Raw genomic sequence first — 140,746 nt, 5'->3', positions numbered from 1 at the left:
TCATGGAGGCAGAACTGGGGGTGGGGGAGGCCATGCAGAGGGCAGAGGAGGACCCCTCAGTTCCTGGCTTGAGCCTTTTGTAACCCTTTTCTGAGATAAGGAGGAACAGTGGAAATTGGGACTGGGGGTCAAACGGGAGTTCCTTTTTGGTGATCTCCTCATGCCGAGTTGTCTTGTAGGCTGTTGGGTTCACAAGCCTGGAGTTCAGGGGAGACATCTGAGCAGGGGGTGAAGTGTGGGAGCCAGCAGCTGGAGATGGCGCCTGAAGACCTAGCATAGCAGGGCTGGGGAGTGTAGCTCAGAGGTAGAGCCTTTGCCTAGCATGTGCGAGAGGCCCTGGGTTCAGTTCCCAGCACTAGAAATATAGAGAGACAGACAGACAAAGATCCCCCGGGATCCAGCCATGTGGATGGTGGTGCGAGACCAGGGCCTGGACCCTGGCTCGCCGCTGTGCAGAGGGGAGGAGCCACACGGGGGCTGAGAAGGCACATTCAGACGTTCAGGGCTGGCGAGGAGAGCCAGGGACTGTGGCTTCCCAGAAGCCAAGGGATGGCCCCTCCAGGAAGGCGAGGCCAGCAGTGACCACGGTGCCACGCACCCACCGCCTCCCTCAGGGCCGCCTCTTGCACAGTCCAGTCAGGGCCAGTCCAGGCCAGGCCACAAACCTGGCTCAGGTCTCCCCAGGCGGACGGGCGTGCCTCAGCTTTGGGTCATTCCCACCACAGTGAAGACACGGGCCTGAGGCCACGCTCCCCTCCCCCACCTGGAGTCTCCGGCTCTATGATTTTGTTATTTCTTGAGTGTGACAAAAATAGAATGAAACAATATATAACCTTCTCAGATTGATTTTCTTTTAAACTCAGCATAATTAAAGGAGGGGTTCCTCAGGGTGGCAGACATCAGTGTGGGACCGTTTGCTGGTGGGAAGGACACGGAGTTTGGTGAAGACACCGAGAGGGGCAAGGCCAAGGTGACCTGACGAAGCCACGTTCCTTGGGCCCAGAGGGGTCGTTCAGAGCCCAGGTAGAGCAATAGCCTTTGTCGGGCCACATGCCCTCCGTGGGCTGGAAGAGGGGCTGCTCGGAGGCGCTCCTGCTTCCTCAGTGAAGACAAAGCAGGTCTCAGCTGAGGGTGACGGCTGGCAGAGCCTGGAGGCCAGCGGGCCTGAAGAGGCCACGTCGCCATGTCGGAGGTGGGCAGGTGGGCTGCCACCGCCGGGGCCACTGGCTGCTGGAGACTTGGACCTCACAGAGGGCACAGCCTTCATGGGGCCATTTTCTCCAGAAGCATTTATCTTCCCTGCTATGGCTGCCGCCGGGGGCTGGTTAGGTTGGTACTGGAGGGTCATTAAGGTACTGCCAAGGGAGGGGCTTCTTCCTTCTGTGGCTTCATTATGCTGATGGTCATGGACCCCACACTGGACAAAGGTGGTGGGGGAGGAGGGCAGCAAGGGGCAGTGAGGTGTGAAGGTCCCAGGGTGGGGAAGGAATTGTAAGTGGACGAGCTGCAGAGCCAGGGGCTTGACCAGGAGCTGTGGGGTGCTGGGCCAGGGTGCGGCCTGCAAAAAGAGGCTGGAGGGAGTGGAAGCCCAGGGTCGTGGAGGCAGCTGGTCGGGAATGGAGAGCCCCTGCTCTGGTCACCCAGCATGGTGAAGTCACAAGGAGGCAGGGGTTGAGGTGCAGATGGAGACAAACGGTGGCTTTCTGTAGAAGAGGGCAGGTGGCCAGAAAGTCATGAGGCAGATGATCACAGGGTGGGCATCACGGGGGCAGGAGTGCTCTGGGTGGGAGGGATTTGAACCTAGGTCTGAAAGGGGCCCAGGCAGCGGGGAGCCGGCCAGCCTACCCTGGCCCAGAAGAGATCACCAGCAAAGCGCCACTTTGTGCCCACACCTCAGATGGAAAAAGGGAGGCCCAGAGAGGTTAAGCAAAGTTCAGAAACAACAGGTTCTGACAAAGCCTAGTAAGTCCTACTGGGAAGCGACGGGGTGGTGAAGAGGCTGGATTCGGGGGGCCAGTGTGCCTCGAGTTCCCACTCCTCAGCCTCTGAGCGGGGTCTTCTTCCTTTGTAAAATAGAGCTAATAGCAGAACATACTCCAAAGGCAAGGGCTGCATGGGTTTTATTGCGTGCATCCTGGAGCCCTGGGGCCACCGTGTAGATGGAGGGAAACTGAGGAAGCAACTTGTCCAACCCCAGTGGCCCCGGCCTCCCTGTCAGGGCCTATGATCCTGCCCCAGGGCTTTCATCTTCTCCCTCACTCTCCCCAGGGGCACCCCACCCCCTGCTCTTCCACATATACCCCCAAAAATGCACTTTTGTCTACTGCCATGCTGGATGCTCAGCAGCCCCGTAAAGGAAGCAGGATGAGGGCCTCAGGCAAGGAAGCCCAGGACAGGATGGTGTCTTCTCTCCCAGGGTCCCAGAGCACTAAAGAGGGTGGAATCTTTATCATCATCCAGTCTTTACTGCAGGGGCCCAGAGGTGACACGGACCCTCTTCCTGTCCTTAGGCCACAGTCTTACAGGGGAGGCAGGACAAAATAGTGAGCCAAGTTAGTGACAGTAAACAGTGGAATACAGAGCAAAAAGCTGTTGTTCAAGGAAACAGGGATTGGGCTGGAAGTTCTTAGAGAAGGAAGAAATATCCAGTGACTGCAGTGGTGGAGGGGGAGCCAGGGTGGGGCTGGGTTTTGACAGGAGGTGGGTTTAGTGAAATGGAGGAGAGGGGCCTCCTGGGGGAACAGGAGAGAGGAGCTGGGTGAGAAAGGCCCAGAGCGGGTGGGGAAGGGGCGAGCGTCCCACCAGAGCAGAAGAGGCAGAAGGCCGAGCAGCCTGGCTCCTGCCGATGTCTCAATTCTCTCTCTCAAGATCGGTGAACCAGAGCCCCCTAAGGCTCTCGAACAGATGCCAGCCATGGGAAATCAGCCAGTGGATCCTCCAAGGCCCAGCTCGCCCCACGCTGCCAAGAGCCAAGTTGGAGGGGCCTGCAGGCTTGGGGGTGGTGGGCCAGCTCGCATATGCCCTTGAGCCCACGTGCTCCCCAGAGTGGGGCTACCCCAGCCCTGTCCTGCCCCCAGGTGGGCTGCGGGAGGTGTCCCGCCTTGCGGAGTCTCTTCCCAGAGAGGAGGCAAAATATAAAAGCTGGAATGCAGAGCGGAGGAAGGGAGGTGAAGCCTTAGCTCCCTGGCAGGCGCCAGCGCAAACCCAAAGAGTGTCAGAAAGCAGAGTTTCAGGAGAAACTTTGATTTAGAGAACAAGGTTTTGGCAACAGACTGCGATCACAGAACAGAGGCAGCCCGCCACGCGGCGCGGGTGAGCGCTCTAAACCTCATTAATCTGATGCCTCCGTGTTCAAAGCGGCACCTAATTAGAAGGAAGTGCGACTCTCTGCTGGCTGGGTGGCCCATTGTTCCTGCTGGACACATCACACTGGTGACTTCAAAGCCATCTCCTCACATCCCTTGGCCACTCAGCGCCAATTAACCAGCATTTAGAGCCAGGCTGATGTGGCGGCCTGCCTGGCACTTGGTGCCTCTGCGTGTGTCTCCAGCTCCTCAGGCAGACACCAGGAGGAGCGGGGGCGTGTGTGGTGATCTGCCTGCCCCAGGAGGGGCGGGGGAGCTGCCGTCTCTGGGCTCCTTCTCCTCCCCTCTGCCGTGGGGCTGACTGTCCCCGCCCCTGGGTGCCCGTCTTAGGACTACTCTCTAGGCACTTGCATTCTCCTTCTGTCCCCCAAAGGGGGACCGGAATGCTTAGCCAGAGGTCAGACTTGGTTTGGGGATCCCCACTGGTGTCTCCCCAAGTGCTCTTCATGGATTCTGTCTCCTAGGAGATGTGGGCTCCTGCCCTCCCCCAGGCTTTATCCCCGCCCTCCCCTGTGCACACAGGAAGTGCTTGCAAAGTCTTGTTGACCTGTGCAGCATCTCTCTTGGTTGAGTGCCGACTGAGAGGCTGGCTGGTGACTCCACCAGGACACACACATCAGGAGAGTGGGATAGTGGAAAGATTCAAGGGACATCTGGAAGGCCCTTCAGTAATGATATTATTGCAGTCTGGAGCAACTGGTCCAGGGAGACTGGATTTTTCTCTGCCTTCTAAGACAGTTAATCGCAGTTGAATTAGAAACAGACAGGGTACAAAAGGAAGACAGGGGTAATGAGCCTGAAAGAGCCACAGACTGACTGTCAGGATTCCAGGATTCCAGGCCCGCTCCTGGCTTTGACTGGCTACTGCTCTTGGGTAGGTTATTTGTCTCGGTTTCCCAATCTGTGGGTGGGGATGATAATTCTGTGTGCTGCCTAGAGTGAGGTCAGATGAGAGATTGAATGGCAGCCTGCACTGGAGTACTGGGGGAATTGAGGACACACTTCTCCCAGGGCTGTGCTTGTGTTCCCCTGTAGGTGGGGACCTTACCACCTTTGGAGCACTGACTGGCTGGTTGCAGATGGTTCCGGCCGTTAGAACTATCATTGTATTAGTTTTCCGGGGGTGCCATAATACCACAAACCTGGTGGTTTAAAACAATAGAATTCATTCCTCACAGTTTTAGAGGCTGGAATTCTAAATTCAAGATGGCGACCTGGCCACACTCTCGCCGAAGACTCTAGGGGAGGTTCTTTCCTCTCCTCTTCCAGCTTCTGGTGGTTGCTGGCAAACTTTGGCATTCTTTGACTTGCAGAGGTATCACTTCAGTCTCTGCCTCCATCTTCATGTGGCCTCTCTCACCCCTGTGTGTGTCTCTGAGCAAATTTACCTCTCTTCTAAGGACACCAGTCCTTATTCCAGTATCTAATTATGTCTGCAAAGATTGGGGAATCTTTTCAACCCAGAACCTTCATTTTCCTTCTGAGCCCAGACTTCCATCCCATAGGTCTTCCCTCCACCCCTGCCCAGCTCAGTTCTGGCAGCCTCCTCTGTCCAGCAGGAATCCAGTCTCCCCATGTCCTTGGCCACTCTTCAGGGCCCACTGGACTGCTGATGTCGCAGAAACTTTTCTGGCCAAGTTGCTGTCCTCCCTCCTTGTCCATCGCGGGCTCTTCTTGCTCGCCTTTTAGATGCACAAATTCCCATGGCTTCACTCCAGGACTCAGCCTGGGTCCCACCAATTACCCACCGCCTTGATGTCTAACACCGTAAACCCCCTCACCTCATTATGGGAAATTTCTTTTGAATGGCCTTTAAAAACCATCTCATTACACAGAAAGAACTGTAATTACCTCGCGCAAGACAGAGATTCTGGACGAGCTAGTGTCGTTGCTGTCAAAACCATGGGACCCGGCTCACCACAGGCCAGTTGGCTGCTGGAAGAGAGCGCCTCCCTCTTGCCACCCTTCCAGTCCCTTTTCTACTGGGACCTGGGCACTCAGATCTCTGTTGGTGGCCCCAGAAGGTCAGAGCTGCCTGGGACATTCCTGGTGTTCTGGCCGACCCCAGTGGTCAGAGAGCATCTCTGGGCACTCTCAGGCCCACCCTCCTGGAGGCTGATGGAACTTGTCCAGCGGTTCCCGAGTAGCACAGCTGGGTGGGATTCTGGAGCTCAATAGGTCCAGTCCCCTGCCCTCAGCCCACTTGCCCAGTCCTTTTGCCCAGCTGCCTCCTGGGAAGGGCTGGGATCAAGCTTTCTCCTCCACCTGTTTGGGGGATTTCCTTGGCATCTGGCTAAAATCCCTGCTGCCCCAGCGCTGACCTGATTTTAAGCTCCATCTCTTCCTGGCAGTGCGACTGTGGGCGAGTCACATGATTCCTCTGAGCTATTTTCTCATCTGCAGAATGGTCAGGATCATTTCTGCCTCGAGGCGGTGGTTCCAGGTGCTGGTGCTTGGTGTTGGGCACAGAGCAGGAAGTGAATCGCAGTGCTTCCCTTTCCTGGGGGTGTAGGAAAATGCTGGATCTGGTGGCCACTGAGGGGAACATGTGATATGAAGAACTGGCTCCTCAGTGTCCCTCCGTGGCACAGGGTGGTGTGGTTTCCCCTCCTCTGTGCCCTGCTCTCCTGCCCCAGCCCAGGGGGTCCTGTGTGTGTATATAGGGAGATGGTTGCAGGGATGGCTGCTTCCCTTTCCTTCACCCTGGTCCCAGACATGCCAGATCAGAGCTGGGGCACAGCCAGGGCCACCCCTCAAGCTCCACCCCCCTCTGGGGCTGCCAGAATGTCCTGGGGAGGGGAGAGGCTTCCATGGTGTCCCCCACTGTGCTGTGGGGCTTGGTTGCCACCCTGACCTTTTCAGCTTTCATCACCCTGACAGCTCTTGGGACTACCTTGGTCCCCACTGACTGGTCAGGTGGACCACAGCCGGAGGATGGCAGCAATGGAAATGTCAGCAATGTCCACAGAGCCCCCTTGGGGTGAGGTGGGGCTGCTGTTCAGTGATGGGACAGCTGATGGGGAGACCCAGAAGCCTGCGGGTGAGGAGTTGGAGGAGGTCCATGGGAGGAGACCCCTGAGTGCAAGCACAGTCTGGCCCGGACCCACCCGGCCTGTCCACACACTGCACCTCAGCACAGACCTTCCTGACTGCCAGCCTGGTCCAGGTGCCCTGCTGTGCACCCACTGGACGGCCACCACAGAGCTCTTTCCACTCACCCTGGGTCCTGAAGAGGCGAGATCGAAGGAAGCGTGTTGGTGTCTTTGCCTCTCCGAGGGTCCTGCGGGGGTGCTGGGCTCACTCCTCCAGCTCTGCGGAGCCTCCGAGGTGCCCGGGTCCGGGTGGCTTTCTTCAGTGCATGAATGAACTGCGCAGCTGGGCCTCATGGCTGCGCTTCCTCATTGGGCCAGAGACTCCTAGGGGCAGGGACCCTGCCTGACCCCAAGACTGAGACTCACGGGCGGAGTGTCTCTCCCTCCCTCTAGCTCCCTGGTCAGGGATGGGCAGGGCTGGTGGAGAGCAGGAGGCACCGAGCAGTTTGCTGTCCCTGCTCTGCACTTGGTCCCCAGCCTTGGTGTCTTGGTCCCTTCCGGGTGTGCAGATCCTCTACTGCTCGGGACTGCAGGAGCGCAGGCTGCATGGGGCTGGGGAGTCAGCACTGCTTTGTGCAGAAGTGGACTTGGCGGGGTGGAATCTGGACAGACAGGGGGATGAGCAAGGACATTTAAGACCCAGAGGTGTGAGTGGATGTCTGTGGCCTGCTGGGGCGAAGATGAGAATCTGGATTTCTGGGAGATGATTGTAGGGATTAGGCTGGGAGATGCCAAGAGCCCCGAATGCCAGGGAACAGATGCCATTTGGCTCCTCGCTCTGCCAGGACTTCTAGGAGAGGTCACAGTGGTTCAATGCCGTGATTCGAGTCTGCGCACCCTGTGTGGGAGACCTAGCCCTGCCCCGCCACCCCTCCCCACAGCCAAGTCATCCTGAGTCCTTGGCAGGACTGAGCCAGGGCCTGCTTGTGCCCAGCACCGGGATGGGCATGATCAGAGGGCCAGCTTGGATTATTTTTCTCCACTTTCTCTTCCTCCTCCTTTCCTCTCCCTCCTCCTGTTCTTTTCTTCCCCTCTCTCTCCCTTTTCTGGAGCATCAGAAGACGTGGGCACATCCTGCTCCTGCCCACTGCCTGCCACCTGCCAAGGTGATTTGCTGCAAGAACACCCAGCCCCTGGCACAGTCTCAGTAGCAGCAGGTCCTGCTATGCTCGTCCCTGGCTGTGCTATCTCTCCAGGGGATCTGCATGGCGTCTGGCATAGCTGCAGCTCTAGGCATTGACCAGGGAGGCAGATGGGTGTCTCACTAGGTGTCCACGCCTGCCAAGGCCTCCTCTGGGACTCTGGGTATAGTCCGGGACTGGTTGAGAAAGAAGGAGGGTGAACTCTGGTCTGCTCCTGGACCTCAGGGGGGATTCTCATTTATTGAGCATCTACTATGTGCCTGGCACTGTGCTAGACATTGGGGATACAGTGAGTAAAGCAGTCATGGCCCCTTTCCTCATGAAGCTCCCAGTTTGTTGCAGTGGAGATGGGGACAGACACTAAAACAAAGAAATGGATGTATAACTGCAAATCAGGACAAAAGAGTGAGAGAGACGGTGGAGGTGCGGAGGATACAGGCTTACTGAGACTCAGCAGTCTGGGATGGCATCTCGAGGAGGTCTCAGACAGAGGAGGAGAAAGGAGCTGTGTGCTGGGAGAAAGGAGGGCATTCTGTGCCCGGGACAGCCTTGGTGCGTGGAGGAGATGGACGGACCCTCGTGGCATGGGGGGAGGGCAGCGGGAGGGCAGGGTCCGGCTGAGCCTGTGGATCGCGGTGTGGTCGGTGGGAGGGGAGGAGGAAGCTGAGGGAGACTGCGCGCAGCAACACAGCTTCACTTCCTGTGCTGCGTCCACCAGCCACCCTGACCTGTGACCTCAGTCCTTGCTCACCATAGCGGGGAGGCAGAAAAGATCCTGACCACCTTGCAGATGAGGAAACAGCTCAGGAGGATCATGTGACACCCACTGAGCCCACTGTGTGTCCAGGGTCAGTGTGTCAAGGCTCAGGACTCAGTGTGTGTCCTGGGTCATAGCCCAGTGTGTGACCAGGATCAAAGCCCAGCATAGTTCTCTAAGTACAGGCTTCTGGGGCAGGACTAAGGCCTTGCCTCATCCACACACCCTGTGAACTCTCTGCTTGTCTCCCGTGGGGCCTGTTGCTAGCCAAGTGCCCAAGACTGATGTCACCTGCTCTGAGCTTTGGCAAGAAAAAACTCAAATCCCTGGCCAGGAACCTGGTCATGACGTCTACAGTTGCTCTAGAATTTGCCACATACGAGGTGCTTGAATGGTCGGTATTATTGTTGCCATGTTACAGATTAGGAAACGGGAACTCAAAAGGGTGAAGTGACTTTCTGAGGTCACCCAGCTGGTTAAATGGTAGAGCCAGGATTCACACTCTGTTCCTTTCTTCTTTTCCAAGGCTGAAACTCAGTAGGAAGGCCAGCTGGGCCTGAGGATGAACTAGCTCTACCCCCAAGGTCTGAGGCAGATAGGCAGGACTTGTCCCCCAGCAGCTGGGCACTGGGCAGAGCCTGTCTGCAGGGCCACCCAGAACCCAGGGATTGAGCCTTGCCCTTTGTTAGTGGTTAAAGGAATCTGTCAGCTCTGAAGGAGGCATTTTGGGCTTTGTGGTCCTGGATTCGAGAGCTTTGGAGGGTCCTTCCCAGCACCCTTGTCATTACCACAAGTGACTTCTTTGCTTCCTGGAAGTGGGGGAAGGAGTGCCACTCTTTCCTGCTGTAGGCCCGAACACCTCATGTTGCAGATGGGGTAACTGAGGCCCAGAGAAGGGAGGACACTTGTGTGAAGACACACAGTATATTAATATATTAATGGGGGGGTTGCTCTTCACCATCAATATCCTAGGCATTCTCTGTCTCTAGCAGGATCTGAAAACCCATGTGGGCATGAAGGGATCATGTCCTACGAGTGGGACTGTGCCAGCTGTTCTCTTGGGTCTTTCTGACATTTCTCAGTGACAAGAGTCCCCCATTTGTGAGTCATTTGGAAGATTTCATGGGGAAGTGTTCCAGAATTTGAGTGAAGTCCTAGCAGGAAGAGGACAGAGGGAGTGTCAGCAGGAGGCCATGGCTGACCTGAGGAAGGATGAGCACCTTGCGAGGCTTATCTGCTCTGTCTTATGAAACCCCTGGGGGTCTGTGAGATGGACAGGGACAGCTAGCTTCTCAGCTGGAGAATCTGAAATTCAGCCAGGCAAAGGGATGAGCCTCGGTTCCCAGGTTCCGTTCCCATCCGCATCTGCCTGATCCAAAGCCAGTGGCTCCTACCAGTCCCTTCTGTGCGCCCAGACCATGTCATAGAAGGGAGGGAGACTGTTCCCCGCCTTAATAAGCTTTTGGGAGAATGAGATTCAAGTCAGAAAGGAGCTGCATGGTTGAGGTCTCAGTGCTGTGTGGCACAGATCACAGCCACACAGGGGCCCACGAGAGATCTGTGCAGCTGAGCAGCAGGGAAATGGGGTGAAGATCAGGGAGTCAGAGGGCACTGGGGAAAGCCTGCAAAGCCAAGGGCGCGTGTGCCTGGGGGTGGCCTAGCCCGAGGAGCTGTCCAGGGTGCTGAACCAAACCACGCCTATGGAGTGTCCCCCGCTCTTCCTGGACACTGTGGCATGCCCAGAGCCTCAGTTTCCTCACCTAGAAAAGTAGACTATTGACACCTGCACCACGACCTTGTTTAGAGAATACAGGGGGCCATGGGTTGTGTCACCAAGCATGCAGCCTGTGGCTGAGGCTCTCCAAATGGAAGTAGTAACCAAAGCACACCACACCTCCTCCCCAAGCCCCCGGGTTGGAGGCCAGAGTCATCTGTAATGCCCAGGCTCAATCTTATGATCCATCAGGAAGGATGTCAGACCCTGATACCTTCTATGGAATTGGGAGAGGCGGCTTGCCTGGGGCATTTCCATCCATCCTGATGTGTCTCCCAGACTGTAGACCTGGGTTTCTCATGTTGCAGACAATTGGGGAACAGAGAGGGCAAGACACTTGAACCAAGAAACACAGTGTGTTAATACAGGAGGGGGCTGGAACTCCAAGGTCCTGCCTCCCACTGCCAGTGGTCCTTCATATTGTCTCTTCCAGGCTCAAAAGCCTTGGGGAAACTATACACCTTTGAGAGTGCAAAGGAATGATGCTCTGATGTGGGGCTCTAGGCACTGTGACCCCTATTCTCTTGGGTCTCCTGACCCCTCTACTGGCCTTGGCCCACATGTGGCTTGAGTCCTAGTTCCATGCTGAATTTCCACCTCTCTTTGACCATCTTCCCCACCCCCATCCCTGGGCAAGCCTTCCCAGGCTCCATGGGCAACATCAGGCCTGCTGAGTGCCTCTCCGCCCCAGGGACGTGGGATACTTTGGGGCAGGCGTGTATGGGGCAGGCGTGTATGGGGACTGCTGAAAGCCTAGGGAGAGGCCTCCCTCTCCCCTGCCACCATCACCTCTTCTCAACCTGCCCAACCACCCGGCCCTAGGCTTGCTGCTGCAGTGGTGTACAGTCTCTGACCTTGCGGGCTCTGGCCTGGTTCTGGAAGAATCCTTTCCCACCTTCACCCCTGCACACCCAGATTCAGCAGCAGAGGCCACTTGAAGTGATGCTGAAAAATACAGCTGGGAGCCCTTGACCACGGGTGACACCCCCCCACCTGCCTCCTTGCCTGCAACCGGCTCAAGGCCCAGACCCCAGTCAGCCCCTCCACCAGCCAGTCCAGCAAAACTGGGAGTTTAGTAGGAAGGCAGGCTCGGCCTCAGCTCCACCCTGATCTCTCTGGGCACACAGTGTTCACAAGGAGCCTGACACAGAGGAGATGCTCAAAATGTTTTAGCCATCCTTGTCATTAGTAGCGATGTAAGAGTCAATGTCAGTAGTTGAACAGTCCCATTTCTCAGAAGGGCCAGATGAGGCTCAAGCCATTGAAAAACCACCATCTCTGTGAAGTCTTCCAGGCTCTGCCCCTTTTTCTGGAATGGGCTCCTCCTTCCTTTGACTTATTTATCTCCAGTGCTGTGACTTGGGCCAGGGCCTGGCACACAGTGAGGTGGATTCCAAGGTTCAGTGTGGTAACTGGAAGGAGCAGCTCACGGGGCTACAGGTGTTGTGTGGACACCCGGGAGGCCCATCTGCCTCTGCTCTGCTCCACACTGGCCTGCTGAATTACTGAGTTAATGTGCATGGCAAGAGCTGGGTCTCTGCCACCCTATGACCTAGACCTTCACTGCATCCTTGCCTCTGCCCCCTGGGCAGCCTTCTGACCTGGTCACATCACTACCAGTGGGTTAGTGGTTACACTCAGGTCAATAAAAGTTGATTAAGCACTTAATGTGTTCCAGGCACTGGAGGTGCTGGGAGGACCAGACCCCAGGAGACTCCACCACCAGGGTGGGACATACTGCGTGTCAGGCACTGGGCTAGTGCTTTCTTGAGCTGTGTGCTCAAGGTAGGGGCTGCTCCTGTTGGCTGACAGGAGAGCAGGGCCCAGAGAAGTGAGGAGACTTCAAGATCCTTAGCCAAAAATGGGAATGCATAGAGGAGATGGGCTGGACTTGAGAAGCTGCTCCACATGGCTCCCATCCTGGAGGCTTCCATCATGGAAGCATGACCATACTAGGGCGGAGCTGGGCTATTCTTGGCTTTCCCCAGCACATCTCTGGGGCCCTGGGGAACTGCCTCTGAGGAGGTTCTTCCCTTTCTTGGCTCTTGGCCCCCCTCCAGCACAGAGCAGCCTGAGGCCGCTCTGTGTAGCACCCACAAGCTCAGTCCATGAGGCCTGCTCCTGCCTACAGGGACTCCCTGACCCCTGGTCCTTCCCCTCTCACTGTGGCTGCTCTCCGGGGCTCAATCCAGCTCCAGTTCTCCAGATGTGCCCACTCTGACCCCTCTGGCCCTGCCTGTGTGCCCCCTCTACTGGACCTAATTCCCCTGCAGGCAAGGGGCACCAGGAGCCAACACCCAGTGGCTGGCCATACAAGTGGTCCCCCTGATCACTGCCTTAACCTCTCGCCTACAGAGGCCAGAGCCCCTGCTGTGACCACACCTCCCTCCCCCACAATGTCTGTCTTCCCACCTCACCTGGGAGGAGGACATGCTTCCCCTCTGGACTGAGGCTCATCCTGTCCCAGCCCGTGACCCACCCCTTGCTGGGCACTCTCTTTCCACAGCTCCTTCCACAACTCTGGAGTACGTCTCCAAGCCAGACTGTTGCTGGTCATCCTCCTGGAACTCTTGGGCAATATCACTGAGTCTCGGTTTCCCCGTCCATTGAGTAGGTCATACTGGTGCCTGGAACATAATAGGCCCTTGTTTTAGTCAGCCGTTTTGCTACTGTGACTAAACGATCTAACCGAACAATTCTAGGGAAGGAAAAGTTTATTTGAGGGCTCACGATTTCAGAGGTCATAGTCCATTGAAGACCTGCTCCATTCCTTGGGGCTGGAGGTGAGGCTGGACATCATGGTGGAAAAGTGTGGCAGAGGGAAGCCGCTCACATGAGATCAGGAAGCACAGAGAGAGAGAGAGAGACTCCACTCACCAGATCCAAGTATATACCCCAAGCCACACCCCCAGTGCCCCACCTCCTCCAGCCACACCCCACCTCCCTCCAGTTACCACTCAGTTAATCCCATCAGGGACTCATTCACTGATTGGGTTAAGACTCTCACAACCCAGTCCTTCCCCTCTGAACCCTCTCGCATTGTCTCACTTGAGCTTTTGGGGGACAAAACCATAACAGGCCTCAACAACAGCTCACTGAATCGATGAACTGAATAACCAATTCCCTGCTCATCTGCCTCGCCTGAGTGTAGTGCACCTCTACGTCACTAATGGACTTCAGAGGGCCTTGCGAAGTTTGGCAGTGGTGTTTGGACATGAGGCATCCACAGTGCTGAGCAGGATACTGCTGTGGCAGGGTTTTATACCCCAAGCCCTCGATGCCCCCATCTCCCTCCTGCCCCTGCCCCTCCTCTCTGTCCCTTTGTTCCACCCCAGACCCCTTCGCTCTCTCCCGGCCACTGCCTCCGTCCTAATGTGGTTCTCCGCCTCGTGTCTTCTGTGTAATTCATCCTCCACCCAGTGGCAGCCGAGTGATCTTTCTGAAGCACAAATTGGACCCTGTCACTCCCCACTTGAAACTATTCAGGCTCCTGATGGTTTTAGGGATAAGAGCTGAACCCTTGGTCATGGGGGGCACTCTCCCTCTCCAGCCTTGCTGGAGCCACTAGCCTTGGCTCCAGGTGCCCCTGGCCTGCAGTCCCTTCCCACTGCTTGCAGACCCTGCTCCTCCTCCAGGTTGCCCTCTCCTGAAAGCCTTCCCTGTCGCCCACCTGCTACCTTATTCTCCAGCCCTTGGGTTCTGACTCACACAACCCCAGGGTGTCTGCCCTCTGTGGTCCCACGGGACTGAGCCCCCTGCTGCAGGGTCTTGGGCATTTTGTATTCTTGTTCACAGAAAGTGTCAGAGGCCTTGGCTGGATGGATGAATGAACCAGCAGCTCCCCAAGGGAGACCCTGGGCTGGACCTTCAGGTCCTGCAGTGGGGAGTGGGCCACCCATGGGCCCCTCCTGCTCTGGGTGGCCCTCCTTTCTGCATGTGCCGCTGGACCGTAGGCATCTTACCTGTGATTGCCCCCAGGTTGACCCTCCCGACCCAGCCATGTGGGCTGCACAGGAGCTGCACCTGTAGGGAGGGGTCGGAACTGTCCCAGGGCTTTGCTGTAGATGGAGGATGGCGTGGGAGCCCTGAAGTCAGAGATGCGGACTGAAGAACTGCCCCACTCGGCTAGAGCCGTCTGACTCTCACACCCGTGTGTGCAGATCAGCCCTGCCCCTCCTGACTTCTGGGACTTTTTAATGGCCTGAGTAGTTAAAAAAAAAAAAAAAAAAAAAAATCCTCCACACTGCCCTGTGCCAGGGACCCAGCATGAGCCCACCTCCATGCTGCTCTGACCTGGCCCAGCCCTGCCTTGTTGCCTTGGTCAGTCCTGCTGATGGTTTGGACTCCATCACCTACTCTCAGAGACCCATGTGCTGGGATTCCTGGCTCCCTGGCCTGGCTTTACAGGTGCCAACTGCCTTTCTCTGAGCGTCACCCTCTCTGTGGCCCTAGCCCAGGCCTGACATGCCTCTGCTCCTGGTTCCCGCCAGCCCCTACCTCCAAGCCTGCAGATCTGTGCAGTCCTGGGTGCCCAGGCCTCTGCGTGTGTGTGTAGCAAATGCGGCCCCACTCCAACCACCGCAAGCCCGGAGGCCCAGAGTGGGGGTTCTGGCTGCAGATGCCTGATAGGGAAGAGACCCGGGGTGGGGCTCAGGGAGGTCCCTAGGTGGACTTGTGAGGGTGAGGAGGACAGGAAGGTCCTTGCCAGTGGGCAGAACCAGGTGCCCACTCTGTGCTGGACTCTGCCAGCTTCCTACCCACCACAGCCGGCCCTTCGGTGGGTATGATTAGGTCCATCTACTAGATGAGGAAACAAAGGTTCAAAGGGGCTTAAGTGTGTCCAGGGTCGCCAGGCTGACCAGTGCCATTGCTAAGCCTGGACCCAGGTCTGGCCTCTTTTTTGCTTCCTCAGTGAAGAAGCAGAGGAGAGTCTGGGGAGGAGGGGGAGGGAGACTGGCGCCTGCCACGAGAGGCACAGCTGCTGACAGTGACTTTCCGGGGAGGGGTGTGGGATGGGGGGGCCTTCTGAGATGGTCCTGCCGCCGCCCCCCCCCCCCCCCCCCGCCATGGGAGAACCCTCACGACGAGAAGGTTCCCACCGCCCCTCCCTGGGAGGCAGGCAGTTGCCTCTTCAGAGGATAATTCCCCATTATACAGAGATATTTAGCCTAATAGAAGCCGACAGATCATTCAGGGCAGTAATGTACTCCGGCTTCAAGCGTTTAGTTTCCTCGACCTGAACTCCCAGATTAAAGGCTCCTTGCCTGTGCCCGCCCCGCACCGGTGCCTGTGACCTTGACTGCAGCGACGGGGTAGGTTTCTCCCTCCCTTCTTCCCTCCTCCTCCTGCTTTGCTGATTTCCTCCCTCTCTCCCTCCCTTTCTCTTTCTTAAAAAAAAAAAAAAAAAAAAAGAGAGAGATTTTCTTCTTAAATATTCAGTCAGAAAGCTGTTGCTATAAGCCCTGCATGCTCTGGGGACAGGCTGATTATGCTCTGTTGCCAGCTAGGCACAGGGACACCTGGCTGGCCCTGAGCACTTGCTCAGCCACATGGGGCACCTGGACCCTCTGGCCAGGCAGATAGCCCCTGCTCCCCCACCCACCTTCCTGCTGCAGGCTGCCCACAGGGCCCTGGCTTGTGCTTACCCAACAGTTGGGGGACATGCTTGGTGATTGGTGGTTCCTCTGGCCTGGGCATCTGGGGTTGGACTCAGGGAACCCTAGTGGCTATATTTGAGGGCAGATGGCAGCAGGGGCTGCATTCAAGGGCCTGCCTTGATCAAGAGGGCCACTTACAGAGCTGTCTGCTTCTGGCCCCTGCAGGGTCCACTCGTCAATTTGGTCTCTGCTGCTGTCCTTGTGCTATCTCATCTCCTCTTGATCTCTGTCTGTGCACCCCCATGTCCCCCTCTGCTTACCAGGCTGCCTATTCGAGCTGCCTTGTGCTTCCGCAGAGGCAGTGGGGGGGCGTGGCAAAGCATAACATCTTTGGAATCAGTCAGTCCTGGGTTCAAATCCAGGCTCAGCACTTAGACACTGTTTCCATTCAATTTGATTGCGTGAATTTGGGCCAGTTCCTTCATCTCTCTGAGCCTGCATTGCCTGCCTGTAACGTAAGGAACTTGCACTTGGCTCCCAGGATTATCTTGAGGGCTCTGTGTGTGCTGTGATGCCAATGGGGGAGGCAGTGTCCCCACCTGGTCAGCCCCAGCCCCCAGGGAGACTCTACCTCTTGCCCAGATGCCTTCTTCCTGTCCCTCTGGCAGGAGAGGGGAAGTGGTCAGGAGAGGGCCTGGCAAGAGGGCCTCTGGCTTTCCAGGCTGTGGCCACTGTGTAGGAGTGAGGGGACATGGGTGCTGTGTGGGGTTTCAGGATGTAAAACTGCTTCTCCCAACTCCGGGCAGGAGCTCCGAGCCTGTGGCAGGTCCTGCCTTTCCTTCTGGAGCTCATTGCTGGTGCAAAGCCCAGTGTGTGACCCTGATCTGATGTGAAGGGATCAACTTACGGGTCTGTGGCAAGACCACCAGGGGAAGACGGGAACAGGAGCAGGGCCCATGTAACCGGGGGAGAGAAGCCTTCTGGGCTGGGCTCCCCCTCCCAGTTTTATTTTTTTTTTGGGGGGGTGAAGAAAGAGAGCCCCAAACCCACAGGGCTGAGGTGCCCTGGCAGCTGGGGAACTCCTGGGGAGCTTCCTGCTCCTCTCAGGCAGGGATGGCACAATGACCTGGATCATGGAAGAAGAGAAGGTCCCTAGGTCTGAGGCCATCAAGAGACTCTGGGGGTGATAAGCTGTGGGGCCCAGAGCTCCCTCTCTGGGCCTCGATTTGCCTTCTGCTAAGTGAGATCTATCATCTTGCCCTGTCTGCCTCACAGATAGATGCGAATGTTCTGTGCTCTATAATGTAGTAACGGTAGTAAAGATTATTCTGGGCGTTCCTTTCCTTCCCTTGACTCTCTGTAACACCCACTTTGACCCATACAATCAAGCCCTGATTCATATGTGGACAGAGTTAAAGACACTCATGGCAAGAAGCAACTTCTCCATTTAGCAAATTCCCAGCTAATACACGTGGTCTCCAGACCTCTGTTGCATGCCTGTAGGGACAAGGACCTCACTACGCCACACACTGGAAAGAGATTTCTCTCTCTAGAATCTTTTCTCACTGGGTTCGCTCTCTGGGCCTGACATTTGTCATGTCACTTTGTCAGGGACCTGAAATCCTGACCAGGTCCCCGAGGCTTCTCCAGGGGACATAGGCTCCTCTTCCTGATAAGGCCTCTTTGAGCAGACCCCATCTTCTGGACAGGTGCATTGATGACTGGACATGAGACTCCAGAAGTGGCTGGACCATCTCAAAAGTGGATGGTCACTGTAGCCCCAAGACCTCTGGGCCACCAGATGATTCTCACAGGCTGCACCCTATGAGCTGTCCTTGGAGCTACTCAAAGGACCCCTCCCGTACCCTAAAACCCTCCTGTCTACTCTGCTGTCATAGGGCAAGTAGAGGACTCTGGACAGGGACCCTGCCTCCCTAAGTGGCCCCTTCCAGGATGGATTTACCTTCAAGACTCCGTCCTAGTCTCTGCAAAACCAGTTGTTCCAGGCAGGCCCAGGGACCAGTACTGCCGACGCCATGAGAATCCTCCTGGGGTGCCAGTCCCAACTCCTCACCCACATTCTTGGACGTGACTTTTTAATGAGTCACTGAGCACCCAGCCCTTTTTTCTGTCTTGTCCATGAGAATGTCATGCGTTCTCCTGGCTGGAGCCATGTCATCTTTGATGGGCAGTTACCCCAGCAAGACTGGGAGTGAACTCAGACTGCCCACGCTTCTAGTGTCCAGTGTAGCATTTCCAAAAGTTCGTATTAGAACAATGCGAAACTTATAGTCTAAGCCCAAATGAGCTTTTCAGCTCCTTTCTGAAAACAGGGGCAGGTGCTAATATTTATAAGTGCCCATTATTGACGTCCATCGTTCCTCTGAATCTTCATCTCAGCTGTGTGGGAGGATGGTGGTTGTTCCAGTCACAATGAGGGAACAGAGCTGGGGAAGGGAAATAACGTGTGCAGTTCCCCACAGCCAGCAAGGGGACAGGCTGGGCCTCAAATCCAGACGGGTCTTCCCCCCGCTCATGCCTTTCCCACATGCTGCTCCCTGTCCTGAGCTCCTGTCCTGTCCTTGTGAACAGTCTTGTCTCCTATCAGCCTGAGGGTGAGGCCCAATCTCTGCCCCTCCCTGCGTGCCATGCACAGGACTGGGGAGCAGAGCGGGGTCTTGGGGGAAGGAAGATGCTCCCCCAGGGGATGTGAGACTCAAGGAGGTGTGGGCGGCTCCAGGGGCGGCTCATCTGCTTGGTATTTTTTAATAGTTATTTTTAATTTGGGGGGGGTCTGGTTGTAAAAGCAGTACACTCTGGCTGAAGATCTGAGAGTCATCCTTGATTCCTCTCTTCTTACCCCCACCCCCTCGCATCCAACTCGGCCAACTGCAGATGGTTCTTCCACAGCACACGTTCCTGGATCTTCTGTTTCCTCCCTCTCTGCACCCTCAAGCCTGACCTCCTCGTCCTTGGGCAATTGTGGGAGCCAACCCACTGGTCCCCGGATCTTGGGGAGCAACCCCGGTTCCACTGAAAAGCTCCAGAGAACCTGTAGCAAGGAAGGAGACATCACCACACTTCCCTGGTTAAAACCCGTCAGTGACTTTTTGTGGCGCTTGGGATATAAGATCCAAAGCCCTTACCCTGGCCCTTAGGATCCCAGCCTCCTTCTCAGCCTCAATTCCCACCACGTAAATTCAAAGGTGACCTCTTCAGGAAGACGGTCTCTGATCTTCTGGCTAGAGGAACCCCCAGCCCCATCCCAAGTGTTCTCTCACCTCACCAGGTCTTACTATTGTCATTGCACTGGTCATTTTTTGCAATTCTTTATTTATTTGCTTATCATCTGTGTCCTTTGTCCTCATGACAGTATCAAATTTGTCTGTTTTGTACCCCAATGAAACCCCAGCCCCTCTAGTACACCTACCATTTAGCAGGTGCTCATAAGTGTTTTGTGAATGAATGAAAGAAAAAGTAACACAGAAGTCAGTGCAGTGGTGCATGCCTGTAATCCCAGCGGCTTGGGAGGCCGAGGCAGGAGGATTGTGTGTTCAAAGCCAGCCTCAGCAACTTAGTGAGGCCCTGTCTCTAAATAAAATATAAAAAAGGACTGGAGATGCGGCTCAGTGGTTAAGCTCCCCTGGGTTCTATCCCCAGAACCAAAAAAAAAAAAAAAAGTAACACAGAAACATGTAAAAGAGAAACAGGAGATGATGCGATGGTGGTTACTGGAGCAGTTAATGATATAACAATTGTGTGCGCGCACGTGCTTGTGTGTGCGTAAGCTGGAAGTCACCTGCCTTTTAATGACAGGCTTGGGGTGCTTGGGCTGGAAGCGCCACAGGCATGGGAGACACACATGCATGCACACATGCCTGGTTCCTTCAGCAGCAGACCTCTGGCGAGGTCTTTCAGCTTATGGCCTTGGTCGCTCACCTGGGGACCACAGCTGCCTGGCTGGAGGCAGAGGCCTGGATGCCACCGTCTCTGGAGGTCAGACTTTGCCTGTGGCTGGAGTTCTGCAGGCAGGGGGCCCAGAGCCTGCCTGCAGGAGCCAGAGGTGTTGATTGAAGTCTCCCTCCACACAGGGCTGCTCCCTGCTGCCCTCTGAGGTGAGGAGCTCTCCCGGGCAGGAGAGTGCGGTCCCAGGCCAGGAAATTGGCAGAAAAGCCAGAGACAGGAGCTGCGCTGCTGAGGGTGGATCACATTTACAGTCAAGGTCTCTTGGCTGCATCAGTAACGTCAGTTTGATAAGTTTTAATTTTGTGTGTGTGTCCTTGTTTTTTCAAAAACTTCCCTTTGATGTAGTCATTCTTCGGCTTTTTTCTTTGACTTGCTATAAAAAAATTTCCGTGAAATAAAAGAGAAAAAAAACAACAACCTGGTACATTCCTGTTTCCACCACTCCAAGGCAACGACTGTTCCCTCCGGGCCCCCCTGTGCTTTTTCTGGGAAGACAGTAATGGAATGTGGCAGAACATTCTGGAAGTAGATGTAGCCGTTGACCTCAGGTGAATGATGTCATCTCTATGTGCCTCAGTTTCCTCATCCAGACGATAAAGGGAACAATAATTGCTCTTCGTACGGTGATTGCAGGAGTTAACAGTAGAGGGGGCCTGGCACTTAGCAAGTGCCCTGTATGTGTTCGTTAGGTACGATATGTGAAGAAAGAGAAATGGCAGGGCACCTCGAAGCCACCACCGGGGCAGGACGGGCCGGCTGTGGAAGTCTGTTAGAGTCAGAAACCACAGGTTCCGGCCCTGACTCTGCTCACACCCGGCTGAGACCAGGAGCTTCTCCAGGTCACGTGGCTGCTCCAGGCCTCAGCCCCTCACCTGTGAAATGGAGTGCGCCATGCTGCAGCCACTCGGGTGGAGGTGGCAGGTGTGAGCGCAGCAAGCAGAGCCCGGTGCACCCTGCACCTCAGCCCCACCCCTCACCCATTTTCTGTTTCCCGCTCAATGTTATTAGGGGATCATGGCTCTACATCACAGTGGCATCATTTTTAATGGTTGAGTAATAGTCTTCTTTTTTTTTGGTACCAGGTATTGAACCCAGGGGCACTTAACCACTGAGCCACATCCCCAGCCCGTTTTTATATTTTATTTAGAGACAGGGTTTAGGGCCTTGCTAAGTTGCTAAGGCTGGCTTTGAACTCGTGATCCTCCTGCCTCAGCTTCCCAAGCCACTGGGATTACAGGTGTGTGCCGCTGCACCTGGCTTGAGAAATATTCTTTAGAGCAAAGGGGCCATGATTCCCTTTGTCCCCTCTAGTGTGGGATGTGTAGGCAGGCTCCAGTGTCTTGTTCTGTTAAATAATCCTGCGGTGAACAGGGGTCTTTCCTTCGTAGGAAGATCTCCCCGGACAGCCTTGGGGACTTTCACTGAGTGCAGGCCAGGGGCAGCAGCTGGGAGAAGTAGATTCCTTCAGGAGTGACCTGACACCCTTCCCCAGGGGCAGCAGTGTGGGGATCAGGGCAGGGAGACACTGTGTGACAGTGAGTGCTAAGCACCAGGAGAAGGGCAGTGGGGGCGGGCGATGGGAATTGGAGGAACCAGGCTCTGGATCTGCCTCTGTCACCCTCCTGCTGCGTGACTGTGGGACAGTCCCCTCTGCTCTCCGTATCTCAGTTTTCCATACACTGTGGCAAGAGGTACATAAGAGTTGACCAGAGCTGTGTTGTCCAATATGGTGGCCACTAGCCACATGTGGCTGTTGAAATTAAAATGTGAATTAACACAATGAAATAAAAACTCAAATTAGTCCCACCGTCCACATTTCAACACGTGCAAGTGGCCGGCAGCTGCCACGTGGGACAGAGAGCAAGACACACAACATTTGCCTCATTGCCCAAAGTTCTGCTGGGCAGTGCTGGTCTGGAGAGGCTTCCCGGGGTCCACTCAGCCCTGATGTGCTCTGGTTGTGGATCTCAGTCATTGTGCCTTTTTATGAAGCCAGGGAGAAATTGAGCGACCCTGAACTCAGAGGACAAGTTAAGATCTAAAGAGTCCAGTGGCTTTCCAAGGCCAGGACCTCTGGAAGGTTCTGTTGTGAAACCACCACCCCTTGTTTCCTTCCCAGAGGCCCCAGGTGGCCTGGGAGAGGGGTTGGGAAAAGTGTGGGATCCATGAGGTGACCCCCAGCCAGGGACGGGCCCAGGGAACTGGTGTGAAGGCAGAGTCCGAGGCCCCTGGTCCCAGAGCCCAAGGGCACTTGGATGCACAAGACTCGCTGTCCATGCTGGAAACAGCCCTCGCTCCCTGGTGCAGCTTAGGGCCGTCCACCGTGGGATGTCTCCAGCGGCCTGGGCTGGAGAGCCCAGGTCCACAGGGCCGCTCTGGCTGCCTCGGCCCTGGGCTGAGTTCCCGCCCTCTGCAGAGGCTGTTCCCCAGCCTGGAGGGGCCTGGGGAGGAGCACTGAGACGCCAGCACGCGGAGCTGACAAGCTCGGCTGAAGTGCGGCCCCTGGGCCCAGGTGCCCCTCTGTCCTGGGTGGGAACGCGGCTGCTCACTCTCGTTTCCCCTCCTCTCTAGGATCCTGTGGCCATGACCTGGGTGCCTTGAGTCTGGCCTGCGCGGCCTCCTGCCCATGTCTCCAGGGCTCTGCCCTCTCCAGCCCCAGACCAGCTTCTAAGCCTGCTCTTCCCACACCCCGTTCCAAAGGGGACCCCTGGAGCTTCAGGACAGCAGAGCACAGCAGCAGTTACGGTAGGTGGCCTCCCCGTGCTACCCACTCCCTGTCTTGAAGGAATGCCTGAGCCTTGTTGATCACTGGAAGAGGAAGGACACCTTTCTGAATACTACCTGTCACAATCTTATAGGTTGTAAGTAGCAAAAACAAAAACAAACTGTTTCAATAAAATGAAATTATCAGCTCATGTAACCAAAGTGGTATGCTGGGCTTCAGGCAGGGCTTGATCCAGTGGTTCATGTGAGCAGGATCTAGTTTCTGTCTATATTCCTTCATGCCTTTTCCTTGGTGATGGCTCTGATCCTAGTGACGTTTGATGTGATATGTTAGAAAGATGTTGCTTCCCGGGCAGTGTGCTTCTAGGTATAAATCTGGGGTTGAGGGTGAAGGAAAAAAAAATCTGCTTCCATGCTAGAACAAATAAAAGTCCAAGGGTTGATCTCCTGGACCTTACTGGCAGTATTTGAATCATCCTGAACCTTTAACTGTGTTCACAGGGCTTGATTTGGAGTCAAGGTCTGACCTTCCCTAACCATGTGATCAGTAAGGAAGAGTGTTTCCCAAAGGACTTTTAAGGACCCGCTGACAGGAGAAGGGAGACCCCCCTCTCACTTTGGAGAGACAAATAACAAATGATCATTGTAGGTGTAGTCTGCCCAGTTGGGACAGCTTGAGGCCAGTCCTAGACTGAATATGCTATGTATCTTTGGACAAATCCCTATGCCTCTCTGAGCTTCTGTTTCCTTACCTGATAATGTTCTTAACTAGCTGGGGTGCTATAAGAACTACCTGAGATGATGGATGAAAAACACTGGCTTCCAGCAGGAACTTAGTAAATCCTTCTTTTCCCCTTCCTACTTCCATCCCCAGGGAGTTTGGGACATCTCTATTTCTTCAAACTTGGAAGGTGCTTCCGGGGACATGTTACTGGTCAGAGTTCTTAGACGCAGAGCCTGAGACGAGGAGTCGTGTCTGAGATCTCTCGAGGGCAGGGTCCCAGGGGAAGTGAGGAAAAGAGACTGGGGCAGGAATGAGAGCGAGTCAGGTCATGGTCGTTGAAAAAGTCCAGCCTTGGGCCTTGGAGCAAAATTCACACCCCAGGATCACAGACTAGGGGTCCTCGTCCTGCACTGGTCAGCATGGGCTGCGGGTCATTGTGGGGGGTCCCTGCGTGGCTCAGGCGAGGCGACCCCCCTTTGTGGAAGGCAGTTCTCTGGGGAAGGGGGAACAGTGAGCTGCGTGGTCCACACCCAGCCCCTGGGGAGGGGGTTGTGCTAGCTGTCGTGGGCTCTGTCCAGGTCACCAGTTAGCACAAGGTGGCAGAAGCCCGTGTCCGCAACCTGGCCTGTCCTGGAGTGGCCAAGTCTCCTGTCTCCTCTGGCTTCGTTCCTGCTGCCCCAGCCAGGGATGCCAGCGCCTTCCAGCCTGGGGTGTGGTCATGGGGTGGGTCCTTTGCCCCTTCTCCTCCAGTAGCTCCTTTTCTCCTCACGAACCCTTAGCCATGTGGTTCCCCCTACCTGTTATACCTTTCCTTGATCTCTACTCCATCCTGTTTTTCAAGGGCTATTTCAGGGCCCTTCTTTTCCAGGAAGCTTCTGCTGACTGTTCCAGCCAGTGGTGTCCGATGGGAAGGCCAAGGCTCAGCGTGCATTTCCTCACAAATACTCTATTGCTTCCCGCATCAGTGCCGAAATGTGTTGCTCTTTTTGCCTTGACTGCTAGGAAGCTCATAGACAGTGGGAGGTCCATCTCTGATAAGCACTCAGGGTGCAGTTGTCCAATAACCTTATCTCTTGTTCTGCCTTCCTTCTTCCAATTTTTTCCCTTGTCCAGATTTCTGCTCTTACTTTTTAGCTTGTGCTGCTGATACTGTTCTCAGCAGCCTCAGAATCTTTGGAAGGAGGTGGGTATAAATCACCACGAGTGGAGGTGAGTGAAGCATTGAGCTCAGCCTATAGCCAATGCTAGGCCTTGGCCTTTCTAGGGGCACCTTGGGTGGGGCCTCTCCCCAGGCCAGAGTGGGGCCTGTCTCCAAGAAGACACCAAGGCCTGACCGTGGTGGCCCTGGTACAGGGCCCACCGTGCCCTGTGGGCTGGGAACAGCGTGGTTCCGCTTTCAGTCCTCTTCCCTTCTCCCTCCCCGTCTTATCAGAAGCTAATGAAAGAGGCTGGAAACCCAATCCTCTGGTAATTAAATTTACTTAACGGGTATTCAAGTGGAGTAATGAGAAGTTTAATGCAGTGATTAGATTTTTCTTTAATTAATTAAAATGAGAGCCATGTGTCTTGCCAGCAAACCAACTTGACCCCGTGCTTGAGCGCAGCAGGCAGAGGATTGGGTGCTTGGCCAAGTGGGTGGGGGTCAGGGTGATGCTGCCCCCGCCCTGGCGTGACTGTCCTCCAGAGTCAGCCTGGCTCGGATGTCCACTCAGACCCGTCGGCTCCTGTCTCTGAGCCCTGCGAGTACCAGGGACTAAGTCACCCAGGGCCCAGGGATCCACAGTCCCGGCTTCAGGGAGCTGACAGTGAACCTGCGGGAGGCGTCAGACAGGAGGGTCAGCAAGGGGTGCTGGAAAGGGGAGGGACTTCAGGCACCGGCAGGAGGAGGTAGTTCCGGAGGCACACCTCACTGCCCCCAGCCAGCCCGCATGTTCCGCCAGGCCTGTCAGTCCTGGATCATCTGGGCTCACAGACGTGGGGGGGGGGACAAGGAAGAAATCTGAGATGACCCACAAAGCATGTCTCCCTCTGGGCTTGGAAGTACCTCCCTGGGAGGCTGACCGTCCTCGCTGGCTCCTGAAGGCCAGGGGCGCTGCAGGGACGCACTTCCTCCTGGAGCTCCTTTGCTGTGGTCAGGCCGTGGCCAGGGCAGAGGGAAGCTGGGAATCCAGCTGAGCTGTCTGGAGGGGCCACAGGACCTAGCCAGGGTGAGGGCAGGCAGAGTAGGACCCCAGAAGACCCGCCCTGGCCCCCCAGAGAGGACGTGTTACTGTCAAAGCAGGAGAGAAGCTGCTGGGGAGTCTCGGGCTTCCCTGGTGGAGCCAGGAAGTGTCCTTCATTGAGCTTGACCCTGGCCCCACGCTGAGCCCTGATCCTGGACAGACTGGACCATGATCCTGGTCCCGCACTAGGCCCTGACCACAGCTACCCACGGAGCCAAGAGAGGGACAGGTGCTGGGGTGGGAGGAGTGGACGGGCCTGTTTGTCCATCCTGCCAGCCCTGCTGCCTGTGGGCAGGACTTCTGTGCCAGAGCCCACTCAGGAAGGGCCAAGATGAGTCAGGCACAGTCCCTGCCCACAAGGCTGGTGGGGGAGGCAAGGAAAAAAATCACCAAAAGCACCAGGGATAAGAGCACCAAGTGATCGGAACTCAGGAGGGGTGGCCAGGCACGGGTGGCCCACGGCTCTGCACTGAGAGCCGTCCTGGCCGCAGGTGGGAGGCGAAGGTGCTGGAGGCTGAAGCAGGGCCACTAGGGTGAGGAGGATGGCAGCCTTCTAGGACCTGGTTCATCAGCTTGTGATGAACCAAGGGACTCGTGCGTGAGGTGTGGTCACGTGCCGAGCGCTGGGCTGGTAAGGACACCGTTCGAGGAAGCCACGTGTATCCGTTTCACACAGGAGGAAACAGCCGTGGGGGCCGTCCAGCCTGCTCCGTCTGAGGCAGCCAGGTGGGGTCCCTTTGGGTCTTGCTGGCCGCAGGCCCCACGCTGCTGTTCCCAAGGTGAACTTGCTCTGCGAGCCGGAGCTCTCTCCTTACCAGTCCCTCTCCCTGGCCTGGGTGGGCAGCCCCTCAGGGGAGGCTGGGCTGGTCAGACTGGGGTCATCAGAGTGGGGGAGGGGAGGCGGGCCTTGGCTGGGCAGGGACCAGGCACAGGCTGAGGGACCAACCAGGAATGAGCGTCTTCTGCTTCCTTCATCTTCCCTCTGACCCCACACACCGCTGCCCTCCTTCCAAGGCTTCGCCCTTTCTGAAGCCATCCAGGAAGCTGTCCACCCCCACCTAGTGAAACTGAGGCTCTGAGAGGGACAGGGACCTGCTCAAGGTCATGGCTCTGCCTTTCGTGTTGCTGTAAGCCAAGTGCCTGAAATCCAGTATCTGGAGTTGACTTTAAATACAAGGTTTGTGTTATATCCCGGGGTCGGGGGACCAGCAGTTCACTGTGCTCAGGTGGGGACCCCGGGACCATGGTGCCCCCTGGGTGCCCACCTTCCCTGGGTTCCATGCACTCTGAACCTCTGGCTGTCACCCTCAGGCCATCAAGGTGGGTCACTAGTCCCCAGATGAGGCAGCCAGATGGGGGAACTAGGCCAGGCCACACTGTGACTGCAAGGCAGGGCTGCCCAGGTCCTCAGCTCCAACCAGCCTCTGTGGGATCTCCCTCTGTGCCAGGGTGGCAGGCAGCCCCCACCCCGTCTCTGTCTCTCTTCCGGGGCCCCAGCCTCTCCTCCCCACTGCATCTCCTGCTGCTTCCGGCCTTGCCCTGCACTCTGGCCAAAACCAGTGACTCCTAGCACCCCTCCAGCTGTCCCTGTCCCCTGGAGGGCCTCCCCCTGCTCCCTCTGCCCACATCCCTCTACCCTTTTAGTGTGGGTCCTGCTGCCCTATGGACACCCTGTCTGCCCCCCCCCCCGGGCCGCCCCTTTCCCAGGCCCTGTCTGCAGCTTCCTGCCTGCCCCCTCTTAGGACCTGGCCTCCCTCCTGACTTGGGAGGTTCACGGAGGGCAGGGAGTATCATCTACCCCACTTCCTGGCCACTCACTCCCAGGCCTGGCACATAGCAGGTGCTCAGGAGGCAGCAGGAATCCTCCACAAACCTGTCCCTTCCTTTGCCTGCGGCTCAGCCCCGCCCACCAGGTGCCGGTAGACTCCAGCTCCAGGACACTTCTGTGCCCTCCTCTGCCCCAGGGCCTTGGGGCAGGTGCAAGGCAAACAGGCTCAGAGGCCAGTCCGAGAGCCCAGCAGGTGCAGGGGCCGGGGATTCCTGACCCTGCGCTAAGCTTGGTGGAGGCTGCATGGGACACTGCCTGGGCCCACGTAACCTGCTCTGCTAGTGACTGGCCTGTGACCTTGAGCAAGGTGTGTAGCCTCTCTGCCTGGATTGCCTCACCTGTCAAATGAGGTGACCACTGACCCACCTGAGGGCTGCCGGGAAGATTAGAAGGGTCGATACCATGCAAGGCTTGTAGCACCACTGACAGCCACACTCCCTGGATGTCACCTGTCACCACTGTCACTGAGCAGTGGCCCCATGAAGGCAGAGTGTGTGGTGTTGGTGCTGGTGGAGGGTTCAGGGAAGGTCTCCAGAAGGCGGGGACACAGGAGCAGCAACTTGAAAGATGAGGCACAGAGGCAAGAGAGGGCGTTCCAGGAGGGGGACAAAGCGATATTTACTCAAGCAAAAAAAAAAAAAAAAAAAAAAAACCGCACCAAAGTAGGAGTGTCTCTGGTAACACAGGAAGGTCCCCTTTCGTCCTTACATCGCCCTCTGCCAAGGTCCCACTGTTGTTGGTCTGGTGTGTCTCCTTCCAGAACTTTTTCTCTGTCTTTACAAACATTTATCATGTATTATTTTTTTAAAAAAATAAATGGAATTGGATTTTGTACACCACCCTACAACTTCCATTCTTCGCTCGCCGGTGTATCGTGGGCATCTGTCAATGTCACGGCACCCAGATCTGCCATGTTCTTTTTAATCGTTGTGTAATATTCCATTGTTTGAACAGAGTGTAATCTATGTAACTAGTCCCAGGTTGATGGATATTTAGGTTGGCTTCCATTTTTCACTCTTGCAAATAATGCTTCAGGGAGCCTCCTTGTCTATCTATCTTGCTGACACACGTAGGCATTTCTGTAGGATAGATTTCGAGATGTGGAGTTGCTGGGGGAAAGGTGTGCTTGTTAAATTTTGACAGTTACTGCCATATTGCTTTTCCAAATGATTGGGCCAGTTTAGACGCCCACCCTTGGTATCTGAGAGTGACCATTTCCCCACACCATCCTTCCCACTGAACGTTGTCAATATGGTTAATTTTTGCCACTCTAGAAGAATCTCTCTCTATGGTTCTAGCACTCACTTTGCTTCTCCCTGGCGAGGCCAAGCATTTTTTCCTGCAGTTATTGGTCATCTGTATTTTTCCTCTGTGAACTGACTGTTCGGATCCTTTGCCCATTTTTCTTTTCTTTTTGCCTTTTTCTTATTGTTATAAAAGAGCTTTTAGTATATTAGGAATTTAAAAACTTTTGCCTGTTACGTGTGCAGAAATATTTTCCCTAGTCGGCCATTTGTCTTTTTAACTTTGTTTATGGTATCCTTGGCCATATAGAAGCTTTAGATCTTTATTTAGTCAAATCTGTCAGACTTCTCCTCTGGGTTTCTGAGTTCTGCATCTGGCTTGGTGAGGCTTCCTGAAAGGGTTTATAAGTGGAACGGGGATGAGGTCAGATTTGCGACTGGGAGAGGTCATTCTGATTTCCGATGTGTGGTGATGGATAGAGGGGGGACAAAGAGCAAGAGGACAGATGCAGTGAGACCTTAGGCCAGAGGGGACTGCGGGAGAATTGGGGAGAAGACGAGTTTGAGGAGTGTTCTGGAATTGGCTGACCATGGACGTGAGGCTGAGGGAGGGAGAGAGGAAGGACTCTGGGTTGAAACTGGGGTGTCTGGCTTGGGGCCTGTGTGGCTGGGGCCACCCCCACCCTGAGCTGGTGCACACACGTCTGAGCTCCAGCAGCATCTTGAAATCCCAGAGACGGGTGCCTCTGTCTGTGGCTTCATTGAGGAGGGTATCTGCTTCTTGTGGGGTGTCTGCTCTGTGGCAGGGAATGTCCGAGTCACTCTCTGCCTCGCTTGCTGTCTCTCTTTAACCTCGGCTACCTTATGAAGCACGTTTTGACAGGTAAGGAACCGGACCCAGAGACACGAAGGAACCCGCTGAAGGTCACAGAGCTAGTAAGTGGCAAAAAGAGGATATTTTTTAGCCAACTTAGATCCAACCATCCACACACAACTCCTGCCAATGGCATCTAGGAGACTTTCATTCATTTCTAATGTGACCAACCTAATGTCATCGGGGACTCTTGGGGACCATGGCTGGAGCTATAGAACCTGGGTTTGATATTCAGCCCCATCCCTTACGAGGCAAGTCATTTCACATTTCTGGCTTCCATCTCCCCTTTCCGAAAATGGGGGCACTGACAGTACCGGCCTCCTTGGCGTGCTGCGGAAGTGTGCGTCAGCGTATAGAGAGCGATTGGCAGGGCGCTTCCCTGGGCGCGCCCTGTGACATCGCGACGGTAGCGGTGATGGCCATGGTGCTCACTCAGCTCCTACCCACCCCTGCCCGTGCCACCAATCCTGGGCCAGCTCCTCTTCAGCTCCCCAGAGCAACTTCTCCCACCGTTAGCCTTTGAACGTCTGTCCTGTTTTCAGTCCAAAAACCTTTGGTGGACTCTGAGTTAAAGCCCAGCCAACCAGCAAGAACCATTCAGAGGAAACCCTTCCGTTGCCTTCCGGGACTTGTCCCCCCGCCCCAGCCATTCCAGTCAGGCGTTTTCCAGCCGCCTGTGCATTCCTCCTCCTCCACTGCCCGGCCTCTGCGAACACACCAGAAAGTTCACATTTAAACCCCTTCCTCCCTCAGGAGGATCCAGGTGTACTTTAGAGCCAGGGGTCTGAGCTGACCCCAGCCCTGCTGACCCCACTCCAGCCACGAGCCATGCCCAGATACCTGACCCTAGGACAGTCATTCTCAGCATCACCGGCCCAGAGACTTGTCCACAGGGAACAAAAGTAGAAAGCGGCTGGGGCGGTGGTGCACACCTGTAATCCCAGCAGCTCGGGAGGCTGAGGCAGGAGGATCGTGAGTTCAAAGCCAGCCTCAGCCACTTAGTGAGGCCCTAAGCAACTCAGTGAGACCCTGTCTCTGAATAAAAAACAAAATGGGCTGGGGATGTGGCTTAGTGGTTAAGCACCCCCAGCGTTCGATCCCTGGTACCAAAAAAAAAAGTCAGAAAGCACAGCAGAATTCAGAGCAGGGCTCCTCCTCTTGAACTTATCTAAACAAATCCTGTGACCTTGAGACCCCCTGAATGTAAGGTGCCCAAGCTGGGTGAAGACCTGGGGCCAGTGAACAACTTCTCCCTTACCCACAGAAATCACCAGACTACCGCGGTGGGTCCCGCATCCTTTACACGCGTCCCCAGGTATTTCTTCGGAAAATATGAAGCCATTATTGCCATTTCCTTGCAGGACGTTGCTTTCAGTGGTGGGGCATCGGCCACGCCCTTTAATTCTTAACCAAGCCGGTTCAGTCCTCCCCAGGGAGCAGCCTCGCCCAGCAGCCTCTGAGGGGACTCTATGGCCATCTTTTGGAAGCCCCCTGTCCCACAGGTTCGCGGGGTCTCACTGAGCCTGCCTGTGTCCCAGGGGCGTCTTCACTTTAAACAAGCACGGCCCACCCCCACCCAGTCCCCGCCGCAGCTCGCCAGCACCCTGCACACCACAGTTTACAGCTACCCTGGCCCAAGTTCAGCCCCAGGCGCACAGTGGGTGTACAGAGACAAACACTGGAGTCCGAGGCTGCCTGGAAAGCCCTCATGGTGGAGGAGCCTTCCAGGGGCCTGGGGCAGCTGTGCTGTCCCGGTACTTTTTGGAGGAGGAGTATTTCACTGCAGCCAAGTCTCACTTCTTGGAGAAAGTGAAAACAAATTTCTGGGTGTTTATGAATGTTAAACACTTTCCCTCGGTTGCTGCCAGTGCCCTGTCATTTTGAGGGGCTGCCTCTTTCCCCTATTCTCGTCACTAGCCCACTGGAGCACACAACACTTAAGAGTGTAATTGCCAAAGTAAAGCGCCAGCAAGTTCACAATATGAGCGTACAGTTAAGCTTGCAGCTCATGGCCACCGCAGGCCCCCGGCCCCCGCCTGCCCAGGCTACCCATCCAGGGCAGGTGGGCAGGGGCCCCAGGGCCTTTCTGAGAACTGGTTCCAGACCCAAGTCAAAGAGAAAGTTCTGAAGAGGCCTCAACCATCTGAAGTCAAGTTCTGCTCCTTGGATGTGGGCCAAGGCCCCCACTGTCACGGAGATGCCACCACCTGCCTCAGTTCACACCTCCTTCTCCATGTGGGATTGTCCTGCTGGCGGATCCCAGTGCAGGGCCTGGAAGCTCCCCTGGCTCTCGTGGATAGGGAACCCTTCAACTTGGGGACTAAGATTATCCTATTTCCCCTGAAATCTCGGTTGTTTAGAGGCTTCCACATGGGACTTGAACTCAGTCACACAGAAAATCATCCAAACATGTTGTCAAAGCAAACACACACAGTAACATGCCCCCAGGGCCAGTGGAGGTGTGGCGGGACAGGCGAGGCGGGGCTGTGGTAGCGGGCACCTGCACTCTCAGCCACTCACCCGCGGGTGGCGCCCTTCCTCTCTCCTCCATTACCATATGGACTCCCATTCCGTGTCCAGCGTGAGAACGGAGAAGATCTGGTCCACACAGTCACTCAGGGACCCAGGAGGCCGGAGCACTGCCATCTTGTAGCTGCTCTACCCTCTGAAACGTGGTCTGCGGTCACTGTGGGGAAGAGAAAATGGTTGGGGTCAAGCACTGGCTCCTAAGTGCTTTGGCCCAGCATAAAGCACGTGACTTTGGTTCCCAGCCCATTGGCCAGAACTTTTCATATGGCCTGACATGGAAGAGCTGAGGAAATGTGGAGGGAATATGCTGACATTTGACACACAGTGAAATAAATTCTCTGGTATGAAGGTCATTGTAGGAAGAGCCAAAGCCATGGCTTCCTGGTCACTCTCTTCACCAAGGGTGGTAAGTGGCTGTTGTAGGCCATGCAATGTCCGATTATAACCACAGACTCTGACTGCAGAACACCTGGGATCCAAGCATGACACAGCACCTCATTAGCTGTGTGACCTTGGTTGAGTCCATCTCTCTGCCTCAGTTTTCACCCGTAAAATGGGAATATTGATAGCATGTGTCTGTCTTCAGATGGTGCAAAGATGAAATGAGTTAATATTTGAACAGTGCTCGGAACTGTAGTGGGCACATGATAAGGGCTCTTTACGTGCCAGTCTCCACCACCACTACTGTCCAGTTCCAGATAGAGTTCTAGGTATTGGGAGAATAGATGGCAAGGCCCCTCCTCTCACATTTGATGGGGAGATGGAAAACAAACAGGTAAATAATTAAACGAAGATGACAGTTTCCAATAGTGATGGCACTAAAAAAAAATCACATGAAAATCACTAAAAAAGGCACATGAAAAGATGTTCCTTATCATTAGTTATTAGGGAAATGCAAATTAAAACCACAGTGAGGTCTCATTATACATTGTTACATTGACCTTTTAAAGTGTTAACACAACCAAATAGGTTCTACCCAAATGTTCTTCAGCTAACTAATGAATGGATAAACAGTGAGTACTAAGCAATAAAAAAGAATGTCGTTCTGGCGTTTCAACAGATGAGTAGATAAAGAAAATGTGGTATATATACACAATGGAATATTACTCAGCCATAAAGAAGAATGAAATTATAGCATTTGCCAGTAAATGGATGGAACTGGAGACTATTATGCTAAGTGAAATAAGCCAATCCCCAAAAAACAAAGGTTGAATGTTCTCTCTGATATGCGGATGCTATAACACATTGGGGGGCAGGGATAGAAATTCATTGGATTAGGCGAAGGGGAATGAAGGGAAGGGAGAAGGATGGGAATGGGAAAGACAGTAGAATGAATTGGACATAACTTTCCTGTGTTCATATATGAATACACGACCAGTGTAACTCCACACCATGTTCAACCACAAGAATAGGAAGTTATACTCCATGTATGTATAATATGTCAACATACATTCTAATGTCATATATAACTATAAAGAGCAAATAAAAATTTTAAGAAATTGGTAACACCAAGTCTTGTGGAAGATAGAGAAACTCGACCTTCCTAGGTTGCTGGTAAGGATGCGGAATCATACAACTACTTTGACAAACAGCGTGGCAGTTTCTTACAAAGTTAAAAAGATGCTCACCATACAACTTGGCAATCCTACTGCTAGGTACCTACCACAAGAAATAAGAACTTAGTTCAGGCAGAAACCCATTTGTGAATATTTGTAGTGGCTTTATTCATAATCTCCCCAAAGTGCAGGCAATATAGCACATCGCATAGAGTGCCAACCTCTCATGCTGGCGGCCCGGGTTCGAGTCCCCAGCACTCTGGGTTTCTGGAAATAACAATTGAAACCTACCTTCCATAATCTCCCCAAACTGAACAACCCAAATGTTCTTCAGCTAACTAATGAGTGGATAAACAATGAGTACTACTCAGCAATAAGAAAGAATGTCGTTCTGGCGTGAGACGGCACACTAAATCACGAATGCCTTGTGCTAAGTGAACCAAGCCCAACCCGAGGCTGCAGAGAGGTGCCCCCCGTGATAGGCACCAGAAAAGCAAAACTACAGCCAGAAAACAGATCTGTGCTGCCAGGGACTGGGAGTGGGACATGACTGCAAAGGGACAACCCTTGGGACTCGGGGTGTGATAGAATTGGTCCCTACCTTGGTTGTGGTGGTGCCAACGTGGCTGCGTGTCGTTGTTGAAACTCAGAACTGCACCCGGGAGAGTGTGAATTTTACTGCGGTTAATTACACTCAGCCTGCCCGGAGGAAAGCTCACTGTGGGACTGTTGAAACAGGGACGTGATAAGTGGCTAACGGAGCAGGGCCGTGTGTCATGGCGAGGACCCCACCCTCTGGGGTCAGCAGGGCTTTCTGACCAGGTGCCTGGACTGAGGCCTGGCTGAAGAGGAGCCAGGCAGAGGAGAGCAGGGGGCGGGAACCTTATGGCCAGAGTCGAGTGAGTGGGAGACAGGTCAGGGCGCAGGGGTTAGCGCCCTGCAGGCCAGGTTAAGGGCTTCTGGGCATGGCAAGTCCCCGAGGGGGTCTGCAGGGTGGACGAATGGGTCCCCAGGAGAAGAGCCAGTCAGGGCTGAAGCAGGAGGACGGGTGGGGTGCAGGAGGGGTCCTAAGGGTATTGCGGGGCTGGCGAGGCAGAAGCCAGACATCCTGGGGGCTGAGAACATGTACCCGAAGCTTCCAGAGGCAGGGCGTGGACTTGATGGGCAGGAACGGAGCCCCAGAGAGAACAGGGTGAGGCCGTCCTATGAATTCCTGAGTGTGACCAGAACTTGCAGAAGTGGGGCTGGCCCATGGCAGACATTGAGACACGGGGAGAAGGGAGGGACTTGGACAGGTGGACAGGGCCTTGCGTGCCAGACCAGGGAGTTGATGCTCCTGGGCTCTGGTCAGTCAGCGCTGGTCACTCCAGGGTGCTGAGAGGCCCATGCTGAGGTGGGAGGCAGTGCTGAGCCCCATCTGACTGGGCCACAGGATTGACTCAGCAACCTGTGCTGAGACGGGCCCACCAGGGTAACAGGAAGCCATATTTATTGCACTAACCTTCCTGCTCTTCCCCACAGTGCATGCTGGGACCGCGTTGGACAGGCTGCTGCTCCCCAGGCCTCCAGAGGCCAGTCTGTTTGCCTCCAGGCACCGTCTGACCCAGGTAGGGTAAAATCAAGGCGGGCTTTCATGCTCCATGCCTCTATGGGGTGGGAGGGCTCAGAGCATAAGGATCAGGTCCCCTGACCCAAGCTGGCTCTCTGAATGAGCCTTGGCCAGAGGCAATGGTGGGGGACACAGTGTGGGGTCTGAAGGCCCCTGCAGCAGGGTGCCCCCTGGGGAGGAGTGTCGCGTCCCCTGCCCGCAGAGAAACACGAAACCGGATCAGGGCAAGTTCTTTATTTTCTGCAGTCTGCTTCTTCTGGCTGGCCAGCAGCCGCGGGCCGCTCTTGCAAGTGCCTTACATTACATACAACAACCAATCAGCTTATAGATCACGAGGGGAAAGCATGGACAGTAATGGAGCACAATAGTGTGGATATAGCAATCATGCAGTGTCCACGAGGACCCATGGCCAATCACATTAACTTCCTCAAAATACGCCACTTGTTGGCAGAGAGTATTAGTCTGCTGGAGGTACCTGGTTTTGTTCTCAGCACTTCCTTGGCACCTTGCCAGGCGCCATCTTGGCCACGCCGAAGGGCTGGGGGTCTGCAGTACCCCGACAGCTCCCCCTTTTTTATTTATTAAAAGAATGCTGGCTTGGGATCGTGCCTGTCTTAGGCGGAGTGGTCAACCATCGTCCTTACCCGTCATCGGATAACTGTAGAGCATGCTACAGCTCCTGTCTTAGGTCGGTACGCGGTTACCTCCTTCCTTACCCGTCGTTGACTACCGATCCAGCATGCTCAGCCAGACTTGAGGAGAGCTGCCAGCCTCTAAGGCCATCATGGCTTGATGGAAAATGATGCGATCTCTGGCATGAACTTGGTGTATACGCATGATAAAGCGTGTGAGGAAGATAATTGCAATAATCATTAGCACACACAATGCTCCCATTCCTGCCCATTGCTTTACAAAACTGAAGGAAGAAGATAACCAATTTTGCATTTTAGATATAGGGGCTACATTAACTCTAGTAGAATTAAGGCTAACAATTTGTGATCTAAGAATGGCAGTAAGATTATCAAATTTATAAGACCAATTGGCACGTAGCTGAGTAGATATGATTTTAGACAAATTTGCTGCATAACTAAGATTATGATAAGCTACAGGTGTAATGCACAGTCCTGGTAGATGATAAATACACCCCACACTTAACAGTTCTTGTAAAAGGTCCATTTGTTCTTGAAGTAAGTCCACACGCTGGTTCACCAAAAGTAGTCCTGCTTTTAGGTGTTGTTCCACTGTTTGTTGAGTAGACAGAGCAGTAGCTGTCTGCTGGACCACTTCATTAAGCTTAGTTGCTGACTGTACTGATGTCGTCAAAGCTACAGCTGCTGCGGTGGCTGCTGCTGCTGATGCAACTATGGTGGTAATAACTGCTACGGTGATTCCAAAGTCCCTCTTATATCTGGAAAGCAATACTGGCAATTCATCATCTGTAACAGAGACTGGGACTGGTAGGAAGGTAGGAACACACATTAAGTCTGCCAGCAGGAACTTAGAAGCATTTTAACATTGAGAGATAGCACAAATCTGAAGTACAATTGAGAGAAGCAGTTGTTTTGTTACATAGTTGAACTGTTCCTCCTAAGAGACTAAAAAGAGGTTGTAAGTTAGTTTATTCCGTGGAAACACACAAACTGAGCCGCAGCTCCAGTAAAGCACCGGGTTACCCTTATTACCCAGAGTTAAAAAAAAAAAAACCCAAACAAAGAGACAAAGAGAAAGTTTATCTTTAGGGGACCTGAAGGTCTCCTCTATTCCCCCTTTTTGTTTATCATGGATAGAATCTTATATCCATTTGTCCATCCTGTCTCGGTTATCAGTTTGCTTAATCATTTGGTACTGTTGAGTAAGGACCATAGTTTGGATTGTTTAAAGGGAATAATACAGACTTCTCCCGGCAGGGAGAAAGCTGATATTTCGAAAGTCCCGAGAAGTGAGCGCACCCTACATCCCCTATAGGCAGGTAAATTTGGTAATCAATGGGCTCCGGAGATCCTTGACATTTGTAAAGGCAGATGGCTTCATGGCTTCATTTCCTCGAATTGACCCGATTCCCTATTTCTACACTAACTACCTGTCCTTAATTCTGGCTTCATTCCCCGCTTTAGCTATAGGAACTCCCAACTGCTTCAAGGAAAAGGGGGCGTCGGTCGTTCTGGCTGCTTCGAAGCTGAAAGGGGGCAGTGAGGGGCAAGCAGTTTGGAGTTCCTTTTTTAAAAATCGGGTCAATCGAGGGGTCCGAGGTAGAAGTCTGGTTGGGGAGGAGCAGGTTATAAAGTCATCTGGGGGTGGGTGTTTCTATGATAGAAGAACAAAAAGACATGAGTACTGAAATGAAATTAGTACAAAGTAAATGTTGCAGCATCTGGAACATGCCACTGAGTATCATGAAAATGACAGAAGTCAATCTTTCACCAGGAGGTGGAAGAACTGAGAAATTGTTCCCATAATTAGACCTAGCAAAGGCTGGAAAGGACAAGGCCTTTATTTGGGAACTTTAACATAGTCCAGGTTATCAGGAATGTAAACACAACATTTAACTCTTAATGTCATAGATATCCCAAAAAATATAGTTAAGCTACTTAAGTCATCTGATTGTGTAAAATATCTCTTTATTGGTATAACCTGTGTTTAGTAGAGAGCTCTATATTTTTGTTACTTAGGGCTAGGTAATCATACGAGCAAACATAGATTAAGTCTACCTGTGTAGCTTAGGAAGATCTGCAGGCCTTAAACTGACTAAAAACTTCTGACTCTGGCAGTTTTTCTTGATTGTTATCAGGCACATTTGCTGAAGAATTTTTTTTTTTTTTATTTGTAGCTTCCAGTCTTTATTCTAGTGGACTAACATAAGTGTACATCTTAAGTTACATTTAATTATTATTTCTCTTAAATGCCCAAGAATGGCTATATTTTGGTTTTTACTGTTTTGCTGGGTGTCTAGGATCAAGCTGGTCAAATTGACCTGGTTCCTGTCTTGTAAAGGAGTCAGCTGAATTCCCACAGGGGTCACTTGTAGAGAACTGAAGAGCAGCTTCTTAGCTCCTCCAGTACCATTGGTTAGGCAGGGTCTCCTTGATGAGGTGACTTCTTTAGGAAGCATTAAGGGATGTCTCCCTTTTTTTATGACCCTCCTCTGCAGCAGATGCACTGAGTGATTTTTCATCCTCTAGTCTCATAATTTTAATCTCTAAGTTTGATCTTAATCATCCAGCAAGCCAGTTTCACCAGTCATAAAGTGAGAGTACTGGACTTTAACTTTAATGTTCATAACTTTACAGTTATTTACCCTTTTATCTAACTGGAGTCTGCATTAGTTCTGGAAGTTACTACTATCTGTTCTATAGGTGATGGCTTATTATCATAAGTTACCTAGGTCGCGTGTTTTTGAAGCAGCTACTTCTGCAAAACATTAACAGGTAACAGTTTTACAAAATGAAATTAGCAAGAGTAAAAATATATTCTGCTTGTATAATAGCTATCTTGAATTTTGACTGAGAACCACATTATATTTCCTATTTGAGATCATAGTAATTTTACAACAAAAACCAATCTTTTGATTATAACTTTAAATAAGCTGAAGTCTGACTTATTTTGGAGTCACTCTAACATGCAGTAAGGTGGGAGGCAGAGCCTTATCTCAGGTAAGGCGTGACTCTTTATAGATCTTAAGTGTTCTAATTCTGATGTTGATCTTTGCTTCTTCCTTAAATATCATTAAGTAGTTTACATATACTGTTTCCTGAGTCTATACAAACTTTATAATTAACACAATTTAACATTGTATCTAAAACATGAATCAAAGAAAGGCTGAGAGAGCTTTTAACTTTCCTTTTGTGTGTCAAAGTGGCAAAATATTTTCATGTTTCACAAAATTAACCTTTAAACAAGTCAGGCTCTAATGTTTAGAAATACATTTACATTTGAAATTTTTTATCTCAGTGTAAAATATAACCAATTTTACATATATCCTATTGATAACAGGTCCTCTAGTAGAACACTAAATGATAAAAATTAATCCCCAATGAAATTTACTCTTTATAAGCTTAAAATTACCATTACAGACAAGTTTATCTGGAGAATAGCAGCTTGATAAATTTCCTGCTTTAAAACTTGTATACCTGAAAAATATGAACACATTTAATATACAACTAGAAACCATTTCACAACTACCTTGACACCTTTTTTTACCAAATTAGTTTTTAAAGAAAAATTTAGACTCTGTAACACAGTACAATACTTTAACAGTTGTTTAACCATAATTGTATACACCCCAATTTTTAAGACTAATTGTTCTAAAGAATAAAACTTAAGAGACTTGTTGAAACTTGTCCTTTACTTACACACAGACTTTCTTACTCAGAAACATTTCCTTTTTCTTTTTATTTACCAACCTATGAAAACACCAAGAATGTTTAAGTATGATACCCCATGTAATTTAAGAAGTTAAAAGTACTTGATGTTATTTAACAATTAGCATTTTAACTTTGTAAATTAACCAGACGTCTCTACAAACACATTTGAGTAATCCCATACATGTTAACTCCAATTTATTTATTTTATAAAAACCAAGATATCAGACAAGTGTCCTGAACAGGATCCGTTGCCTCTTTCCTGCTGAAGAAAAGTCCTAGAAGCAATTGATATTAGACATTGTTTAACAATAACATTTCATTAGTTTGACCACCTGGAGACTTGTAAGTTATTTTCAAAGATATTTTACTTTTATTAGTTTACCCAATATAAATTGAACCTTTTTAAATCACGTGAATAAAAGTATTTGGATCCATTTTTAAATTTTAATTTTAAGAGCACTCAGTTTTGACAAAATATGACATTAGACAGCACGACATACAGATAACATAAAATTAAAGGCCTTGTAACTTTATAGGTAAATGTTCATTGCAATGAAACAGATGTTTAAAAACTTCAGTTGAATAAAAAATAGAACTGATCAAAAAGAAAAAAATCATTAACCTAGGTATGTAGGATCAAAATTATGAGCTCAAAAATACAGCATTAAAGAAAAACAAAACAAACAAAGAATCCTAGAAAATAAGTTAGTTAAGTTTAAAACGGACACCCCTTTTTTTTTTTTTTCTTTTCTTTAGGTTACCCCTCCTCCTTCCCGCTGAGACTGCTGTAATTTATAATCCATTGTAGGCTTTGACAAGGCCAGGCAGGGGGGAGGGAGGATCACCCAGGACTTTTTAACCCTTTTTTTACCTGGTTGAGAAATCAGATTAGGTTTGAATGCAGAAAATCATGAAACAATTATCTCCCAATACTTGTGGGGACTATGGCTACTATATTATGTTCCCACTCTTTTGAAGACTGAGAACATGATCGTTCCTCTTTAATTTTTTCTAAGATCTGACTTCCTTCTTCTAAAGGCCCCTTTAAATCCCTAAAAGGGTTTTTTGATTTACCTTGCTGCATCAAACAAGATTATTAACAAGTGACCATATTGCCAGAGTTCCCATTGGCAAAGGCTCGCGTCTCTCCGCGTCACGCAGATCCTCTCCTAGCTGTTCCCACTGAGGAAGATTTAATAATCCCTCGTCTAAAAACCACGGAGAGACTTTCTCTACAGTATCTAGGAACTTGAAGGCCGTGTTTGCCTTCAATGGTGTTCCGTGATTTTTTTTAAAAGTTCTCTAAGAGGCCGCTGCATTCTAATCTTAGACAGATCCGTTCCCATGACTACGAGGTAGTTTACTAGTTTAAACACACAAACAAAAGACAGGCGCGCGCACGCACACACGCTCACTCACACACGCACACAGTTTGGTACCACTTGAATCGTCCCTCCCACGGGGAACCTTTTATGATGAATCGTCCCTCCTCTGGGGAACCTCTTATGATGAATTGTCCCTCTGCTGGGGAACCTCCTGTAATGAATTGTCCCTCTGCTGGGGAACCTCCTGTAATGAATTGTCCCTCTGCTGGGGAACCTCCTGTAATGAATTGTCCCTCTGCTGGGGAACCTCCTGTAATGAATTGTCCCTCTGCTGGGGAACCTCCTGTAATGAATTGTCCCTCTGCTGGGGAACCTCCTGTAATGAATTGTCCCTCTGCTGGGGAACCTCCTGTAATGAATTGTCCCTCTGCTGGGGAACCTCCTGTAATGAATTGTCGCTGCTCCGCGAACCTCGAGACGTCTCACCTTTTGAACTCTCAAACTAATTTTTCTTGATTTGAAAACTTATGTGAACTTACCCTTATATTTTTTCTCAGTCCGGGTGTTTCGGCACCATCTGTCGCGTCCCCTGCCCGCAGAGAAACACGAAACCGGATCAGGGCAAGTTCTTTATTTTCTGCAGTCTGCTTCTTCTGGCTGGCCAGCAGCCGCGGGCCGCTCTTGCAAGTGCCTTACATTACATACAACAACCAATCAGCTTATAGATCACGAGGGGAAAGCATGGACAGTAATGGAGCACAATAGTGTGGATATAGCAATCATGCAGTGTCCACGAGGACCCATGGCCAATCACATTAACTTCCTCAAAATACGCCACTTGTTGGCAGAGAGTATTAGTCTGCTGGAGGTACCTGGTTTTGTTCTCAGCACTTCCTTGGCACCTTGCCAGGCGCCATCTTGGCCACGCCGAAGGGCTGGGGGTCTGCAGTACCCCGACAGAGGAGCTTTCCTCCTCTGAGAAGGTGGGCCAACCCTGCAGCCATCTGTCCTCACCAGCTGCATCCTGGGACGCTAAGGGGGGCACGTCGTTCCTGCAGCCCACCTAGGCGCCTACATGCTCAGTGTCTATGGTTGCTCAGGTTCCGTTTCCTGACCCACATCTGCCAAGTACTCTGTAGGAGTTTTGCATCCGGGGTTCCCCCTGCTCTGCCGTCACTCCGACTTTTCGCTGCCCTGCATCATGGTGCCGCACGGCTCCTGCTCTGGAAGTTCCCAGCTCCCTGTGGAACTCCTCCTGGAGGGGATGCTCCTTCCTGCACCAGGAATGCGCCCATCTCCACTTCTGGTCCCTTATTCCTGGGCATCCCAGCTGAAGACCCTCTTTTGGGTCCATTGCCCCCTAAGGGATGGGGTGAGAGTTGGGGTTGCAGAGAAAAGTATACATGTCCAGTTGATTTTGAACTTCAGACAGACAACAAATCGCTTCTTTTGTGTAACAATGTCCCAAATATTTCTTGGCCCATACACTTGTGTTTGCTAAATGTGGTAATCCCATGGGGGCTGGATCTCCAGTCTCCCTCTTCACCTGGCCAGTTCTCTCCTGGGTCCACCCAGTCTCCTCAGATCTGCTGCCTCCAGTGCCTGTGGCAGGTGTGCTGGGGCCAGCGGTAGCCCAGCCTTCTCAGACCCTAATCAGTGGGCACTTCTTGGTGCCCTGGTTTCAGGGCTGGTGGGGGCAGCAGCCTTGGCCTCGGGAGTGCAGTAGGATTCCTTGTTGTCCCTCTGGCTGTCTAACAGCGGAGTCGAGGCTGCGGAGGTCATGGAGTGGGCTGGGCTGGGCCTCTGTGCCTGTGAGCAGGGCCGTGAGGCGGGTGCGGGGCTGTGACAGAATCAGGAATAGAAAACTGTTCTGTTCTGTGCTTTGGCTTGGCTAGGTGGGGGAGGCCACACGGACGAGGCAGGGCCACAGCGTGGGGCGTGGAATGCCCTACTGTTGGTCCATGAACACTATAGGGCCAGAGGAGGTGTTTTCTCTCCAAACAGAATCATTTTCTGGTTACGAAGGTGATGTGTTATCTATATGTTATTAATCTACCAACCTACCTACCTGTCTGCCTGCCTGTCTACTTACCTACCCGTCTGTCTACCTACTTATCTCACCTCCCTCCCTCCCTATACCTGCCTACCTAACCTACCTGACCTGCCTATCTACCTCCTAACCTACCTACCTACTTACCCTGCCTATCTACCTTCTAACCTACCTACCTAACCTACCTACCTATATAACCTGCCTATTACCAATCTAACCTATCTACCTAGCTAACCTACCTACCTTCCCACCTACTTACTTAACCTGCCAATCTACCTAACTACCTAACCTACCTACCTACCTATATAACCTACTTATCTACCTGCCTATCTACATATTTACCTGACCTACCTAACCTACCTAACTTCCCTACCTGGAAGGCTTTAGAAGTGTGCAGTTGGAAGCCTTCCCATGATCCTTTCTCTCTTCTTAGATAAGTCTTCTTCCAGATTTTTCCTATGCACTTATAAACAGGCCTGAAGGGAAAACCCGGGCTCATGCTAGTCCCCCTCCACTCCACCACTGATTGTTTCACTGAACGATGTGTCGTGTAGACCATCCCGGACTTGTCCAGAGTTCTTCCCTATCCTTTTCTATGTGAATTCTTCATCAATTATTCATGCTGTCGGTGGCCATTTAGGCTGTTTCCAGCAGTTGGCTATTTATAACCCTCACTCAGGGAACCTCTAGTCTGAGCATCTGTGTGCTCTTGCATTGTGGGTACGTCAGTGTTTCCGGAAGTGGTCTGCCTGGATTGGAGGGCACGTACATTTCCACATTTGATCTGTTCTGTACAACCAGATGAGCCCCAAAAGGTTGTGCTGACTGAGGCTTCCACCATGCAAGGGGTATTTGCCCTTGCCAACCATGGGCATCACCAGCCACTTACAACCCTGCCAATCTGTAAAAATACTTTCACTTTACATTTCTTTGATCATTAAGGAAATGATCACAGAGCGCAGTCGTGCGGGCTTTGGGCCATTTCTATTTCTTCATTTGTTAGTTGCCAGTTCCTGTCAGGTGCTCTGCTCATTTTTCTTTGCTTGTGTCCATTCATTCAGTAACTATTTATTGAGCACCTACTACATGTTGGACGGTGTTTTGGTTGGAAACCTAACAGTGTACAAAACTGACAAAAAAAAAAAAAAAAAAAATATATATATATATATATGCCTGCTCCATGGAACTTAAGTGCAAGTGGAGTGGAGACAGCCAAGGAAGGAGGGATAAGTATGTGAAACGCAGCACGTATTTGAGTGTTGAGCGCTAGGAGAGAGGAAAAGAAGCAGGGGGATGGGAAACGTGAATCTGGTCGTCAGGGCAGGCCTCGCTGAGGGGTGGCATGGAAGAGAGAGGGTTGTGTAGATGTCTGGGAGAAGTGTGTCCCAGACCGTGGGAGCAGTGTGCATGAGGACTGAGTCAGGAGGGCCTGGGCTGGGGGCACATGTGAAGCCCCGATTATCTAGCCCTGCCTCACCCAGGGGAAAGGTCCTAGTGGCTGCAACGGGGTGAGTGTGGGAGGCTGGGCATGGCTGGGGAGGGATCAGCGGGACCTTGTGGACCCCGAACAGGCTTTGGCTTTTACTCAGAAAGCAGTGGAGAGCCGCGGAGTGTTCTGACTTTTACTCAGAAGGCAGTGGAGAGCCGCGGAGCGTTTGCCCAGATCCTTGGGCAGCTGTGAAGCAGAGAGATCAGTCCGGGGGCTGTTGGTTGCAATGCTCCAGGGAGGACATGGCGGGGCTTGGACCAGGGGTCTGGATGGAGGTGGGGAGGACTGGGCAGGTTCCGAGTGCAGGCTCCAGGAAGAGCCGATGGGATTTGCTGAGCGATTGGATGAGGTGGTGTGTGGGAGAGAGAAGGGAGTGGAGGATGACTTCTAGGGTTTTGGCCCACATACAGATTGTGTATCCCCTCTCTGAAATGCTTGGGACCAGAAGTGTTTTGGATTTCTGATTTTTTTTCAGATTTTGGAATATTTGCATATAATGAGATATCTTGGGGATGGACCCCAAGTCTAAACGTGAAGTTCATTTATGTTTTATATGTACCTTATGTAATACTTTTAATGATTTTGTGCATGAGATGAAGTTTCACAGTGTGTGAACTTTTTCATTTGTGGTAGCACTTCAGTGCTTAAAGAGTTTCGGATTTTGGAGCATTTCAGATTTGGGATTTTTTTTAAAAATTTTATTCTTTTTAGTTATTCATGACAGTAGGGTGTATTTTGACATAGATTTGGGATTTTCTGATTAAGGATGCTCAACCTGTAGCGTAGGGTGCCCCTAGCAGAGATAGGAACTGCAGAGAAGAGCAGGTTGTGTATAGGTGAGAAGGAGCTCAGCTTTGGATGGGACCAGCTGCGCAATGGGTGGGGCCCAAAACACAATGGATATGTGTGGCCCTTTGTTTAAAAACAAATTTCAGAATTTCAAAGTGGTGGGTGATGACAGAGAATTAAAGCAAGCCTGGGTTCAGGTTGTACACCATGATCCAGCCCGGTCTGGACATGCAAGGAGACCTGGAGCAGGCCACTGACAGGTGGACACAGGAGACTGCAGTTCAGGGGACAGGTGTGGACTAGAGATACAAATTTAGGCTCATCAGCTTAAATAAAGTATTTAATGTCATGAGATTGGATGAGAGTATTGAAGGAGTGAATGGTAGATAAAAGAGAGAAGGACCAGAGACCCAGACCTGGGCACTCCATCAGCTAGAGATTGGGAAACAGGAGGATCAGAAAAGGGGGTGGTAGGACCAGGCAGGTGTGATGGCAGGGAGTGTTTCAAGCATGTCAGCTGGACTGAGAGCTGATCCTTGCATCTGTGACACAGAGGTCACAGGTGGCCTTGGTTTCAATAATATGGGGGGAGGGGCAGTGAAATGTATCTTATTGATTTGTAAGCACAAATTGATGCATAAGGGGTTAAGGGATTTAACTTTTATCTATTATATGTTGCAAACAGTTATTTACAGGTTTGGTGTTTGTGCTTTTTTTTTTTCTTTAAATTTGAGTTTATTTATTTATTTATTTTTAACTCCTCAAAAGGTTAAAATCGGGCTGGGGATATAGCTCAGTGGGTAGAGTGCTTGCCTTGCAAACATAAAGCCCTGCAAAAAAAAAAAAAAAAAAAGTTTAAAATTATTCTGGTTGTTCAAATCTGCAACTCTTTTCCTTTAGAGTTTCTGCTCTAACCACTGGGTTTTTAAAAAAATGTCCTATATTGTTTTCTAGTTGCTTAGAAGATTTTTAAATATTGAAATCTCTATTTCCTCTGGAATGGGTTCGTGTGTGTGGTTTGAGGTAGGGATCCAAATGCCCAGCCAGTCATTGTGACGGTACTTACTAAGTGTTCTTTCCTTGCTGCCCTGGAGCGCCATTCCTGCCATCTGATTAGTGTCCCCATAGGCTCATGTCTGTCCAGACCTCGCTGTTCAATTCCATTGATCTTTGCCTGGGGAGAGATTTAGGAAGTGAGAGAATAGTCTCAGTGATCCACCAGGCGTAGCGCGAGGAGGCGGGGGAGTGGAAACTGACAGTCACCTTCAATGCAGGAAGAGGCGGAGGGAAGCTGGGGGCTGGGAGGGCTCTCCGTATCTCAGGACTCCTGTGGGCCAGGCACTAGGGCTTTGCTCTTCCGCTTGGTCAGTTTGCACCCAATTCTGCAAAGTCAACGTCCGTTTCCCCGTCCGTCCGCACGTGAGGTTCGGGAGGTTTCATTTCTTGCCCAGTGGCATCACTTCATTGGTGTGGCACTGAGACTGGAAGGCTCTTGGCATCCACGCCTGTATTTGTCCTCCTTAGGTAAGGGGTTGGTGAGGAGCCGGGCTCAGTGAGGTTGAAAGGGCCGCAAGACAAACTACCCATACCCGCCACTTGCATCCCAGCCTGTCTTTGGCTGGGTCTTGAAGGTTTTCCCATTTCTAAAAGCAACCTGTTAAAACCAAAATATTCCTGGCAGAGAAGCTAACATCTTAATTATCAGTTAACGCCTCTGCAGGGATTAGCAGCCAGCCAGCTGAGGACACTGAGTAGGGGCCCTGCGATGTGCATCTGGGTCAGGAAAGGCCTGAGGGAGGGTGGGGTGAAGGGAAGGGACAGACACCCAGCAATTCACAGCTTCTCCTGGCCCCATGGAGAGAGGGAGGTGGCGCTGGGCCAGTGTGGTGCGGGGCTGAGGAAGCACAGTGGCCGCCTCTGTGAGGAGACCTGGAGCCTGGGTTCAGAGAGGAGCTGGCATCCATTAGACACTCATGGCGCCGGGTGCCAGAGAAGGCATGCCAGGTGCTGGTCTCAGGAAGGTCAGAAAACCAGCTGCCCGTGAGCCACCCTGGGCCCAGCCACTAGCAGTCACTCAGAGCTGGGACCTGTCTCTGACGCCCACACACCAGATCTGTCACCCTTCCCTGAGGAGGAAGAGAGCTAATGAAGCATCTGCAACCTCCTCTAGTTCTCTGAGAGCCAGTTGACCCTGCCAGGGTCAAGGCACAGTCTGTGACCATAATCAGGTTCAAGATTCAGGGTATGCACAGGATTAGGGCTCAGTCTGACCAGGAGGGTGACGGAAGATGGCAGGAGGTCCAGGTGGGTGTCAGGTGGCCACTGCCTTCCCACCCTGCTGCTGCTTCCCCCACCACTGGGCAGGGATGACCAGGGGGTGCCTAATGCTGGAGCTCTCTCCTTCCTTTCTTTTCTCAGGAGGACTAAGCAGTGCCTTTGGGGGTTGTCATGTATCTAGAGGTGATAGCTGCCCGACTTCTTTCCTCACTGTGTTGGACTCTGGCTTAGACTTCCTGGGACCAAAAGCAGTTCCCCACTTCCCCTCAGTGCCCCTTTCCCCTCCCCTGCCAGTCGACCCTGGCCTTCCATGTTGCTGACATTCAGACCCTGAGACACCAGTCACCTTACTCCTAGCTTGAGATTGGACAAGGTCCTGGGTGACCCCGTAGCCAGGTGCTATTCTTGCATCTTGGTCAGGAGGACATCCCGAAGGTGCTGCAGAGCTTGCTGAGGAGGGAGCCCTGTGGGAGGGGGCAGCAAGCAATGAAGTCAAACCTCAGGTCTTACTCAGGAGCAGAGGAATGTACCCAGAACCAGTGCTGAGGGAGAACTTTCAAGGAGGGGACACACTGAGCCAAGGCTGGAAGTGTGACGGACAGACAGGACCTGGGCTGGAGTGGCTCAAGCAGAATTCGTTTGTCAAAGGGAGTTGAGGCCATACCCAGCAGGTGGGTTTGATTCGGAGGTTCCAGACCTTTGGAGGATCCCAAGACAGCAATGGCAGAGCTGTCAGCCTTCTATGTTCACCTTCCTCTGCCCACCAGGGCTGGCCACTGGCTGCCCTAAGTCACATTGCATCAGAGGGCCTAGCTTCTCTTCCCAGTTCTGTCTCCATAGGACCTTAAGGCAAGTGACCTTGAACCTGGACCTCAGTGCTCTCGCCTGAGATGTGGGTTGTGTCTGGAAGAGAGCCTGCCTGAGGGAGTCTGCAAAGTGTGCTGTGTGGCCTGGATAGCGTGTTGCTGTGGTCACTGTTGTAGTTCAAGGACCTGCCCTGGGGGAGCTGCTCTGGGGACATGGCCAGGACTCAGGTAGGGCCCCACCTGCAGGAGCTCCCACTCTTGTGAGTAGACAAACATGTAAACCGCAGGTTCAAAATAATTTTTAAAAGGTTAAAAAATGTAGGACCCAGGCAGTCATATGGCTTGTGGATATGTTTTGTTCTATTGTGAACAATTTTGGTTTTAAAAAATTGAGATATAATTCACATACCACAAAATTCACCATTTTGAAGTGTACAGTCCAGTGGTTTTCCTATATTCACAAGATTGTGCAGCCATCACCACTAGCTAATTCCAGAGCACTGTCATCACCCTGAAGGAAACTCTGTCCCCGGGAGCAGTGACTGCCATTCTGTTCTGCCCAGGCCCTGGCAACTACTACTGCACTTCCCTGTTTTGGGATTTGCCTGTTTTAGACATTTCATATAAATGGAGTCAGATCACATGCAACCTTTTATGCCTAGCTTCTGTCACTTAGCATAATATTTCTAAAACTATTTTTAGTTGTAGATGGACACAATACCTTTATTTTATTTATTTATATGTGTGGAGTGAGTGTTTGTGGGGGGCGGGGATCAGGCTCTCCAGGGACCAATGGAGATGTCCTCCCTCCCTTCCTCTGGTACTGGCCTGTCCCCCACCGCTCTCCCCTCCCCGCGTGCCTTTTACTCTGGAACCACAGTTTGACTGGCTGGAAAGATAGGGAAGGAGGAGGAGGAGGTGGCAGCAAAAGGAGAGGAGACTTTCACCCTTCCCCAGCTGGGAACTGGCAGAGTTGGAGAACCTAGGACAGAAGCGACCCTAAGCTAGGACACTCGCTCCACTTCCCATCAGTTTTCCTCCTTCTGCGCCCCGATGGGGGCAGGTGAGAGATGGGACAGGCCTGGCCAGGCACTCCAGCCTGCGGCAGAGACAGGCAGAGGCAGAGTGACGGCCGGGCCAGGCGCTGCGCATGCCCCCGGGTTTCTGCTCGGCTACCTAATGGGTAATTATACCCTGACATGCACAGAGGCGAAGAAGGGATTTTCTGTGAAGCAAAATCTCCCATGAAATATTCAGGCCACGCTGGGCTTCGCTTCCCAGCCAGTCTAATCGCTGCTGCTTGGCTTGGCCACGACTCGAGAGGCCACGTGTGCCTGAAGGCTACATGGGGCTTTTCATTTCCTTCTCAGCAGAGAGAGGTTCCTAAGGAAGAACCCGGCTTTGGGCCTTAGATGCTGTGTGTGTGGATGTGGGAGAGAGAGGGAAACAGACAGACAGACACCACGTCACATCTGTGTTCCCACCTCTGTGCTCTGGGGTGTGCTTGCCTCTCTCTCGTCTGCACACACTGGATGGGTCACCCTGGCATCCAATGCACATGTTCCCGGCCGAGTCTGAAGGTGCTCCTCAACTGTGCCCCGGTCCTCAGATTAGGTGTGGGTCTCCAAGTGGTCGCCTGTGTGTGAGTTCAGCCTGTGATGGGCCTTTCTTGCAGCGGGTGGGTTGTGACTCAGAAGCCTGGCAAGGCCTGTGGGCCCAGGGGCACCAGAAGGTGGCTGGCCTTCTGCACAGCTGCGTCAGTCTGCCTCTCTGTCCTTACTGTTTGTTTAATTTCCACCACATCTTGAGTGCGTGATGGGGATAGGAGGAGCAGATATTCGCTTCTGAGAGTTCACTGAGCTGGGAAATGTCTGTCCCTGGTTTGGCACCCCCAGTTTCTTAGCTATCCCACCTGTCTCCTCCAGTCCACAAAGCTGCCGCCTGTGCACCATGGATCACCCTCCTAAAGCCTTGCTTTGGCCCCTCACTCGCTCCTTCACATTGCATGATAGACAGGACTAGAATTATTGTACCCATTTGGCAGAAGATGAAACTGAGACCCAGAGAAGCAAAAAGAGATGTATCTGAGGTCCTTGGAGCACCAGTGCAGGGAGCAGGATCACTAGTCCCTACTTTGCCCTCAGCCCCAGCCCTGGGCCCTCAGTGGGAAATGAATGATTTAAGCTGGAGGGTGTCCCTTCTCCACAGAAGCTCTGCTCCCCTCTGCCATCACTCAGCAGGGTCCTGGAGAGATGGCCTCAGGGCTCTTTTCATCTCCAAATAAACAGACAGGGACATAGGAGGCAATAATATTGACGTCCATCACTGATATTTCCTCATTGTGGCTGTAATTAGCAATTCTTCCACGGCCGAGGCCCAATCTGGCAGACAAATGGAGAAGCTCTGACTTAATAATGTCACCCATTAATGTCACACTGACAAGGCTGATGGTGGGGGGCTCAAGTAGGGAGAAGGAGAAGCAGAGGGCTGAGCAGGAGAAAGCAGCCCCCTCTTCACCCTGCCACCCCCCACAAGGCACTTGTGTGCCTAGAACATAGCCCACCGGAAGCCCCCTTCATCCTGTCTGTTCCCAGGTTGCTTCCTTCCCCCTCCCATCCCTATTCTACCAGGATGGCTTGAAGAGCCACTTCCACGGCTCTCAACCGAGGCACCTGCATCCTGGGAAGGTAGCGTGGAGGGCCTCCCAGGTCGCTGGAGGTGAGAGCATTCCTCAGCCTCTGCCCTCCTCCTCTAGCAGGGACGATGCCCTCCCCTCCCTTGGTCCCTGCCACACTCAGATCTGCACCCCCTTCCCATGGCGCACTGCACAAGCCCCCTCCACATACTCTTAGGAACATAACGACAGCGATTAGTGCTTCCAGAGCCAGGAGCCTCCTCGTCCATCCACTTCAGGATTCCCCCAGGGAATCCTCGGGCCTCTGTCCTCTCCCCCAACCATACTGCCTGCCTCTGTGCTCCTCCGCCTGGATGCGCTGGATCCTTGGGTTCCGTGAGCAGAGGAAGCCAAGCCCGACAGCAGCCAGGCAGGCAGAGCTGCTGGCCCTCACCACCCTCCTGCCTGCCGACTGCTGCAGGCCCAGCCAGGAGCTGCTGTGAACGAAGGATGAAACAAACAACAGCAGCACTTCGGCTTCTTGAATGCTTATTATGTCCCAGGCCCTGTTGAAAGCAGCTCGGGGTGCTGACGCAGGAGGATCACAAGTTCAAAACCAGCCTCAGCAACTTAGTGAGGCCCTAAGCAACACAGTCAGACCCGGTCTCTAAATAAATATTAAAAAGGACTGGGGATGTGGCTTAGTGCTAAGGTGCCCCCAGGTTCAATCCCTGGCACCAAAAAAAAAAAAAAAAGCATCTTTACCTTGTGGGGTAAATACACCCATCATGTTCATTTTACAGATGAGGAAAACTGAGTTGCAAGGAGATTAAGTGAGCTGCTGGAGATCGCAGAGCAAAGTGGTGAACGGCATGGATCAGGCTGTGGCTCCCTAGTTCTCCCACTGAGCCTCTGCCCTCCTTGGCCTCCAGAATTAGCCCCTCCGTCCTTTCCTCCACCTGTGGAAGGTGTCTTCTGTGAGCTCCCAGGACAGGTGGCTATGCCCCAGCTCCAGCCCAGTCCTGGCCCCTCAGCAGGCACTCTGTCCATAATCAGCAAATGAGGGTAGTGGTGACAGCGACATTCTCCTGAGCTCTGCGTCACAGGCCTTGCGGTTCCCTCCTGTGTCTCCGTGTGATCCACTGTCCCCAGGGGCACTGCATGCTTTCTGAGAGCGAGTTGTCCATCACACAGCATACACCTGCCATGGCATTTGCTGGACCAGGGCCAACCTGTGACTGCGGGGCCACACAGGCAGGGAGAGCAGCCCCTTCAAAGGAAAGTTGTGTCTCTGCTCAGAGCTGGAACCTGTCAGGGATGTCCAGTGTCCGCATCACCCGTTCCTTCAGCACACTTGCTGGATGCTGCGTGTCCTCTGGAGGGCCTGTGGAGATGAGCAGGCCCTGGCCGTTCCCTCAAGCAGCCCATAGTCTGCTCAGGAAGGAAGCTTGACCAGCACGGGGGATGGGGACTGGTCAGCAGGCGTGTGCACCAGGGGAGAAGGGTGGGGAGCCGGAGGAGGCTGCCCAGGGGAAGCGCTGGAATAGACTCCCTGCAGAGGAGGTGTGTTCAGTGATGGAGAGGGACAGGTGCCAGGGGCGGAGGAAACAGCCTGTGCAAAGGCCCTGAATCTGAGAGCAGGCCTGGGGCCCACCGCAAGGCACCCTGGAAGAGGGTCACCTCTGGGTTGCTCCTTGCCTGCCACAGGTAGGCTGAGCAGTGGGCAGGTCAGCACTGGTGGGTGGGCACTGTTCCCCAGCATGGTGACCAAGCAGGCCAGCCATGGAGGAAATGTATGAGGACAAAGGATGCCCTGCCCAGCTGGGGGCTGCCTTGGGCTCAGGAAGCAGATGCACTGGGCGAGGGCTGCCCAGAGGACAGTGTGACTGGCTGCCTCCTCCTGCTGGGCCCCATATCCTCCAACAGGCAGAATGAAGACAGAGGACCAGAGAGGGAGGAGTCGTACAAGCAGTGGGTGAACGTAAGGTACCCCTCATGCTCAGTGGGGTGTTGGGGTCCTCAGCAAGGAGCAGGACTCCAGCTCTCAGGAGTTGGGGCAGAGCTGGGGTGTCCAGCATGCATGGACTGGGGCGGAACAGACCTCCCTGGAGAGATAGTGCAGCGCCCGCTGCGCCCAGGGCAGAGGCCCACACGAGGAACCTGGAATGGGGGCAGAGGAGGGGTTTCCTCTGGAGTCTCCCCTCCAGGAAGTGTCCTAAGAATCTGGCATGGACGCCCAGTGGCTGCTCTTGGGGAAACCTCCACACATATACACGGGCCCAGAGTAGCCCAAGGGGAACTGAGCAGTCTACTCCCTGCCTGTGTGCAGGGTACATGTGTGCCACTATGGGCAATCTCAGGCTCAGGTGTGTACAGGTGTGCTGTGCAGGTCTCTGTGTGGAGGGTGTCCTGGTGTGTCCATCTGTGTCCACATAGCTAAAGGAGCGTGCCCCTGGGAGTGTGATTCTGCACCCACGTGTGTGCACAAGAGCCGGGCATGGCCAGCAGCCCACGGGCACCAACCTCCTCCTCCCACCCAAGCCATGGCTCCAGAACCTGCTGCTCTTGGGCTGGGTCCAGCTCTCCCTGGTCCCTCATGGGATGGACCTCATGGTCCCTGAGGTCTGGCCTTCCAGGGACAGGTCCAGCCAACTTCTGGGGAGCAGGGTTCCTGGTGGCAAGCACCGTGGTTAGAAATGAACACCAAGGGGACAGATTGGGCTGGAAAGGGCCTTCCAGATCTTTTTGTGCATGTCCCTTCCCCACTCATCCCCACGTACCTGGCATGAGATTCTGACAGGTAGCTACCCTGACCCCAGCCCTGCCACTTGTACAGTCCCCATATGGGGAACTTACTGCCTTCCAGAGCAGCACCAGGAGAACCTGGGAGACAATGCCCAGAAAGGAGGTGTCAGGAAGGCCTGAGGTGGGGTTAGGGCTGGCCACACCCCCTGACCACCCAGAGCCTGAGCCCCACCTGACAGCCAAGCCTGGGGTTCCAGCTCCCAGGAGCGAGGCCAGACCCAGTCCAGGGCCTTTCACTTTCCTGTCAAGAGCATATTTCAGCTATTAGTGACAGTGGCCAGGGATTTGGGAGGATTTCTCTCTCATTTCCCAGAGCTTTCAGCAAGCCTCCTCCCTCCCCTCCTCCACCTGCTAGGACTGAGAACATGCACTGCACACACACACACACACACACACACACACACAAACACGCAAGCGGACGCGCTCACGCACGCATGCACGCACACACGCTGCTCCTGTGTGGCAGAAGAGAGAGAGAATCTGGGTCACTCTCCCAGGGAGGGCTCCTGGCCCCTCCCCACCTTCCCAGCAGATGTTTGTTGTAAACTCCAGCTGTGGTCTGAAGGCTGAGGCTGACCCCAGTCCTGCTGGAGACACCCTGCAGTGGACCCCAGGCTTGCCCCACCTAGCCTATTCCTGGGCTTCCCCATCGAGGTGACCTCACCCTGGAGGCCTGAACATCACCCCCATGAGGCCCCAGGACTTGTGAGTCATTTTTTGCCACACTGAGCAGATTGTGTGGAGGGTTCAGAAGCCCCGCCCGCCCCTGGGGTTTGGGGGATGAGGGGCAGAGGCCTGTATCCCCTCCAGGGAGGCCTGTATCCCTGGAGCTGGGGCCATGCAGTGCGGTGCCCTGCGGAGGGCTTCTGACTGCAGAGGAGGACCCCTGGTTGTGGCATTCCAGGCAGGGTGGCTGGGGGCGGGTTCTGGGTGACTTGTCTGAAGGAAGGGGCTCCTGAAAGGAGGAAGCAGAGAGACAGCTAGCCATGTCACTGCTGTTTCAGGATGGAGCTTAGCGTGGGGACTTGGTTCAACCCTGAGTGGTTAGGTGGGTCCCAAGTGCAGGGTGGATTCCACTCCGCAGTGAGCCCAGGGAGACTCAGTGGGTCAGAGGGAGGTGATGGTGTTTCCTGTTGGAATGAGGCCTGTTTAGCTGGACCCTGGGGAATTATTGTGGTGTAAGCCACCCAAGGACCACGGAAGCCTCTGCTCCCATCAACCACTTCCATCTTACCCATTGGCACACAGTTCTCAGGGGACCAGCACATCTTCCTTCTGCCAGGGCATCCTGGTGTCAAGAATGTTTGTTGAGTGAAAAAAATAGGAAATTGATTTGATAAGTTAGATTTAAGAAAGGACATCCTGATGCCACTGGTCCAGGACTTGATGTTAATGGAGGTGAGCCAGATGCTCAAAGGCCCATCAGGTGTGTGGAGGGGTGGCCCTGGGAAGGCCAAGTTTCCTCCACAGGCCAGTCCTGCTTTCTGAGTGTGGCAATGCCCCGTGCAGGGGCTCAGTCTGTCCCAGAACCTCCACACGCAGAGCGCTGTGCCATGCCCATCTTTTTCTGAGCAGTGTGTGTGTCCTGTGTGGGATCAGCTGTTGACATGTTGGCATCTGTGTGTGTGTGTGTGTGTGTGTGTGTGTACTGAGTGTGGACCTGTGTGATCAAGCTGAGGGCCCATGCACAGGGTGGCTCAGGAGTGGGTTCACGAACTTCTGAACTATCTTAGAGTCTGAAACTAAAGACTGTCCAGAGGTTACTTTGGAGCTACAGAAGGACAGGCAGATTCCAGCTGGGGCACTGGGGAAGCCTCAGACACAGGAAGGAGGTCCTTGACCTTGAGGTGGAGGGCAAGGAGTTCAGGAGCGGGCAGGGCGTCAGGAGAGAGTAGAAGGTGTTGGGCTGGGTGGGGGTGAAGGTGGCTTCTGTTCTCCTCAGATGGGACCTGGGCAATCTGCCCCTCCTGAGAGCCCATGGAAAGAGCTTCCTGCCCCCTCGTCCTCGAGAGCCCCAGCCAGCTCCTCTTTCTTCTCACTCCCTGCAGCCCCAGCCAAGCCACGCTGCACCCAGTGCTCAGAGGCCCCAGGGCAGAGCCGGAGCACCGGGGGTGGGGAGGTTGGGACAGCTGGGGAGGAGGGCACAGGCGCTGCCAGCGCAGCATCTCTCCTTGGCTAACCTGTCCTGGCTCTGTGCAAGCGTCGGGAGCCCCCAGGACCCTGCAGGCTGGGGACACATGCAGGCACACGTGGACTCACGTGCGCTTCTTGGATCAAAAGGGTAAGAAGCTGGGAAAGGTCTAATTCAGTCTGTCAGCCTTGTTACTAGGTGTGGGGCCAGAGGTGGTTCCCGCCTAGTCCCCACCCTCTAATCTCACTCCTGTCCAGGCCACACAGGCCCCGGGCTGACAGGGCATCTGAGCAGGATGGACTGAGCCAATCCTGGGGCAGGAAGAGCCCGTGAGGGTGGCACGGCATTCCAGCACTGCTCTTGGGAGGGTCCCTGAGACCTTCTGGGTCAACACGGCCATTGTCTGGCAGGTCCAACAACAGTGGAGGGGGGTGCCGTGCCTGTGTGGCAAGGGCCATGCTGCCCAGCTTGCTTAGCGCCTGCTGGAAAGGCCAGAAGGGAGAAGCAGAGGGTGGGAGGGAGGCGGGAAAGCGGGGCAGCTCGGGTGGTGTGAGGCGCGCTGTTGGCCTGATCCCCCAGCAGCGTCTGGGACTCCTACCCTGACCTCAGGATGGCAGCAGCCAGGGAAGAGGACAGACACCTGCACTGCGTCTCATTTGGAGCCTCAAATCTCAAATGGCAAGGCAGGCGCTGCTATATCCATTTCATAGCCTCACAAACGGACCCAAGTGGTGGCCTGTCCCTGTGGAGGTGTGTCCCACAGCTGAACACCCTCCGCAAGGAGCCACTGTCTTGAGGTACGACTGGGACCAGGTCTGGGAGGGTCGGATGCTTGTCTACAGACCCCAGTCTTCCCAGCCTTCTCTTGTTCCCCAGGCTAAGAATTTCTTCTACAGGTCTGACCACAGTCCTTCACACTAACTTCATCCAAGGGCCCCTCGGGTCTCTCCTCTGTCGTTCTGCCTTCTGGACCAGCCCCTTCAAGCTGGTGGGCCTCTGAGGGCAAGGAGTGAAGCTGGCCCGCCTGGCCCTCCCAGCCAGGCCTGCTTGGAAATCCGTTCGCCTCACCCTTCCAATGAGTAAGAAGATGAGGGAAGAATGTCGAGGGACGGGCGGAGCGAGGAGAAGGGCAACCTCTTCCTCCCCGACCCTCTTCCCAGTGCCCACTGGGTACTGAGAAGGGAGTCCAGTTGTCAGCACTTCAGACCACGTCAGGGGTTTGCTCAAGGTCACTTGGGCCATTCTTACACAGCCACTGCCCGTCTCGTTTCTCGTAACTCATTTGCCACACGAAGGGCTTCATTTTCTACTCTGTTTGCCCATAATCACCCCCAGCTCCGTCTCCCTCTCCCTGGCCTGTCTCCGCGGTATCCCGCACTGTGGCGAGCAGGCAGCCCAGAGCCCACTGTCCCTCCCTGCTGCCTGTCCTGGGAAGAGCTCTGCACTCCAGGCAGGCGTCTCAGGCCTGCTCTGTGCATTACCAGCTCCCAAGCCAGAAGCTGCAGAATGGAGGGGACTCTCAGCCCTGACTCTCCACCTTCCCCACCAGCTAGGAAGGTCTGGGCATCGCCCTGTGGCCAGATGCTCAGAGGTCCCTGTCTTGCCCACGATGCCTCCCACACAACAGGCTCCAAAATTACTCTGACCCCAAAACTGGCTGACCTCAGAAAGGGCGAGCAGGAGAGCAAGGCGGTTTTTAAACCAGTTCATACTAAGGTGTACAAGATGGGCAGGGGCTTTTCCCTTCTGCGGGGTCTGTAGTTTGAATAGAGGAGGAAGCCATGGTGTTAATAATAATCCCTAACAGCGTCTTTACTGTGTGCCCAACACTGTTCGCACACTGGACATGTTTTAAGTCCTTTAATCAATCTATGAACCCAGACGGATTTCTAATGAGTAGGAAGATGAGGGAAGGATGTCGGGGGACGGGCGGAGCAAGGAGAGGGGCAACCTCTTCCTCCCCGACCCTCTGCCCAGTGCCAACTGGGTACCGAGAAGGGAGTCCAGTTGTCAGCACTTCAGACCACGTCAGGGGTTTGCTCAAGGTCACTGGGGAGGACAACGAAGGTTCTGCTCCACCCCAAGACTGAGTTCACCATGGGAAGGTGGGTGGCAGGTGGGGCATCCCCCACCCAGGATCTCAGGATGCCCCTTAGAAAGGCCTTTGTTACTGAGGCCATCACAGAGTCCCCTGAGGAATCAGAGGGGATGTCCTCAGTGTTATGAGAAGCCCCAAGGCCCACAGTGGCTGCATCTCCACTGGGATCCTCTGGGGTCACACCTGGGACTCGGCTGTGGCTGGGCCTGCCCCAGAGCCCAGGTCTAAGCCTGCTTCCTCTGTGCCTCAAGTGAGTGCTGTAGGATGAGTGGAGCTGGGAGGAGCCCATTGGGCAGGTGAGAAGACTGAGGCTCAGCGAGGAGACACAGCAGTGCTGACTCCTCTTCTCCAGGTCAGCCTGAGCAGCCCCCTGCCCCACCACTCCAGGAGTGGGGTGGGGAAGTGTTTACTGACCCTGGCAGGACAGGATGTTCAACAAATCAACGTGCCTCCTGAGCTCCATTTTGGGACTTCGGATCCTGCTCCTCCTGTTGCTATCCCTGCAGACGGTCTCCTGGCTCCCCAGGGCACCCCTTTCAAGGTCAACTACCTGCTAGTACAGTAACTGATCCAAGAGTCTTCCATTATAAGTCACCCAGCTGCCACACCCCACGGCCCACTCCATCCAGCCGACCATGATGACCACTCTTCCATCTCTCTGTGGGGAGCTGACTGACCCAGAGCCCACAGTCCCTGTCTCTTCTCACCCCCAACCCCATGGCAGAACCTTTGGTGGCAGAACCTTTGGGACTGTGGATTCACAGGTGACATAGTTCTGTCAACTGCTGTGTGCTCTGGGGCAAACTGCTTCCCCTCTCTGAGCCTCTGTGTCCATACCTGGGATGTGAGTCTGGTCAGATAACCTTGAGATCCGTGTGGCATATGTGGGAACTGATAGGGTGGATCCCTGCTTGGGGGTCCTCAGGTGGGGGGATTCCAGGTAGGGCATGATGGCACTTGCCTCTCGGTCAGTCAGAGGCTACTTCTCAGAACAAGTGGCATTTGGATTGGCGAATGGCCAGACTCCTCAGGGCTGGGGTGGGGCCAGTGGTGGGCGGTGTCCTGCAGAGGGCCTGGCAGCTGGGCGCCTTGGGTTTCTTACTTGCAGACCTGACCACATCAAGCCCTGCTTTCGGCCTCCAGCTGCTCCTGACGCCCTCCGCCAGGAGGCGTGGGGGACTCCAGTACACCCCACTTCCCCAAGCGTCCAGCCCCTGCCCTTGCCCCAGGCTCCTGAATGAATTTCCTGTATTCCCTGTAGTCTGACCTTTGTGGCTCCTGATCCCTGTTTTACCCCATGACTATAATAAAATCGACCTGTCACAAAGTACCACCTCACTCCCTTGCGGAGCCCACGGGGCCTGTGCAATCTGCCTCCCCTTCTCTCCCAGGGTCCCATTCTTCTGTGGTCCCCCAGGTCTTCACATTGGGCTCTGTCACATTCAGGACTCTGCTCCAGTGCCATCAGAGTGACCAGCCATCCTGGTGTGCCCAGGACCCAGGCATTGCCACAATGCAGGACCCTTAGTGTTGAAGCCCACAGGCCCTCACCTCGGGATGTCACCTGGAGGCCCACTGCCAGGTGTCTGTCTTCTTTAGAGACTGGTGTGAGGTGCCAGCCCCTGTCCAGCCGAGGGGATGGGAGGCCTGGACAGGACTCTGCTTCTGTGCCGACCCGGCAAGCCTCTTCTCTTCGGGCCCCATTTCCCAGGAGGGTGGGCTCTGGGAGGCTCAGGGAGAGCTTCCATCCCCAGAGCCCCCAGCTACAGCAAGTGGTGGGGAGGACCGGTTCTGGCTCTGTGCAAAAGGCTGGGCAGGGCAGGACTCTGGGGTAGGCAGAGCGGGTGTGCCCAGCAGCAGGGCAGGTGGGTGTGGCCCAGCCCTCACCTCCCAGGCATCCCGCCATCACCTGGGGCCATCTCTGGGCCGGGCAGTCAGTCCAGACCCTGGGCTGGGGGCGTCCAGAGTGATGGTGCCGACTGCCAAGCCCCACTCCCCTCCCACCCCCGGGAAGCAGATGGCCCGAGCTTGGGCGGGCGGCAGAGACGGGGACTGGCATTTGTGTATGTGTGTGGTTTTTAAAAAATCTGACACATTTTTGTCACGTCTTGGTGCATCAGAACAGTAAAGGAGGCGGGAGTGTGAAGAATGTTTTAACTCGCAACTTTGTAACAGTTCCAGTTTCTCCAGGCCCCCTCCCCCTCCTTCAACCCCCGCGGCGGAGCCTCCAAGCCCATCTGTTCCCCAATCCTACTCCCTGCCCCCCACATCCATCTATCCATCCTTCCTTCAGTCGAGGGGAGACATAATTAGAGGAAGCATCTCGAGACTCTGAGAAAACCCTGGTCGGGGAAGCAGAGACCTGCGTCTGGATCCACCTTAACCCCAGACTCACTGTGTGACTTTGTGTAGTTCTCACCCTCTCTGGGCTTCATCTATGGGGTCAGACCCATGCCCTTTTGGGTTCCCTATCTCTAATGCTTATGGGAATGTCCGGTTAGAAGAATTAGAAATGAGAAGAATGCAGGAGGGATCCAGGTCTGGAAGTCTGGAGCTTCAGAGACTCCAGAGAGAACGGCCCCGAGGTGGCAGAAGGAGCCTCATTCAGGAAGCCAGGCTGAGTGGCCCCAACCTTCCCTCCCCACCCCTACCCCAGGCCACCACCCCACTAATCCGTCCAAGGTGGCTGAGGTCTAGGGCAGCTGCTCTGGGGTCAAGGGAGAAGAGCTAGCAAGTACCACGGACCCAGGTGTCCCTCCACTGCCCTGTTCTGCTTCTTGGTCCCCCAGGGCCCCAGGAAAGGAGGTAGGTAGCTGCCAGGCCTAGAAGATTCGCTCCTTAGCTGCCAGCCCTGCAGCCCCCCTGCCTGCCTGGCACTAGCTTCCATTTCATTAGACATGGAAGTGCCCACTGACCTGGAAGGACAGGAGCCCACAGGGCAGGCTGCAGGCGGGGAGCTGAGGGTTTGAAGGCGCAGCGCCCCAGGGCAGTGTGGCCAAGGCCCACATGTAGGCCCTGCTCCCTCGTTCCCCAGCTCGGAGGCCAGGGCTGCTGGGTACCTGTGTGCTCACTTGGGGTGGTGTGGGGCTGCGGCTGGGTGCCACTTCCAGGGACAGAGAAAGAAACCCTTGACTTTCTGCCTCCTTCCACACCTAACATGGGCTCCTGAAGTCCAGGGCATGTTTCAGAGAGCAGAGGTGGAGGGTCCCCCACTGGACTAGCCCACACTGTTCCACCTTTGGGAGCCACCTGACCTCTGCTGACCACAGAAAGTTCCCCCACTTCGGACTGAGGCAGCTCCTAAGAATTACCCCCAGGTTCCTGCACCATGGATAGGCTAGGGGTGTCCTGGGAGGAGGTGGTCTCAGGAGGAGGTGGTCTCATGGGCTCTGGCCAGGGCAGCTGATGGGACTCATGTGGTCCCCATTGCAGCCCTGGTCTGGACCCCAGGCCTGGCTGAGTCAGTGCGGATCTTGCCATATGGGCACAGGGTGGCTGCAGGGGAGGAGCCGGAGTTGCCATGGGAACCCGCACGCTGGCATTTCCTCTTTTGGGGAGGCTGAACCATATTTCGCAGGCGGTGTAGGCTTCTGAATCCCATTTCTCAGTGTTTTTTAGGAAGGGAAAAAGGGCAGGGGAAGGAGGTGGGAAAAGGCAGGAGGAGAGAGATGGAGTCAGACGGAGGGGGTGGAGAGGGCGCAGCCTGACTGTTGGGACTGCTGAGGGTCAGTCAGGGACCTCTGTTCCCCAGAACTCAGCCCAGGACCTAAGCGGGGCCTGGGTTCCCTCTGGTCCTCGTTCAAGCTTCGGTAAGCCTTTCCCTTAAATGGCATGAGCCTGTGCCTTCCCTGAGGATTCACATCAATGTGCCAGACACTTCTGCATTCCTTACTCTTATCCCTGTCCCCTGAGTGTCTGTCCCTGTGGACAGCACCCCTGGGAGCAGCGGATGCAGGAGACACAGGCATTTCTCTTGCTGGTCCAGGGCAGGAGCCTATGCTTGCCGGAGTCCATTGCAGACTCCCTGGGCTTTAGTAGCTTGGCCATGAACCTCCATGTGGCCGGAGCAAACATGGAAGGCTTCACGGAGAGCAGAGGACCATGCAGAGTGTGGGGCAATGAAGAGGCGATACTCAGAGCTTGTGGGGCACTGCCCTGAAGAGTGGTTTCCACCTACCCATGTGGTCAGGGGCAGGGATTGTATGCTGAGAACACATGTCTGGGGACAGACAGATCTGCCTGTGAACCTCTCTGTTTCTCCCTGTCTCCTCTGCCCCACCCCCTCTCTCTTTCTCTCTTTAATACCACAGATCGAACCCAGGGCACTTAACCACTGAGCCACATCCCAGCCCGTTTTAGTTTTCACTTTGAGACAAGGTCTCACTAAGTTGCTTAGGGCCTTGCTAAGGGGTTGAGGCTGGCTTTGAAATTGGGGTCCTCCTGCCTCAGCCTCCTGAGCCGTCAGGATTAAGGCGTGGACCGCTGCTCCTGGCTCCATCTCTTCACTCCTGCAGCACCTCTGGCAAATGAATCTCCTGATTCAGTTTCCCCACCACGTACAATGGGTTGGTAGCACCACCCTTGGGCTTCCTATGGTGTGCACACTGGGCAGAGGCCAAAGCAGAGCATCAGGTGGGGTTTTGGGGATGTGGTCCTGATCCTGGAGGAAGTGTCCCCCTGAGCAAAGGTATCTTGTGGGACCCAGCAGGGCTGTGATCTGGGGAGAAGAACCTGAAAGGGAGAAGAGTAGGATCATGGGAAGAAGGTGATGGTCTACTGATGGAGAGCTTGGTCAAACATGATCCTGCCTAGGGTTGGGGCAGCTCTAAAGCACACCTGTGCCCCAGGGAATCTCTAACCCTTCCCTGAATGCGCTCTCCCGGAGCCTTGCCTGTTGGGTCTGAGCTTCCTTTAGGAAGCCTCTCCAGACCTTGGAAAATGGGGCAATGAAGCAAGGAGCCCAGCACTGTGACATTGGTACCTCAGAACTTCCCCTATGTGTGGTGCAGAGGTACACGTCTATAATTCCAATAACTCAGGAGGCTGAGGCAGAAGGATTGCAAGTTCAAGGCCAGCCTGGGTAACTTAGTGAACCCATGTCTCAAAATAAAAGTTTAAAAGGACTAGAGATGTCCTTCTATAGCAGAGTATCCCTGGGTTCAGTGCCCAGTACCTCCAAAGTTAAAAACAAAAACCTTCCTCCTTGAGTGACCCTGGTGAGCCTTTACCTTCTGGACTCTCGTTTCCATGGGTTATAAACTATTGTCCTCGCCTGTCCAGGGGCTGGGTAGGAGCCCATGTGATGACAGGGAAGCCTCTTTACAATGGATCTAGAGGACCCAGAGGTGTGAAGTCTGGTTTTATTCTCATGGAGCAAGTGGGCAAGGAGGGTAGGACAGCGGGGCCTCTTCAGCTTGGCCACCTCCAAAAACAACAGAGCCCAAGTCCCCCTGTGTGCCAAGATCTCTACCTCTCCGTTCATTCTTACAATAACCAGGGAGTAGCATTATTCCTGTTTAACGCTGGAGAAGACTAAGGCTCAAAAAAGGTCAGTAACTTACCCAAGGTCCCACAGCTAGAGAAAGCAGATCCAGGATCAGAATTTGGGGCTGTGTAGCTCTGGAACCATTTTCACGTCCCCTCTGGTCCTCCCAGACTGAAGACCCCAGTCCAGCATCTCCAGTGGGCCACTGTGAAGGTTGCAGGGGTACCATTCCCAGCAAAAAGTAGATGATGAGGAGAAATGGATCCTTAGCCCTGGGCCCCTTCCCTGCTGGCTGGGGTCTGACCACACCTCACCAGCCTGGAGCAGCCACCCGAGCCCAGCATGGGCAGGGCAGGGTCTTGGCAGTCAATGGATTGGGATGGACTCTTTTTCTTTTTTAAACTCTATATTTTTTAAATATTTGGGGTTTTTTTGTTTTTCGTTTTTTTTTTTTTTTTTTGTTTTTTTGTTTTGTTTTGTTTTGTTTTTGGTTGTAGGTAGACACAATATCTTTATTTTATTTTTTTATGTGGTGCTGAGGATCGAACCCAGGGCCCCATGCATGCCAGGTGAGCACTCCACCACTGAGCCACAACCACAGCCCTGGGATGGACTCTTGACTTTGCCATTTACTCACTCTGGTTCTCCCAGAAAATTACTGAACTTGTCTTAGTCTCCATTTTCTCATCTGGAAAATGGAGGCATGGAAGTTCTGTATCAGTCCAACTAGACGAGGTTTTGCTGCAATAACAACCTTAAAAACCTTAGAGATGTCGAACAGCTCAGGCTCACATCTTACCACTGTGACATAAGTGGATAGCTGCTCCTCACTTCACTTGGGATCCTAGACTGAGGGTGCACCTACCATCTCAATATGTGCACCTACGGGTACCATAGAGCCAAGGCCACACTGGCTCTTAAGGCTTCCTTTTGGAAGTGGGCTTGTCACTTCCACTAACATTTCTTTGGACCCAAAGCAAGTCATATGGCCGCACTTAACTTCAAAGGTGACAGGGAAATGCAGTTCCCTACCAGATGCCTGAAAGAGGAAAACCAGGATATTCATAAACATTCTGTAATGGTGGTCACACAGGGATTCCATGAGCATTGAATAAACTAAAGGGAACAGGGACTCTGGCACACAAAACTTTATTAATGAATGGTAGCTCTTTTCCTCTCTGCCCCCAACTCCAAGGAGACCCAACCTCCCTTTCCTTTCCTGGTCATCTCCCCAGATTGATTTTCAGGGTTGCTGGGTAATCCTTGAGGATGAATACCTTTCCTCTGGAACAGAGACAGGTGGCAACTGCCCCAGGAGAACATGGCGAGGTGGCAGCTGAGGCAGACAGAACAGATAGGCTTCCTCACTCCTGGCTGAATGCCCCCCTCCCATGCCTCCTTTAACAAATGAAAAAGCAGCAGATACCAGTAATACCTTAACTTTATTAAGGGCTTCATAAGACCCAGATCAAATTACATCTCCTGCAATCGAACAGTAAATTCAATTCTGTTCAACAAATGTTCCGTTCAACACTGAGAGGGCTGGTAGGGGGGATCTGGGTGGCCCACCTGGCTGGGGACTCAGGGCCTCGCTCTGCAACTTCCTTCCCTTCTCAGGAAGATGTCCTCTCCGTGGCTTGAGGCCACAGGTTTGCCCTGGAGTCCATGGCCAGTCTGAGATGAGTAAGCAAGCCTTGGTAGGAGAGGACACTGGAACAACAATGACTTGGGACTTGGGCCAGTGGAGTCTCAGTGAGGCCAGAAGAGCAGACTGGGCCTCAAGTACCACCACTGGAATCCAGAGCCACCTTGAGTCCATGGCCCCAGGGACAAGTCCCTTTCCCTCTTGAAGTCTCAGTCTCCCCCATTAAAGAATGGGCAGAGGTCCCCATTAGCACCTTTGACAGCAGGTTCTCAGAGCCTCGCTGCAGCCACCAATTTGCCCCTCCTCAAAGTGAGGAGGCTGGAGTGGGAGTGAGGGCCTCACCTGGCCATGGTGCTCACCCTGAGGCAGCCACAGCCACAGCAGGAGACAGACGAGCACCTGGGCAAGAGCAGGGCTGGCGGGATGCCAGAGGAAGCCTCACTGGTCAGCATCCACGGCAGCTTCCTCTCCTCTCCCTCACTGGGCCTGCCTTTGACCACCACTGGAAACCCAGGAGGACTTGCTGGGGAAGGAGGAATTGGAACCAGACCCTGAGTCACTCAGCCAGGGGTAGGTGGGAGCAGTTTCCAGGTGGAAAACAGTGAGCAGCAGCTCCGGGGAGGGGCATCTGGAGTGGAGAGAGGTCACCTGGAGGATGTATGGACAGGGAAGTATGACTTCCGTGTTCTAGGATGGTGTTCTAGTTCGTGCGCACACGTGCGTACACACACACACACACACACACACACACACACACAACTACTTCCCTAGCTGCTGCCACAGACAAGAGATGGTGGGGTTACCATGAAAGACGGATGGCCATCAGCCACAGTCTCATAGTGCAGAGGACAGATGAGGCCCAGGGAGGCCTCCGAATCCCCAGGGACTCTGGGAAGGAACCCTTTCTACCCAGTGGGTCAATATCAGCAGCAAGAATAATAGTATTTTGGACCCAGCTGTTGATGAAGCACTTGGCATGCATCCTCCTGCTGGATCCCCATGGTGGCCTGTGATGGTGCTCTCATGCCACTGACGCCTTGATTTATAGAGAAGACCAAAGCTTCACCCAGGGCTCGTGGGGCCACACGTGCCCTCGTGCTGGTTGAGCCCAGGGTCTGTCCATGTTAGCCTTTCAGTCACAGAGGCCTCTCCCTGTGAGTGCAGGAAGCAGCGTCCTGCACAGATGAGGAACGGCTTCACGTTTTCCACCCTGGTTTTCCTTGGCTTCTCCAGAGTTAGAGAAGTGACCCAGGGCCTCCTTTGCTCAACCTCAGCCCAGAATCCCTGAAAACCTGGCCAACCCTGAGACCCAAAGACCCCACGTCCTAAAAATTCCAAGCTCCTGCAGAGCCCCTTTCCCTGGACATAAAACTGGATAAAAGCAGCCAGTCCTGCAGGTGGACGGCCGAGCAGGACGCTGCCCTGACAGGACGCCTTTGCTGGCTGGGCCACCATCCATCACCCATGCTGGGTTTGTAGGTGTTTGCTCTTCACTGGCCATGGTTTGGAAGGTGTGATTTCAAGGCCTTTGAACAGGCTAGCCTGTGCTTCAGAGTCCTTGCTTACTCATTCAGAGAACGACCTGAAGAAATCAGAACGCTCGGGCACACACGTTGCCTTCGTGGCGGAGCGGGTCATTGGCAGTCACTACCTGATACTGATTTGGGCTTTGGTCATTTGACTTTAAGAAGGTACCATTAGCACCTTCCCAGGTTCAAGTTACCAAAGGCCCTGAGCCATCTGATGTTAAGATTCCTGTGGCCTCCCAGGCCAGCAATTTTCTCACTTGTCATTTTTAGGTTTCATTAGTCTGTTTAGCTCTTTCAATACTAGTCTGCAAATGATCGGAGAGAAGGTGTTAACTGCCTCCCAGAGCTTCCAAGTGACTTTCTGAGCCATGTTCATTTGGTCCTCTGTCATTCATTCACTTATTCAAAAAAATATTTATCAAATGTCAGGCTCTGGGATGCCACAGTGCAAGAGGCAGCAAGCTCACAGCTACTTTTCCACAAATGGAGAACTCTCTCTTCCTCCTAATACAGTTTCCATCAAAAGTGACCTCTGGGGCTGGGGTCATGGCTCAGTGGTAGAGCACTTGCCTAGCATGTGTGAGGCCCTGGGTTTGATTCTCAGCACCACATAAAAATTAATTAATTAAAATAAAGATATCGTGTCCATCTACAACTAAAAAAAAAAAAAAAGAAAAAGAAAAAGGTGGCCTCTGTGAGCACCCGGATGCACAGGGCAGCTTGAGCTGTTCTTCCTGATCTGGTTCCTCCTGCTCTGTGCTCCTCTTCTACCTGACTTTGAAGCCCGCTGTTGGGGCCAGGTACACCCAGACCCAACCTCTAAAACAGCCACTCAGTAAAGGCCCGGGGTAACCCCCAGAGATCCCCGACCCAAGCTGCCACTGGGTCCCTGTCTACTCCAGCACCCGGACCCTCCCACCCCCCGATCCTCATCCCGTCATTTGGGTCAGCCACACAAGGTCTCTCCCCTCCCTTGCTCCCTGACAGCCCTCCAGCCGCCACCTGCACCCCATCCCCATCAGGAGACTTCTGTGTCTTTGGCCTGGCGGTTCCACTACACAACTCTGATCTGTCCTCTTCCCAGATATGGCTTCCAGAGCAGGAGGAACTGGGAATCCAGGACAAGGGTCCTGCCTGGATTGAACCCGCCCTGGCCTCTGGGCTCTGATGGGCTGACTCACCTCTCAGCGCAGACACAACCTGCAGAGTCCAGGCCGCCCCCTGCTGGATGCCCAGGGTTGCCATGGCGACCCTCTGCCAGTCTTCCCTGCATGGAGACAATCGAAAAATAACAGCGAGGACTCTTTTATTCTGTGTCCCACCTGGGAGCCATTTAAGCCTCCCCACTCCTTCTGACACATAATAATTTTTTTTTGCTTTTAAGATTATCCTGAAATCTCACTTCCTCCTCCTCCCCGTCACTTCCAATTTTGAGAGCCTTGGGTCTTAAAACACATCCACACGCATCTGCGGGCACATGCTGTGCACGTGTGTACACACCGCGCTGTGGCCATCAGACTGTCCTCCCCGGTGCTCATCCATTGACAGCAAGGTCGCCAGGGACCTCACAGCCCCTTCATGTCACCTTTCTCGCATCTTCGCAGTTCGAAAGCACTCCTCAGTACCCCCACCCCTGTGTCACCTAGGACCTGCATGGGCAGTATTGTCACCCCTCTGGTTTTTGTGAGAACAGAGGGATTTTAGGTGCACTGACTGATGTCACCTGGTGACACTGGGGATTTTGTCATTTGTCATTTTGACATCTGTGGTGGCTGAGTGGGTCTGGAACTAAGCCTGCTTGACACTCGTTCTGTTTTCCGCTGCCTCCTCCTGGGGTGGCGGAGTTGGGGGTGGGGAGTGGAAGGACCCTCCCTCTCCTGCCCCCAGTGCTCCCTCCACCGGGCCGTGAGCAGTGCCGCCAGCTGCTGTGCGTGGGACGGGTGGCCTGTGGAAGCCCAGCCTGGGGACAGAGCCCAGCCCGCCCCCTGGGCCCAGCTGACCCGCTGGCAGCACGCGGTCCCCTGCTCCCTGGTTTCATTCTGCAGCCCCTCCACACTCAGAACCCCCGATCCTCCCCCTCGCGCCCTGGCCTTTGCTCAACCCGCCCCTCGTCTCTCCACGCACCTCCACCTCTGATGGCCTGTCCTGTGTTACAGATGCCCGCGGGAAGTCGCCTGGACCTTCCATTTCTGTGCGAGGCACAGGCGCTGCCCTGACTGTGCACAGGTGCATGTCCACCATGCTGATGTGGTGTTCCTGAAGCCCTAGGGAGGAGTGGCATTGGCACTGAGCACAGGCGTCACCACCCAACAGGTCTGCTGTGAACTCACCAACTTATACGTAGACCACGAGTTTGCCTAGAATGCTCCACGCACGCAACTGCGTGTGTTGCTCTGAAAATACGTTAACGTGGTCAGCCAAGGACGGACAGCTGTCCTGTGTCCCTGCATGTCTGGCGCTCAGCCTCGTGGCACCGAGGAGTGAGTGATGCCTTCAATGCTAAGGCACTTCCCTAACTTAGGACTTGAGTTTCCACAGATCAAGAGCCACCATAGCAGGTGCAGAGTCGAGAGCCCTCTGGCCCACGGGGCTGGCTCCAGGGCATGTGTGTGTAAGTGTAGGATTCCTGGGGGGACACGGGGCTGTGACAGAAGGTTTGAGGCCAAGGCCTGCTTCCCACTCTCCCTCTCCCGGTCCTCTGTTTGGCAGGGCAGCAGGTGGCACCCTGGAGAACAGGGTGGGCAAGGGTGACCCTTGGGAAGGGGGCTTGGGTGGGTCAGTATGGCTCTGGGTCCTCAGTCCCACTTCATATGTTGCTACCTAAGACTCACCCATCCAGTCTCCCCCTTTCAGAGCAGAGTCTCTGAAGCCAAAAAAGGGTGGGCCAGAGGCCGAGATGGTTTGGTGTGGGACTCTGCAACTCTTGGCACAGGAAGCAGGTTGGGGTCAGGATCAGGCTGGGTTGTGCTGTGGTTAGAACTGCCGCTTGAAGTTCTCATGGCAAGAGCAACAAGGGAGTGTGACCAGCCTTGGGGTGAGAACATGGACAAATACGGATTCAAATCTCAGCTCTGCCCCTTGCCGGCTGGCTGGGGGTTAGGAGAGGGGTATCACTGGCACAGTGGCATAGTTCGGTGGGTGGACATTCCAGCTGTACTGGCCCAGGTGTGTGACAGGCTAGTGACTTCCCTTCTTGAGCCTCCAATTTCCCCTTTGTAAAATGTCACCAGTAATGTATAGGCCTCATAGATCAAAGGCACGTGAAGTGTCAGCATGGAACCTGGCATGCAGTATACGTTCCGTAAATAGTTGGTCTTCTGGTTAAAATTAATATTATAAATACTGTATCTGAGTCATCTTGGGGCTCAGTCTCCTCATCTGTAGAAAGGGGGTGATGATGATACTGAGGACCCCAGTGGCCCACACCTGATACCATAGTCCTCCCCACTTACCACCCCCTCCCCTCCCCACCAGTGTCTGACCCTGTCTTTCTTAGATACTCCAGAACAGAACCCCCAGAGAGGAAGAAAAGAAGAAGCAAGGAAGTAGATACCCCACCATCCACCTGTCCCTCAGTTAGTAATGGTGGTATCCATTTTCATAGAGAAGGGAAATCTGCAAAGTAGTCAAAAAATATATTTCCTCTGCAACTCCAGCAGCCCAGCTGTTCTCTTTCAGGAAAAAATGCTGAGGGCTGAAAATGAAATCAAGGAACAATGATAGAGAGATACGAGGAAGAAGAGCAGGAGTGGCAGGAGGGAAGGGCAAAGCAGAAAGGAGGAGCCTGCAGGGCAGGGTAGCAGAGGCTGCAGGGCTTTGCCAGGGCCATTCCTGGGCTGCCTGGAACAGCATTCAGCACCTGCTCCCAGCTGCCAGAGCCAGCCAGTGCCTGCCCCTTGAAGCCCGGGTTCAAAGGCAGCGCTAATGAAAGAAGACAGCTGTGATCCTCAGCACTGTGATTGCATTTGGGGACTGTCCTGCTGCACCTGGAGGAGGCCCTCGGGCCCCTTGGCTCTTTAATCACAGGTGGTATTGCAGCAGAGTGTGACCTGGTCCTGGGGAGGAAGACCCTGGAGAGCACTCCAGACCCCTGCTCAGCTTCTGGCTATATTCTGCCTCTGACTTTACAGTGGGCAGCGTGGCCACTCCACGTGCCTTATACAGAACCATCTCTGCCAGCCTCAACACTTGCTGAGGCTCTTCTGCCTCCTAGAATGTCTGTGCCCCTCTCTGCATGCCAGGCTCCTACTGCTCCCACAAGACTTTCTCCTCCAGGGAGACCTCCAGGATTGCTCCCTCCCAGGCTGCCTCTGTCCTCCTTACATCTCTGATCACTACCCACCTAGTGTCAAAGCCTCTTGTAAGTAGGGCCTCTGTCTCCTCTGGCCTGGGCTCTGACAGATGGACTTGGGCCCTCTCAGCACAGGCTTCCTCCTGATTCTGTCGGGGTTCCAACAGCCTGGGGACATAACTGGGACCTGATTTGAGAAGTTCATGGGACCTTGGGTTCTCAGGTGGCCATCCTAGCCCCTGCCCATCCCTAGACTCCCACCCATGAAGCCACAGGGATAGACTGGCCTTCTGGCTCCAGGGTCAGTGCCTGCAAAATAGGCAATTAGACCACCTGAGTTCTGGGCGCCTGGCCACCTGCCATTCAGCCTCCCTGCGCCTCCACATGCTTCACCTGGAATCTTTCTGGGGGTGCCACACACTCCTCGGGGACCTGGGCGTCTCTTGTGCCTCTGTTTCCTCACCTTACAGAACCTTCCTTGCAGGGCATGGAGAGCATGAAGTGTCAGCACGTAGACCCTGGGGCCCTGGCGCTCGCCGTCATATCGTAAAGGCCTGGTAACCGTGGGCCAGTGTTACCTTGGTGGCCTCTGTGTGGGGGGCCAGGAGAGCCCCCAGCCGCTCCCTCCTGCCACCGGGTGCCTCGGGCCCTGTGGAGGAGACCTCTCCTGCGAGCTCTTCAGGCTGTGGCAGACCCTCAGCCCTGAGATGTCTGGGGCGGGGCTGGCCCTTGGGGCTTGCCTGGCTGAGTCTATACCCCCAGGAGGGGAGCAGTGGCCCTGTCTGACCCGCTTGGAGTGCCCCACCTGCCTGCCGAAGGGTGACCTGTATCAGGCTGCCAGAGGAGTCGGGAGCTGAGCCTCAGCTTCACCCCGCCTTTGCTCCCAGCCCTTTTCTCCTCCCCACCCCTGCCCCCCACTTAGCTCTCTGTTGCCATGACAGCAGGGTGCTAGGAAGCCCGACTCCTCGTGGGGACAGAACCAGAGTGATCCCACATGTGTGCTGGTCTCTGGGTGCACAGGCACGTGCCTGGGTGGGCGGGCATCGCTCTGCATACTGCTGCGGGCCGGGCAGGGCGGTGTGTGGGCGAGGTCCCTTCCGGTCCACGTTTCCTGGACACGAAGCTAGAGCGCAGGCAGGAGCTACCATGGCTTCACTGGACTGGACGGTGGGGCAGGGACTGGGCACACGTTTGCCCTTTGGCAGCTGGGTGTCTGCTCATCACCCCACCAGGCTCATGCAGAGGCTTCTGGTGCCACCCTGGCTCCCCAGGAGGCAGGCACGACAGGCAGCAGATGGGGAAACGGAGGCCTGCCTGTCATTCACTGGGCTCACCCTGGGCTGCCAGGCAAGGCGGGCTGTACTGCCCCCAGGCAGCAGAGGTGTCTGAGGGGCATTTGGTATCTTGTACCCTTGGGTTGTCCCCTCCTCCAGGTGGGCCAGTGTCCACCACAAGGGTGGCATTACCACAGAGTCTTTAACTTTGCTCCTGTTCACTCTTCAGGTCCCACAGCTAACTACTGACCCTTCAAAAATGGGGCCAGAGGCGGCTCTCCAGTGGACCCGTACTGAGTGCAGGTGTCCCTCAGAAGCAGCAGCCCTGCACTCAGGGACCAACCAGCCCGGGGATGGGAGGACAAACACAGGAGGCTGAATTTGTTCACGATGCTTCCCACGCTTCAGACATTAGCTGGCATTTATCATTAGCCATGACAGAGGCTCATACCACCCCCCAACCTCCAGCACACTGAGTAAATGTGAAAACACCACTGCCAAGTTCAAGGGTGGAAAGAACTGGGTGCCGAGGGAATGAGTGGCAATGAGAATGAGGGCACCTTCTGCCTGCTGCCCGGGAGAAGGAGTGACAGGAGTGGACCTCAGCCCACATTCTCACCCATCCCACCACACTGTGCCTGGGGACCGTCCTGCCCAGCTTTCCCTCATGTGGTGTCTTGGCAGTTGACCAGCTCCCTCCGCTCAGGCCCCTCAGCCCCTGATGGGGAATAGACGGTGGTCCTCCCTGCCCTTCGTGCTCTGGATGGCGGTGGATCAGGCTCCTGGAAGGGGCTGCTCTGAGTCAGAGGGTGGGGGAGGGGCGTCGGGTGTGCAGCCTGTGAGTCACTGGGAACTTCCTGAGGGCACACCAGGCTGTCTCCCCACTTGCCTGATGAGCTACCACGACAGTTCAGGTATTTATGGCTGGTTTTCACGCCCCAGCAGGTGGTGTGAACACACTGCTTCTGAGTGTACACACCCGTGTTGTGATTCGAGACTGTGGGGAGCCCTCCTAAAGTCTCAGACCTTCTAGATCTTTCTACCTCTGACTTGCCGCCTGAGCCTCGCCATCTACCTGATGGACAGGACTCCCACCCAGTCCTGTCTCAGGGCTCTGGGTGTCCCTGACCCCAGGGACATCTTTGCTCTCCTGCCTGGCCCAGTCCACACAACTGTCCTGCTCCCAGGACTATCCAGAGACCAACTCAGGTCTGCCTGTCACATGCCAGGGGTCTGGCCTCCCTTGCTCTCCCCTGCCCCCTGATGGCCATCCTGCTGCACCTCTGTGGGCCCCTCCCATTCAGTTTAATAGAAGTTTGGAAACCAGACAGACATGTTCCTGATTCTAGGACCTGTATGATACCAGACAAAAGATGTCCTCTCCTGGGGGTGGGGAGCTGTCCTTAGGGCCCAGAATGGGCACCCAGTCCTGAGAGCTACCTCTAGGAGATGGCTGTCTACTCTGACCAGACCATCCTGGCTGACACTGCAGGCACCTGCCCCAACTGCCCCTGCCCCGATGGGCAGTGATAGGCTCCCGGAGTTTCGGGGCAGGAAGAGCGCTCCTGGAAATGCCACCCCGCCACACCCAGCAGATGTCAGAGTGCTGAGCCTGAGAGTCGGGCTGCTGTGGAGAGCAGAGGAGGTCCAGGCTGCAGGTGCTCAGTGGTGCTGACTTGCTACACAACCCCGGGCAGCCGCAGGGGCTCTGTGTGCACAAGCAAAGCAGGCGGGGGGCGGGGGGGGGGAGACCGAGGCTGCCCGGGACAGCGCGAGGGTGTGGAGAGGCACCCTGGGAAGAGGCCCAGCCCTTGGCATAATCCATAAGAGCTTTTGGGATTCCTGCCTTTCCTCCGGGAGAAGGAAACCACTTAGAGAACTAATGCTCTCCTGGGTACCTCAGGAGTGGGAAGAAGGGCCTGCCTGCTGACCCAGCCAAGGGACAGGCCTGGTCCACGCCCTGTGTGGCACGAGTCAGTTATGGGAGGAGGATCTGGCAGCTTCCAAGGGCCAGGTAGGGGACAGGGATGCCTCCCCTGGGCCTAGACCGGCCCCCTCGGCTTTGTGTGGCCCTTGGCAGAGCTGAGCCTTCCATGGCACCAACAGGTTGCCTCTCTGCCCCTCCTGCAGGGGTCTCAGATTGCAGGCCCCGGCCTGAGGGACAGTGGTCTTCCAAGCTCTTCACCATTGAGGAGAAAAATCGCAGCAGCCCCATCCTCCTCCCTGCCTCCCCTCCCCCAGGCCTCCTCTGGCAGCTCCGGCTGGAGCCCAGGAGCCCGGCCTGTCCCCTTCTCTGCTCCCTGGGGGTAGAAAGCCCCTGTGGATGGTGGAGCCCAGGATGGAACAGGTTCTGGCTGCTCCTTCCCGCCTGTCCCCCTCCCATTACTGTCCTGGGCTTGGGCCTTAATGGAGCGTAAACAGCCTGGCAGAGGAAAGCCTCATTAGGCCTGATCTAATTAGGAGTCCCTGTGAGATGGGGCGGGCAGGGGAGGTGGGGGAGCGCCCACGCATGAGGGCCTACTGTGCACCCGCATTGTCACACGTGTGCACGCACGCTCCTGGGACCCTCCCCACAACCTTCCAAGGTACCCCCAGGTAACCTGAGTGGACAGCAGCTCAGAGAGGACAGGTGGCTTCCCTGGGAGGTGCACCCTGTGTCTGACCCCAGCAGCTCAGCATCGGAGACTGGCAGGAACTTGGCTCCCCAGTCCACCCTCGGTCGACGCTCGCCCCAGTGATGGCACGTTTATGCCATTTCTGGCTCTTTGTGTCTCTGGTCCTCCTCCCTCCAGCACCACGTGACTCCATCGTGGGTCAAATGGTGGGAGGCAGGGCCTGGGGCCAGCCAGGCTCTCAGCCCCGCACCACACCCACCCCTCATCTGTCCCCCTCTGTAATCAGGGAGGGCGTGGGGGAGCTGACGGGATGCCAGGCGGTCGGCCACCCCTTCGTTAGTCTTAGCTAACAAGCTGTTTATGGGCGTGACATGACACCTGCTTTCTTCTTTATAAGTTCAATAATTTATAGGCATATTAGCGGCCAGGCGGCCGCCCTGGGTCCCAGCCAGACGGGACAGGGCGATGCAGCTGGGTGCCTCTGCTGATATTTACTCTCTCCCACCATCAATTATTAAGGAGCCTGCCTTCGTTTTTGCACATAATTACATGTGCCGTTATGGTTTTAACTCCCCTGCTCTTAATCCCTCTGGAGAGGGGCCCAGCCTACCCAACAGGGCAGGGGGACCCAGCCGGCTGGAGCGTGAGCAGCCTCAGCCTGCACCCGCCTCTCAGCCACGCTGGAACCCCCTTCGCCAGCATGGGCCTTCCCCACACGGGAGGCAGGCCCTGGCACCCTGGTCTTTGCACAAGGTGCCACCCTCACCTCTGTACACCTGACTGGCTCCTTCTCATCCTTCAATTCCAGCGCCGTCTTCGCTGCCCCCTGGATTTCTGCTGTGACTCCCCAGGACCTACTCTATGCTGTGGGAGCACAAACACCTCCCCCCCTTCTCTCACCTTGACCTGTATCACTGGGTTGAGCCTCGCTTGCTAGACCGTGAGCTTTGTGGGCACGGAGAAAGCTGTAGAAAAAGGGTAGATGGATGCTGGTGAGGCCACTGAAGCACCTGCCTTCCATCCCCATCCAGGAGCCTGTCCCGATGGCGCCCCCTCCTCTCAAATCCCCCAGACTCTCCTGCTCTGGGCTGGGACCCCCTCTAGGCAGCAAGACCTAGGCCTTCCTTCTCTGTCCAGAGGGCAGGACAAGAGGGAGGGAGGCATATCCTGACAGTACTGCTGTGTGACCTGGGAAATTGCTCCCTCTCCCTGATCCTGTTTCTTCATTGGTTAAATGGAGAGAGTATAAACATCCCAGCAGTCTCTACTTTACAGAGCCTGGCTGAGACCTACATGAGATGACTTATAGAAGCACCTATATAGGGTCTCTCGTATCATAGAGGTTCCGTAACGTTCCTTACTTCAACCTTTATCTGGCTCTGAACTGAGTCTAGGTAAGGTTGAACCGAATTGTGTTGAATCATCTTACTTGCACTTTTTCTTGTCCAAACTTCCTTGTTTTAGTCTTCTCTGCTATGTAGCCCATATGATGCTTGGCTCACAGGGGCTCTGCAAACATTCCAGGCTGATGAATCAAGAATTCCCCAGACAGGCAAGGTGGCACACCTCTGTAATCCCAGCAGTTCCAGAGGCCGAGGCTGGAGGATTGCTAGTTCAAAGCCAGCCTCAGCAACTTAGTGAGGCCCTAAGCAACTCAGTGAGACCCTGTCTCTAAATAAAATACAAAAACTGGGCTGGGGATGTGGCTCAGTGGTTGAATGCCCCTGGGTTCAATCCCCGCTACCAAAAAATAAAAAATAAAAAAATTTCCCAAACTGTCAATCCACACCTAAATAGGTGGTGGTGGTGGGGTGTCTTCTCTACAATAGAACGATAGAGGCCAAGGACAGTGAGGAACCAAGCCTTGGCCTCCCCTGAACTCAAAAGCCCAGGAGTAGCTGCCTGGAAACCCTGTGCCTCAGTTGTCCCTGTAAGAAGAGATGATAATAGAATGGGCCCCATGGGGTCTTTGAGAGGATCAAATGAATCTCTGAGCAAGTGATAACATAGTTAGAACCACACCAGAGTGTGGGGGTCAGGACGGGCCACTGCCTCCCTCCCTGTCTCTGAAAAGCGACGGTCCCCTGGAATTGGCACTGGTCATTTCCACAGTGTCTGTGTGTTTCTGGTGTATGCAAGTATTTGTGCTCAGTTTATAGGAGTTGGGGCTTGTTTTTAAAGTACATAAATGGCACCACCTTGTAGGTACCTTTGGTTGTTCCCCACATGGCATTTGTGACATCACTCGTGCCCATAGGGGTAACTCCAGCATCTCCATGCTCAGGGCTGCATAGTGTTCCCTTGTGTGGTTATGCCAGAGTGTGTCCATTCCCTCTGCCAATGATGGGCATGTAGCATGTTTTCGATTTTCCACCATTACGGACAAAACTGCTGTGAACATTCCCCTACTTGCCTTCTTGTTTCTCGGGGACACATACTCAGGATGGGAACCATTGGGTCATAGGATGTGTATTTTTTCAACTTCCCCAGAAAACTGCCAAGTTGCTATGCCATTGGGAGCACTTGGCCTGAATTATCTCAATGCTCCCAGCCATTGGGAGAAAGGAACTGTCAGGCCACTTAACAGATAGAGCATGTATTGGTTAGCAATTGCTGCATAACAAATCATCCCCAAACATGGTGGCTTAAAACAAATAAGTATTATCTTGCAGTTTCCATAGGGCAGGAATTCAGGAGTGGTGGCACTGGGCACCCCTGGCTCCAGGTCCTACAAGGCTGTAGTCAAGGTGGCTGCAGAGTTTGCCTTGAGGCTCCGCTCAGGGAGGACCTGCTTCTAAGCTCATTCAAGTAGCAGCTGGAAGCCCTCAGTGCTCGTGGGTGTTGACTGGAGGCACAAGTTCTTTTCCATGTGGAATTCTCAACAGAGCTACTCATAACATGGCAGGTGTCCTCCTCAGAGTTGACAGACAAGCCATGGACAGAGCGCACCCATGAGCAAAGCCTTAGCTTTTTTTGTAATCTAACCTCAGAAGTGACATGCCATCCCCTCCACCATATTCTGCTCTTTAGAAGTGAGTCAGCTGGTACAGCCCGCACAGGGGAGGGGATTACACAGCAGGGGAATACAGGAAGGCAGGGGTCCTTGGGGATCATCTTAGGGCTGCCTATCACAGGGCAGCTGAAGCTCAGAGAAGCGAAATGACTTGTCCAGGGTCACACAGCAGTCAGAGACAGAATCAGAACTGGAACTCAAGGCTGCTTGGCTCTGAAGCTGGCCACATCCCAAGCTGCCACACCGCCTTTGACTCTAGTTAATAACAGGTTGTGACTTAAGTTAATAAACAAATCTCCAGCACAACCGAACTCAAGACGACTGCTTAATGAATGGATTTGCTAATAGTGCTGCCTGTTTGCACATATTACCTTACGTTCCCCCTGACATGTTCTGCGGGGACATCGGAGCCCAGGCTCTCAGGAGGAGCTGCTTTGCCAAGCACAGAGCCCAGTGTCCCAAAGAGCCAGGGAGTGGTTCCTTTATACAAATTGCTTTTTCTCTTTGCATTTTTTGCTTGGCTTCCAATTCAGTCTCTCTCTCTCTCTTTTTAATGGAGTACACATTTCCCTGACTTTTTTTGTATTATAGATGGACACAATACCTTTATTTTATTTATTTTTATGTGATGCTGAGGAACAAACCCAGAGCCTCACCCATGTGAGGAAAGTGCTCCACCACTGAACTACAACCGCAATCCCTTCTCTGACTTGAGGACAGTTAACGGCACCCTCTGGTCACTCGAGGTTAGGAACATCAGATAATTTCCTGGAGGGACTTCAAAGTGGGCAGGATGGACATGGCCCATACACTGGTCAGCCCCAGACAAATTTCTTACATCTCAGCCACCACAGATGCGACAACCAGACAGTTCCAGCACCTGGTTTCTCTGCCAGAACTTCTACCATGAGTCCTCCGAGAACCTTCCTTCCCCCCACCCCAATCCTCAGTGTGATCCCATAGAGAGAGGGCTGCTGACTCCATTGCTTCTAGATAGTGGCATGTCACTCACACTGGAAGCTTTCCAGTGGAGGCATGGGTGACCAAGGTCCTGAAGTGAGCACAAGTAGGAGTTGAGGATTCAAGAGTGTCCCTGTCCCCATGCCCTGGCCCCTTTCCCTAGAGAAGCCATTGGTCCTGGCTGAACAGGGAATTTAGTTGACTTTCATGTGCACATAGTGAAGGCTTCCCAGGCGGGCCTGTGGGCTCAGTGGAAATGGCAGGAGACCCAAGAGCAATCCATGCCCTCCAGGTGTTCTCAGTTCTCAGAGGAAAAAGAACTCAGTCCAGGTTTCTCCAAGGAAGAATGCTGAGAGCAGTCTCACAGCCAGCCCCTGGCTAAGAGAGGTCAGAGGGCAGAGAGCAACCATCACAGTAATCGGGATAACCTAAAAAATGCCCACATTGCCAGGTGCAATGTCACACACCAGTGATCCCAGAGGCTCAGGAGGCTGAGACAGGAGGATCACAAGGTCAAAGCCAGCCTCAGCAACTTAGCGAGGTGCTAAGCAACTGGGTGAGACCCTGTTTCTACACAAAATACAAAAAAGGTTGGGGATGTTGCTCAGTGGTTGAGTGCCCCTGGGTTCAACCCCTGGTACCCAAAACTAAAACTAAAACAAAACAAAAACACCCATTCACCAAGCGCCAGCTGTGCTGTGGGCCAGGCTCAGCATCCAGTACCTGCTGGGGTCCCCACATGGCCCCATGCTGGGGGTCTATTTAGAGTCTTATTTTACAGAGGAGGAAACCGAGGCCCAGGGTGCTCAAGGACACGAAGCCCAGAAGCCCAGTTCAGAGGGAAAGATGAGGCTGTCAGAGCAGGTTTCTGGAAGAAGGGAGCCACATAGAGCCCTGAATTGAAAGAGGAGAGACTTCAAGGGTCTGAGAAAACTGTTGATGACAAGAAATGCCCGCAGTAGGTGCCAGGGTAGAGGAAGACCCATTAGGTGAGTGGACTTGCCACAACCCTGCCCTTGGACTCTGGGCCTCCGCCTGGACCCGCCATGGATGTCCCTCCAACTCCACCAGCATACTTCCAGTTGGGCCAGCCACGGGGTTAAGTCCCCACCCACTGAGCCCCAGCGCCCCTCTCTGCACTGGCTGCCCCATGAAGGACGTACAGGAGGAAGCACCTGCACAAGACCCTCTGTGCCACACTACGTAGGACCCTGTGGTTCACCAGGAGGAGGCAGGAAGGCCCTAAGCCCTGACACAGCTTCAGGTCCACCTTCAAGTGGGGACTTTGCTAGTAGCCCCACCAGGTGCCCCCATCCCGTACTGTACCAGCCCAGGGTGCTGACACGGACTTCCTGCCAATTCTCAATCCACTTCACTCCAGCTTCAATCTCTAGGACTTTATTAGGCCAGTGACCTCAGCAACCCCAGCAGAAAGACGACGAGAGCCACGGGGGAGGCTGGGGCCTCTACTATGACTCCCAGGTGCTAAGTGCCCCCCACCCGGGTTTCTGGGCTTCTGCCTTCAAGCAATGAACGCTCCTCCAAAGAGACACTGAGGCTTCATCCCACTGTCCCCAGTGTCTAGGCAGGGCCAGGAGCCTTGAGCCTAGCCATACCCCAGGGCAATCCCCCCAGGGCATACTGGGAGAACTGTGGCCCAGAGAGGGGCAACAACCCCCTCAAGGTCACACCGCAAGGTAATAAGTTAATTTGTGGCATAAAATGGAATATGGGGTTTCCCTGAGCTCTTAGCTGTAAGCTGGGGGTCTTGAGTGTCATCTCCACCCAATCCCCTGACCCTGCTCCATGCCCCAGTGCTGCTTGCCCAGCCCCCACCAGCTCCCAGCTCCTGGTCTCCGTTTTTCTTGCTAATTAGAGGTCTCAGCAATGACTCCGATGTCCCAGCCATTTTAGAGCCGTCATTAATTTCAAGTGCCTTCAGAAATAATCATCATCGTAAAATCCTGTAAGCTGCCGGGCTGCAGGCAGGGCTGGCCAGAGCAGGCATGCAGGCAGGCCTGTGTGCCACCCTCTGGAGCGGACCCCGTCTCCACCAGGGCCCTGCCTCCTGCATCCTCAGTCACCCAGAGTGAGAGGAGACCAGGGCCTGGGATCCCACAGCAGACAGAGTTTCGAATCCCAGCTCTCCCTCTTCGGCATAGATGAACTTGAGCAAGTCACCAGCTCTCCCTGAGCTTCAGCTTATCTGTGCATTGGGATAGCAAAGCCAATTCTGGAGCGAGATGAAGAATGTCAAGCACAGCTCCAATCTGGGCTCTCAGAAGAGGCTGAATAAGTGTTAGAGGGCCTGTCCCTCCCTCCAGAGTCCCCTGCCACACGCATTCCAGGCTGTTTGGCTACAGCAGGCTGGCTCCTTGCAGCCATTGCTCCTGCTTTTTGGGGACTGGCAAGTTCTCACCTGAAACCATGATCTGCTATGTGCCAACCCATGAGACACGCAGTCTCAGACCTGCTCTCGGGAACTCTGAATCTGAGGACAGAGAGGGAGGAGAGAGGACCTTGCCTCTAAAGCCACTTCGTCTGGGGAGGGGAGGCAGAAATAGAGACAGTCTTGGTTTGATTTTGAAGAATGTACAGAAACCAGGAAGAGGGCCTGCCCAGACAGTGGACCAAGGAGAAAGACTTGGCCATGTGGGCCAACATTCCTTGGCTGTGGCTCTGGGGTAGAATCTCCTAGATGTGTCAGGGAAGTCTTCCACAGGGCCATCCTGACTTTTCACACTGTCCATGGCCCTAGGCCACCTGAGAGTGCCATGTTGAGGACCACACCACCAGGCGGGATGTAGAGACGCCTTTTGGGAGGCATCATATTGGGGGATTCTCAGGAGTAGACTCCATACACTCGAGGTCAGGGCCTAGCTTCCGGCTGAGACTTTAAAAGGGCAACTCCAAGTTCTCACCCCAAAGCTTCCCAGTCCCCATTATTTCCGTTGGTGGACTAAGGCGGGGACATCTGAGAGGCTCATTTCTTTTGGAGACAGGGAAGAGGAAATGGCTCAGCTACTGTTGAGATGGAGGACTAAGTCTGTGGGGCAGTTCCTTGCAGACAGCTCTGCGTCATCCCTGCAGCCTCCCAAGACGCAAAGAGATCATTGTGGGCGCCAAAGACCCCACCCTGGGACGCCAACTTCCTCAGCCAGCATCTGGGACTGGGGGCGGGGACGCTGGGCTCTCCCCCATTTCTCCGCCGAGATCACTGAGGCAGGGAGCAGGTGAGTCGGGGGCGGAGATCTGCTGTGGCCGCGCCTTGTCTGCGTCAGTCGCCGCACCAGGAATAGCCCCCGCCCCCGCCCCCGCCCCGCAGCGGGTCTGGCGGAGCCTTTACGCAGGAGCTAGGGAGCGTCTATTCCTGTCGGGCTGGTGGGAGGAGGAGGCGCGGGAGGGCGGGAGCTCACCGGTAACTCACAAACAGCCAGGGTGGGGGAGCTGGAGCCTGGAAAAGGGGTCCGGGGGAGAGCGGTGTTGATGGGCCGGGGAGCCACCTTCGCTGGACTCTGGAAGGGAGGGGGACTCCTGTGCCCGCCTCCCCATCTCCCCTCCCACCTGTAAGTCCCTCTGCCAAGCCTGCCTCCTACTGGTTTACTCAGCCCTGGAAGGCGATTCAAATTCCCTTTCCAGCCCTTAGAAGCTGTGTGACCATGGGCAAGTCACCTAACATCCCTGAGCCTGGGGTTCCTTCTCTCTATCACAAGGAACAGTAGCGCCTCTTCCCAGGGTTTTTGGAAGATGAATGTAATGACCCAGCGTGGACACCTGCTGGGAAGGGGCTCTAGCTAGGCTTGGGATGAGGATGGACTTAGTCATAGAAGAAAGGAGAGTTCACCAGGCCGGACTGTCCAGAGCAGTGGTGTGGCAGTGAGACAGAGGTACGCAGAAGCGGTTTAGCTGGAACAGGTCTGTGCAACTCTTTGCGGGGGGCGGGTGTGAGGCTGAACTGTGGAAAGCAAGGCAGTGCTAGGGGGTGCGGTGGGGAGTGACCTCTCCTTGCCAATCAGGCATCTGCAGAGAATGTCAGACAAGCTTCTCGGGAGAAGGGTGAGGCACGGGGAGCAGGGTCTGGGGGTCTGCCCCAGAGACTGACAGGCCTTGGGCTAGTCTCCCTCCCTCCCAGCCTCAGCTTCTTTCTCTGCCTGCAGGAGTTCCTATCCCTGTGGATTCAAGGTATCAGGAGCACTAATGTGCTAATGGGGAGAGCAGTAATGTGCTAACAGAGAAGGGGCCACTGTGCCTGGCGGTGACAGCGTTGATGATGATTCTAATAAAACTGGTTGGTATTAAAGGGCATCTGGCTTCAAGGAGATGGAAAGGGTGTACAGTGGAAGGAGGTGAGGTCCCAAGGAGGTAGCCTACTCTGCAGGTTTTGCCAAGGCATCCTGCCTGCCTAGTCTCTGTATCTGTGGGTCAAGGAGGATTTGGATCTCTAAGGAGAGGTCTCATTCCTTGGGGGCTATTTCAAGCCTAGACCAGGATTCTCCCTCCCCGCAAGACCTTCTGGGAGCCAGGTGAGAACGGCCAAGCCCAGATTGAGGCTCTGCACTGCCCTCTTCTGGTCACTGGGTGTAGTGCTCCCCTGCCACAACCGGTCAGAGAAGCCTGCTGCCCTCTGCTGGACAGGAATTCAGGCAGGGCGGGACCCCCCAACCCCCAACCCGCCGCAAATGCGGAAGCAAGACCCGGCACCGGGTTAGAACCGCGGAGTCGGCGCGGCTTCCTCGGTGTCTTTTGGGGCTTTTGGTCCCAGGACCGCTAGGATGTGGCCTTTCTAGGGTTTCTGACATTTCGAGAAGCGCAGGCCAGAGGCTCTGGGTCTGACCCTCTCTCATGCCGCCCTCCAAACAACCCTGGCCAGGTGGGGAGCCCTGTCCGTTCGCGTGTGTGTTCGTCCACATGGCAGTGTGCGATGGTACCAGTTAACACGTGTGATCACTGGCGCTCGTATGCACACGCATGTGGCCAGACCAATCACACGCGAACCGGTGCACACACCTAGGGAGAACCGCAGGCCCGACTCTCCTGGGCCGGGCTGACCCGGGACTCGTGGAGAGCCAGGAACCCAGAGGGGCGCTGCTTTGTGCAAGATCAGAGCGCGGGGGCGCCTATTCCGACGCGAGACTGGCGCGCCCTCAACTGCGCCCCCCTTGCCAGTTTCATTGCCCCATCGGTGCAGGGCAGTGGTTGGGGCGCTCCTCGCTCTCCCCCTCTTCGCCAAAAGGAGACCTTACCGCCCCCTTTGGTTTTGCGGCCGCGCCTTCTCCTCCCCCGCCCGGCTCCCGCCGCTTGCTCGCTCGCTCCCTCCCTCCCTCCCTCTGTCCCTCCTCCCTCCCCGGCTCGCTGCTCGCTCCTTGCGCTCCCTCCCCGCGCCGCGGCAGAGCGCGGAGCCCGAGCGGGAGCCCGGGCGGGAGCCGGCGCGGGAGCGGGAGCGGGCGGCGGACGACAGCACGGGCGGCGGCAGCGGCCGGTCCCGGAGCGCGCGGAGTCCCCACCCGCGCCGCTCCGGCCCCTCTCGCGACGCGGGGCTCTGAGCAGCATGCGTGGCCGCTGCCCGCCGGCCCCAGCCCTAGCCCTGGCCCCGGCCCCGCTGCGGAGCGCGCCCGGCCTCGACCCCGGCCCCAGCGGCAGAGGCGGCGGCGGCGGCTCCAGGCCGGCCGGGCGGGCAGAACGAGGCTGGTGGAGCCCACGTCGCACGTCCTGAGCGCGTCCGCCCCTCCGCCCGCCGGGGCTGCGGCCTCCGCCTTCCCACTTCTGGGCCCCGGCCCCGGGTCCAGGTCCGGGTCCGGTTTGGCTCCCGCCCGCGTGGGGTAGACAGACTGACCGCCAGCCCCGCGAGGGCGCGTGGACGGCCGGGCGGAGGTGTCGGAAGAGGAGGAGGAGACGGAGGAGGGGGCTGGGCAGGGGCTGGGGCCGGGCCGGCGGGAGAGACATGCGATTGGTGACCGAGCCGAGCGGACGGACGGCGCGCCCGAGATGCAGGTGAGCCCCGCGGTGGTGGCGAGCCAGGAGCGGTCAGCCCGCGGCGAGTGCCCCTGGGGGCCTCTAGCGGCCCAGGCTTCGCCCTCCTGGGGATGCAAGCCACTCGGGTGCCACCCAGACCTCCTTTGGGAGAGTCACAGGCCTGATCCCCTCCCAAGCCTCAGAAATAATTCCTCCTTTCTTATTTCTGTACCCTAATATTTCCAGATTGGTAAATTGGGACGGGAAGCTGTGAAGGGTCCCTTACCGGCATCCCATTCCTGCTTTGGTGTCTCTCCACCATTCCTCCCATTCTGAGCATTGGTCATCCAAAGGATAAGCCCCTGTCTCAGTGAACCCGATACCCCCAGGCAGCCCTCTCCTGCACTAGGCACTCCCAAGCCAGTGGACACAGGTCAGGGACTGGGGTTCTCCTCAGGCTCCAGCCTGTATGGCAGTTCCCTCCCCAAAGGAGCTTGGGCCCCAAGCCCAAGCTCCAGCCCTGGGAAGGGAAAATGAGGAGGGGCGAGGTGAAGAGGAGAGGGACTTGGGCAGAGGAGAACCCAGGAACCCTTTAGGGGCCTCCCCTTTGTCTGCCTTCAGCCTGGCTTCTCACCTCCTCCTGCCCCACTTTTCGTTCTGAGGCAGAGGGTGGGAGGTGGGAACAAGCCTCTAAGAGGAAGGTGAGGAAGGAACCTCCTGCTCCCCACACAACCTCTTTGGGTGGGCTATGGTGCTTTCTGCCCTCCACCGCAGCCCCAGGAGACTTGTCTCTCTGGGTGGATCCCACTTTGAGGAGGAGGGGTGGGGCCAGGCCAGTGGACAGTCTGCTCTGGGCTTTTGGTGGGGTCCCAGTCCAGTTGTGGTTGTGCCTGGACCTCCCCTTTGTTCTCAGAGGTCCTGGGTTCTGGGTGGGGGAGAAGGGTCATGTGGGATAATAGAAACAGCTCTGTCCTGATGGATGGGAGTGCCAGAGGCCCTGAGATGGGGGCAGCTCCATCTGGGCTAGCCCCTTCCTGCCAACCCTCCCTGCTTGGCTTGGGTAGCCAAAGGGTGCCCAGCCCAGCCTGGGCCCTGGCTCTTCGCTCAGCCCTGCTAGCCACTGTGCCAAAGGCTTCAGCACTGGGGCCTCCCTTGCCGGGGGAGCCTGGGGCTTCCCCACATCCAGTGAGGAATGCCGGTAAGGAAGAGGGTCCACTACTCCGGGGCTGTGTGTCCTTGTGTGGGCTGGGAGGGCTCCGAGTCCTCCCACCACCGGGAAGGTGCTCGCCTTTGGTGTGCTGGGACAGCATACCTGTCCTTCCTGCTTTCTACCTATGGCTGGAGACAAGGGATGGCAAGAGGGAAGAGGCCGAGAACTCCTTGAGCCGTGCTGAAGGGCTCGAGAGCGGGCCAGGCAGCACCTGGAGGTGGTCTGGCAGAGGTGAGACAGGCCCCCCCAGACCGAGGGCTCTAGTCTCTGTCTCCTGCCATCGGAAGTGTGTGGTGGCCCTGGCTGGGGTTCTGGTCCTGATCCTGGGTACCATTCTGTTAAGGCTTCAGTGCTCCCCAGGCCCAGAGTTAGGGTGGGTCCAAACCTGAGGGACCAGCTTTTATGGATGGGTGTGCACTGCAGGCGGCCGTTCAGTGACTTGTAGGCCTAGGGCTGGAGTCACAGGGGTGTGGATAGAGGAAGGTGGAGACACCACTTTACCCAGCCATGAGCCTCTTTGATCCTGGGGGTCTTCTCCATTCCCTACCTCTGAGCACCCATTTTTCCTATACTGGATATTGTTTTTGAAAAACCAGGATTCCAGAGGGACATGCCTGCTTCCCTCCAGAATGAGCTGCTGTTCAGCCTGAGTGGCCCCTGGTAGCAGGGGTAGCTCCACTGGTGCTGCCCCTTGGGAACTTGCAGAAGAAGCTGGAGCCATGTGGCTGGGCTGGGGGCAGGATGGGGGAGTTGAGAGTGAGGCAGTTCGTGACTTGGGCAGGGTCCCACAGAGGCATGAGGTAGCGTGTCAGGCACATGGTAAGGGAGTGGGGCCAGGAGGGACCAGGGAGGGGAGGCAGTAGGTGGTCATGGTTCCAGAGTTGGGGCCTTGGTTTGCTGGCAGAGGTCTCTTGATTTAGCTGTCCTGTGTTGGCACTCTGGAAGGATGGAGGCCTCTACCCCCAGAGTCACTCTTCCCTCTGGTGCTTGCCCTCTGGTTGCTCTCTGTTCTGTTCCCATCAGTTCCCCCACTTATGCCCCCATCCTCACTTGGCTTGGTCTAGCATCCCTACCCAAAAGACCCTCTCCTCTCCTTCTGACCCCTCCTCCCAGGAGCCTTCCCGTCTGCTCCGAGTCACTGGCCCTCCTCCCCCAGGCTTAGAACCTCACTGGTTCACACCTAATGTTGTACCACCTCATTCCTGCGTGCATTTATTCTGCGCCTTCTGGACAAGCTGCCTGCTCAACTCTGAGTTAGGCCCTCCCATGGTTCCCTTTGATTGCCTTGAACAGCTTGGACAAGACTAGTACCCATCCCTCTGGCTCCCCTGCCTGGCCCCTGGGATGGGGCAGACTTTGGGAGGGTGCAGCTGTTAGCAGCTCCTAGTGGCAAGAACTACCTGGAGGGGACACAATGTCCTCAGCCTACATGGATGGGCAGAGCTGGGTATCGCATTGCTAAGGATGCTCCAGGCAGGAGCTGGAGAGCCGAGGCAGGGGACTCAGTGGCATGTGCAGGCTCTCAGAGAAAGGGGCTCTCCCTGGGGGCGGAGCTGATCTAGTTCTTTAGGAGGGGAGACTGCCTGAGTGCTAAAGTAGTAGCAGGCTTTGCAGAGACACAGGAAGCAGGGCTTCCAGGGTCATGGAAGGTTCTCTGTGGAGAGAGTGTGAAAAGGCAGGGTCATTTCCAAATGGATTTGAGGCATTCTTGACATTGGCCTTTGTTTATGCATCAAATGAATGAATGAATATCTTGAAGTGCTGCGGGCCAGCAGAGCTGTATGACAGCAATCTACCCCTGTGCTTTCAGTTTATTCAATGTTATTTTGTAATGATGCTGTTAAAGAGTGTGGACCCTGGAGCCAGAGACCTGGATTAGAATCTTGCCTCTGCTACTGCCTAGCCCCATGACTTTGGGCAGCTTAATCTTTCTGAGCATCAGTCTCTTTTTCCATAAAGTGAGGACAACAGCAACAATATCTACCAGCTATGAATGGGTGACCGTTAAATGTGCTAATATATGCAAAACACTTAGAACCCAGCACACAGAATCACTTAATGAATGCTAGCTGCTCAGAGTTTATATCAGTAGGATGCTCTCAGTCTGATCCTTGTAGGTGATTCAGAGGTTTGATTTGATAGCTGAGAAAAAACCAGAGAGGTGGCCTGACTTGCCTCAGGCCCCAGTCCACAAGCCTGGGACTCACTCTAGAATGCACCCCGGCCTCTGGGTCAAGGCTCTTGCTCAGTGGTTCAGGCCGACCTGTTAACTAATCAATTCATGTATTTAGTATTAGTACTGGTAATAGTAGTAATAATCATATGATGAACAGCGTGACCTGCTCTCCAACTTGAACACTGGCATCTTGATGATGATGTCCACCTCCTATGCTTCTCCACATCCCCTCCCTTGGTCCCCTTTTCTGAGGCAACTGCCACTCTCAGTGATGCTCTTTGAAATCATATATGTGGGGCTGGGGATGCAGCTCAGTGCTAGACCCCTGCCTGGCATGCAGGAAGCCCTGAGTTCCATCTCTAGCACTGAAAAAGAAAAAAATTAAAATTAAAACATTTTTTAAAATAAAATAAAATCATATATTTAAATGTATATGGATTTGTTCCATTTTGGTTATTTTTGAGCTTAATAAGAAGAACAGTCATGTGCCATCCTTTGGAATTTGCTTTTTTTCTTCATCATCTTAAGCTTCATCTATATTGTTGCAAATAATAGTAGCTGTAGTTTATTCATCTCCACTGACGCTTAAAGCTCTGCTGCTTGAACACAGTCCAGTGTATTTCTTCTCCTCCTGTTGATGGGCATTTGGGTTGGTTTCCCTCTTTGGTGCTTATGAACAATGTCACCACAGACCCTCTTGTCCAATCTCCCGCGGCAATATGCAGAGCATCTCTGGGGCACACAACTAGGAGCAGAATTGCCAGGTCATAGGACATGCTGGTGTTTGGCTTTCCTAGGAAATGGGCTAAAGTATTTTCCCTATTGGTTGGACCAGTTTACATCTGCCCTAGCAGGATTGAGTGTTCCCACTGCCCACCCCCCCATTCTTGCCAACTCTGGCCTGTCAGCTGTCATGGTTTTTACTGATTGAGTGTAAAATGGTCTTTCATTATAACCTTGATTTGCATTTCTGGGATTCAAGGCTTCTGGTAGGAAATGGGGTTGAGATGGGCAGTAGCGGTGTGTAATGATGCTCACTAGGGATCATCCCCTCTGAACCTCAGTTTCCCAGTTGTAGGGATACTGTCTGTACAAGCCCTGAGTCAGGGATGGGCAGGAACCATCAGGAAAGAGTCCCCAAGGAAATGGGAATGGAGGAAGGGAGGGGAGAGCTTAAGTCCCTGCACACTGAATATAAAAGAGAACAGCAAATTCCAGGAGCCCTGGTGGCTCTGTGTCCACCCCCAGGATGAAAAGGGGTGGTCCCAGCTTGAGTGAGGGAGGGAACCCATGCTTCATTATTTGAACGGCCCCCTTCTTCCACAGTCCTCTGCAGCCTGGCCCCTGGCATGGGGCCCGGCATTGGTGAGTGCTTAACAAGGGTTTGGTGACCCAGGGAACGAATGGTGGATGGAACGAATGTGTGTTTGTTCCCCCTCATTCTCACTTCCTTGGGGAGTCCTCTCTGATTGTTCTGCCCATGGAGTGAGCAAGGGGCGGCTAAGCAAGGTGACTCCGGGGCATTCAAGGGTCCCCAGTCACAAGACCCAAAAGCCCTCTGCCCATCCAGAGGGGCTGCAGAGCCATGCTGGCAGGCTCACTGGAGTGGCTCCCTCTGCCAGCCTGGTGCACCAACCATTGATTCCACGCTGCCTTCCCCGCCCGGGCCTGGGCCCCTGGAGCTGGTTAGAGACAAGCGCCAGGGCTGGTGGAATAATTATGCCTATTTCATGTGACACCCAAATTGATTGCCGCCAGGGTGACATTACCAGGGCATTGTTCCTCATCTCCAACCTCTTATTACGTGTTATTAGGGTGTGTGGTGTGTGTGTGTTTTTCTATTTTTTCCCATTTCGGGAAATTAATCTCTCCCTGCCACCTCCTCTGCTTCCCTCTGCAGAGAACCAGATCTGAGCCCTAGGAGGGGGCAGAGCCTGGCCAGCAAGCTTCTGGCTGGGCTTTGCAGGACTACTGATGCCCACAGGGGGTTATCTCAAATCCTTTACTTGGGGGCAAGAAGGGGGCATCTCAGCGCCCAGAGGGGCTGCTGGGTTATGTCCTGCAGTGTCCTTGGTCTGTGTTCTCTGCTCACATGCTACTTGCAATGAGCTGCTCACTTCGAAGGTAGGTCTTCCTTCTTAAGCCATCTGATCTTCCATCTGATTCCTCCCACTGAGCTGAATGGGTCTCCTGTATGATTCCACCAGTGGGTCCTGGCTGTGCTCGGCCCGCAATGAATACGTGGCACTTTGGGCCTCATTGTGCCCCTTAGAGATTCACAGAGGTGCCAGTTCCCCCCACCAAGTGTGGGCTTCTCATGAATGGGGCAGCGGGTGATGGTATCAGTTGTGCCTGAGCCGGGCACAGCACCTGTGTGTGTGTGACCAGAGGGCTCATCACTTCCTTGAAACAGAGCTCAGTTTACCCACTTGGAAGAATGGGCAGGGAGATGGCCAGGATTCAATTGAACAGAGAGGACTTTGAACAGCCAGTGTCAGAATGGCTATTTTTTATTGATAGTTTGCCAATCCATGTTTTAAATAACTTGTCAGACCTTGGTTTTTGATGTATCAGGGTGGTTGTTTTTGAATCTTTGCATGATGTTAGGGAGAGAAGGTGGCAGCAGTTGGGAGACTGGGGTTCTTCCTAAGCCCCAGCCCTGAGGTTCTTTCCCAACCCTATGCTGTGGGGCCTACGCAAGTCCCTGATGCTCTTAGACCTGTTTTCTTATTGTGTGATGATCTCTAAGGTTGTCATGCCTCTGGAGTCAGATACACTTAGAACATTGAACAGGTGGACCAATGGCTCAGAGCCTCAGTTTCCTCACCAGTAAAGTGGGGTTAATGTGGGAGGACTGGCGGGATCATTTGGAAGACACTTGGTGTGCGTGCTTGCTGTAAATGTCTTGTCCCTTCCCCTGCCTGAACTCTCTACCCACAGCCCTGTGAGGGCAGCATAAAGTCAGCCATCCCTTTCCAGATGAGGAGTTTGTGGTCGTAAGGGCTGAAGTCACTTGCCCAAGATCATGCAGATCATCAAGCTTGAACTTGAATCAGAGAGAGGACATATGCAAGAGTGGTCAGTTCAGCCTGAGGATAACTGCCCCCAGCCTAATCCCAGCTCTGCCACTTATCACTGTGTGAACTTGGGCAAATGCTATCTCCCCTCTGTGCCTCAGTTCCCTAGTCAATAAAATGGGGCTAATACAACCAGCCTCCTAGGGTTGTTGTGAAGATTAAACAGATTCATTCCTGGCACCTAGTCAATGTTGTGGGAGCGTCTGTTCATTTTACCAGGCTCCATAAGGAAGTAATGCAGAACATAGACTCTGGAACCAAACTGTTCAGGTTCACATCATGCTAATTCTGTGACCTTGAGCAAATTTACAGAACCTCTTTGTGCTTCTGGTTTTTCCACCTGCAAAATGGGGATAATGATAGTATCTACCACTGGACTGTTGTGGGATAAGATGAAGGATTATATGCAACATGCTTAGAATAGTGCTGGCTCACCAGAGGCCTCTAGAGGGGTTCCCCAACCATCATCCTCATAATTATTAGGTCTCTGGTGATCCCAGATCCCATGCTAATCCCCTGACTCCCTGCAGCTCCCCCTGCCCGCCGCCCTGGGTCTATGAGACTGTGCTCTTCTATCCCAAGCCCAAGGCCATGGCTATCCCAGGCAGTGGTGCTAGTTTCCAGGTCAGACTGACCTGTTCCCAGGGTGGAGGAGCCCTGAGAACTGAAGTATCCAGGAGGAGTACCTGGGGGTCACAGGAAGATATGAGGAAATGATTATATGAGGCAGGAGTGTCTAAGTCATTGGCCTGGGCAGGAGATGGGGCAGAGAACTTCAGGAGTGCCCTCCTGTCCCCAAGAGCCTGAGTTGGTGTCTTATAAGAAGGGAAATGTGGGGGAGCAGGACCTGGGTTTTCCTTGGGCCACCTCATGTCACCCCACGTAAGACACTTGCCTATCCTTCCACTTCTGGGATAGCACCCATCCAGGGGGATGCTGTCCGCTGAGCAGGCCCAGCACAGGGAGCCTGGGAGGGGGCTGGCAGGGCTTTGCGCAATCCCAGGCAGCAAGGCACATGTGCTGGAGGGCGGCCTGGAGCCCAGTGCCCTTAGCTCCCCAAGAGTCAGCCTCCTCTAGTCCCTGCCCCACCCTGCTTCTCTCCACCAGGCTGGCCACTCCTGGAGGGCAGAGCCTATATATAGAAGCCTTTAAACACTAAGATGCTTTGACAATTAAAATTCATAATTTATCCCACAAATGGCCTGGGGCTGCGGGCTGGCCGGAAGGCTGACTTCTCCTGAAATGGGCTGTGCTCTGGTAGGGTGGGTGTGGGGTAGGCAGGGACATTCCTCCCTCAAGTGCAGGGACCAGTGCTTCCCAGGGCGACGCGGGGAGTCCAGGGCAGTCGGGGTTGCCTGGGAAGCCACTTCCCTAGCAGCAGCAGGCAGGCGGGTAGCCATACCAGGCCCGGTCAGCACCCTCCAGCAGACCACAGGTAGCTGAGAGACCAGGTGAGCTCTGTGGGAGAAGATTGAGTTTCCACCTGTGCCTGAGAGATGAGGCTGGTGGCTCTGGGCCAGGAAGAGCCAGAGAGTGGCGTGAGGAGGGATAGTAGTGCGCGTGCGCACATGTGCACAGACACACACATGCACAGAGGCCACACACTGGTGTTCTCGCTCTCTTTCTCTCTCTCTCTCTCTCTCTCTCTCTCTCTTTCTCTCTCTCTCTCTCTCTCCCTCTCCCTCTTTCTCTCTCTCCTCTCTCTCTCTCTCTCACACACACACACACACACACACACACACACCCCAGGGGCTCAGCAACTCTTTGCCAGAACCAAGAGCAAGAGAAAAATAAAGAATTATACACGACAAAGGACATGACCTCAATTTTCTTCCAGGTTGATTTTTCTCTCCCCGTGGGGGGCAGCTGGAGGAGGAGAGGGGGAGAGGGGAGGGCCAGCGAAGGCAGGCAGGCCAGCCGAGGAGGGACACAGAGACCTGAGGCCACCCCAGACTGGCTTAGTCAGCCTGGATTTCTCCTGCAGGACCTCTGCCGGGGCGGGCCCCTCTTTTCAGGGTCCCTAGTGCACCCTGCCCCATCCCCCATGCCAGGAGATGAGCCCTGCTGCCTTGGACACCCCAGCCCAGCCAGATCATACTGGCCGCTGACTGAAACTCCCCTTTAGCGCTCACACCTTAAGCCATTACCAGCCATTCACACCTCAGCGGGGATCAGCCCCAGGAAGCCTGGAAAGTAGCCTGTTGTAAAGGAGTCTAGGGATGGGGTCAGGATTTGGGGTAGGAGAGAAGCCATTAAGAGTCCCTGGATGCTCTCAAACTGACTAGGCCACAGGTCAGCACCACCAGAGCACCTTTGCTTGCCCCGTGCTGTCTGGACACCACCCTCCCCTGCCTCTGGCCTGGGGGGCCTGCTTGCCTCAGCCTGAGCCAAGTGGGCTGCTGCCAGCTCCACCTCCTGGAGGCCGTGTGGAGCCTAGACTGGCAGCCAGAGGTCGGGGTACAGTCCTGCACCCAGCGTTCTCGCAGGCCACCCCCATAGCCTCATGGGCGGTCCCCACAGGTGTCTGGTGGGCTTTCTCTGTCCCTTTGAGTGGGAGGCCAAACGCAGGGGTGCTGCGCCGAGTGAGGCCTAGCTCTGTGTGGGGCTCTCAACCTGGGGGCCCCAGACGCTGGGCTAGAGGGAGGGAAGGAAACACGGCCAGTGCCTGGCGGAGGGTGGCCTGAGGCCCAGAGAGGACCCACAGGAGGTCGACGCCTTCTTCCTGGGGGTGAGAAGAGCTGCTGGATGGGGAGGAGACCCTGAGCTGGGTTGTGAGGGCATCGCAGATCTCTAGCTTGGAGCAGCGAGAGGAAGGGCCCAGGCTGGGGCGACCATGGAGTGCTTTCTGGAAGGCCCTCAGGCCACCCCATCCACTTGGTTCTGGCTACCTCTGAGCAAATGCATTTTCTTGTGACAGGCATTTTCATGCCTTTAAATGTTGGATCCAGTGGCGCCTCGAGCTGAAGAAAGAAGGGCCTGGGACAGGCAGAGACTTGGGAACAGACGAGTCTGTGTGCCAAGATCTTCTGTTCTCTGGTGACCTGACTTGAGTATCTTCACTTGTGAGTCTCAACCTGCCCATTTGGAAAAGGACAGTCAGACCCTTGTGGAAGGATGACAGTGAATATAAGACGCAGTGACAGGTCCAGGGCTCGAGACATGTGCCACGAGGTAGGAGCCCAGAGAGTGCAGTTGAGTTGCCAGTGCAAGCGCAGGCGTCTCCCTGACTTCTGCCACGCGTCCCTGCTGTCAGCCCTGGGGCCTGGCTTCCTCCTGCCTCCACCCGCTGTCCTCCCTGACTCTCTTCCCCTCTCTCTTGTTTTACCCACCCTGTGTCTCCCTGTGTCTCCCTGTCTCTCTGTCACACCCCCCTCTCCTGTTCTCCCAGTGTGTCCTTCCTTGGCAGTGGACGTGGGCAGCCCTCGGCAGACTTGCAAAAGCCCTCCAGCCCCCTTCCCAGCTCTGCCTCCCTCCTCACTCCATCCTGTAGCAGACCTAGCCCCCGGAGTGCTGAGTGGCAGGTAAGACGAGCTCATGTCACCCGCCTCTGCTCCCAGAGGAAACTGCCTGGGCCACCCAGCCAGGCTGAGAACCCAGAAACCCTGTTGCGCTGTCAGCCTGGTCCCTGGCCTTAGAGCAGACACCTCGGTGCCAAATCTCATGCCTGTGTGTGCTGGGGCTCCCCGCTATCCCTGGAGAATGCTGAGTGGTGGGCCAGGAAATATTGATATTGCAGCCCCAGAAGAACCAAACCTTTCATCTTGTGCTGTGGCCCACCCCAAATTAGGTGAGAGCTGAGCACAGGCCGCAGTGGTGGGCCTGGGAGAGGGTGCGGTGGAAAATCACTGAAAACCCACAGGCTGCTCCACAGGCTGTTTTCTGGCCATTGCGCTTGGGGAAGCAGGATGCCTGCATGCTGCTAGGACTGGCACCTTCCCTCAGCCCTAGGACCTCAACCTAGCCCAGTGATGACATGCTGGCCCCTCCCCAGGGTGGCCTGCAAGGTCCTGTCCTGGAGAATCCTGCTTCACACCAGGAGGCTCTGGGGACAGGCAGACCCACCAAGGGATGGAAGCTCTGCTGCTGCCCAGCTTTGTAGCCTTGGCCTGGGGCAAGCGAGTTCCCTTTCTGAAGCCTCGGTTCTCATCTGTGAAGCAGGTTCTGCTGGTGTGAGAGTTCTGAGGCAGTGTGTGGAAAGCCCCATGCTCAGCCCATTGCTGGAGGTCTCCATATGTTAGTCCCTCCCCTTTTCTGATTGGCATGTGTGGGCAGGGCTGAGTGCTGTGGAGGAGGCACAGTCCTGCCCCCTAGGGTCCTCCAGATGCTGGTCATGGAACAGGGTAGCTCTTGGCCTTCCTCAGTGGTTCCCAAAGCCCACCCATGGGTGACCCTTGCCCGTTCCCCACCAGTTACTCTCCTCACCCTGAGCCCCTCAGGCAACAACCCAAATGTTAGCCCCCAGCCAGCCTGGGGCCACCTTTGCTTAGATTCTTCCAGCCCTGGTGAAGCTGCAGTGTGGGGCCCGAGCCTCTCTCCCCTGCCTCCCCTAACCAGGCTTAAGGACCTTGACTGCCAGTTGCAGAAAGTCCATTTTCTAGCCAACTCCCTCAGCCACTCGTGGTGCAGCAGGGGAAGTAGGCTAGAGAGGGCAGGCATTGCCCGAGGTCACACAGTGACCACAGTGGCTGCAGAGAACTGCTTATGGCCCTTGTCAAGCACATGAGGGTGTGGATGGTGACTTGCAGCCTGTCCATCCCTACTGTGGGGTCAGTGCAGAGCCCGGGCTCGCCCTGTGCAGGGCAAGTTGATGGCTCCACTTCTGTGCACACTGCCCCACTCCAACAACCCCTGAGCTGGGGCCAGAGAAACTCAGGCCACCACAGACTCTGTGCATCATGCCCTGGACATGGCTGTCCTAGGCCACCTACCTGCCTGCCTTTGATGTTTATATTTTCTTTTTATTTACTGGTTTAATTTTTAATTTTTGCCCTTGTGGAAAGCCCTTCGGGGGGCAAGGATCCAAAATAAAGCACTGATTAAAATGCATAAAATACCTCTCTGCAGCAACACAGGGTAGCCGGCAGGACTGACCGTGCCAGGAAGGCAAGGGTGGCACGTTGCCCCTCAGACACGATGCCCTCAGCATCCACAGATGACTAGGCCTGGTAGACTGTGATCTTGCTAGGCCAGAAGGGCATAGCCTCTCCAGGCCTCAGTGTCCACACCTTCCAGTCACCTCCAAAAGACAGGATGAGATGATTCAGAGGATGTGTCCACCAGAGCTGTCCCGTCCTGTGAAGCATGACCCATCACACCGAGGGTATAACTGCCTGGCTTGTGGGTGGCAGCTACACAAGGCAAGTCAAACCAGCTTTTCCACCAACATATTTAAATTCCCTAGGTATCATCAGGGCTGAGTGGCTCATGCCTATAATCCCAGCAACTTGGGAGACTGAGGCAGGAGGGTTGCAAGTTTGAGGCCAACTTCAGCAACTTGGTGAGACCCGGTCTAAAAAAATTTTTTAAAGGGAAGCACCCTTGGATTCAATCCCCAATACTGGAAAAAAAAAAAAAAAAAAAAAAAAAGCCACCCTAGGTACTATTGTTCCAGGTCTAGCCCCATTAGAGGGACTTCCTTCTACCCCTGCAAAAACCCACTCATGCGTATGTTTCCCTTCAAAGAACATTCATCAGGGCCTGTTCTGTGACACACCTTGGGCCCTTCATACTAGCAGGTAGGACAAATGCACCAGTAATTATTTGGCCCAGGATGAAGCATACATTACAGGGGAGGCACCAAGTGCTGAGGCTTAAAGCAGGTTTCCCTCTTTGCTCAGGTCACTAGGAAGCTGCACTTCGGTCACTATGCAGGGCTTTGTGGCATTCTTTCCTGACTGACCTCCTTTCTTTAGCTTTATCTCTTTATCATCTTGTAGCATGATTTGTCTGCCAGCGGGGTCACATCACTTTTGGAATGAGGAATGCTAAACAGGATTACACAGTATCCTCCTAAGGACAGGAAGAATGCTGTAGGTGGGAGGCTACCTGATGGAGTGGACCAAGGATGGTTTCACAGAAGAGAGGGCTTTTGGAGTGGAAAGCCACAAAGGTTGCTGTGATCAGAGGCTAGGACAGTTCTCCAGAAGGGGATGGCTTAGCGATGGGAGCATGGGTAGGGATACCTGGATGGCATTGCTGGGAGAGTGATAGGAAAGGAGGTTGATGGGCAGGTCAAGGTCAGGTGGTAACAATGTTGAAGGCCAGGTACTTTCTGTATGAGGGACTTACCAGCATCTCAAGGGGCCTGTGTCCTCACCACCCCTCTCCTTCCTCGATCTCCTCTCCAGCAGTTCCCACACCACCCACCAGCCCAGCCCTGAGCTGGGTGCTAAAAGTCCTATTTACCTCTTGAGGTCCCCAACCTCACACCCGCGCCAGTCCCAGCTACTGGCCCAATTACTTATTGATCGCCTGTCAGGATGTTTGCTTTTCTGGTGGGTCACTGGAGCGTGTGTGACTGTGGAAAATGGCCCGGTGGGGGTGGGGTGGGGAGAAGCTGAGCCATAGAAGAATCTGGTGAGAGAATGAAAGGACTGGGGACAGGGGGAGGGGGTGGACAGAGCCCTCAGGGAAAACAAAACCTTCCAGATTCTATAACACGTCACTGACACTCTTGAGTCCTCTCTGGTTAATCGGCCACTTAGTCAATCAACAACCAGGAAGCATCTGTCAATCCTGGGAGGCTAGTAGAGCATTCCAATGCATGTGGCATTGGAATCTGACAGATAGAGCTTCTACCCCACATCTGCTCCCTCTGCTGGCTAGGTGTCCTTGGACATCCACAGCATCTCTGAGCCTCAGTTGCCTTCACAGCTGACGTATAGCTAACAAGTATGGGTGATCTGTGGCCTTGAAGCAAAGACTGTATACAGGTGGGGAAGGTGGCAGGGATGGAAGAGGGGCTGAGCTGAGACAGAGTGGGACACCCAACATGGGCCTCCCTGGCATCCAGTGAGCCCTTCTCAGGTCCAAGTTTCAGAGATGCTGTGCTAAGGTGGAGGAGCAGAGGTGGGTCTCTACCCACCAGCAGCAAGAGATCTCTGCAGACTGTCTGGTCCACCCGCCAGCACCTGAAGGCAGCAGCTCCTGGAGCCCCTCCTCAGCCTGCTTGCCAGGCCAGTTTCCCACGGAGGTGGGCAGGGAAAGGCAGGCTGGGGCAGGAGGGATCTGGGGGATTCCTCTGAACACGGGACAGGAGAATAATGAGGGGCTGTTCCCACCCACCCCAGCTCACCACCCGCAGCCTGTACTCAATCCCTGGCACCATCTCTTGTCACCACACCTAAGTGCCATGTTTCTTCAGGGCCCAACTTTAACAAGCCTCACGCGCTTGCTGTGCAGTGTGAACCAGCCCTTCCAGGGCTGTCCATCTGGGCTGTGGGAATCTGGCTGCTTTTCTGGTTCTAGCAGCTGCACAGAACCCTGGTACTAGGAGGAGGTGACTGCAGCCCTGAGAGACCGCAGACAGCAGGAGGGTCTTTGGAGGAGGAGCACTCTCCACGTGGGGAGGTGGTCAGAGAAAGCTTCACAGAGCGGTGGGCTTCAAATCAGGCCTTCCAAGTGGGATATCAACAGGCAGGGGAGCAGTCTACTGGGAGGACTATGGCACCAAGGCTGGGAGGCAGGAGGACATGCTCCCTGGGCTCTGGGCTGAGCAGCTTAAGCTGGGTCAGTGTTGGGACCCAGAGGAAGGGGAGAGTCTAGGGGATTCCACAGGGTGGCCAGCTGGGATTCGCAGAGCCGGCTACTGGCTTCTTGATGGGAATGCCCAACCCTGACCCAGGAACGCCAGCAGGAACAGATTTGTGATCACAACAGGTACTGTTAGGTGTGCTGAGTGCCCAGGACTTGCGCTCAGAGGCAGTGCTGGTGGAGAGGGGTATAGTGTTTGTGCCCGGGGAAGCTCAAAGCTAAAGGCTGAGGGCCCATCTTGGTCTCAGGGCTGCTTCAGAAGCCCTCACCCAGCCCGCTAGGGACCAGGCAGGCTCCTCCTCACTCCTCTCTGGGCTTTTTCCAGACACCTCTGCCCTTGAGCCACCTTGATCCCCTCTGTGAGCCCCAGGGGATGGCTTTATCCCTGACAGAGCAGCGGGGTTCGAGAGGCAGCACTGCCCCTTCCCTGAGCCATCCTTATCCTCAGGATGCCCAGAGGGACCTTTGAGAGGGCTCTGGGCAGGGCAAGAGGCAAGGGGGAAGCAGTCTGGGCACAGGAGGCCCTCTGACCTGGGTGTCTGGATCTCACTATGGGGCCCAGAGCGGTGTCCCAGGCCACTCTGCACCAGAGGGCTTAGGGTGTGATCCAACCAAACACTGCCTTCTCATTGCTACCTCTGTCCTGTGCTTGCTTCCGGCTGCAGGTGAGCGAGAGGATGCTGGCGGGGGGCGCAAGGAGCATGCCCAGCCCCCTCCTGGCCTGCTGGCAGCCCATCCTCCTGCTGGTGCTGGGCTCCGTGCTGTCAGGCTCGGCCACAGGCTGCCCGCCCCGCTGCGAGTGCTCGGCCCAGGACCGCGCTGTGCTCTGCCACCGCAAGCGCTTTGTGGCGGTGCCCGAGGGCATCCCCACCGAGACCCGCCTGCTGGACCTGGGCAAGAACCGCATCAAGACTCTCAACCAGGACGAGTTTGCCAGCTTCCCGCACCTGGAGGAGCTGGAGCTCAACGAGAACATCGTGAGCGCCGTGGAGCCCGGCGCCTTCAACAACCTCTTCAACCTCCGGACGCTGGGGCTCCGCAGCAACCGCCTGAAGCTCATCCCACTGGGCGTCTTCACCGGCCTCAGCAACCTGACCAAGCTGGACATCAGCGAGAACAAAATCGTCATCCTGCTGGACTACATGTTCCAGGACCTGTACAACCTCAAGTCGCTGGAGGTCGGCGACAACGACCTCGTCTACATATCCCACCGCGCCTTCAGCGGCCTCAACAGCCTGGAGCAGCTGACGCTGGAGAAATGCAATCTGACCTCCATCCCCACCGAGGCGCTGTCCCACCTGCACGGTCTCATCGTCCTGCGGCTCCGGCACCTCAACATCAATGCCATCCGGGACTACTCCTTCAAGAGGCTGTACCGGCTCAAGGTCCTGGAGATCTCCCACTGGCCCTACCTGGACACCATGACCCCCAACTGCCTCTACGGTCTCAACCTGACGTCCCTGTCCATCACACACTGCAACCTGACCGCAGTGCCCTACCTGGCTGTGCGCCACCTGGTCTATCTCCGTTTCCTCAACCTCTCCTATAACCCCATCGGCACGATCGAGGGCTCCATGCTGCATGAGCTGCTAAGGCTGCAGGAGATCCAGCTGGTGGGCGGGCAGCTGGCCGTGGTGGAGCCCTATGCCTTCCGCGGCCTCAACTACCTGCGCGTGCTCAACGTATCCGGCAACCAGCTGACCACCCTGGAGGAGTCGGCCTTCCACTCGGTGGGCAACCTGGAGACACTCATCCTGGACTCCAACCCTCTGGCCTGCGACTGCCGGCTCCTGTGGGTGTTCCGGCGCCGCTGGCGGCTCAACTTCAACCGGCAGCAGCCCACATGTGCCACGCCCGAGTTCGTCCAGGGCAAGGAGTTCAAGGACTTCCCGGATGTGCTCCTGCCCAACTACTTCACCTGCCGCCGCGCCCGCATCCGGGACCGCAAGGCCCAGCAGGTGTTTGTGGATGAGGGCCACACGGTGCAGTTTGTGTGCCGGGCGGATGGCGACCCGCCACCTGCCATCCTCTGGCTCTCGCCCCGCAAGCACCTGGTCTCGGCCAAGAGCAACGGGCGGCTCACGGTCTTCCCCGATGGCACGCTGGAGGTGCGCTACGCCCAGGTACAGGACAACGGCACGTACCTGTGTATCGCGGCCAACGCGGGTGGCAACGACTCCATGCCCGCCCACCTGCATGTACGCAGCTACTCGCCCGACTGGCCCCATCAGCCCAACAAGACCTTCGCCTTCATCTCCAACCAGCCGGGTGAGGGAGAGGCCAACAGCACCCGCGCCACCGTGCCTTTCCCCTTCGACATCAAGACCCTCATCATTGCCACCACCATGGGCTTCATCTCCTTCCTGGGCGTTGTCCTCTTCTGCCTGGTGCTGCTATTCCTCTGGAGCCGGGGCAAGGGCAACACGAAGCACAACATCGAGATAGAGTACGTGCCCCGGAAGTCAGACGCGGGCATCAGCTCCGCCGACGCGCCCCGCAAGTTCAACATGAAGATGATATGAGGACAGGGCGGGGGGCAGGGACCCCCGGGCGCGCCGGGCAGGGAAGGGGCCTGGCCGCAGCCTGCCCACTCCCGTCCCTCCCACCTCCTCCGTGCCCCTCCACACACACTCCTTCTCCCTTCCACCCCCCACTGCCCCCGGCCAGCCCTCACCACCTGCCCTCTTTCTACCAGGACCTCAGAAGTCCAGGCCTGGGGACCCCACCTGCACAGGGGCTTGCGTTGACAGGCTGGAGTGGAGAGCCGACGAACCGACAGGCAGCAGAGTCAATAATTCAATTTAAAAAAAAGTTACGAACTTCCTCTGTAACTTGGGTTTCAATAGTTATGGATTTTTATGAAAACTTGAAATAATAAAAAGAGAAAAAAACTATTTCCTATAGCTAGTCGGAATGCAAACTTTTGACGTCCTGATTGCTCCAGGGCCTTCTTCCAACTCAGTTTCTTGTTTTTCTCTTCCTCCTCCTCTTCCTCCTTTCTCTTCTCTTCCCCTGTGGGGAGGGATCACTCAGGAAAACAGGAAAGGAGGTTCCGGCCCCACCCTCCCACCCCATGCTGGGGCGCCATCAGGAGCAGGCTGGGGAGCAGGTCTGGGCCCTGCTCTGGGCTGGCTGTTTGCAGGGAGTGAGTGGAGGGGACAGGGCTGCCCCATGGGGTTGGGGGCCTGTCTGCCAGGCTGCCAGGCAGCACTACTGTGGGGAGGTGGGGGGGGGGTCTCAGCTTGGGTGTGGCTGGGACTCTGGACAGGGGCTGGGGTCCTCCTGGGTGATAGCACAGTCAGTGGAGAGAGCCAGGAGCCAGAGGCTGGCCTGACACCTGGCCTTTGGCCCCAGCGCTGCTGCTCACTTGCTGTGTGGCCTCAAGCAGGTCACTGGCCTCCTCTGGGCTTCAGGGACCACATCTGTACAAATGGGAGCGTTCCCTGCCCTGCCTACCTCACAGGGCTGTTGTGAGGGACTGATGAGATGATGTATGTGAAACACTTTGTAACCTGTAAAGCCTGTGCACACGTGTGGGTGACTGTTCTCATTATGGTCATTATTATCTCACTGGGGGATGGGCTGAGGGGACCTCCATGGGGGCAGAGGTGTGGGGTGCCCGGGGGAGGGGCAACTCCAGAGGCTCCTCCTAGGACACTAGCCTGGGCCGCTGCCAGGCGTGTTGGCTGGAGAGACAGAACTCTTAAGCCCCAGAGCACTGTAGATTCTTCCACCTTCAGTCTGGGAGGCCTCCTAGGCAGAAGTCCTAGCCAGCTTTGGCCTGGATGCACGCAGGAATTGCACACAGGTCTCTCCAACTCTTCTTTTCACATGCATTTATTGAGCATCTACTGTATGCTACATCCTTTCTAGAGAGCCCAGTCTGGGGGGCTGGAGATACCCTCAGGACTGTCCAGACCCAGCTTGCCTTTCTGGTGTCACTCCTGCCACCAGGCCATGCTCTGGGTCTATCCTTGCATGTGAGCTGACCAAGAGGGCCAGACAACAGCCCCCACCCTGAACAGGCCCATTCAGATCAAACCTAGATGTTCCAAACTCAGCCCCAGAGAAGGGATGTCCTAAGTGACAGAGTAAAGACCAGGGTGGGTCAGCTGTAACTTTCCCAGAATCCAGTGGCCTTAGCTGAAAGAGCTGGGCAGCAGCTCGACCTGCAGACCACATGCTGCTCACATACCCCTCATTTCTGTTGGGCAGGGAGGCCTGACTTCTCTCCTCCAAGTTTCCTTTTTCTCCTGGAGACATCTTGAATTCAATCCCACAGACCCAATATGATCCTGCAGCCTAGGGAGAACTAGGCCTAGGGAGAATCGCATGAGGTGGGAACTGGTGGCACAGACTCAGCTGAACAAGGAGGGACAGCAATAGGAAAGTGACCCCTTAGCAACCAGAAAGTTCCAGAATGTTTCAGAAGAGCCTCCTTTCAATCAGGGCTCTTCTCAGGGCTCACCTCTGACCAGAACCAGCCTGAACTAGGTAGCCACATGCCTTGCACCTTCAAAACCAAATCTGTGGTGGATGACATGGAGTTGGCACTCATTCACTTATTCATTCATTCTATAGGCGTCTCTGAGAGGCCACTCTGCTCCTGGCTCCAGTCACAGCAGTTTGTAGCCAACTGCTGGGTCACCCTGTCTCCTAACCACCACCTAGGACTCCCCAGTTCTGGGGTATGCCCAAGTCTCTGGTCTGTGGCTTTATGCCTTGGGCAAAAACAGAATCATCTTCCTATAGACCCTGGAATGTTGACATGGAGAAGGTTGAGGTCGTTGGTGACAGCCTAGACTAGCGCTTAGAAGGCTCTGAGGTCTGAGGTCAGGTCTGAGTTCAAATTCTAGTTCTAAGACCAGCTGTGTGGGATTGTTAACTTCTCTCAGTCTTGATCTTCTCACCTGTAAAATAAAGCCAATCATACTACTTTTGGTCATTGAGAGGATCAAATGAGGGAGCAGAAGATGTTTATTGATTGGAGCAGTGCCTGGCACTCAGTGAGCTCTCCTTAGACAATAGTAATGATTATTATCAAGTCCAATTCTCGTGCAAGGGCAGAGGATGAAGACCAGAGAGGGCGAGAAGCTTAGCCGAAGTTGCATAGTTTCTAAGTGGCAGGACCATCTGGTTTCAGAGTCCCAGAGCCACAGACTTCTTTACCTGGATCAGGGCTTCCCAGAACCATCCTGAGACTGGAGACCACTTTGGGGAGCACAAGAGACAGGAAGAAGGGTCCTGAGGCACGTGCCACAAGATCAGTCATAACACCTGAGGCTTGAGGAACCCAACAAGCCATGTACCTCCTGAGAGACCGGCACGCAGGTTCTCCAACAGCCCAGCCCTGGAAGCCCCAGCAGGCATGTCCCGGACAAGAGGAAGCCCATGGGACCGATACTTAACCCCAGAGGGGTTTCTGCTAAGAGTAGGGGTATCAAGAGGCCAACTTACTCCTGACTACTGGGAGGCAAGTGGGCCCCTGGGGAGGCTCAAGGACTTGAGGGGATTATTAGGTGGCTTTTAGGTTAGGGAGATGGGTTTGGGGAAATGTGAGTGCCCAGGGTTAGGGGACTTGGTGGGCCTAAGCAGAGGAGCTTGGGAACTGGGCAGAGAGCCCAAGCTGAGAGCCAGGAAGCCTGGTCAGCCTAGAGCAGCTCCCTGCCAGCTTTCTCTGTAGAAGAGGGTGGTGGACTCCAGGACTTGTAAGAGCCCTGCCAGACTTACGGGGGAACATCCACGGAGCCAGACTAGAGAGGCCACTTGATCCATGGCTTTTCTCCAGGGGAAACAGGAGGAGCAGTTACCTCCCTGCCCTGGCACATGCATGGCTAGGGACCTGAAGCCAGGGGTGGTGTTGGTGCAAAGCGTTCCCAGCCACTTTCAGACCCCCCCAGTCCTGAGGGCCCCGCTCTGCTCAGTCCAGATGGAGCTGTGGAACCTGCCACACAGCTCACTTTTCAGCCTGGGGCCAAGGCAGGTGAGGTTGGCAGAAACTACTAGGAAAAATGCAGGATCCTGAATCCTGAGAGTCCAACCTGCTTTCCAGGAAACCAAGAGCAGAGCAGCCCCCAGGTCTGCTCCTCCAAGAGACAGGCACACCTTAGAGAGGAAGGGTGACAAGAGTGAGAACCTGCCTTTGTCCAGCAAGTGGCCCTGGTCACAGTGACACCCAGGAGGGTGAGAGTTGGAGGGATCAGCAAGCCCTGGGACCCCTCCCTGGTCAACCCCTCACAGTCAGACTGTTAGGCCCAGAAATGGGAAGTAGCCTGCCTGGAGATAAGAGCAGAGTGGCAGATGGTTCTGGGCTCTAGAGTCAGGTTCAAATCCCATCATCACCACTGAATCCTGTGCGGAGCACGGCGTTAAGAGCACTGTTTACAAGGTGTCAGAAATTAGTGTTGGAAAGGCACCCGTTTGGAGTGCACTAGTGACCATTTTTATTAGCGTGGCATCTTTATGGACAAATGGGGGGCAGTGGCTGAACTCAAGGACTGGGAGTGGCAAGGACTATGTGCAGGACCACTGGGGTCCCAAGAGCTGGAACTCCAGATGGGGGTGGGGTAGAACCTGAACCTGGTCCTGCCCTCTGCTTTGCCATTGAAGTCTTCAGGACTGTGTCGGGAGGATGGGAGCAGACTCTGGGGTCATTACTCTATCTGCCCAGGACAGAATGGCCATACCTGGGGCCCTGGAGGAAAGGCCTCAATCTGTGTATGTTGCAGGGTGGAGATCAGATGGTGTCAGAGAGAACCAGGTAAAAGGGGTCAGAAGAGAAGTGTAGACCTCTAACTGGTATTATGAGTCCCTGCAGAAGTTCTATGACCAGCTGGCCGAGGGACCACGAGCCTTGGAGTTCATGTGCTGCAAGAAGCAGACACAACACAGACCAGCTGGAGTTCAGTGATTTATTGGAGCCTCACGGAACCAGTTCCATGGTCTATTGCCTTTCCTGCTTCTCTCCCCAGTTTGGTGTCCTCTGGTGACATGACAACCTGCACGGGGCTGAATGTCAGCCCGCCCCTAGTTCCCATTGAAAGTTCCCAGCTCCCTCCTCCTTGGTCTGGCTTGCTAGAGTCTCTGATCTCATCATTCATACTCTCCAGAGGAAAAAACTGATTGGTCACTTGCCAGCCAATAGGTTGGCTGCCTCACAGTCAGATGTCCATCCCCTTGTCCAATCAGAGGTTGCCAAGGAGCTCAACCTTGTGCAAGTCCAGTTTGAGTACAGATGGTACAGAAGGATCTAAGGGACTGCCTCGGTTATCTATTTCCGCACAACAATCATTCCCCAAATCAATGATTTAAATCCTAACCATTTATTTATGTTCCTAGTCTGCAACTTAGGCAGAGCTTGGTGAGGACAGCAGCTCATTTCTGTTCTGCAGGGTGTTGACTGGGGCTGAAAGATCCAAGGTAGCTTCTAATATGTCTGTCGCCTCAGCGGGGGAGGCTGGAAGGGCAGAAGGACAGCTGGCTTCTCTCTTTCCACATGGTTTCTCCGGGCTAGCTAGACGCTTCCTGGTGGCTCAGCTCTACCATGACCAGAAGGAAGCTTCCAGGATAAACTGCTGCATCACCTGGCCACATTCTATTGGCCAAGGCAAGTCACAGGTTCCCCAGATTCAGTGGGAGGGAAGATAGACACCAGATCTTAATGGGAGGAGCTGCATGGTCACATGGCACACAGGCTTCGAGGGTCATTGTGGCCACCTTTGGAGATAACCCTCAGCACTTCCTCCCTTTTTCTTTTGATAATCAGTCATTGCTCCACAGACTGCTACAGTTTGCCTGGGAGCAGGGGCTCAGGGATGGTGACCGGCCCAAGAATCTGCAGCCGGTAAGTGAAGAGCCAGGACTTGAACCTGAGTTTGCTCCCCTGGATCCTATGTCCTCTCCACATTGGGCAGAAGGGGGTAAGTAGTGCCATAATTCCATTAGCTACTGTTTATCAAAGGCTCGTGCCAGGCAGGCCAGTTGCTGTCCCAGCATTCTATGGAATCCCATCTTGAAGAGGTTCTAACATGCTTCCTTTCAGACCAGAACACAGAGATTTGGAAGAAGTGACCTCCGGGTCCTACCTCCAGGTAGGTGCTGCACCAGGACCTTTGAACCACCTCAATTCAAACTTCTCTGTGAACCTGGTGCAGCCAACTGCCTCTTGTGGCCTCTCCTCTGTGGAAAGGGAAGAGAATATGCCATGGCAGGTGTGGGTGAGCACCTGGGGCATGGGAGCCACAGTCAAAGCTTCTGTCAATCAGCTTTCCCTTGGGGCTCCCAGTCCACCTGACATCTCTGTGGGGCCCCAAGACCAGAGCCTAATATACAAGGCCCAGTGGCCCGATCCAAGGGCCTGGCAGTCTCCCCCTGGTACCTGCTGGGAAACTAGGGATCACAGTGGCCATGAGCACAGCCCTGGGGGAAAGAGTTGTCCCCAGGAGCCTAGGCCTCTGCCTGCCCAAGGGAGTTTCCAAGGAACCCACAGCCTCCTGGTAAATCTATTATGGCTCAACCTGACCCCCTGCCCTGGCCCTGTCATCATGCCAGGTGACAGTCCTCTGGCTGAGAAGACTGTGAGGCAGGGACACAAAGAGTCAGAGACGCCCCAGTGCTTAGTCCCAGCCTCTCCCCTATCCCAGCTCCTTCACACTCCTGCCTCATGCCAGGATGTCTGGGAGGAACAGAGGAAGGGGAATCTGGAAGCATGGGGAGAGCACAGGTGTGCCCTGCGCATGCTCCGCCTCTCTCAGCCCAGCATCAGTGATCAGCATGACTATCTCCCTATTTTGATGATGAAAAGAATGAGTCTCAGAGGGACTGAGCCACTGCACAAGGTTGCACAGCTAAGGCATGACACAGAAGGCACACAATGTGCAGGGTGAGGTGGCCCATGCCTGTGATCCCAGCAGCTGGGGAGGCTGAGGCAGGAGGATTGCGAGTTCAAAACCAGCCTCAGCAACTTAGCAAGACCCTAAGCAACTGAGCAAGACCCTGTCTCAAAATGAAAAATAAAAAAGGGCTGGGAAGTGATAGGTCCAAGGTCACAAAGCAATAGCTTCCACTCTGACTTAGCCAAACTGAGAGGTGACCACAAGGAGGCAAGCACCCGACCCCCAGGAAACCTTCCCATGGGAAACACAGGCCAGACGGGTCCCAAGGCACCCAGTCCCAGAGGAAGGGACAGCTGGAGGCTTTCTGACGCACAGACATTTACATAGCTCGTTAAAAATAATATGGCGTCGTAAAGAGGAGAGAGGCAGCCACAGTAAAGCCTCCTTCTTTCCATTGCCCGCCAGCCCCAGAGCTTCACTTGGGACCCACCAAGGACACAGGGAACACATGGGGTGGGAGGGGCATGCAGCTGCCCCTCAGCAGTACCCAGTGTTGTGGGGGTGTCCATGTCCCCGGGCCTTGTCCACAGCCCAGCATTGTTGGGTGACTTTGCACCAGTCCCTGAGCATCTCGGTACTGACCTTCCCAAGGGTCAGAGAGAAGCCTACCCTCTCCAGGTTGTCCTCTCCCTTCCAGACCTCAGTGGTGTCCCCATCACACTGCTGCTGAAGTGAGACAGTTACGGCCTCTCCAGCAGAAGGACTTTTACAGCCTGGCCCTGTGCCTGGACCATAAATCTCCCCTGTCTCTGCTCACACCAGCCACACCGCCAATCACCAGAAACAGAGCCCCGGCCCTGGCCACCCAGCATGCCTCTCTTCACCCCCAACCTGCCTCAGGTGCTACTCTGTCCAGAGCTGTGACAACCAATGTCCCCAGAGACCTTGACATCCAAGCACACAAACACTCTGGAGGTGACCTTTCTAGAGTCTTCTGTGTCCTTCTTGGGCAGCCTTCCTATTATCCACCACCTGGGGCGAGTCCCTGCCCCTCTGCCTTCCTGTCCCTTTCTGCACAGCTGGGGGTGGACCAGATGAGCTCCAAGAGCTCAACCAGGCAAGACAGCCCAGGAGGAGCGGCCAAGGTCCTCTGGCCCACGGTGAGTCCAGGTGGTGCCACCGGTAGGGGAGCAGGGACTGGCAGAAGGTCCTGCAGCCAGAAGCACAGAGCCTGGCGGCCTGACCACAGGCTGGCACCTGACTGGCCAAGAGCCAGGGGACAGCTGTTTCCTTACTCCAGCAAGGTTGATGGGCCCTGCAGTCACCCAGAGCCTAAGGGACTTCTAGAAGTGCAGAGCAAATGGATGGGAAGATTGTTTTCTGGTGAGGACAAGACTTGAAGAGGCCAGGAGAACCCAGGGTGGATTCCTGGACCCCGAGCCTTCTGCCCCTACTGACCTACCTACTGTCCCCATCAGGGGAAACTTCCCAAACATGCTAGGACTGGGGTAGAGGAGGGGACACACCTGGTAAGCACCTGCAGCTGTGGAGCCCAGTATCCCACAAGCAGTGGTGGGCCTGGAACAGAAAACATTCATGTAGAGAGAAGATGGGGGTCAAAGACAGGCGCCAGCTTGCCAAAGTTTTCCAGATCCTCCACTCCAGTTCCTCTGGCTTAGGATAAAGAAACTCTGAACACGTTATCCTTGTCTCTGAAGCCTCCCCTGTTCCAGAGACAGAATCCTCCCTCACTGTCCCCTGGTACTGCTGTGGAGGACAGGGCAGGTGGCTGGGGAAGTTGAGGTTGGTTGGCTATAGAGCAGCATCTGAGCAATGGCGAGCTATGGTGAGCATGAGAGGGGAACATCTCAGAATTTAAGGAGGAAATCTGTGAGGTGTGGGAACAGAAGAGGCAGAGGCCAAAGCTCCTTCTTTAGAGTGATAATTCGCACCTCTGTTCACAGCCACACACACACACACACACACACACACACACACACACACACTAAAGCAGGTGCACATGTTCACGTATTTGTACAGCCTCACAGACGTGGCAGTTTGTGTCCACACACATTTTCAGGCACCCATACAAACCCCATTGGTGTACACCAGATAATGTCACACTGCAACCCCCACACTCAGCACTCCCATCCTGTACAGTCACACTGATGTACAGTCCTACAAAGCAATCCCTGTCCTGCACGCCCACAGATACCCAAAGGTGTGCTGCCTGGTGGATCCTAGATGAGCCACGCCCCAACCAAGCTCCCAAGCTGCAACCATTGGGGGTTTCCAGAGATCTGCAGGGCATCTTCACCTCTTTCTGGGATCACAGTGCAGCCAGGCTGGCCCCTGTGCCCTGTGCTCAGGCACCCTGCACACATGTGAGACCAGGAACACACGTGCATGCACGGGGACAGCATCCTGGAACCCGGCTCCCACCCTTCTAGCCCCTGCCAGCCAATGAGAGCATGCCAGGCACTGTCTCCTAGGCGACCAGCCTGAGCTGCTAGGCTAAGGGCCTGGAGGGACCAGGCAGGGGCGTGGCCATAGAGACCCTGCCTCACCGGACCCCTACGCCCTGGGCCCTCCTTCTTAAAGGGTTAGAAGGCAGAGCTAGGCCGAGGGCGGCTGTGGGAGGGGTGCCTCAGAGGCTAGATATTGAGACTGGGATAAATCCCAGCAACACTAGTTCCTCTGGATGGACTGGGGACAGGTGAGTCCTAGCCAGAGACTCCATGTGTGGCTGGCTGCACCAAGTCTGCAGGGAACCTGGCCTAAAGGCTCTAGAGAGCCTGGATGACTCAGTCCTGTCTAGAGAATTCTGAAGAGATTGCATTGACCTCCTTTCTCTTCCTCAAATGCCCAAGCTGCTTTCCCTCCAGGCCTTACCACAGCTCCCCAGTTCTTCCAACTCTGCCTGGGGTAGTTCCAGCCCCTCCCCCGTCACTGGACATTCATAGTCTCCTCCCTCTCTCTCTCTACACACACACATACACACACACACCACTTATTTTTCTGACAGTCTTCCGCTCTTGGTATAAGTTCCCCTCTCCCTCTTTCTAAATCAGTCCTCTCTGTTAGGACTCACCAAGATGGCAACAGGCAAGACCAGACCCTGAGGTTTCGAATCACATTGAAACATAACATTACATGAAGTCAGGCTGAGTGCAGGGGGTTTAAAAGCATGGGGGCTGGGGCCAGCTGAGCTGGGTCCAAATCCTGTCTCTGCCACCTACCAGTGTGTGACTTTGGGCAAGTTGCCCATGTGGCTTGTGAGGAATAGATTAGGTCATGCCTGCGAGGTCCTTAGGACAGGCTCTGGCACAGAATAAGTGGCCAATAAATGTCTGCTCCTAGTGTTATTATTCTTATGGATTCCCCACACAGCTTCCAGTCCTCAGCCTTCATTCAGAACTATCATGGGTCCCTGGCCCCGGTGACTCACAGGGGCGGTCCCTGCCATGCAGCCTGACCCATTCCAGGACCAGGGGCCCTGTTCAAAAGGGAGATCTGTCCCATCAGATAGGAAATTAAGAGCCTATGGTGATGACGAGTCTTAATTATCTTTTTCCTGCAGCTCGGTCTTTGTCCCTCTCTCTCCTCCTTAAAATCCAGCATAATTTCTAGCAGGCCTTATATTAAGGCCCTGCAGGCCATTTATTTCTCCAACTCGTGGCCCATCTGCTGCCCACTCTGGGAAGGGCCACAGCTCTCGACCTTGAGGAGAGCTGTCACTGTTCATTCCACTGGCTCCAGAAGGGCACGTTGTTCCTGGTCAGAGGGGTCTTGGCTGTGGGAAAGGGCTTCACCCAGGGCCTTCTCGACCCCTCCCATCCCACATTCGGTCTGTCAGGAGGGCGTGTGCCTCCATCCATCCTGAAATCTCACTGCTGTTTATCCCTTGGGATCTCCTCGACCTCCCAGACTTGGTCAGGTTCTGGCCCAGCTCAGCTTTACTCCCTGTGTGACCTGATCAGTTTCTCCTCCCTGGGTTTCACTTTCCCAGTCTATAAAATGGGGTAAACATTTTTGTTCTGGAACATTCCTTTCCTCCCTTCCTCCCACATGGAGCACCTACTCTCACCAGTCACTGGGACAGGCACCAAGAATATTAAGGAGAATGAAATGAGTAAAGTTCCTACCTTTAGGGAGCCTAGTGTCTGGTGGGGGAGACAGACCCCAGCCCCTGAATCACTCAAGTAACATTTAAAAATTATGATCAGCGATATGAGCACCAGATGTGATGAGAAGTCACAGGGGCTAGGCCAGGAGCAGTCTCTGTGGGTCACAAAGCACTCTGTAGCCCATGAAGCAGCTATGGTAACACAGGAGTGATAGCGGCTGTCCCTGCAGGCCCTGTGTGTGGACCTGGGGCCCTGCCTCTCCAGCAGCTTCTCTCCCATGGCCGAGGCCCAAGACAGTTGTCTTCAAATGGTCACCCTCAAGTCCTCTCTCTTCTCTGGGGTGGGGGCAGGCCAGTAGCAGCCCCCAGCACCCCACCGCAGCAGGCCCTCCACTCTGCCCTGCTTTGCATAATTGGCTTCCGGTGAGATTGGTTGGAAGTGATTTGGCGCACCCTGGTTTATTCCTCTGCTCTACACTAATCAGCCAGGCGCCCTGGGGCACATTACTGTGCTTCTCCGCAAAAAAAAAAAAAAAAAAAAAAAACCGAGAATAGTCATTCCCCCCTTACAGGGTTGTTGGGAAACTTGGACACAATGCCCATGGAAAGTACCTGACTGGTGCCAGCTGCTGTCCTTCCCTGAACCCTCCAGGGAATAGAGTGGGACTCTGGACTGAGCTAAGTGTTAGCTTTCAGCGCTGTCTGTATCTAAAACTATTTGGTTGCAAGGAACAGCAGCCCATTTACAGATGTCTTCTAACAAGGTGGTTTCTGAAGGACAAAGACTCAGGGAAGCCCAGGGCAGCCTGAGTCAGGGGATGAGGGATGGGAATGCACTGCCTCTCTTTCCTCTTTGTTTTTTGGTGCCCAGGATTGAACCAGGGGTGCTTTACCTCTGAGCCACATCCCCGGCCCTTTTTATTTTTTTTTTATTTTGAGACAAAATAAATTGCTGAGGTTGACCTAGAACTTGTAATCCTCTTGCCTCAGCTTCCCGAGCCGCTGGAATTACAGATGTGTGCCACCATGGCCAGCCTCTCTTTCCTCCTGATTCAGCTTCTGACTGCATAGTAGCTTGGATCACCTGTCCCTCTCTTCAGGAGTGGCTCCCTCAGCTGCCAATCAAAGCTGACTGACTGAACCCAGTTACCCTAAGGTGACAGCCTCCATTCCCCCATAGGAATTCACAGCCTCCCTATTCAACTCCAGTTCCCAAGAGAAATTGTGATGAGCCAGGATCGGGTCAGGTGCCCACTCTTGATTGAGGCAGGACAGAGGGCAGGGAGAGCCACCTCTTCCAGGAGGGCCCAGGTCTTGAAGTAGGAGTACAGGTGGAGTAAAAAATGAGTGTTCCCCAGACCAGTGGTTGTCAACCCTGGCTACACATCGAAGTCACCAGAGGAAGGTAAATTTTAAAATGTGGCTAGCTAGCTCCCATTTGCAGAGGTTCTGCTCTTACTGCTTTGGAGTGCTGCCTGGGTAAGGTAATGGGGTTTTCAGGAGTTCCCAGGTGTCTCTGGTGCACAGCCAAGGTACAGAATACTGCTCTAATGACTTCCTAGTGACTGAGTCCACGCTGCAGGTGCCATCCATTCCTCTAGTTTGGTCTCATTTTAGGCCAAGTGAGGTTTACCCTCTAGGGCCTGAACAAACCCTAGGAGAGGATACAGTCAAAATCCAGATTCCCAGGGCTGGGGATATAGCTCAGTTGGTAGAGTGCTTGCCTTGGATGCACAAGGCCCTGGGTTCAATCCCCAGCCCCACCTTAAAAAAAAAAAAAATCAGATTTCCAGGCCTGGTTCAGCCCTACTACAGAATGTGGGAAAGGGGAGGAGACTTTCACCAATTGTGGAGGGAAACCAGCCCAAGGGACTGAAAATCTCCATACGGCAAAGAGGGAATTGGCTGAGTTTTCAGTCTAGCACTGCATAGCTGTCATCAGCAGAGCCCGACCAGTCCCCTTGGCTTCTCCTGAGACAAGTAGGAGGTGAAAGTTGGGCTGACCCTTCCTCAGATCCCCATACTTGAAGACATCTGTAGTTTTGTCTGCTCAGAGAGCCCCTGTTTTTGTGGGTTCCTCTTCCCTCACCCCCATCCACATAAGCTGAGTAGAAATCACTGTCTTCTTATAGAACCCACTGCCCTGGACATGGCCTGCTCTAGGGAAGGACACCTGACCCAAGCTGGGCCAGTCACACCTACACATTCTCGCTGCTGTGAGTGGATGAGGAATCGGCATTGCCCGCAGTACAGCTAGTCAAATCCTTTCCTACGATACTTGAATTTGGAATCAGAGAGTGCCAATATAGATTTTTCTTGAGATCAGGCTGGAAAAGGTGAGTCTGAATTACCAAGAGCCATGATTTCAGTTCACAGAGGATGCTGGGAAGAGCAGAGGCAAGCGAAGAGAGTGTCCTGGCAAGACACGGGTCCTTGGGCTGGGGTTGTGGCTCAGTGGTGGAGCACTGGCCTAGCATGTGTGAGGCACTGGGTTCGACCCTCAGCACCACATAAAAATAAATAAATAAAAAGGTATTGTGTGTCTATCTACAACTAAAAAAATTAAATTAAAAGAAAACGGTTCTTAAATTCTGCTTTTCTCTGTGGTCCCCTGTGCCTGGCTCTCAGTGGGCCCAAGGTCTGGGTCCTAACAGTTATGTGGCACAACAGAATTAGCAGCTTTGCTACCACATACCATGGGCCAGCCCCGCCGCCCTTTAATTCCTTTCCAACTCGTTCCACACTTTACGAGTATGTTTTTTGTTACTTTACTCCACCTGTCAGTCTGTCTTAGGGCCATTTTCAGGGAATTTCTGCCTCTTTCAAACAAAGTGCCCTTCGTAAGGTTACGGAGAAATTTTAAGAAGCACAACTGTAGATTCAACTGCTATCTTTCTTCTCCAAGCTGTAAAACAGCTGTCTGTGTCTATCTCTACCTGAACTTGAAGGTCTCTCATCTCTGTTCCTCTCTGCACATCAGCTCCACCCTCCTCCCTGTCCCTGTCAACCAAGCTTCTCCTTCGCTTAGCTGAGCTTGACCACCCCAAAATGGCAGCCCCTGCCTGGAGCCAGAACACCTTTTACTTCAGTTCCCTGCAGCTAACCTAATCTTTGTGCCCTGATTTCAAATTCCCACGAGACCCATTCTGACTGGCTAAGTTTGAGTCGGGTGACCTCAACCTGGCCCAATCAGCTGAGACTGGGGGAAGGGCTGCCATGAAAAACTAGCCATCCCTTCCTGGCTGGGTAGAGGGGAGAGATGACCAGCATAACAGGAGTGTTGACTTCTCCGGAGATGTCCAGAGAGCACAGGCCTCAGCAAGGCCCTCCCTGTTCACTAGATCCTGGACACCATCATTGGAACTCTGGGACAATGAGGGGGGTTACTTTTGGACAAATGTCACTGAAGCCTTACTTTCTCCATGAGACCTGGTTCCTCAGCAAGTCAAGGAGACAATGGGGGTGGGTGTCTCAGTCAGGGGGTCAGTTGGTTCTGCCATCAGGGCCTAGTGGCTGCAGAGGAGGGACCAGCAGGGGTGACCCTCACCCTCAGGCACCAGCTGCAGGCCTACTTTGCATCCTGTCCAGATATTTCCAGTAAATAAACATTGACGCTTTCGATATCATGTTAATTTCACAGGCGGCTGCTCTGCTGACAGTTTCCACACTCTGCCAGCGCCTCTTGTCAGTTTTATACTCACAGGCGGACGCCAGCCCTGCTCGCAGGCCACCCGACGTACAGACATAAAAACAAATGGCTCAGAAAGCCCTGGTGAAGTGATGGGAGCAGCATGGCACCCAAGCTGAGGAAAAGCAGCCCTGTCCAGGGTCCTAAAGTCAATTGGGGCAAGGACCAGGCCACAGGTCTTCGAATCTACCAGTGCGACCTATGTCAAGTCTTTCTTCCTTTCTGGGCTGCAGTTTTTGCATCTGTGAAATGGGGTTTATATTGCAGTATTGCTTCTTCGGGACCCTAACTAAAAATTCTGCACAATCCCTGCCTCTTAAATCCCCTTCTCGAGTTTCACAGAGAAATCCAATCTAGTGATGGCTGTTGCCTGGCTTTGACCTTTAGCATATCCCAAGGAGGCAGTTTAAGACAGACATGTCACCACTGTGCAGATGGGAAAACTGAGACCTGCTCCAGGGAAGTGACCTGCTCCTGCTCCTTCAACACTCTCAGCCACATAGCCGGGAGGGCTACCTTGTCCTGAGCCCAGCTGAGCCAGGCCCTTGGAGTATTTAGGCTTCTTCCTATCATGCACAGTCATGAGGCCTCATGCATATGTATGAATTATTCCTATTCTAGGCTGAGTTAGGCAGCAGTTTCCAGCTAGCCCCTCCTCAACTCAGGGACCCTCCTGTGCTCTAGGACCTTCTTATCTGCTAGGGTTCCTGGGCTGTGGCCTCTCCTCTTACTGGTGAAAAAGAATGAATTTGGAATTTCCACCATCACCACCAAATTGAGAGGATGCAGATACTGACTCCAAGAAGAAGGACAGGAAGAAAGAAGTCCTTTGGGCCACAATGACATAATGGGACGTAATGAAGGAAGCTAAAGGGCGGCAACCCCCACCCTGACGGGCGCCAGACCCATCGCAGGCTGGCCAAGCAAATCCACACGCAGAAGTTTCCTGCCTCTTGTCAGCTCCCTGACTCTTCTTTCAAAGTTCTGCTAATTTTCAGGGATTTCAGAGATGGGACTTTTGAAACAATTAAGTTTCTTCCATCTTCCTTCAAACCTATCTTTGAATAAAACCTCTTTTCCTACCAATTTTCACTACAAATGTTTCTGGAACTTCGAGCATTATGACTTAGCCTCTTTCCTCCTGGCAGCCCACTGATACTGTCCTGGACCCATGGAATCGAAGGTAAGGGTACGGGTAGGCAGCCGGATGCAGGGCGGATCCCTTTTCTCCTCTGGCCACTCCTGCACCTCCGGCCATGTGGGAAGAGACACTTGTCCAACTGGGCTAGTTCCGCCTAATATTTCCCCACCACATCAGTACCCCAAGAGGGACTGAGGTAGGTCCCAGGCCACTGCAGTGACCGCTGTCTTGTCTGCCATCTACCTACTAAGTGAAGCCTTCACTATCCTGGAAGGATGTCTTAGGGCTCTCTGTCCAGAGATGGTGACAGGGACAGGGGCAACACCTAGGTCCCCCAGGTCACCGTCCAGGGAGGCTCAGATGGTCATCTTCTCTGGGGCAGAGCTCGAGGCGCCTGCACAGCAGCTCACACCCACGCACTCCCTGGCGCCTGCTTCTGCTCAATAAAGAGTCGTTAATGGACTAAAGTGAATTAGAGTCATTAACGCTGTTATCAGAGGCAGGACGAGGCCGGCGCCTGCCCTCCAGGCCCAGCCCTCAGTCTGGGGAACTTGGTCAAGGCCTTCACCATCCTGAGCCTCAGGTTCCTTAAACGGGGGCACAACATTTCCCTCCTCAGAAGGCTTCCCATCACTTACTGGCCAAGACACCCATGCTCCTCAGGTTGGCATTGGAGGCCTCCTGACGCAGCTCCTTCCCCACCCACTCAGGTTCCAATGTGTTCGCTCACACACGCAACAGGATGTCCATGTTTAAAACAGCCTTCGCAGGCACCGTTCCCTCTGAGCAGAGGCTCACCCTGCCCCGGTGCACTCCATTCCTGAGAAACCTCGCAAACCCTGTGCCAAAGTTAGCTCCTCCAGGGAGACTTCCCTAAAGCAGTCTCCTTCTCTGGTGTCACCTGCAGGAGCCACGCAGGTGGGAGGTTATGTTTTGGACAAATTGAAAAGAAGCCCCAACTTCCCTATTCCTCAGCATGTCAAAAGGAGAGCAGGGACGCCGGGCCCAGGGGTCGGCATCCCTGCCACCTGCAATGCTGTTGTCTACTGAGATGTCTGCTCCCCACCAGGCTGCTGTCCCCACAGGGAAGCCAGATCGGTCTCACCCAGGGCTCAGCACACAAGGCGGCCTTCTGGGAGAGGTGGAGCAGAAGTGGAAGGGGTAATTTCAGGTGTTCCTTCCAACCCTGTCCCCAAAGTACCAAAAAGCAAGAAAAAAAAAAAAAAAAAGACAATAAAAAGAAGGGACAGAGGCAAGGACACAGCCCCTCCTCCCCCTCCCCACCACCTCCTTGTCCTTGCTCAGCCCCTTCAGAATCACTTAAATTTTACAGATTTTTCTTCTGTAATTGCAGCTCATGTGGGGAGGAGGGAAGGAGAACACCAAAGTTGGGGATCTCTGGCTGCCACCTTGCAGAAGCTCGGAGCCCTGAGGGACAATGGGAGGGAGGTTTTTAGGCAGGAGAACAGCATGTATGTCTCTCTCTCTCTCTTTCTTTCTCTCTCCCCCATCTCTCTCTCAGTAATATGCCTCCAGTTCCCCAGCTCCAAGATACACCTCAGTGGGGCCTCTCCAAGCCAAGGGGAATTTCTTGGCCTAAGCAAATAGACCTCTCCCTTCTCCGGCCCCTAGTGAAGGAATTGTTTCCTGAATAATCGATTCAGTGGCCATTTATGGAGACCCTTTTGTGTGCTGGCCACTCTGCTCAGCCACTGCTTCTGACCCTCACAACCGCCCTTGCCATTAGATATTCCGTAGAGGAGGAAACTGGGTCCCGAAAGGTTAAGTGGTTCCCCACTAGGGAGTGGGGGGCCTTCCCATCAACCCATCCTGCCTCCCACCCAAGTGAGTCTGTCCCCCTGAGCCACTGACAGCCCCTCCTCACTTGAGGAACTCTTGGGCTTTTGCACCATTGTCCCTGCTGCCCTGTAGGGGACACATCTCTCCTTTTTCTTTCTATGCTGTGTATGAACAATGCAGCGTCACCAAAATCATCCCCCTGAACATGCAGGAAAGTGGAGAGGGTCAGAAGGAATTTTATTTCAAGGGATGTAAAAGTTCAGCAGGAAGGTACCAAAACACAAGCCGACATATATATATATATATATGTCATCAATGGACCTTTATTTTTTATTTATTTATATGGGGTGCTGAGAATCAAACCCAGTGCCTTGCATGCTAGGCAAGCGCTCCGCCACTGAGCCCCAGCCCCAGCCCCCACAAAGCCTACTAAAAAAGATCATGATGACCAAGTTTCTAATCCACTGAAGTAGTAGTGTCCTGTCCAGGGCAGGCAGGACCAAGTGCCACTGGACCTGGCTTTGTGGTCTTAGAATAGCCTTGCTTTCCAAGTCCTTGAAAGAGAACTGGACCCTGAAGAATAAAATAACCCGAACTCCAGCCTAGGCCAAGGTTGATTCCCTCTCAGTCCAGAGCCCTATTTGGATTTCTCAGGTTTGAAGGGTGGGTGGCTCCCTATCCACCGTCTCCACCCCACCCTAAGGCTCTTGGCAGCAGGATGGACAGTGATGACTTTAGCCTCTAAAAGCGCGGGAGGAGGCGCGCTGCCCTGCGTGTGTTGTTCCTGCCCGGCCCCAGCCCTGGGTGCAGCCCCGCACCTGGCCTGGAGTGGGAGACCTGGCGCAGGCGTTCCTCTACCCTCGGGAGCAGCCAGGGCAGCCGGGAGGCAGTTTTTCAGGACAGAAACAAAAGGCAGCCAGGTAAGGTCTGGCAACGCATTCATTCATTATTTATTAAACACCTACTGTGTGCCCAGCAGTGGCACTGGGGACACAGTGACAAACAAAACCAATGAAAGTTCCTGCCTTGGTCGATTTTACAGCCCAGCGCAGCAGTAAATGCAGCAAATGTTTTCTGTAAAAGGTCAGAGAGTAAATATTTCAGGCTTTGTGGGCTACATATGGCCTCTGTTGCATATTTATCTTTGTTTGTTTTCTTGTGATCCTTTAAGAATGTAATAACTATTCTTAGTTCATGGCCTATCCAGAAACAGGTGGCTGGCCGGGTTTGGCCCACAGGCTGTAGTTTGCCAACCTCTGGTCTGGCAATGCTCTCCAGTCAAAAAAGAGTGGAAGCCACATAGTGAGATTTAAATTTCTACTACCCACATTAAAAAAGTAAAGGTAATATGACACTGATTTTAATAAGACAGCTCATCTAAGCCAATATATCCATAATATTATCTTTTTAACACGTAATCAGTATTTTCAGATTAATGAATTCTTTTACATTCTTTTTGCACAGTTTTTAAAATCCACCGTGTCTTTTATACTTACGGCACATGGCTCTTCAGACAGGGCACATTTCTTGTGATCAAACAGCTACCCATGACTCCTGGCCACCGTATTGAACAGCATAGTCCGAGTGGAAAAAACAGACAATGAACAAGATAAATAAGTAAACTACACCAATATTTGAAGGTGATCAGAGTCATGGAGGAAAATGGCAGGGAAGGGAGAGGGAGTCCCTTTGATTCCTGGGTCACTCTGAGGTCTGGGGATTCCACTGAGGTCGAGGATCATCTAACTCTCAGGAAGGAGGCAGGGAAGCAGTCTGCAAACATGTAGTGGGCAAGAATTGAGAGGTGCCATCATGCCCAACCCCTGCCTGTGGCATGAGATCCCTTCCCAGCCCCTTGACTGATGACAGGAAGTGCTCCTTAGTCCTTTCCCTGACGGAGAGCTCACTGTCTCCCCAGATAGACTGTTCCTCCCCGCTGGGGTCTCATTTTACCCTTCCTTCTCCTTGACTTTGCACTCAAAGTAACGTGTTTGTCTCCTTTTTTTTTTTTTTTTTTTTTTTTGGTACTAGGGGCACTTAACTGCTGAGCCACATCTCCAGCCCTTTTTTTGTATTTTATTTGGAGACAGGGTCTCACTGTGTTCTCAGGGCCTCACTAAATTGCTGAGGCTGGCTTTGAACTCATAATCCTCCTGCCTCAGCCTCCTGAGCCGCTGGGATTACAGGCGTGCACCACCGTGCCTGGCTCCATTTTTTGTACTGTGATAAGGTAACATAAAATTTACTAACCATTTTTAAGTGTATAGTTCAGTGGTGTCAAGTACATTCATATTGTTGGAGTGATAGTTTTAGGAAGAAAATGTTTTCATGTTAAAATTCTTCCGTGACTCCCCACTGCTCTTAAGGTAAAGACCAAGGTCCTCACTGTGGTCAAAGTGGATCCATCAGTCAGGCTGCTTTGGGCTGGAAGTAACAAAATATCCAACTAATAGTAGTATATTCCACAAAGAAATTAACTAGCATGGGAGAGTATTGGGGAACAAAATCTACCAAATTATGCTATATCTGTGTACAAATATACTGCAATGCATCCTGCTTATATACATAATGATAATGCACTAATTAAAATAATAATAATATAAGGAAGATCAGTAGAGTAGAACAAGTACATGGGAGGAGCGGGGAAGGAAGGGAGTAGGCAAGCAAACTATGTTACGTGCACGTACGAAAATGGCACAATGAATCCCACTGTCTTGTATAATTATAATGCACCAATTACAAAATATTGGCCTTAAAAAAAGAGAGAAAGAAATTAAATGAAATGGCTCATAAAACATGAATTCCAGAAATAGGCCTCAGAGCAGTAGCAGTTCAAAGATGTCCTTCTTCATCTCACCCTTTCATTGGTTCAAACTGGACCATTTCAGCCCTTTCTTGAACCAGTCGCCAGTTAGGGAATAAAACTACCAGTTAGCAACCTGGTTCCTTGATCTGCAGCCAACTGTCCAAATTGCATTGCTGGGAGAAAACAGGAGGAGCCTGTGATGCCACAGGCGACTTGTGAGGGGTCCTGCCTTCAGCTGGACCCCTGCCACACCTGCCTCATTCCTTGATCTGGCCTCCTCAGGTCCACCAAAGTGCCCCTTGTCTCTGAGTCTTCAGCATGCTGGTTCCCCTCCTTGGCTTGTCTCCCCTTCTCTGCCTCCACCCCTGTCTCAGCTTGGCTACCTTCTCTTTCTCTAAACTTAGACCAGTTGGCATCTCCTCAGGAAGACAAGGCGTGGTTCCCCAGACAAGGCTGAGGGTTCCATGAAGAAGGTCCTAGACCACAGCAGAGTCACTCCTCAGTGCCTAGAGAGCAGAACTGTGCACAGTAGGTGCTCAGTAAACACTTGCTGAATAGGAATGTCTTTGGGTACTTCTCAATATGGAGTCCTGGAGAGACTGGACAGAGTAAGGTCCCCATGCCACCCCCTACCTTCCAGAGAGTCATGCCCCACACAGGAATGGATCCTGTCAAAGACTCAGGTTCAAGGCCCAGATCTGCCTTTAACCTTGGACATGACCTTGGCTCTATCACGGATCCGACTGGCGTTTGGGATAGTAGATGGGTTAGAGTGCTGAGGGCTGAGGCAGGGAAGAAAACCCAGCGCTTTGTGGCCCAGATCACCTGCTGTCCCCTGTTCAAGGCAGGGCTAGAGGTGCCACGTGGAGCCAGGCCTCCTCAGCAGGGGAAGCTCCAGGCTGTGAGAGAGTGGGAGGCAGGGAAAGAGCAGGATTGAAATTCCATCAGGCGCTCACAGAGCCTGCTCCCGGGAGCCCCCGCGCCTTTGTTCCATTTAATCAATATGTAATTAAACTGAAATCCCAGCTTAAGAATTTCCAACAGTGCTAAGACCAGGCTTTCCGAGGGTCTGGCAGAGCACGGGCTCCTGGGTCCTCCAGCTATTAGCCCCTCACCAGCCTGGCCCACCCCCACCCCACAGGGCCTCAGGGTCACCTTCCCTGGCCTGGACTCCAGTCTTCCACACAGCTTTCTAGGGGTAATGACAGGCACCTCAGGAGGAAGGGATAATCTCACTGGACCCCTATCCCTCCCCTGGGTCAGTGGGTTCCTGGTGACCCTCTGTGACCAGATGGAGGAACTCTGAGGGGAGTAGAGCCATGGCAGGACTGGGACTCAAGCCTGCCTGTCCCATCCTGTCCCCTCCCTCCTCTGAGTGACCCAGACAAAGGCACTGACAATGCTGGTTTGTGTGTGTGCCAACAACTTCCTGGGTGCCATACAGTATTTGGACTCCTTCACACGCATTAACCCATTTAATTCTCACAACTACTCCATGAAGTTATAATTTACTCCATTTTAAGATGAGGAAACTGAAGCCCGGACCTCTCCTGGGGTTCCGGTGTTTTGTTGGTGCAGCAGGCAGAGCTTGCTCCAGAGTCCTTGAGCACTAAGGACCCCACCCCCACATGTTGGGACCTCACTGCTCAGGGCTGCCTTGGAGGGCACCGTCTCTCTGATGCCCCACCACCAGCAGCCGGCGAAGCCTCTCCCCTGTCCTTGGGCCGATCCTACCCCTGCCACATGGCCTTCCACAACCCCAGAACTTGCTCTCAGGAAAGAGGTGGACACTTTCTGGGCTTCACTCTCAGCCCCAAGGGTCCCAAGCTCTCTGTGTTCAGAGAAGTCTAGAGCCCTGCCTCAGACCAACACCGGTCAGTACAACGACCTCTGACGTGAGCCAAGCTTGCAAGGCACATGGAGTTTACACTTTGTAGTAACCTCATTTTAAAAAGAATTTAAAAAATTTAAACATAAATTTTACTTAGGCCAAGTCATCCAAAATACGATCATTTCAATGTGTCGTCAATATTAAGAATTATTCATGGAATGTCTTACATTCTTGGATCGTGCTGGGTCCCCGAGATCCAAGGTACATTTTACATTCTCAGTACAGCTCAATCCAGGCCAGCCAAATTTTGAGTTCTCAGTGACCACATGGGGCTGCTACATTGGACAGTGCAGCCAAGGACAGCCACACCCTGTGTCATGTTGGAACTCTGAGAAAGGGGCTGGGATGCCTGCTCTGGGGCCACAATCTGAACTCACTCAAGCAGGCGACATAGGGGAGAAGAACCTTAGGGAGAAATGTAAAGTGACAGGTGTTCCCACCTTTGCGGGTTTCTAGATGGAGGGCGGGGAGACAGCCTTGGGGAACTTAGGCAGGGGAGCATAGACTCCCACCCCACCCCTCCCCTGCCCGCTCATCTCTCCTCCACCCAGCAGCTGCCATTTTGAGACCTGGGGGTCTTTTGGGAGAAGAAGAGAGAGCCAAGCCCAGGGGGAGCCCTGTCTCCCCAAAGGATGGGCGAGCCCTTGGACCCAGGCAAGCAGAGATTGGGTGTCTCCCTCAGTCCAGCCCCATCTCACGCCTCCTGCGCTGGCCCCCTTCGCCGGCAGGGAGAGCCACTCTGAACAGAGTGATCTAGTAAGCATGCTGGGCCATACTCTCCCTCCACAAGACTGGGCCTGCACCCAGTTCTCCAACAGGCCTGGTCCAGAGCAGTGAAGAAGGAAAATGGTGCTGTCTCTTCAGAAAGCAGAAGCTGTACTTTCCAAATAAATCAGTGCTTCACCTTCAGAGATGTGAGAAGCTCAAACCAACTATAAACGTCTTAAGGCAACTCCCCGTGCCCAGGGAAGATTGGCCCCTGCCAAGCACATTACAGCAAGGGAAGGGCATTGGGGCCTCAAGAGCTGGGAAGCTTCTCACTGGGACTCTTGGAGTCTCTCACTCTTTTTAGAATTAACCTCACAGGCCAGGCACAGTGGCACACGCCTGTAATCCCAGCGGCTCTGGAGGCTGAGGCAGGAGGATCACAAGTTCAAAGCCAGTCTCAGCGATTTAGTGAGGCCCTGTCTCAAAACTGGGGATGTGGCTCAATGGTTAAGCACCCCTGGTACCAAAAAAGAAGAAGGAGAAGAAGATTATCCTTGCATCTTGGATTCTTCTTCCAGTTTGGTGTTGCAAAGCTACCTGGAGCCAAAGTGTCTGAGAGCGTGTTTGAAGAACTCCTACCCTGACGGCACAGAGGGCTGCCCTCGCCTTCCTTTTTCCCACTGTCCACTTTGTCTGAAGTGACTGCTCTGGCCCAGGGCCATCCCACATTTTCCAGCCAGAGAGGGTGCTCTTGGAAGATTCCCTTTTTCTTTTTTGATGCTGGGAATCAAACCCAGGGCCTTGGACTTGCCAAGCACATCTACCTCAGGCCCCAAGTCCCATTTCCTTTGCCTGGCCTTGACCACGTTTTGTGAGTATCTAAGCCCTGGGTTCTGGTGACCTAGGGTATTCTGGAAAGACACAGCTACTTACTGCTTGGCCTCCAGCTCCCACACTTCCTTCATCCCAGGCTTCCTGTGCTGTCCCCTCCCAACGCCACCACCCCACCACCTAGCCTTCTGGCCTTTGATCTTAGATCCTCCACACACCCTAATTCCTATGGCAGGAAGGTTCCTGGAAAGTCTCCTTGCCATCTCTGATACCCAGGAGGGGCTGCCCCAGAACACCCCAGAAGATTTACAGACTGTCCCCAGCTGTCCCCGAGGAAGAGGGTTCAAGAGCAGGGACACCTTTCAGTAAGTGCTCAGCTGTTCAAGAGCAAGGGTGGTGAGACCCAGCAGACAGAGCAGCTTTTGACTCGCCATGGTCTCTGATGACTCTGCCACCTAGGTCACATTCTGGGGCCACGAAGGGACAGTGCCCCCCACTTAGGTATCTGACAAAATCTGGATAACAAGCATTCCAGGCAGTCATCTGGGATTCAATAACCAGCGGGGGTGGCCCAGGCCCTAAGAGCCGGCGATGCACTGGGGAGGGTCCGGGAGGTGGGGCTGCTGAGGCCAGAGGAGAGCCTAGACAAAGAGTGGGACCAACGGAGAGGCCGGGCCAGCCAGCCCGGGAACCAAGCTGACACAGCCATCCAAGGCCTAGTCCGTCCCTCCCACCCACCCAATTGATGTAGTGAGCTGATGGCAGATTCGGGGCCAGAAAGGGTCCTGGCTGGAAGGGGAGGCCTGGAGGGAACTTCCACAGCTCAAGAAGAGCCAGACGGGAGGCACCGAGAGGAGGCAGGGAGGCCTTAGTGCTGAGCAAGGCATGTGGAGAAACTGCACTTCCTCTTTCCTCCTGGTCCTCTGGGGATGAGGACATCTCAAGTAGGATGGACCGGTCAGGGAAATCAGGACCAGAGTCCAAACACCACACTGGGACCTTGCCCATGAGGGAGGCTGGAGGCTGGGTCCAGGGGAAACAGCCAGGACAGCAAGGGTGGGCAGGCAGCAGAAGCCACTTTGATCTTCTCTGGCCACAATTTCAGAGATGCCAAAACAGTCATGGAGTCCTGGGACAGTCTTTCAGAAAGGGTGATATTCATGGAAGCATCCAGAATCTGGAGCACAGAATTGCTCAGTTCCTCTCTCTGAACCCAAATCCGCAGGGATCCTAAGCAAGCATAAGTATTTGAGTGCCAGAAAGGAACAAAGGGCCTAGAATACACAGGTGGGCAGTAGGTCGGCACTGTGACAATGACCCAGTGCAAAATGACCTGGCTGGGAGTGTGGCTGGCCAGAGCCATCCTTCGTGATTGGAGCCATAAGACAGCTAGCTGCTCTGGGGCCAAAACAACTCCTCCTGGGGATGTCCCTGAAGGCTGCTCCCCTCCTGGCCTCCTTCCCTTCCAGTCACCAACCTCTGAGGACGATCTATCAGCTGCACTGGAGAAAGGGCCAGTGGAGATGAAGAGAGGGCTAAGGAAATGTGACAACCGTCCAACTCCCAAGGGGCACCGAGCAGGGGAGGCTGGCTCCCGGCGTGACAGTCATGGTGATTAGTAGTCCCCAGCCTCCTCCCCCGATCAGGACTCCCCTCTGGAGGAGGTGGCAAAGGCTCTTCCCCCAGTTACAAAGTTGCAGCAGGAGGGTTGAGCCCTGCTTCCTGAGCCAGCCCTGTGCTCCTGGGACTTCATCTCCCAGGTCTTATCCCATGTTTTGGCTGCCACTATCTTCCCTTAGCAAGGCCAACAGGAGGGGAAGGTGGTTAACAGAGCAGGTTGGTCATTGGAGGTGATTTTGGGGATTCATTAGCCAGCAGAGGTCTGGGAGGCACTGGGAAGTACAAAGTATCACTGAGAGCCACAGGGCCTTTGCATGCCAGTATCTGGGGGCCATGGGGGATGGGAAGCTCTATGATTTAGCTCAAAAATCCCCAACCCCTTGGTCATTCAGGGTCCACCTCGTGATTTTTGCCAAACCATCACAACTATCTGTATTATTCTTTAAATCAATTAATCTAGGTAGAAAAAAATTTTTTTGTACTGGAGATTGAACCCAGGGATGCGCCACATCCCCAGCCCATGTTATTTTAAACTTTGAGACAGGGTCTTGCTAAGGTGCTCAGGGTCTTGCTAAGTTGCTGAGGCTGGCTTTGAACTTGTGATCCTCCTTTCTCAGCCTCCTGAGTCACTAGAATTATAGGCGTGTGCCACTACACCCAGCTATGAAGAACATTTTAAAATCAATAAAAGACATCTTTCTGTCAGTACCTTGAGAAAATTTTTGTAAATACAAGGCAGATATAGGATGGGAGTATAGCTCAGTGGTAGAGTGCTTACCTAGCATGCCGGAGGCCCTGGGTTCAATCCCCTGGACTAGAAAAAAGGATGAGAAGAAGAAAGTAAATATAAAACCAAATGTGGGTCAATGATTAGAAACAAAACCAAGTTCCAAAACATCAACTTGGCAGAGGAGCCAGGAATCCTTGAGTTTGAAAGCTGTTGTTTCAGTCCAGGGGAGGAGCTCTGGGAGGGTTAGAGGAGTTGAAGTCACAACAGCACCAATGCGAGACTTTTTTTTTTTTTAAGTCAACAACTTATATTGCCAGTCACATATTTTATAAAAAAAAAAAAAAGAAAGAAAGAAAGAAAAAAGAAAAGGAAGGAAGAAGGAGGAGGATCGAAAGTTCAAAGCCAGTCTGAGCAACTTAGGCCCTAAGCAACGTAGTAAGACCCTGTCTCAAAACATTTTTTAAAAAAGGACTGGGGATGTGGCTCAGTGGTTAAGCACTCCTGTGTTCAATCCCTGGTACCAAAAAAAGAATTTAAAAAAAAATCACCTCCCCTGCTGCCCATCATTCATCACCTGTTCTGCCTTCACTCATCCAAAAAAACCACCATCATCTCTCACAGTGGCTATTGCAAAGCCCCCGATGATTTCCCTGCTTCGGCCCCTGTATTTGGTCCCCACAGCAGCCAGAATGATCTATTAAAACGAGCCAGATCCTGTCACGCCTCACCTCGGAGTGCAAGTGGCTCCCACTCACTTGGAGTAAGTCCTTCTGTGACCTGGGACCCCACTGCTTCTCTACCTTCTCTCTCCATCTCCCAGCCCCCTCCAGGGCCCTGACCCCACCAAGGGCCTGGCACTTGCTGACTCCTCTGCCCAGTTACCTTCTCCCCAGGGTCCTCATGACTTCCTCCCTCCCCTCCTTCAGGTCTTTGTTCTAATGTCCCCCTCACTCCGTTGCAGCACTTCCTGGCCACCTTCCCCACCTCCACCGGGACTTCCTGGTCTCCTCCTCAGTTCACTTATGTCCTCAGTGTTTATCAACATCTATCCGACATTGGTATAGTTCACTTACCTGTGTGATGCTTCACTTTGTTGAGGGCCAAGAACTTTGTCTGCTTTGTTCACTGTCGTGTCCTCAGTGTCTGCAAGGTCTTTGTGGGATAGACAAGTGTCCCTTAGCCCTTTGTCAGCAGAGGGAAGCAGTTTTGCTGCTAGTATCCCATGTTACAGGTGAGAAAATAGAAGCTGAGGTCACAAGCCAATCAATAGTGGAGGCGGGATTTGAAGACAGACTTTGAAACTTGTGCTTTTTACAAAATGTGATTTCATTCAGGCCCCTGGTGAAATACACAGTGACCAGATCCTTGCCCAGAGTTAACAGAAGGACAGGCCCAGTGAGGACTTGTGTCTCCAGTTAGAAATAAATTACAAATTCAATGCAGAGCTGTCCCTGGAGGTGACAGGCCTCACGCCTCCACAGACATCCCCGCCCAGGGACCCCCAGGACCTCGGGGAGCCCCTCTTCATGCCCTCAGTCTATCTTCCAGATCCTGCACACCTGCAGCCACTTCCCCAGAGTTCCCACCACTTGAAGGATGACTCTGGCAGACCCCAAGGCCACCTTGTCACAGAGCTGGGAGGCGTCCTTCTGGTAGAAAAGCCCTTGCCAGAACTTGCCTAGGGGAGTGGCACCAGCGCTCCAGGAATCACAGGAAGCACGAAAGTGTCCCACAATTCGCATCTTTTCCTCTCGGCAGCTTCCTTGGGTTATAATGAGAAGCTTTGCCTCATCCCCAGCCAAACTCCCCGGAAGTGACTGAGCCCCTGGACCCTGTACCCGCTAGGCGAGCACTCTGCCACCCAGCTCGTCCCCAGCCCTTACAACATGTCTGTTAAGCAGTTCGTTGGCCTGTTGTAGGGAGCCTCTGTTTGCACCATTGCCCAGAACCCACAAATGCTAGGGTGGACCTGGAGAGGGTGCCTGGGGCTTTAGGCCCAATTCCCTGTTCCCTGAGATGACCTCTCTCAGCAGTAGGGCACAGCAGCCCCTCTACAGGTGAGCTACCAGCAGGCTCCAGACTGCGGAGTCTCCCAACTCATAGGGATTTGAGGTCAGCCATCAAGGCCCATCGTACAGATGGCCAAACTGAAGCCCAGAGTGTGGCAGGGATTTGCCCAATGATGCATGCAAACCCCGTGAACAGGCATGCGTGCGCGTGCAAGCGTAGGGCGCCGAAGTGTATGAGAAGAGTGAATGCACACACGGGCGTGGGTGTCCACGAGCACGTGGATGTGTGGATGGGTGGGTTTTTTTCTTTTCCACATTTTTTCTGCATCAGGGAAGATCCATCATTTCCTTTTCCTGTGATTTGACCTGATTAAAATTTTTATTGGATTTTGCAAAATAATTTCATATACAACATTCCCCAAGGGCCCTGCTAGAGGAGGTGATGGCAGAAGATAGTGTGAAACGAAGGGTTGGGGAGCTACTAGGAGAAGCAGAAGCGACAGGTAGATTCAGAAAGAATTGGAGTCAGAAAATAATTCCCTCCCTGCTGACGTGATGGGGGTGGGGCAGGCTGAGCGGGGGCGGGGGTGAAAGTTGTGCCACTTAAGCCCAGCTCTCGGGGGCTGCAAGTGGGGACGCTGATGTAAGATAACGTCAGATGGCCCTGGTCCACTAAAGGGCCTTGCTGGGGACAGAGGACAGGAGTAGACCACAGGCTGCAGGGACAGAGGATGGACAGACACTTGTATATCCGCCAGGCATCCCAGGGCTCTGGTCCAGTGCTGAGCTGGAAATGCCAGTCTGCAGGTGCACTGGTGTCCCAGGGCCACAGCCAAGTGAGCCTCCAGATGGCAACAGGCATAGGCAGAGCCTCCTCCTGCCATTGTGACCATACTCTGGTCAGCGACTTGCAGTTCACCTAGCCTGGCTCAGTCACACACTGACTGAGTGACCTTGGGAAAGTCATCTAACCTCTTCGGCCTCAGTTATCTTAACAGATGAGGCATGGGAGTGTTGGGAGGACTTCAGGAAATAATACATGCCTTTAAAGGACCTGGCACGAGTGCGTGCCTGTCCATGGTAGCTGCTATTTTTGTGGTTTCTATTGTCACTCGTTCATTCGTTCGTTGATCCTACAAGCTCCCGTTCCTTCTACCTACTCTCAGCGGGGCTTTGGGGATCCAGCAGTGAAAAGCACTTGACCTAGAGAGGCTTGCCTTCTGGAGGGATGCCAGCTCCAAAGGAAACAAGAAAGTAAGACAAGTCGTGCTTCAGATGGTAACTGGGGGAGTTGCGGTGAAATTGAGATAGACAAGTGGGCAGGGGAGGCCTCACTGAGGTGGCCCTTGAATATAGATGCAAAGGGGCGAGGCATGCCGTGCATGATGGAGCACGCCTGTAATCCCAGCAGCTCGGGAGGCCGAGGCAGGAGGATCGCAAGTTCAAAGCCAGCCTCAGCAACTAGCAAGGCCCTAAGCGACTCAGTGAGACCCTGTCTCTAAATAAAACATTAAAAGGGCTGGAGATGTGGTTCAGTGGTTGAGTGCCTCTGGGTTCAATCACTGGTATCAAGAAAAAAAGGTGGGGAGAGGTGAGGCTGTGAGTCCTGTAGATCCTGAGCCCAGAAAATCTGAGGTCAGGGAACAGCAAAGGTCCTGGGTGGACATGTTTGCCATGTAGGAAGAACATCAAAGAAGCCAGGGTGGAGGGTGCAGTGTGAGTGGAGTAGGGACGCAGGGCAGGAGGGTAAAACTCGAGGTCAGAGACGGATGCAACCAAATCAATAAGACTATGTAAGCCACTGTGAAGACTTGGCCTTTCCTCCAAGTGTAACAGGAGCCACTGTAGAGTTGTCCTTCTCCCCATCAGAAGCTTGAGTAGGAGCATGTCCCCTTCTCTGCCCCACTGAGCCAGGTACTTGCTCCCCGCAAGACTAGATGGATCCACCAGAGTTATTTACAGATTCCCCAGAGGCAGCTGTTACTGCAGCAGGTGAGAAATGGGGTGAGGCCTGAGGAGGCCCAGGCCACAAGACGGCATGGCCGAGTTGCCCCTCCTGTCCAGGCCTCCTGCCCTTCCTTACCAGCCCCCTGGCTGTCCTGGGAGGGTGGGGAGGTAGGGAATGGAGAGAGGGGTGGCCACCAGAGAACAACCTGACAAGGCTCCAGAGGCCTGGGGCGCGTGGATTAGACAACCACAAATGCGCAGAGCACCCGGATTGGTAGGGGCTGGGGGCAGGGGGCCTGGGGAGCTGAGCAGGGCATGGCCCCTGCTTGCAGGGGGTCTGGAAGCCTGCAGGAACTTAGAGGGGATCCCATAACCATTTCAGAGTAGGCGCTGTGGTTCCAAAGTGTAGGTTGAATTGGAAAGACCAAGAGAGAGACCCACTGAGGCATCCCAACAGAGATGGGGTTCAGGAGTGGAGCAGGATAGGAGTGCAGCGCGGGAGCCTCTGGAACAGAGACTACTGCCTGAGCCAGAGGGAGGAGCCAGGTTCGAGCTGGGGTGACCAGGGGGAAGCTATCGGCCGTCCCATCTGGGGACTGAGATGGGGACAGAAGATCTGAAGGGAGGGGAGAAGTCAGGTGGGGCTTGGGCATGTACATCTGAGCATTTGGGGCTCCACTCGGACACATCTGCCAGAGGCAGTGGAGCAGGTTGACGTTTGGGCCTTCTTACCCTGAAGCCCTGGCTTCCTCTTGACTGGTCTGTGTCACCTTTTCACCCTACCCCCACAACCCCCCAGCTCTGCCAGCCTCTCTCTGCCTTATCTGAGTTCCCCAATAGAAAGCCCTGGACAAGAAGCCAGTAGAAAGGATTTTGCCAAGGGGAGTTATTTTTATGAAGTGCCCAGAAATCTTTAAAAATAGGCAAAACCCATGGGGTTGCATGCCTTCTAGGGTCTCACTAATTCAAGGAATGGGGGCACAGACCAGCCTGGCTGGCCCAAATATTTGCTGCGTTGCTGGGTAACCATCAGTGGGCCCTGCAAGCTGGCATTTACAGAACTGAGGACTTGGAAGCAAATTCACACACCAGCCCAGGACCTGAGTCCAGAAACTGCGGAGTGAAGCCCGGAAGCGTCCCAAATATCTCTTGAGAGGGGGCGGTCAGATCCTCCGGAAGCTGCCCCCTAGGAGACTGGTGCGACATGGGATTAGTGGCTTCCCAGGGAGACCTAAGTGGCTGCTTGAGCCAGCTCACAAATGAGCCTCCTGTGGTGCCAGCTGTGTGACAGACTGGGGAGGCCAACTCCCTGTTCCAGACTGGGGCCTGTGCTCTCTCCCCCGCCTCTTGCTCTGGGCATTGGCCCTGGTCACCCACAAGGCTGTTTCTGTGAGGGTTGGACCCATGTCTAACCTACAACCAGGGAGAACCTGGGGCAGGAAGAGGCATACGGAGAGGGGAACCATCAGCCGGTGGGGGTTCATCCCCACACACTCACAGACACACCTCTGGTCACTGATCTGACAGAAATGCCACCATTAAAGCAGTTTTTCATTTTTAAGACAGTTGTGGCTGGTAGAAAGTTCCTGAATCTGGGCTTGGCTCTTTCCTTGGGGGAAGGCTGTGGGAGAGAATGCTAGTCCATGTCAGGCCGGGTGATCCTATGTGGCCTTCCATTCTTCCCTGAGAGCCTGGGAGGGAGGGATGCCCGAGCTCTGGGAAAACAGTAGGATAAAGTGCAAAACTGGGGTCTACCTGTGTACCCCAAGCATAGGGAATAGGCAGCGGGCAGGAAGAGAGCCCAGCTCTGCCCTGTGTGAACTCCAGACCAGCGACCCCAAACTGGTAGGACCAGCATGCTTTGCTTCTCTGAACCCGTTTCCCGCTCTGTAAAACCAGCCCTGCAGGGGACCATGGTGAGTGGTCAAGGAGCTGCTAGTGGGGGCAGGAGGTGAGGTAGTCCTCCCCTTTCCCGGTCCAGATGGTCCCTGCTCTGAACTATGTGTGCCCCCTTTCTTCTGACTCCCCTACCTCTGATCCACCTCCCTCCTTCCTTTCTCCCCTTGCAGCTAATCTCCTCCACCGTGATGGTGATGTCCGGCCTGGTTTCCCCTGCTTCTGGCAGTGAGGACAAGAACTTAGAGGGCACTAGCTCAAGGCCTGGCTTCTACAATCCTGTTTGTTCCTCCCATACTTCTGGCGCAGGGAACCCATTTAATATTCTGCCCATTGTACAGATGGTGGAACTGAAGCACAGAGAGAAGGAATGAAATACAGTAAAGATTCCAGGGTGTGTGGGGTTCCAATTCCTCTGCCATTTGCTAGTAGCACCACCTTGAACAAGTTGCTTAGGCTGTCTGGTTTGTAAACTACCATGCAGGCAGCAGACAACGAGAAACCTACCTTTCTTGTGGCATCATTGGGAATTGATGATAAAGCCCTTAGGCCCATGCCTGGTGGCCCTTTGCTGGGACAGAGTCCCCACAGAGGACTGCCAGCCCCCAGACAGAACCGGCAGGGTCTGTGCCAGGTGGGCAGCAGCAGCGTGGGCAGGGCAGGAGCTGCTGGCCAGCCTCAGCCTCTGCTGCACTGGACAGACAAGGACCTGAGTGAGCAGGGAAAGTGCTGAGCTGTCCTGGGCAGAGGCGGAGGGCAGACTCAGCAGTTCTGGCCTGGGTGCGCTGGCTGCCGGGCTGGACAGTTGGTGAGGGATTGTGTTAAAATGGGGGCTTTTTTTTTTTTTTAATCTGCAATTACTCCCTTTATCTCAGCTTCCCTGGCTTTAAAGGGCCAGACCGTGCTCAGCATTCAGAGGAAAGAAACTCAGCGTCCTTCCTGCCTCCCTTCTCTCAGAGTTCAGAGACAGAGCCCCGAGGCGCCCACGGTCTTTCTGCTCCAAGGTGCCCATCATCTTGTTTCTCAGAGGTCAGGTGACTCAGGGCTCTGCAGTCATGGGGGTCATGACATCACACCCCACGTAGTGCCCAGGTTCCCATGGGCTGGGTTCCAATCCTGCCCAAGCTCTGCCTTCACTCCAGGATCAGAAGGAAGCCCCCTATGCTGGAGGCCTCCTCCCCCTGCCCTGTCCTCTGAGGTTTCTCAGTTTCCCCCAAGACATCTCCACCTTCTCAGTTCTGGTACTGGGCTGACTCTGTCCTTGCCCCAGGGGTGGACATGTGACCGGGGCCTGGTCAACAAGAGGGCCACGTGCTTCTTTGGTGCATGAACCAAGCTGAACCCACAAGACCACCTTCTGGTCTTTAAGCTGAGACTTCACAAGCTCTGGTTCTTCTGGACTTGGAACAAGTAGGATATAACACTGGAGCTTCCAGGCACCATGCGAGAAGGCAAGCCACCACTGAGGAAAGCAGAACAAAGAGACAGTGTCCTTGTGATAGCCCTTGAGCCTCTAGATCCAGTTGCACCTGAAGTCCACATAGCTCAGTGACATTGGACAGTACCCTCTCTCTCTTTCTACCTTTTGCTTTGGACGTTGCAGGGGTCAAGCCCAGGGCCTCGCGCATGCTCAGCACATACTCTACTGAGCTCCACCGCAGCCTCTTTTCCTCTTTTGCTTAAGCCATTTGAAGTTCAGTCGGTGTCACTCAGACCTGAGAGTCCTGACTAATCCAAGAATAATAAAAACGTTGAGAGGGCAGGGACACAGTCCTGCACGAACAGAGTCCTCCATGAGCCAGCTCCCCTGGGGACAGCTGCAGTCAGTCATAGTCTGTGCCCGGTCTTCTGGAGCCTTGGGGCATCTTCTCAACCTCACAACATCAAGGGCAAAGCCACCTAGCAACCCAGACATACCTCGCCTCCTTGTGCTCTGTCAAGAAAGAGGATTTAGTCACCCGGACCTGACCCACTCTTGGTGAACTTGGCGTGGAACTTTCTCAGAACCCCACACCTCCTTTGTAAAGACCTTTCAGAGGGTTGGGCTGGGACCAGCGTCAGGTTCATGGGCAACTCTGCTCAACAGCTGCAGCGAGGCTTTCTCCAGGGATCCAAAACATCCATCTAGGCCCATCCTCCAGCCCCAGGAAGGTGGGCAGCGGCAACAGGATCTGACAGGCCAGACACACAGAAAAGGGAAGCAGGGGGGTAGTGGGCAGGAGAAGAAAGGGCTACTTCAAAGCTCATAAAATCACAGAGAATTGGACTGCCCAAGAGGAGCTCTGACTGCTTCCTAAATTATGCAGATTTGTGCAAATATTATGCAAATTAGCCACACAAAGGTGGCAGAGGGCACTTACTGACAGCCTGGCTCTGGAGCCTTCTCCTCAGTCAGCCTCAGCCTCATCTGGGGAGTAAAGGAGCTGTTACCTTCTTCAGGAGCCAGAGGGGAGGGACAGGGTCTGCCCTATCCCAAACCCTGCTCACCTAGGCCTCTGGGAGGCTCCTCCCCACATCACACCCTCTGGCTTCTGTCCTGGACTGCCAGCTCAGAGACAGCCACCGACATCTGGGCCTTTCTGGCCATCTGATCCAACTATCCCTTCCCATTGTACAGATAAGGAAATAGAGGCCCAGACCTATTGAGGGACCCATGCTGTCCCTTGAGGGTCTGTTGGAGGACTCATTCCCATAGAGCCACCTTCACCTCCCAGGGGAGTTGGCCTTCTGTCTGTTGCAAATGACCATCCACCTACTTCCTACCCCAACCCAGGCTGCAGGTAGTTTTGTTAATCTCGTGCCTGTACCTAGAATTCTACCATTTGTGCACCCCAAAGGGTGGGGTCGGTCATTATAGAGCTTGGGGTTAAAAGCTAGCAGATTCTGGTCCCTAAGGTATATGCATTGGAGACTGGGGCCTAGGTCACCAGAAGGGGGAAGGTCCAAGCTGGACCCCTTTGTGCCCAGAGAGGCGGCGCCCCCTCTGAGCTTACTCCAGCTGTGGTGCTCTTAGCCCCGCACCTTGGCAGCCCCCTGGACCGCCCACCCCTCCTTTCCCCACATTTGCATATTATCCCCATCCTTCAGTCACATGATAGACATAGTAACAAAAATGCCCCACGGTGCCAGACACCATTATAAACGTCAGCATCCTTGCCACGCCCCTCTGGGTTAGAATTTGTTATTACTTCCATTTTACAGACAAGAAGATCATAGAGCACTGCGGCCAAGTCAGTTGGTCCTGGCCATACGCCCAATAAGTGATGTGATGGGAGCGCTACCCGTGTGCCTGGCACCAGAGCATAAGTTGTAAGCACCGTCGCTCTCCTCCTCCAGGAAGCCCACCCTGACTGAGCAATGCTGAAGCCATCTGTCAGCATCAGGGCCTCCATCACTGATTGCCACAGCATCCAGAGCTGCTTCCTTTTTGAATTCCTATGACCCAGATCCTGTGGCTTGGCCTGAAATTTGTCCACCAGACCTGGCAAGAGCTCTCTGAGGATAGGGCAGGTGTTCCCTCCTCTGTCTCCACCAGAATTTTCCCCCATTTTGGCCCAGCATAGAGCTGGGCACTCAGGGAAATCCCAATCACTTCTGGGACCTGAGAGAGGGCTGCAGAGGGGCCTGGGGTCCCCAGGGCCAGAGAGCTTTTCCAAGACCTGGAACACAGAACTGTGCTGTCCATGTTGGGAGCCTCCCTCCCTGCCGAGTTCCCCTGGTGGAAAAGAAAACGGTGGGGAGTGGGGAGAAGGGCCTCTCTTCTTCTCCCAGCACTTCTTTGTTTCCCAGAGTGACTTGCAACCCTCCTGTTCCCCTAGAGCCCAGGGACCCTCAAGGACATCCCTCCCAGGCCTCCCAGAATGCTCTGCTCTCCCCTAGAATAGGAGGCGGAGTCCATCTGGAGCTTCCAGGAGGGTCCCCGTTAGGAGTGCTCTAGGCTAGCCCCTGATAGTACAGATGGGGACACTGAGTCAGGGGTTCGAACTGGGGCTCCTGCAGTCTTATCCCTGTACCTGGAGACTGCCGAGTCCCTAGGCTTGGAACACCTCTTTTAGGGTCAAAGATACTTTGGATAATCTGAGGAAGGCCCTGAATTCTGTCCTAACACAGCGATGAAGGCATAGTAAGCAGGGGGAGGAGGCTTGGCTCTTCACACCCACCCACTGATGGCCTTCCCACCCCAACTCGGAGCCCCTGGCCAGGCCATCCCTGAGCCCCTCCTGACTCTCTTCATTGCTGGTGTCTCAGGGGCTGCTTCTTGCTAAGTCAGGAGATGCCGCAATGAGACAAGCTCAGGCAGTGTGTCAGCCAAGCGGTGACCTGCTACCTCTGGAAAAACCCCTAGTTCATCCATCACTGCTAACCATTTCCCCCCTGGTGGTCGGAGGCCTGAGGGCTCAGACCTGTTCTCACTAGGCAGGGAACTGAAAGGGAAAATGGACATGTAAAGGAGCTGTGTGACCTGGAGCAAGTCACCTCCTGTCTCTGAGCTGCTTTACCATGTCTGTAAACAGCACCATCGCTGCTGCAAAGCCTTGAAGTAAAATCATATCAAAATGTCCCCAATAGTACCTGGCACACAGTGGGACCTTAGACATAGGAACTTCCAGCTCCCTACCCTGGCCTATGAGCTTAAATGGAGTCCATCCAGTCCCAACCCAAGATCCCCTCTGGCTCTTCTGGCCAGCAGTCAGTCCTGACATCATCGCCGTCAAGTCTCCTCTCCCGGGCTGCCTCGGGCAAGAATCAGAGAGAGTGGCAACTGGGACCTGGCATGGTATGAGGGGCAAAGAGGTGGACCTCACTGCTGCCGTCTCACTGCCTGGGCTCCACAGTCTGCTTCTCCCGTGGGAAGGGCATAGCCTTCCCATGGAAGCCTGTGGGTCAGACACCTGCCCTGGTCCAGGGGGGCCCTGTGTCCCTGGGGGCTATGGGAAGATATGAACTGGGCTGAGAAAACGGGATCATCAAGGATGCTTCCACAGTGTGGAGATTCCTCAGAAAGTTTGGAGTGGACCCACCATTTGACCCTGCTATCCCACTCCTCGGCCTATACCCAAAGGACTTAAAATCAGCATACTACAGAGATACAGCCACATCAATGTTCATAGCTGCTCAATTCACAATAGCCAGATTGTGGAACCAACCTAGATGTCCTTCAATTGATGAATGGATAAAGAAAATGTGGTATATATATACAATGGAATATTACTCAGCCATAAAGAATAATAAAATTATGGCATTTGCAGACAAATGGATGAAATTGGAGAATATCATGCTAAGTGAGATAAGCCAATCTCAAAAAACCAAAGGACAAATGATCTCGCTGATAAGCGGATGATGACACATAGTGGGAGGTGGGTGGGGGGGCAAGAATGGAGGAAGGAGGGACTGTATAGAGGGAAAAGAGGGGTTGGAGGGGTGGGGGGAAGGAGAAAATAACAGAATGAATCAAACACCATTACCCTATGTGAATGTATGATTACACAAATGGTACGCCTTTACTCCATGTACAAACAGAAACAACATGTATCCCATTTGTTTACAATAAAAATAAATTAAAAAAAAAAAAAAAAAGGCTGCTTCCAGAGCCTGTTTGCAGTAGCAAAGATCCAGAAACAACCCTTGGAAAGGGGAATTGATAAAAGAACTAAGGCTCGCCTTTTGTAAGAAATATCTTGAAGCAGTTTTTTAAAAATGAGGATTTTTTTTTTTTGAAGAGTAAATATCTACATACAACAGAGAAAGATTCCCCGAATTTATAGGAAAACACAAATTCCAGAATGAGATAGATCAAGTAGGATTCTGGGGCTGAGGATGTAGCTCAAGGGTAGAGCGTTTACCTAGTACAAGCAAGGCCCCGGGTTCAATCCCCAGTCCTGCGGAAAAAAAAAGAAAAAGTCAACTAGGATTCTATTTACGTTATTAAATGGTGCATGATTGTCATCACAGTGGCACAGAAGGATCCCAAGTTCAAAGACAATGTCAGCAATTTAGCGAGGCCCTAAGCAACTTAGTGAGACCCTGGCTCTAAATAAAATATTCAAAAAAAAAAAAGGTTGGGGATGTGGCTCAGTGGTTGAGTGCCCCTGGGTTCAATTCTCAGTACTAACAACAACAACAACAACAAAACGCCACTGTTTGTGCACGTGTGGGTATTTTGTACATTAGCATAATCTGTGGGAGGGAGCACAAGATACACTTCAAACTGTTGGTGATTGGAGGGAAGGAAGCATCCTGTGTGATTTGCTGGCATGTGGTTGGGGTTTGGGAGGTGAAAATGTACTCATGGATTACTTGAATCCATGTGAGAATATTTTTAAGATCATAAGACATCACAGACACACACACACACACACCCTTCTGAAGGCTGAACAGGGCAAGGAGGGCCCGCAGCGCAGCTCCCCTGGTGCCGGGCCACCCCCGCCTGGCTCCTCTGGCAGCCCCCTCGCTCACCCCATCACAGCCAAGCTTATTAGTGCTCCTGGCTGCCCTGGTTCTGACCTCGGGGTTGTGGAACCGTCAGCTTGGTTTTCACAACCTTCCATCAACCGTCCTCTGAGGACAACCCTCTCCCCCGTCAGACTCGCATCTCATCAGCTGCAAAACAGCTGCTCCCTTGGGCCCCAGTAAGAACCGTGAGCCAGGGAGAAGTTGGGATGAGGCCCAGGCATCCAGGCTCTCAGGCCACAACCCCCTTAGATGGCAGGGCAACAGCTCTTCTCAGAGCCATGAATCTGCAAGGCTCTGAGGAAGGCGCTTGAGTCCGAGCTCTGCCCTGGATCTGGCATATGGCGGAGGGAGAGAGGAAGGGAAGACCTAGCCCAGCACTTTGAAGCCCTGCATGGAAAGCCTTGGAGGCTCCCCTGGAGCAACAAGCAGTGATGGAGCTCTGGACTTTTCATTTTGCAGATCTGGTGACTGAGGTTCAGGGAGGGTGACCATGATTCAGACTTGCCCAAGGTCCCAGAATGGGTCTGTGCAGAACTTCTGCCTGGCCCCAAGATCTCAACCTAGCCTGAGGTTTGACTTCTCTGTGCCCTTCCCGGGCAGCTCCGATGGCAGAAAGGTTGAGAGCCATCAGCAAGAAGCTGACAGCAGCAGCCAGGCCCCAGGCCCAGGGACAATCAGGAGTCCTGTGTCTCTGCTGCGGCCTAGGGTAAATATTGACCTTGTGGCTGGGAAGATCAAGTTCCATGAAGGCTCCAACTCCAGACTGAGAAAACCCACCACTGTTTCATAAATATTTGAAAGTATCTGATTGATTATCATCCTAGGATGGCTGCAGCCCCGGGTCAGAGGGTGGCAGGGACAGAAGCCCGGGCACTCACCATACCACGAGAGCCCCAGGGTCATTTAGTAATCCATTCAGAAGCTGTGTTTGTCTTTGCTTCTGGAAGGGACTCAGGGGCTTGGAGTCTATGGGGCTGGACTGGATGCGGAGACCAGAGAAACTTCTCATTCTATACTGGGCTCTTTTTTGACTCTTTTTTTCTCTTTAATATATAAATATTTTTAGTTGTCAGTGGATTTTTCATTTTATTGATTTATTTATAGGTGGCACTGAGGATTGAACCCAGGGCCTCACACATGCCAGGCAAGTGCTCTACCACTGAGCCATGAGTCCATGTGACTTTCAACACATGTAAATATATGCCCTTTTCAAAATAATAAATAAAATTTATAACTGCTCCTAGGGCCACCATCTCCCTTGTCTGGTTTGAGGTGCAGTAGGAAAATTAGTATACTCGGGGCCTGTCTGGGACAATCAGCTGAGGGCAGAGGTGACCCAGTTGTCCACACCAAGGTTTTTTTTTTTTTTTTTTTTTGGGTGCTGGGGATCGAACCCAGGGCCTTAGCACTCTACTGACTGAGCTGTCTCCCCAGCCCCACACCAAGTTTTGAAATAGCTTTTGGCTGTGATTCCTTCTGTGTCTCCTCCCTGCAGACCTGTGAGTACTGGGAGGCCCAGTTCAGATGAGTGAAGGTGTG

General features: G+C 54.0%; 1 protein-coding gene, 1 long non-coding RNA gene and 1 other non-coding gene across 6 annotated transcripts; 2 read left to right on the top strand and 1 right to left on the bottom strand.

The window, feature by feature from the left end:
* Positions 1–22,268: 22,268 nt before the first annotated feature.
* On the top strand, positions 22,269–102,247 carry Lingo1 (leucine rich repeat and Ig domain containing 1). Of its 4 annotated transcripts, none has more exons than XM_047539870.1 (3): positions 22,269–22,438; positions 34,916–35,001; positions 99,393–102,247. In XM_047539870.1, the coding sequence occupies exon 3, from the start codon at positions 99,405–99,407 to the stop codon at positions 101,247–101,249; it is 1,845 nt and encodes a 614-aa protein (XP_047395826.1). In that variant the 5' UTR covers positions 22,269–22,438; positions 34,916–35,001; positions 99,393–99,404; the 3' UTR covers positions 101,250–102,247. The 4 variants fall into 4 exon arrangements, with proteins under 4 accessions (XP_047395826.1, XP_047395823.1, XP_047395825.1 ...); XM_047539867.1 differs by lacking the exons at positions 22,269–22,438; positions 34,916–35,001 and adding exons at positions 83,933–84,551; positions 94,364–94,496; XM_047539869.1 differs by lacking the exons at positions 22,269–22,438; positions 34,916–35,001 and adding an exon at positions 83,933–84,551.
* An 11,129-nt stretch (positions 102,248–113,376) lies between these two features.
* On the top strand, positions 113,377–113,453 carry Trnap-ugg (transfer RNA proline (anticodon UGG)). The gene has a single exon. It is a non-coding gene; the product is annotated as a tRNA-Pro (tRNA).
* Positions 113,454–119,303: 5,850 nt separating this feature from the next.
* On the bottom strand, positions 119,304–128,116 carry LOC124974950 (uncharacterized). The gene is made up of 4 exons (XR_007106835.1): positions 127,976–128,116; positions 126,951–126,986; positions 119,813–119,870; positions 119,304–119,390 (listed from the first exon to the last, which is right to left on the bottom strand). It is a non-coding gene; the product is annotated as an uncharacterized LOC124974950 (long non-coding RNA).
* Between the last annotated feature and the right edge of the window lie 12,630 nt (positions 128,117–140,746).

Source organism: Sciurus carolinensis, chromosome 2 (assembly GCF_902686445.1).
Source record: "Sciurus carolinensis chromosome 2, mSciCar1.2, whole genome shotgun sequence".
Taxonomy (NCBI): Eukaryota; Metazoa; Chordata; class Mammalia; order Rodentia; family Sciuridae; genus Sciurus; species Sciurus carolinensis.
This window is presented reverse-complemented; position numbering and strand designations above follow the sequence as displayed.

Excerpts from the sequence above, each read along its gene's own strand:
- Lingo1 (XM_047539867.1), top strand. The coding sequence starts at position 84,502 with ATGCGATTGGTGACCGAGCCGAGCGGACGGACGGCGCGCCCGAGATGC. Across the intron at positions 84,552-94,363 it reads ACGGCGCGCCCGAGATGCAG|TGTGTCCTTCCTTGGCAGTG; the intron begins GTGAGCCCCGCG and ends CTGTTCTCCCAG. Across the intron at positions 94,497-99,392 it reads CCCGGAGTGCTGAGTGGCAG|GTGAGCGAGAGGATGCTGGC; the intron begins GTAAGACGAGCT and ends TTCCGGCTGCAG.